The sequence below is a fragment of the Cricetulus griseus genome, chromosome 6 (assembly GCF_003668045.3).
Source record: "Cricetulus griseus strain 17A/GY chromosome 6, alternate assembly CriGri-PICRH-1.0, whole genome shotgun sequence".
NCBI classification, from domain to species: domain Eukaryota; kingdom Metazoa; phylum Chordata; class Mammalia; order Rodentia; family Cricetidae; genus Cricetulus; species Cricetulus griseus.
Genome location: NC_048599.1, coordinates 4707655 through 4840421, shown reverse-complemented (window position 1 = coordinate 4840421; position 132767 = coordinate 4707655). Strand labels below are relative to the sequence as shown.

Genomic DNA, 132767 nt, shown 5'->3' with positions numbered 1-132767 from the left:
AGCATAGTAAATACCTCAGACCCTTGTGTGCTGTTCCCAGAGAAGCATAGTAAATACCTCAGACCCTTGTGTGCTGGTCTCTCCAAACCCATTTTTGCTATGTGGCATAGCAGCTTCTGCAGACATCACACAAACAGCTTTCGCTACAAAAGCTGGAGGCTTGGATGTGGTTTGATGGCCACGGCATGCTAACACCCTGGGTGCACAAATACTTCTTTCTTTTTTTTTTTTTTTTTTTTTTTTTTTTTTTTTTTTTTTTTTTCCCGAGACAGGGTTTCTCTGTGGCTTTGGAGGCTATCCTGGAACTCGCTTTGTAGACCAGGCTGGCCTTGAACTCACAGAGTTCTGCTGCCTCTGCCTCCGAGTGCTGGGATTAAAGGAGTTCGTCACCAACGCCAGGCTAAGAGAAGTATTTCTGCAGTTGTTGTTCTTCTAATGAAGAAGTCACCATGGTCATGGGCTTCTTCACTAACATCTTATCTCAGTCAGAGTGACAAACTGAATTGTCACCCATGTGCCTTTCAGCCACTCAGTGTTGGTCCCCTAAGGAAGCAAAATATGCAGGTCCCCTTTACTGTTCGTTTGCAATTGTGTTGTCATGGAAAGTCCGTGGGCAGCCATCATCCCAGGGCTGTCAGGTTCACCTCATGAATACCAGTCGTCCATCCAGCCTGAACACTGACGAGCAAGCTGCTCTCCTTCACTGGGGACAGGCTCTCTTTCCTTTGCTCCCTTGATCTAACTCAAAAAGAGAGCCTCGGTTGAATAGATCGGCCATCCTGATCCACTGGTCAAAATGGATCAACTGTTTGCCTGAGCCTTCAGGGTTCTCAGTGCTGTCCAGAGCATCACAGTAGCATCATGTGGGCTTCAGGAGAAAGAACAGTGGCTCCCACCCAGCTCACCATTTCCTTCTGCCTCATGACTCACCTTGCCTTGCCACTTGTATGGAAGCAAAGTTGTGAGTCATCTCCTTTGTCATGGTGGGCCCCTGGGCAAGGAATCCAAGGCTGGGTGGACACTTGCAGTTAAAGTGAAAGACTCTACATTTGACTTGTGCTCTGTCCTTCCAAAGACTGTGAGGAAAATGAGTTCAAGCCACTGGGAGACACGGACGGGAGACAAATGTAATTGCCTTGGTCTGCTAAAAACAAAACAAAGAAAACAACAAAAGAAAATCAGTTTGACTTGGTTTTTTCTAGACTGTTAGGAAGTATATTTTTTTCCCTCTTACTGTTGGGTCGCAGTTGCTTATAGAACTCAAACTAGAAAACACTTCCCTTCACAATTTAGCTCTTATTGAAAGCTGGGAGGAGAGAGGAGTTGGGCAAGTGGAGAGAGAAGGCCCCATGTTTAGAAAAATATTAATTTTCCATTGGATTTATTTAAACTGCAAACTCCCTGATAGATTTCTAATACTTGGCTCATTTATTGTGCTAAGTAGATAATGCATGCACGTAGTTAAAAAATAATTCAAGTGGTCCAAAAGGGTTAACAGTGAGACCCTCATCCTCATCCTCCCTTGAGAAGGTACCATGACTGGCTTTTCCTGTGAACCTCCAAAGACAGTACTTTGTATGTAAAAGCGTGTGCACACACATAGATCTCATTTTCAAACAAATAGCAGCGCATCCTAGACAGAGTGCTCTGCTCTTTGCTTCCTTCCCTCGGCAATATATCTTGAAGCTTATTCCATATCAGTGTATATAAAGCCGTCTCGTTCTTTTTAATGGCTGCATAGCACCATGCTGCTGACACACACCATAATTTGTTTACCCAGCCCCCTAGTGAGGGGCATTCATTCTCTGCTGAAGCTTTTCAGAGAATGAGACATGCCAGCTAAGCAAGGCAGGGCCTGTGGTGGGGCACAGGCTGGTGAGGGAGGTGCAGTGGACACTCGCTCTTTTCCAAAGAGCCTTGAAAAAGATCTTGTACATCTGACCCGAGATGCATGTCCTCTGCCTTGGTGAGGGAACGTGAATCACTAAAATAGCTGGAGCTGGCATCCGTGTTACGTGGTGAAGGCAACCTGGCAACCTGGCAACCTGGCAACCCGGCAACCTGGCAACCTGGCCCCCAAGTATTATTGACCTTCTTCTCCGGGAATCAGACGTCCAAGTTTGCCTCCCAAAAATACCTGAGGAGTTGACTCCATGGGTGGCTTCAATAGACAAGTCTGCCTGACCCATTCCCTCTGGCTCCACTGCAGGGATCCACCCAGTATCATGGGCTTCCCAGTGCATCTTTTAGGGGGCCAGGGAATGAGAAAAATAACACTCTGTACCCAGGTGTGGCTTCCTGTTCCCAGGGGCCTCAATCTCACAGTATCCCCTCCCTACTTTCTTGGGGTTCATAAAGCTCCCAGCTCAGATGCAGTGAAGCATGGTAAAAAACAAAAGCCTAGGATGATGGGGGGAGAGGGGGAGCTGTTTTACAATCCCTGGAAGAAACAATAACCAAATCATGGCATTTAGTGTACTTTTTCAGGTAAGGTGGCAGGGTATTGCACAGTTTGATTGGAAAAACAGACTCAGGCATTAAGAAGGCTACAGATTCCTGCTTAATATTCCATAGTAAGAAACTGAATTGCTTCGGCACACACCACCTTTTAAAATAAGAATTCTACAAAACAGCCCACCATATTAGTGACTGAGTTTAAAAATTAAGCCAAGTTTCACAGCCCACTTCCTAATTTAGTTACAGTGCAGAACAGTAAAAACACAAAATAAATCCTTAAGCATGTAGACAGTCCATGAGCCATGTCATGCACCTGTGTGTTTCCTGGGGACTCAGAAAACAAGGGGCTACCTTTCACAGAGTACAGATGCCACTACATCTGCCAAAGACGCCCTGCAAGAGCCTCAAGGTTCTCACTTTCCCAGCAACTCCAAAAGAACGCCTACAATGGATGACTCTGCAAATGGGAAGAAAATCTAATTCCCTTCTGCAGAGTAGAGCCCATTCGCCGAGTCTATTAGCAGAATCTCCAATTGCCACCCTGGGGACAGCAGGCCTGTCAGGTGTGCCTTCCTGTTAAATGGGAGTATTATGCAAGCTGGTGGTCATCAGGAAATGATCATTAAGGTAATGAAGTTGACGGATGCCAGCTAACAGAGAAGCAGCAGGCAGCGGACGCTCAGCAAACTGCTAGCTCCATCACGCCAAGCCACGCTAAGAAACATCACATAGCCTAAAGTGGTGCAAGGGAGCCCTGAAGGCCAAGTCAGGCCTCTAACTGGGTCCCACTGGCCAAGGCGGCCCCACCCCTTATAGTCAATTGTCAATGATGTTGAGCACTGTACATGGCATCAGTGGGCAGGTCTGCTGTGCACCCACCCACTCAGGGTTCTTTGACAAGTTGGGTCCTTTGACCCCAACATTCTCAGCGCAATAAGGAATGTGTTTGTACTTCCGCTGGAGGCTTGCTCTGACCAAACAGATTCAGGAAAGAGAGCTGGAGATGAGGTGTGGGAGTGGGGACACTGTGGGACTTGATCATGGTCTCAGGACCCAGTGCAGCAGAAGTGCCTGACAGGCTCAGGGATGCCTACCCTTGTCCTGGACATCAACACTGGAGGTTCTGACTCTCAATGTACTGAGAACATGGCAGAGGTGCTTTGAAGAAGGGACAGAACCAACAGGAAGAGCACCATCCTGGGCTCTCTCACTGCTTGTCCACCACGATCTGTAGGAAACCTGAGATGGCCACACAACTTCTTGCGTTCCCCATAGGTTTGTCAGAGCAGCAGTGCTACAGACATGGGTCCCAGGGAGTAACTGCTCCATTGCCTCTAGAACTTTCCACCCAGGAAACTGTGGGGCTGGTTCCACCCCTGCTAGACCTTCCTTGATGCCAGAAGCACATAAGCTTTCACAAAAGTGAAAGCAGGAGCTCTGAACCCCAAGAACAAGATTCTCCATCCTCTCTGACAGCCTGGATTTGGATGGAAAACCCAGTGGGCAATAGAGTTGACCAATAGAGACAGCTGGAAAGATCACATTAAGTAAGTGACCGTGAGCAATCCAGAGTCCTCCTGGATCTTTCTCTGTGAACTGTGGAGTATCTGCTGTTGGAACAGGTCCCTCAGGGAAACACACTGTAGCATCCTTGTGGAAATGGGCTGGACTTGACCCAGCTATAACTTGCAAAAAATCCAACAAAGGTTTGGTATTAAGATAACTCCAGTTCAAAACCCCATTTGCTTCTATAGGAAACCTTTGCTGGCGAGAGATGAAGCCCATTCTCTAACGAGATCTGCACCAGTTTTTATGAGACACCCAAATGAATTTGAGGGTTGTAGCTTCAGCTAAGCAGCCTGCAGGAAAAGGCAAGCTGAGAGCACAAAGTGTACCACTGAGGAGGCTGGCCGCCTGTGGCTGGAAGCTCTGTCTGTTTATTGAGCGGTGATTTGGCTGGTATTGGAAATCAATCCCTCCCTTCTTCCACCTTTGTTGGGGAACTTTAGGGTTATCTAGAGAAGTAGGATGTGGATCCAGTCATGTGACCTTATTGACAAATGCAAATGCAATCTTGGGGTTTTTTCTCTGACCCCACCCACCACTATGTAAGAGTAGGAAGCAGAAGCAGAGTAGGTAGAGAAGGACCAGTGAACAAGCCCAGGACACTAAACTGGGGTTTCCAAGCTTGATCTTCAGAAAACCTGGATAATGCCAATGCCAGGGGAGTTCAAACAGTTGGAATGTCAGTGGGGAAGGACCTGAGCCTCATCTCACCCAGGACTCATCTTCTGTCTGGTCCCAAGTTCTTCTGCATGAAGCTAGCAAGGGATGTTCCTACCACAAGTCACTATGCTCAAGCCGTACACTCTGTGTCTTGTGTGAAATCACATTTAGCAACAATGGCCTCTGGCAATGCTCAGGAGCCAATGTTGTGACCCCCAAGTGCTATCCCTTCCTCATCCAGTGCCTGGCAATAAGAAACTTCTTAGTGGATATTTCCAGAATAAACAAAACAGACATCCCACAACAGAAGCCCATGGAGCTTTGGACGTCTTCTAAAACACAGTCATGACTCTGGGTTATTCAAGAAGCCATTATGAGTTTCCTCCCATGTGCTCTGGCCGCACAGAGGACTTCAGAGACTATCAGAGAGGTCACAACACCAGCTCCACTCTCCAGTGAGCCAATAGGTCAGTGAAGATAACCCAAAGAAAATTGCTGGAAGCCAATAAAACAGTATGTACTCAAGTGATATGGGCTCTTCAGAAGCATGGCTGAGATAAGAGTGCACAGAGAGGAACATGGACCAGGGATGGGCAATGTACTGTGTATGTTTATCTTATTGATTGTTAAATAAAGTTCTGTTTGGCCAATGAGATGGCAAGTTAGACGGGACTAGGAATCAAAGAGGATTCTGGGAAATGTAGTAGAGAAGTGGTGATCCAGACAGGAAGTGACATAGCAAGGAGACTCATATTTAAGTGAAGGAGAAACAGGAAGGGTCCTTTTCCCCTCTGCTCTTCCTCCAGCGGAGCAATGTGATCCACTGGCAAGGAGGGACGCCAATAAGGCGTCCGATAAGATAAGTCTTATAAAATAAATAGATGTATGATAATTGAGACTGAGCTAACAGATGAGAATCCTAGTCATTGGCCAAGTGGCATTTGAACCTAATACAAGTCTCTCTGTGTATTAATTTGGGCCCTAACTCAGGTGGGCAACTGGTGTAAAGCATACATGTGGCAGTGGGGCTTGGCGGCTTTTGGCCGAAAGATTTATCGTAACAGACCAGTCTCACTTGTCTGGGTCATCATAGGCCTTCTTGTCAAGAGAAATCTAGTATGGTGAGTCTCAACCACAGTGAGTCTCCCCCTTTGCTCATGACATCTGACAACACCTGGTACCATGGGTGCACTAGATAGAAGCCAGGGATTCCCTACCACACAGAATAATCCAGCCCTACACACTGCCAAGACTGGGGTATGAAATTCAGCTCCAGTATATCAGTTAATAAATAGCTCAGGTTTCTAGCTAGCCTGCCACAGGGTTAGATCCTTAACTGCTACAGTCCCCCACTCACTCATCAGCAAAATGAAAGCAATGGTAGCATCTCCGAGGCAGGCTCATTTTATCCTGTGAGAGCAGAATGAGATGGTACATGTTGAAGGCTGGAGGGCAGCTCCTAGCTCATGCATTTAAACGGTTTAGTTCTCTCAGTGACTATGAACCTAAAAATTGTCAAACTGGAACAGAAACTCACAAACTTCACCCCACCACTCAGAGTTTTCTTAGCCCAGGAAAGTTCCACAACAGGGAACTTGTCTCACCTTGGAAATTCATCTTGGTATTAATCCAAGTGAGTTCAGCCTGCTCTCAGCACACGTGGTTCCACCATTCAAGGATGAGATGCAAGAGTCCCCAGTTGACCCTGCACTCCAGGGGCCTGTGACCATGACTCTTATGCCGGCTGTTGCCTCTAGAGGAAGGACCTCAAGCACTGAGTACCTGAGACAGTTTGGGGCCTCCACCCTGTTGCTGCCTTCAAAGGTCTTCCTTTGACCTATATGGAGTCCCTGGAGCTCCTGCCTCATGAGGCACAGGTTGTACCAATTCCCACCAGGAAGAACATGGAGAGGAAGGCTCAGGGAAGATGATGGGAGGATTGGGAGGCACCCTTGGGACACCTGGGGTGAACTGTGGAAGCCCCAGCCCATGAAGGTGGAAGACAGCGACACTCTAGGGCTGTGGGTGTCTGTGCTGTGGTGTTTGAGGAGCCTGTCTTCCATCCAGAGTCTTCTCTTTGTGTCCCTCCCTGGCTCTCATTTCCTTCCTTCCCTTAACTCTCCCTTCTCTCAAACTTGATCTTGCCAACAGGACTGCCATGGTCTCTGTCCCTCTCACCATATCCTACCTTTCCGTCCCCTTATCTAACCTCCCATCACCACCTATACTGTGTCCCTCCCCAGTGATGAGCCCCTCTACCTTACCAACAGCTTTTGGCAGTACTATGGTCCAACCACAGCATTTCAACTTCCAGGCCACCTCTCAGTGGGTGAAGAAATCTGCCACCAAGTCACCAAGTCTGATGACCTGAATCTGATTCCCAAAATTACATGGTGGAAGGAAAGAACCAATTCCCACAAATTATCCTCAGACCTCCACCCGTGCATTAGAGCACATGCAGTCCACCCTTAACACACACAAAGTAAATAAAACTAATGGGAAAAAAATAAAAAGCTCCCAGTCTACTTGCAGACCCCACGCAACCATTTGCTCAAGAGCCCATGTTGTATCTTCAGCCATGAGCAGTAGTGATCCGCAGGAGAGCATCCCCACTTCACGCTGCCTGGTAGCAGATAGACAAATGAAAACTATTCACACACAAGTATAAAATTATAGCTTCGCCTCTAGACACCCAGTGAAGATGGAAGTGGAGAGCGTAATCAGAGAGGCCACGGTAGGCTTTCTGGAGATGGGAAGGACTGAGTGGAGGGGAGGAGTGATGAGCACCTGAGGACCCATGGTAGGCAGGCAGAGGTGAGGGCCCTGATGGCAAGAAGCATGCTTCTGGAGAAGGGAGGCCACAGCGTGAGCCGAAGCCATCATGAGCATATTAGTTTTCATCCCAAGAGCAAGGTCTAGCTAGAGAGGAATCATAGAGTAACTCAAAAAAAAAAAAAAAAAAAAAAAAAAGTCTCAAACTGGGGAGATGGCTCATCCAGGAAAGAAAGGGCTTGTCTCAATAAGCATGAGAACCTAATGTGGTCCCTTGGGTTCCACAGTTGAAACAGCTCTGGGCCCAACTGGAGAGATGATGGCTCAGTGGGTAAAATGTTTGCCTCATCAGAGTGATGGCTAGAGTTTAAATCTCCAGAACTCATAAAAATGCTGAGTGGGCATGGTGGCTACCTACACTCCAGCACCTAGGAGGTAAAGACCAAAGGTTCTGGGGAAAGATGACCAGCTAGACTGGCCAGAATTGGTGAGATGTCAGTGCAGGTAAGAGACTCTGTCTTAATTCAAGTAAAGAACAACCAAGGAAGACACAGCATCAACCTCTAACCCCCCACATGCATGCACACACATATACCCACACACACATACACATTCACACACGCCACATACATGCAAAAAAAAAAAAAAATCCACGTGTGATGGCATCTGTAATCCCATCAATGAGAGGTTGGAGAAGACAGGCCCATCCCTGGAGCTCAGTCATGCACTACCTTAGCCAACCTGGTGAAGTTTCAGGCCCATGAAAGATCCTGTCTCAAATAAAAGATAGAAGCTACCTAAAAACCAACACCTAAGACTGTCCTCTGATATCCAAGTGCACACAAACACATACACAAATGTGCACTCCACACACGAGCACAAGCATTTAACATGCGCGCGCGCACGCACGCACACACACACACACACACACACACACACACACACACACGCACACGCACACGCACGCGCACACACAGGCACACACACATGCACACGCACACTCACACACACACACACTCACACACTCACACACACACACACACACACACTCACACACACACACACAAGAAAACCATATCTAACTGCTATACAAAGGATAGAGAGGACAAAAGTATGGGGACAGATCAGTGGGACATTGCAGAGGTACAGGGAGATCTGGGCGAGCATGGCATCTATTTGGGTGGTAAGTTGAAGACAAGTGGGGGGTACATGGTTCCAGAGACTTGCATCCCTAGAGTGGCTCAGGCACATGCTGAGGCTGAGGGCAGAAGTTGCTTACAAAGCTCTACTTGATGGATACCCCATTGGCTGTGGAAGAAATAGAGGAGAAAAACCAATGAGAGTGGGAAATCCTGACTGATTTGGGGGAGGGTGTGTCTGAGGGCCTTTAGGACATCCAAGGCATTGCCCATGTCCACCTGGCAACTACATCCTCCACATCTAAATATACTTATCACCATGTCTTTACCAAGCCAGGAACAGGCTTCCATCACTTCCCTCTGTAGAGACCCAAGCTCTCCTCCTAGTCACCCAGCAGATCTTGCATCTAGCACCCAGACTGAAGAGCAACACAAGACCTGCCCTCATCTTCCAACACAAAGTACTCAAAGAACTTGTCTTCATGCAACCAGGTCCTCTTGGGCCTCTCTCTCCTCGACTTATTCTCTGGCTATTAACCTGGGCATCTTAGCACCCTGCCTGGAGGACAGAAACCCTGCCTTGTAGTGTCGGGGCTTCTCCCCAGACCCGTACCTGAGGTCTTCCTCTGAGTTGTCACCCAGTGCCCTTGTTGAATAACAGTCCCCCTTCCCAAGTGATAGGGCCCAGCCACATTTACATGTCAGGGTATGCATTCCAAATGGGCCGAGGGAAGTGCTTGCTAAAACACCATTCCATCTTGTGCTCCAAGCCGAGGTCGCGCAAATGGATCTGTGCAGAAAACACTCTTTAAAATGCATTACGTGCATGAGTTTAAAGAGACGCCTGCTGCTCGGTGAATTTCAAAAAGGAGCAAAGCCAGTGATGAATGACCTCAGGTTGTTACCAGGCTAAGGAACAAGGGGCTCTGTCTGTCTGCCGGTAAATAAAGTGTGCTCATACATCACCTAGGGGGCTCTGCCGGGGGGAGGCTTCTAGGACAGCAGGACAGGAAAGCACAGATCCCAGCTTATGGGAGTAGCATGCAATAAGGTTCCTATTTGGGTGAATTATGGAAAGTGTCACACTTTGGGGTGGGGGCTGCCTCATAGTCAAGAGGAAAGGTAGGATCTAGGGTTCTTAGTCCTACTTGGACATATCTGAAGGTAGCTCCTCTGTAGACAGGAAACATTTGGAAAACTACCTCAACACATAGACAAATGGGTGTGATTGCTTGGGAGGGGTGTTCATGTGTGGGGGTGCATGTGTATGAACACGTGTGTGTGTGTGTGTGTGTGTGTGTGTGTGTGTGTGTGTGTGTGTGTGTGGAGACCAAGGTTTGAACTCAGGTGTCCTCGTCTGTTGCTTTCCACCTCATTCTTTGAGACAGGGACTCTCATGAAACCCAGGACTCATATTGTTTTGCTAGGCCGGTTACTCAGCAAGCTCTAGTGGTCCTTCTGCCTTCACCCCCCCAGGGCTGGGACTGCAGATGTACACTGCCACCACACCCAGCTTTTTGCCAGGGTGTCGAGGGTCCTCATGATTGCATGTTTAACACCGTACCCACGAGTCATCTTTCCAGACAAGACTTTAGGTTTGTTTGCTTGACTGTCCTGGAGGATTCTACCATCGAAGTTTCTATCCTGGGCATGCCATTATGAGATGGGTGTATGCTATCTTAGGTCAGCCTGGCTCAATAAGTCAGTGAATGAGTTGAGGTCATTGATGGTCTATTAACGACACCTGTGTCTCTTCTCCTAGAGCAGCTGTGGAATTCAGAACAGGATGAGCTATTAGCAAACCATTCGTGAAGTTTCTCATGTCCAGAGCAACATGTTAGGCACTATGGGGTGAGCTGTTGGGCAGCAGAGACACTTATGGGGTTCCCAGCCTCTCCATTTATACATGGGCAGTGCGAAAGCCATGGAGGTGCCACACGCCCTCCAAGCCCGGCACAGGAACACAAGTAGAGCCTCAAGCTTGGAAATGAAGGGGAACTGTATCCCAGACGAACCGCATCTGCAGCCCCCTCACACCCTGAGCAGCAGAGCTGTCTGTCTGAAGGCTTCCTTTCCATGTTTTACAAATTGTCGCAGGTCTCCCTGGCCTGGGTACCACTGTTGTCACAGGGAGATGTACAGAGGCAGATGCAGGATGAAGAATGGGCTCTGTCCCGACAAGGTGATCAGGTGTATAATCACCCTGGAGCCAGGGGTTGGGGTAATTATTCATACAGACTATTTTTTTCCAAGATGGACAGCTTCTCATCAGGACTCGGGGGAGCTGGGTTTGTGACCTTGGACAAGTTATTTGCTTCTGGGAGTTCTACCTCCTCACCTCCCCCAACCTGTAGATGAGCAGCCCTTGCCAACTAGTCCCCAGGGCACATTGGTGAGGCCTCCCCACCCCAACCACTTCTTTATTCCTGCGCTCGCTGGGTAAGGGAAGTGATGAATGATACCCAGGCGCCAGAGTTGGCCCTGAGATGGAAGGCAAACTCCTTGCTCAGCTCCCTAGGGCCAGCCTCGTTCATTAAGCAGGTTCTTGTTGAGTGCTTCCAGGTGTCAGGAACACTCTAGCCATACAGTGCTGCTGAATCCTGAAGGCTTCTTGGTTTGGTGGCTCAGGATTTCCGTGGTGGTTTATTTGAACCCAACTCTGGAAATACTTTTGTGGCAAGGGTCATACCCACACTTTGCTAGAGAGACAGCAGTGCGAGCTGTTGAGGGAGGAGCTTTGGTGTTTCAATGCTTGGGTTCCAATGCTGGTTTTATCACTCACAGGGGCATGATTTGAGTGGTGGCATTCCTGCCCGAGGAAGAAGTAAGACACTAGAGCTGTATTGATGTGGAGGGACCCCCCTAACGAGTGAACTTCTCACTGCCTTTGCTAGGACTATTTTGGGGTGAAGGGTTGTGAGTATGTGTGCGTGTCAAGTCCAGAGGTCAGTCTTGGGTGCCATCTTCCTTTTTTGTTTTTTTGTTTGTTTGTTTGTTTGTTTGTTTTCTTTTGAGAAAGGGTTTCTAAGTGGTATCTGGGCTCACTGATTGGTCTAAGCCTGGCTAATGTAGACTCCACACACACTCCTGTCTCTTCCGCCCCAGCACGAGGTGTCAGAATAAACCCTTTCTCCCTTAAGTTGAGTTTATCAGAATATTTTATCACAGCCACAGGAAAGGAGACCAAGAGCCACAGCGAGCACATCACAGACTGGGCTACCACTCTAGTCCTTACCAGGTTCTCTTTCAAAAAGATTATCCTGGTTCCTTAGGCTTCCTCCCTGGGAGCCTACAGCACAAATCACGGCTCGGTGTCTTCACTCCTGCTGGTGGCTCTGGACAGCACTTCTTCTCTCTCTGGCTGTTTCTGGGGGTAAAACATGGAACATAGGCCCTGGCCTTGGCAGAGTTCCACTGAGGAGAACAGAGCCTGTGGTGCCAAGAAACCCTCCATGGAGGAAGACTGGAAGTGTAGCGTTGCAAATTGAAGGTACTTGTTCCAGCAAACCCCACCTCCAGGCCTCCAGGCCTCCAGGCCTCCAGGCCTCCAGGCCTCCAGGCCTCCAGGTCTCCAGGCCTTGGAGCAGGAATCTCTTGCCCCAAATCCCAGATCGATGCTGTGTGGGCAGAATCAAAAACAACTGAACCCTCTAAAATATCACTCAATACGGTGCAGAATAAACATTAGTGTAGCACTTCATGTTTCTTCCTGTAAGCATGCTAGAATAAAACAACAAAGCAAACAAGCAACAACAAAAAGCCAGGTTTTTCGTTAACATATCTCAGTTTTCAGATAATTTTGTTGTTGTTGTTTTGCTTTGTTTCAAGAGACAAGGTGTCACTGAACCCAGGCTGACTTGGATTCACTGACCCGCTAGCACAAGGTGATGCTCAACTTCTGCTCTTCCTGCCTCTGCCTCCCAAGGTCTCAGGTTCCAGGCAGGCACTGCCATGTCCAGTTTCAAAAGCTATGTTTTAATAGAAATATAGGCAAGCTGTACTCAGACTTCAGAAACAGTCTTGGAGAGGGTGGTATAGATCTAGTTCTCCTGGTGTCCCACCCTTCATACCACACTCTCCACACCCTTTACAACCTTCACACCACTCTTCACACCCTTCTCCTCAACTCAGTAAACAAGCTCTAAAACTTCCAGCAACCCAAGCAAGTGTTCCATCTTAAGTTGCAATGAAGTCCACTGTTCATGCCTGGCTTGCACTGACCCATGTTTTGGTACCAAGAAGCTTGAAATAGGAGGTCCCAAGTGATGTGGTGGACACTGTACCCCTCCACTGTCACCAGCAGCTTCTCAGGTGTCTTTGCTAGCTGACTGGGGCTGCTCTGAGCACTGTTCTATGGCCCTACTGGGGGGGGTGTTGAGGGCTGGGGAACCTCTGTCTGATGAAATGTTATCAGGAGGCCTGGGGCCCTGGAAGAAGCAGATCTTCCCTGAAGGTGGCCAACTGAAGGCTGCAGTGTTTGGAGCTAAAGCTGTGCCCACCAGGAGTCCAGCCCAAGAAAGCCCAGAAGTCACAGAAGAAAAAATTGCCCATGGGAAGGTAACACCCACCTACATAATCCAAAACCCTGCCAGGCCAAGCTCTCAACCTTGAGTTTAGACCCAGGAGATAAGTCAGTTTTGACAGCAACCTGCAGAGAGACACAACCCCAAAGCAGAGTGTGTTGCTGTGGGCAGGATGTGGTCCCAAGCTTGGGTTTCTGTCAGTGGTCTGAGCACAGAGCTCTACACCTTCCATCCAATAGCACCAAATCCTAAGCAAATAGACCCTATTGTGGTCACTGTGCAGAAGCTTTTATTGATGAATGACTGTGGTTCTTTACTGCGACTGTGCTCTGGAGTAGTCTCCAATCACTCCCCCGGGTGTCTCCTGAAGGCCTAATACCACCTTGTAAGCCCCGGGTCTTCGTGGACTCCTTGGGGCTAATGTTCTATCTGGTAGCCTGCAGCTGTTTCCCACCACAGACCCCTTGGTACCTGCCGAGCCAAGAGAAGAGCCACCAGGATTATTGATAGAAGAGAAGAAAGCTTCCATGCTGGCTTTCCAGCTTCAAATGAGGCGGTTCCTCTCAAGACAGCATCCTTGCTGGACCTCCGCACTCCTCAACGCAAGCATGAACATTGGTAACAGCGTCCTCAGAGGGGCTCATGTGACCCTGGGAAAAGCAGGAGTGAAAAACATACCAGCTAACAGCCTTCCCCCTGTCTGATAAGAGGGCAGGACATTTTGGAATCCAAAGATGACTCCCAAAAGACTTGGGGTCAACACTTCACACAACTGTAGTCATGGGGCCTCTGGCAGACGCCAGGCAGTCAGCCCAGAGAGAGCATGAGTAGATGAGGTCACTCAGCAGTTCTTGGGTTCCTTGGTGCCTGTTGAATCTCTGCATTTAACCGATCTTACTGCTGTTCCTCGAGCCCAGGCCAGCCTCAGTCTGTGGTCGGTGCCCTGTCTCCATATTTTCCCACTCATGCCAGAGTGGGCCAGGGGCCTGTCAACATGCTTGGTTTCAGCCTCTAACCTGAGTGTCAAGAACACCTATACTGTACACAGTAACCAATCTTGATGATCAATGTGACAGGATCTATTACCTAGGAGATGAAAACCGCTTTACCTAGGGTAAAGACCCACTCTGGGTGGCATCATTCCATTGTACAGGGTCCCAGATTGAAGGAAAAGAAAATGAAGAGAATTTCCATTTCTCTGGCTCCCTGTGTGTGCACCGTAAACAGCCACCCCACACTCCTGCATCATTCCTCCCTTCCATGATGGACTGTCGCCCTTCAAACCTTGAGCCTTCCCTTGCTGGCCAGGCACTCTGGTACTGCTGCGATAAGAAAAGTAACTGTGTGGCTTGGTTTTAATATCAACTTACCGCAGTTTAGAGCCACCTGAGTAGGGAGCCTCAAGGGAAGAATCCCCCCCCCCCGCCCCCGGCGCGAGCCCCTGACTGCCTTGGTTGACGTGAGAAGACCTGCCCTGCATGTGACCAGCACCTTCCTGGCAACAGCCCAGACTGAAGACGCACCCACCCAAATGCCGCAGAAGGAAGAGAAGGCGTCCTTTACTCCTGCTGCATACCAGGTGGGATGGAGAACACTGAACCATGGAAGAGACAAACAGCAGCAAAGAGAAGCCGGGGCTCAGCACTGGGAAACATAGGAGACATCCAAGGGCAAGACTTCTCATCTGATAGTCCAACTTATAAAATCTCAAATTTTTTCAAGAGAGGCGATCCTGAGCTGGAAATGCTATGGAAGATGCTTCCTGCTCAAAAAACAACTGTCTGGGAAGGACTTTCTCAGGTTTAGCTACCAAGTTACACAGAGCTCGCTACAGCTACAGCAGTAGAAGAGGCCAGACCACAACTGAGCTTGCAACAGATCCTGGCGGTAGACACCCAGCAATGGCCAGCTCACAAGGTTTTAGACGGGAACAAGGACTCAACTGGACCCTCCACCTGCCTGTGCCAGCAAGCATGCCACAACGCAGCCTGGGACTGAGTTATGCAGGCTTGCCCCAGGGTCCCAAACTGCTTAGAACCTGAAAACCCATTGTTTGAAGCTATGAGAGTGAAGCTAGACTACCGTGTAGAACCCTGAAGGTTGGCGATGTTAAGATTATAGGACAAGGAAACCATCAAGCATGGAGTGGCCCCAGAGGGGGCTATAGGTGCTGCAGGAATGATAACTGGAGGGAGTGGGCTACAAAAGCTGCTGAGGCCCAAATGATGCCACTAGGAATCCTAAATACAGGGCATGCACCTGCAGGGTTTACTGTTTGTCCAGCTGAGTCCCAGCCTAGGTTTAACCCAATCCATTCTTGACTGTCCCTCTCCTCCCTTGCAGAGTGGTGGTACTTACTCTGTATTATGTATATTAGGATATATAAGGTGGGAATCAGGGATGGCTAGCTGTGTGCTCATTTAGTATCTGTTTCCCCATGGCTTCTAGTGCAGCCAAAGAAGAGACTCTGCCATACTAACCCTGATCTTAGAAGAAATCAGTGTATCTTCCTTTTGTATCTTGACTTCCGGGGGCTCATAATATCAGAGATTTTTCTGAATCACAAGAAAGAGGACACATCACATCATTTTTAACAATTTGGGAGCTGCTAATATTTTGGGAACTTTAGGGGTTGGACTAAATGAATTTATTTATTTATTTATTTATTTATTTATTGCATTATGGGATGCACTTGCAGTTTAAGGGACCAGGAACAAATGTTTTGGTTTGTGGTGGCACACATCTTTAATCCCAGCACTCAGAAGGCAGAGGCAGGTAGATCTCTGTGAGTTCGAGGCCAGCCTGGTCTACAGAGTTCCAGGACAGGCTCCAAAGCAATACAGAGAAACCCTGTCTTGAAAAAACTGTGTCTCAACTGTGTCTCAAGTTGATAAGAGATGGATTGATATGGGAAAGTACTGATTGTGACTTTGAAATGACTCAGATGATCTAGGAGATAAGACCCCTGGATGTTTCTGTAAAGGCATTTCCAGACCCACCCTGAATGCTGACAGAACTATCCCATGAGCCGGAGTCACACACTGGATAAAAACGAATGCTAGCATTTATTTCTTTCTGCTTCCTTGCTGTAGGTAAAATGTGGCCGGCTGTCTCGAGTTCTTCCTTCCACCATGCCTTTTCAACGGTGGCAGACTTTATGCTCAGACATGAGCTGTCAGAAACCCTTCTTAAATTGCTTTCGTCTGTTTTGATATGGCAGAACATGGATGGTCTGGCAAAGTCTTAGTGGAGCGTCCTAGCCTCCAGGGAGTCAAGGGTGGCTAGCTACCCAGGAATGGCCCACACTCTCTTCATTCGGTTTCCATTTCACCATGACTTCTATTGCAATCAGAGAAGACATTGTGCCTTAAGACACACAAAGAGAACCTGAAGAAATGTGTGTGTCTTCACACTCCTTGCTCAGCTGTCACCAACATAAGTCACAGCAGTGGGAGCCCCATCAGGAAACAGAAATGATCCTGTGATGACTCTTCTTGGTTGTCAACTTGACTACGTCTGGAACTAAAACCCCAAAATGGAGGGCACATTTCTGTGAAGGATTTCTTTCTTTCTTTCTTTCTTTCTTTCTTTCTTTATTTATTTATTTATTTATTTATTTATTTTTTGTCTAATTCAAAGTAGGAAGATGCGCTTCTAATCTGGATCTTTGAGGTAGAAAGACAAGTCTTTAATTCAGATCTTGAGAAGGGAAGACACACTTTAACCCAGATCTAAACTGGGCCACACCTTCTCTGGAAGCCTATATAAGAACATGGTAGAAAGAGGCTTCTGCTCTTTGTGAGTTTGCCCTCAACTTGCTAGCAGTCCATTCCTTTGCTGGCATTAGAGCCTTCTTCTTTGGGATTCCAGTGTGTACTGAAGACCACATGAGACATCCTGCCTCATAGACTGAGTAACTACTGGGTTTTTGGACTTTCTGTTCGCAGCCAACCATTGTTGGATTAGCAGGACTGCAGCCTGAAAGTCATTCTAATAAATCATATATATATATATATATATATATATATATATGTGTGTGTGTGTGTGTGTGTGTGTGTGTGTGTGTGTGTGTGAGAGAGAGAGAGAGAGAGAGAGAGAGAGAGAGAGAGAGAGAGAGAGAGAGAGATTTATCAGGTAAGTTTTCTAGAGAACTATGACTGATACAGAGAAGGTACATTCTCAGCCCACTGAGAGAGTTCAGCCAATAGTCAAGGGCAGAACCACGAGGAGGGAATGCTAGGGACCTGACCCTTGTACCATTCTAATCAGATGGTAGAGAGTAAGCTGTTTTATCACACTGGACCTTCAGATAGACAACAGACAACTAGTCTTTGATATTTTGTATCTGCAGGTATCTGCTGATAGTCCTGTACTGAGGGGAACTATGGGAAGAACCCAGAACTATCTGTGTCGCAGAGTCTCTTAATGTACAGCCAGGACTTACTGGACTTTCTCTAAGGCCTCACTAGCAAATATTTTAGACACAGCTCTACAGATGACTGGGGGAGGGGGTGCTGATTCCCATGTATCAAGGAAAATAGTCTCCTCCTTTTAATTTTTTCTTTACAACCATTGAAAAAAATATAAAAACCATTCTTTGACAAAAGATGGCATGTGGCCCATGGGTCCAGTGTGCAGGCCTAGGCCCAACGTTCTCATCACCGGACCCTCCATCACTCCCGGCACTGCCCACCACTTGCTTATATCCCAGGAGCCTCCAATGAGACACAGTTTCATGAATGCCACCTCTCTTCCGGAAGATAGAGGAAGGAGGTCTGTTGTCCCCTCTCAGGGAAAGTATGGGGCTGGGACCTACTTCTCCCCCAGATGAGGGTGGACAGATACTTGCCCATGAATAACTCACAAGTCAGCCCTCAACCTCTTGTTCTTGCTGCTGCTGTTTCTGAAACATAGTCTTGTTCTGCACCTCAAGCTGGACTAAGACTCCTTATCCAGTGTGGGGATGGTGTCTTATTCAGTGTTCTGTTGTTGTGAAGAGACATCGTGACCACAGCAACTCCTATACAGGAAAGCATTTAACTGGGGCTGGCTTGCAGGGTCAGTGGTTTAGTCCTTTGTCATCATGGTGGGAGCATGGCAGTGTGCAGGCAGAAAGGGTGCTGATGGAGCCAAGAGTTCTACATCTGGATTGGCAGGCAGCAGGAACAGAGAGAAACATTGGGCCTGGCTTGAGCATCTAAAACCTTAAAGCCTATCCCTAGTGACACACTTCCTCCAACAAGGTCATACCTCCTAATAGTGTTACTCCCTATGGGCCTGTGGGGGCCATTTTCATTCAAACCATCACAGCTGTCCTTGGGCTTGGCGAGCCACCCTCTTCTTTCTGCCTCCTGGGTGCTGGAATTTACAGACGGGTCAGTCTTCAGCTTCTTGGTCAGTCCACCTAACCCACTGTCCATGTCTGCTGAAGCCCTTCATGTAGCAGAAGGTTGTGGCCTGGGCTTCATTCCGGTGGTACAAAGGACTTTGCAACTGATGAAACTGATGCCAGACCCCACTGACCACAGCGGATAAGTGAAGTCTGGGCTTCCCAGAGGGGTGGTAGTTTCCTGGAGGTTTTGGATATGAAATAGGCCTACCTTTTTTGGCTTCCATGGATTCACCTGAGCCATTTACTGACTTGCTCCTGATTTCCTGGTCAGGTGTGTTATGTCATTCTTCATGGTAGAAGACACACTAGATGTGGAGTATGGTCCCAGCAGGTTTAAATGATATCTGCCAAGTTCCCCTTGGATGATAAAGCACTATTAACACCATAAAACACCCCCCAACTCCAGGGTAGGTATCCACTGACCCTGATAGTCCTGGTCCTAGATACCCATGAAAAGGATTCAAGAAGGGAAAAAGAGCCAGCCTTTCACAGGGCTGATGGGCCCAGTGTCAAGGCTATCACTAGGTTAGGACCTTGCTCATACTCATCTGACCTAGTTTGATTCACAAAACAAGGAGTCCCCCCCCCCAAAAAAAAAACTCTTAAGAGAAGAAAGGGTTAGTTTGGTTTAAAGGTTACAATCCATCATTCAGGGAAGACAAGGCAGGGACCTGTAGACAGGAATTGAAGCAGAGGCCATGGAGAACCAATGTTTACTGGTTTGGCCCAAGCTCATGTTCAGCAACCCTTTTTTAAATTTGTTTTCAATCTTTTTCAGTTGCCTTTCTTATACAACCCAGACTCAACCTCTATAGGGATGGTACCACACACAGTTATCTGGGCCCTCCTATAGCAATTAAGACAATGCTCCACAAGTAGGTCCATGGGACAATCTGATGGGGTTACCTTTTCCTGGGTGTGTCAAATTCACAACCAAGATTAGTCAGTGTAACACCACAAGTTTTAAAATGCTGCTGGACCAGAGAGGGTACACACTGTCACTCCGGCAGTCCTGAAACTTGATCATTGTTGTCCGAGTTGCACTTGGGGAGTCTTTTGTGAGATTTGATCTGAGAAGGTAGTTCCTTTTTGATGTTTTAAAATTAAAAAGTAGCATTGCTCTCTATTCATTATTTTTGAGTGTCAGTCTCTGCAATCCCAAATCTAGCAAGCTGTTGCTTTAACACCATCAGAATGCCCCCAGCAACACTCTCAAATAGTTCATGGTGACCCCCTCACCCCTTTTAACTGCAAACTCCTCCGTAAGATCCATAAAACAAGGCGTGACAGCATGAGCAATGCTGATCTGACAAAGATTGTGAGCACATTCTTGGGTCAGGCTAATAGGCCACAAGAATGCTGTTTTGTGATAAGGCTGGACCCACAAGCTGGTGGAAGGCTTTGCTAAAACCTGTAGGAGTCTTCCATGGGGTACAGCTGCCTCTGAGAGAACTAGCTAAAGGTTTGAGGATGCCTCTCGGGAAGCCAGCCAGGATTTGGAGAATAGAGAAACCAAGGCAGAAAAGCTGTGGACAATTATCCATTATGCCAACATAGGACACTCGAAGGGGAAAGGGAAGGGAGACAGGCCTAGGATCCACTATGTAGTCCCTGCCAGGGATGAGCGAGGGACAGACAGACAGAAACTTCATTAGGAGGTCTTGAAAAATCAACCGGTCAGGATTCAACTCTTGTTTCTTTTTAGGATTAGGTGGCGTTGTTTTGTTTGTTTGTTTGTTTGTTTGTTTGTTTTGTGTGTGTGTGTGTGTGTGTGTGTGTGTGTGTGTGTGTGTGTGTGTATGGGGGCATAAATAATTCTCTAGATTCTTTTTCCCCATCTTTGAAATTAACCATGTCCCCAGCTTGCCTTCTGATTAGGACCACGCCCCCCACCCGGCCCTTCTGAAGCACCACTGTACAGGTGTGACTCCTTAGCCACATAGAATGTAACTTTGAAATGTGATGGAGGGAAAAAAATTAGCATTTCCAGTGAACTGGAAAAAAATGCATCTGATTTCCAAATGCGTACTAAAAAAAAAAAAAAAAAGAAAAGAAAAGGTGCACCCAGATTGATTCTCCCAACTCCAGGGCTATTCTGCCCAGCCAGATTGGAAATGCATTTTTGCAAAAGGACAAGTTTATTTGTGATTTTTTTTAAGGAAAGAAATATGAAGATCTAGGCAGAGGGAGGGGGAAAAGGCACTGTGGAATTAATATAGCTTGGATTAATCAAAGCGCCCGCTTTTGAGCTGTATGCCCCCACAGAGGAGCCAATTAATGAGCACTTTATGCAATGAATATATTTTTTTCTTTCATTATCTAGGTATTTCAGAGGAACGGGCTTCTTCTGACTTGAAGTCCCCAGGTACTCCTCTTTCACTTTGCATGTATAATTATGGCCTCAAGTTGTTTGGAGAGCAAGTCTCAGGGTGGAGGAAAACTTGGGCCCCACCCTCATGCAAATCAAGCCCGGTCCTCACCATCCACTGCAATTCTCATCTGACTCCTTCTGAGTCAAGATTCCATTTTGGAATTATCCTCAGGCCAGTCTCTCCAGAGCTGGTTTGAGGAAGAGGTGCTTTAATGAGAACACAGATGCCAAGCCCCCCTCTAGGAGACTTAACTCTAGCAGGTCTGGGGCAAGGCCTGGGAACTTGTATTTTTCAAAATCCATCTAGATGATATGCTAAAAAACACCGTAGTTAATGCATGAACTGTGCTGCAGTGGTGATTTGTAGATTCAAGGCTGAGCCTGATGTCTGGAGGGACGTGAGCCACAGACAGTGGACTTTTCTCTCTCATAGCTCAGGCTCCGTTGCAACGTGGACCTCAGCATGTGTGTGAGCTCTGCAGAAAAGAACTGAATTTACCATCCATCTTCTTCTAGGAGCCCCTAGATTCCCTGGCTGTGCTTCCTCGGCAGAGTCCTTATTTTCCACAATTGTTCCAGCTTCCAAAAAATGGGGAGTGAGCCAGGGACTGGATGGATGGAATTCCCCATGCTCCAGGCTAATGGCTTTATCCCTGTCTGCAGCTTTACCACAATGGAAAACCAGGTGGTCAGAAACAGAAAGTGAACACATCCAAGAAGGCTGGAGCCATGAAAAGCTCTGGGCACAGATGTCTAGCTGGTGGAATGCCCCTGCCCTGCCTTGGAAGAAGAGCCTGAACATGCCTTCCAAAGCAATGGCTTCAAACATCTTCTGCTTGTCCCCTCCTAGGCCATCTCCTTCACCAAGCTCCCTTTTAAGCCCACGGAGTGGTACTTGAGTGGAGAAAAGAGGCGCTCTGGACCTGCCTACCTTTAATCCATAACCTCTACCCCCCACCTCCAGTTTTCTATGTAAGGAGGCTCTTGCATTCTGTGACTGGGTTCACATCTTTCACTCAAGATTAAAGAAGAAAAGAGCTGATTGGGAAATGGGCTGGGATGGCTCCTCAGCTGATCTCTGCCCGGCCCCCACTCTTTCTGAGCTCAGAAACTTTAAATTCAGGCAAATAGAAGCAGTCCTTCTGGCCACCCTCTCTCGGCCTCATTTCCATTAGCTCAAGCAGTGCAGCTCCCAGGACCTGGGCTTGGGTAATTACGTTCTCATCAGTTCCATTCACATTCACCTGTAACCTTTATTAGATACTGGTGTATAAAATGGTCATCTCTCTGTATACACAGCCAACTGGAATGGACCCACCTCCCAGCCCTGCACCCACGTCTAATTCCTCCATGGGGGTGGCTGGCAATGGTTCCTTGTCCCTACTGAATGCTGAAGGGAATGACTTGGAGTGGGGGAGTGGCTTGCACCCCAGTGATCTGAGTTGAGAATTTTGTTCTTTTCTTGTGCCTGGAACAGGTGTAGGGAGAGCAGCCAGGTAACAGCATCTTCAGGCCTGATCCTGTCTCTGGCACTGATGGCCCCAAGGAGTCAGCATGGTCTTCCCCAATGCTGTTCTTGTCCACTTACTCAATTGTCCTGTATTGAACGCTTGCTTGATGGCAGGCACTGGTGTCGTTAGTAGAAGTTCATCAGGAACTCAAAGAAAGGCCCCATCCAGGTTGGGGGTGGTGGTGGTGGCACACACCTTTAATCCCAGCACTTGGGAGGCAGAGGCATGGTCTATAAGAGTTAGTTCCAGGACAGGCTCCAAAGATACACAGGGAAACCTTGCCTCAAAACAAAAAAAAAAGAAAGAAAAAAAAGAAAGAGAGAGAAAGAGAGAGAAAGAGAGAGAAAGAGAGAGAGAGAGAGAGAGAGAGAGAGAGAGAGAGAGAGAGAGAGAGAGAAAGCCCTCATCCTGGTAGAGCCCATCATGTAAGAAACAGGGCATGGACAATATGCAGCTGTCTTTAACCAATAAGAGTCTAAATTTCTCTTGGTTCAACTTGATGCATCATAGGCAATGACAGACAATAACCACATCTACTCATGGAGACAGAGAAGTAGAATTTGCCTGCACACCCAGGAGGCAAGGTCTATGATGTCCCTGAAAATATAGACAAAGCCACTCCCTACGTGCAAGCTTGGGCCAAAGGTAAAAGCCTGGACCACACAGGCAGAGACTCTACCATGGACCTCTTCCCAGCTTCTTTTGTAGATCTGCCTTCTCCCCTGGGAGCTGAGGTGCTAAAATGTGCTACAGTTTGTATCAACCCTGGCCTTTGTCTAAGGAACATGCATTCACAAACAACATTTGTGCAATGTGCTCTGAACTCTCTGTGGCTTCCAGGTTGCTGCATCTGCAGCCATAGGAAACTAGAGTTGTTTTACCTTTCCCTTCATGCCTTGAAGGCGATCCTACTTCTGGAATCAGATCTGGATTGGAGGGTTCCCAGTGGGCTCCCTCCTTCTGACCAGGGTTCTAATGGTAGGGACATCACCATCACACCCTCTAAATCCCAGTCAAGTGGCTACATCCTTCATACAGACTACACCAAATGGTTTGGGGTCCCTTTGTTACCCAACAGGCAGGTGTAGAACGCTCTCTGGACCCAAGTCTACTTGCATGGATAAGCACAATTGTCAAGATTATCTTTAAATCTCAAGGGGTTGTGCCTTTTCTATCCTAGAAGGATCATAGACCAGCTGAGAACTATGGCTCCCCAGAGCTGGCTTCCCCAGTTTGTGGTTCACAGCTAAGATGCTTGTTGGAGAGAAGGTCAGTGGAGGAAAACAAATAAGCAGACAGACGCCTACTGAAAATGTCCCACAGCCACTTAAGAGGATTCATTAGGTAAAAGGTGGGACTAGACTCTGGGAATATTCCACTGGAGCTCTCTTTGCCCCGGTTAGGAGAAGCCATTGTGCCTACTCCTTGGGAGGCCTCTTCTGTACAGAACTGTGGGGTGTTTGAGAGTCCATCTGCATGGAGGTAGCCAACAAATAGACCTCACCCTCTCATGTGTTAACCAGTTCTTAGAACAAAGCTCTTTGGGCAGAGGACTTTGTCCCCTTACCCATCTGCGATGGTCTCTCTGATGTCTCTGAGAAAGGATGTGTGGGTCTAGCCAAGACCCTCCTCTCCCCGCTGTGGATGCACAGCACTCACAGCATAATTGACATGACAGAGTGGACAATACACTCTAGAACAGAACACAAAATACACTTTAGAGTGGAATAGCAAGTGAAGGTCACCCCTGCTGTGCGGAGGTGGACAACCCGTACTTCGGGGAGGCTGTTTCCCCACATCTGATTTGTTGCTGACGGCAAATGCACATTATTCCTCTCTTCTGTTGATGAGCTGATTCAGAGAGTCCAAAAGGATGAGACATTGAAAGCCATGTCCATTTACCGGGGGAAAATGGGGTGTCGAGCACAGAACTGTACACCCTGAGTTTCAGCCACTATAGACCTAGTTAATATTTCCTTCATCTCTTTTGTTCTCCCTTTATTTAATGACAGGATTTGAAAAGGAAATTTGACACCACCACTGTGAATGGAAAAATCTGAGTCACTTGCCGCAAATAAGGAATTCTCCATAGTAATAGCCCATAATGTGCTGATCAGCATAATAACCCTCCAGTCACCCAAAGTTCTCGGTTTCTCATTAGGAAGCAGGGGGGTTGAGGGAACAGGAGCTTTGGAATATGTTTTGGTCCCTGACTGGAGGGTATTGACATCTCAGTCTTTGGAAGACCCCCCAAGGCATCACAAAGCATTAGCAAGGAAAACAAGGGCACTATGGCACTATGGGAAGCAGGCTGGGAGCTAACCCAGGCCCGGTTTCCCAGGAGACAAGGGCTCTTGAGTTTGTGTCTCAGGAATCCATCCCACCTCTGCTGTGACATAGTTTTCATAACAAATTAGCACCAGGTGGTCTCAACTCTCTTCTTCTGTTTTTTGTTTGTTTTGTTTTTTAAGAAATTAATTTTTTTTTTTTTTTGGTTTTTCGAGACAGGGTTTCTCTGTGTAGCTTTGGAGCCTGTCCTGGCACTCGCTCTGGAGACCAGGCTGGCCTCGAACTCACAGAGATCCTCCTGCCTCTGCCTCCCGAGTGCTGGGATTAAAGGGATTCTTAGCCACCAACGCCTGGCTAAGAAATTAAATTTTATACTCTGATTATTATTTTTTTTTTGAGGATTTTGTTTCTGGTTCAAAAACCAACACACGAGGGGACAAAGGAAAAGGTTCAGTCAGTTCAGCGGTTACCATGCATTAGCACCTGACTTCAGGACCACCCCCACCCAGCACCTACATTAGGGGAAAAAAAAAATCTAGGTACAGGGATGTGCTCTGCAATGCCTGCACCTTGGAGGGGAAGAGATGGATCTCTGAAGTGTTCAGGCCAGCCAGTCTGAAGGAATCTGAGCATGAGGTCAAATGAGAGACCCTTTCTCAACAATTAAGGAGGAGAGCAATTGAGGAAGGTACAGACATTGTTCCATAGCCTCCACCTGCGTGTACATGTACACCGCACCCCCAGACATGGATACACACAGGTGAGCACACACAAAGCGCAGACATGGAGGCGTGCTTGCAGCCTCTTCCACTGCCCCTCTGCTTGGGCACACACAAAGCATAAACAGCCACGCACAGTGCCGTTTCTTCCTTTGTTGTCACATGTCAGGGACTATGAACATTGTTCTGTTCCTGGCAACAATGCAATAACAGGGTTGCTGTCATTATCGGATGAGTTTCCAGGTTCTTTTTTATTTTTTTTTTTTAATTTTTTTTTCAGGCCTGTGTCGTGACTCCGTTGCATGGGGGATGGGGGAGTCGGGTTATTGAACGAGCCCTTGGTGAGGTGATGGGCACCCTCATTGTTTCAAGGCTGTTGCTCTAACCAGCAGTTCTGTGATGAATAAACCTGGGTATTCATCACCTGAGTTTCTGTGGGCAGCAGCAGGGTGAATCCCTAACGCTGTAATTAGCATATACTTTAGAAGGTCGTTTAGTGCCTGTTTAGAATGCTCCCATCCCTATGGGCTGGAGGGGCTGTGGCAAGGAAGTTGAGACAGGGAAATATAGGCTCAGAAAAAAATTGCTTTTCATTTTCTCCATGTCAAGAAAATGCTTCTGCCGGCCTCAGTCTGTAGAAGGGGGGAAAAGGATAATTCAATTTGAGCTGTATACCCCCTGACTGGGTTCTGTATGAATTATGGATTTTTAAAAAGACAGGAAGGGAGGTGAGATATTGAATTTCCCAAACTGGTTTTATCTTACTCAATTTAAAGTTCATCTTCTTGCTCTGATTTAGGCTTTAGTGTGAAAAGTGGCCGAACAGCATCTCTCCTGGTCTTCTCTCAATTAGTTGGTCGGTATATGCAATCCCAGGAAACAGGGATTTATTTTTTCCATGTTCAAGGGCTCCTTTCTGTGCTTCCTGTTGGCCCTGGCATTGTTTGTAGGAAACCAGAGACCCAGACCCAGGTTGTGAAGGGGCTTTACAGGAAAACTCTAGGACCACCAAGAGGCTTCCATTTAGGTTCAGGGCTGTTTCTGAGAGGAAATGGAAAATGTTTAAAGACAAAACACCGGCAGTGACTCAGAAATGCAGCAAGCAACACAGTAAGCAGGACCCTGAGGTGGGGGACTGTCATCTTTATGAAGTCTTTTTTTCTAAAACACCAGGCAGGCTGGAGCCGAGGGGTCTGTACCAGCTGTGACCTTGGGCGCCCCCACAGGACATTTGCCCTTATCTGGAGACATTTTAGTTTTGTCACGACTTGCTGGGGTGGGGGTTGGAGAGTGCTATTATCATCTAATGGAAGAGGCCACAGAAACTGCTCAGCCTTTTCCAAGGCCCAGGAATGGTCTCTACAATTAAGTATGATCTCACCCAAATGCTCAAGGGCTCTCTGGTACAGAAATCCAGCCCTAGCCCAGCTTTGAGATAAAAATCAAAATAATGCAGGAACTGATAGCTACCTTGGCTGTATGGGAATATCTACTCCACACATCCCAGAGGGCGGGAGGGTACTGGGATTGTCCTGTCGATTGTCTGTCGATGGCCAGGTAGCTGACACAGATGGGCTCTTCCTGAGTCTCCTTTTATTTCTATGCTACAAAAACATACATACAACCTCAGAGGGGAAATGAAGGGGGGGGGGAGGGAAGGAGGGAGAAAGGGAGGGAGGGAGAGAGGGAAGGAGCACAATATCTCAGAATTCCTAACAATTTTTCCTCTCTGAGCTCAGAGCTTCCCCAGGACAACGTTACTTTATATTCCTATAATATAACCGGAGAAGGACTGCTCGACTTGCCTTCCAGATGTACATATTTTCCAGACAGCTGTTCCTGACAGCTAGTTAGTGAGGGGGCTGGGTCAGAATCGATAAGTCCTGAAGCCCTTTTTTATTTTTACAAAATGAAAACAGCTCTTTTTTTCTGATTATAAAAATGATACATGCACATTCTCCCTTTAAAAATTCAAACTGTACAGGAAAACATGAGAAAGAGACATAAAAAATCACCCCAGTCCTTACAGCAGGAGATAAACAAATGTAGACCTTTTGGTGCTTATCTCTCTAGGTCTTTCTGTGGTGTAGGCCTGTATATTCTCCTGCTGCTCCAGGCTGGTTGATTCCTTGGGCTGCCTGTCCTGTCTGTTGTAAGATATTGAACAGTCTCTCCTTAACCTCTGCCCCAGGGAACCAGAAACATACCCAACTGTGACAGCTAAAAACTGTCTCTAGATATTGCCACATCCGCTCTGGGAGAAGAACAAAATTACCCCAGAACCAGAAGATTCTAAATTCCAAGTTTTGAGTTTTTCCTTTTTTCCTTTTAAATTCTTTTAGACAGATCTCACTATGTAGACTAAGCTGGCCTGGAACTCAATAGAATGCTGCCTGCCTCTGTCTCCCAAGTGCTGGGGTTAAGGGTGTGGGTGTGTGGGTGTGTGCCACCACTCCCTAGCAACCTTCCTGTTTCAATATGGGAGATTAGGAGACCAAGAGCTTTAGTAAATTGTCTTCCCTGAGTCTCAGTTTGCAGCCCTATAAAAAAGAAAAGTGATAGACCCATGCCTGTCCAATAGACAGCTGAACTGTCCCTGGATGTTGGGGGTGTAATGGGGGTGCTGTGGGGGGGTCCTTTGGGTCTAAGAAAATTTTGCATCTGGTAGATCCCCGGGGTACCTGGCTTCAAGCTTCCTGTGGAGGGGGGTGGAGAGGAAGCAGCAGCTGGGCCGGGGAGGGAGTAGAAACCTCAGGGGTCTGTTACAACCCCTCATTACAGGCAAGTGGCTGAGGAATCTTGAGGTTGTTTGAGGCTTGGTTTTAATTGAATTCTTTTGGAAGACAGAAGAAAGTCTGCCTCAATCCAGTAATGGGGCTGGGGGTGGGGGTGGGAGGAGTAGAGGGTGGGTGTGGGTTGAGTTTTCTTTTTTCTTTTTGCCATGTCTTTTTGCTGTCTTTTGAGCTTCAGGTATTTTAAAACAGGAAGGAGGAGGAGGAGGAGGAGGAGGAGGAGGAGGAGGAGGAGGAGGAGAAGAAGAAGAAGAAGAAGAAGAAGAAGAAGAAGAAGAAGAAGAAGAAGAAGAAGAAGAAGAAGAAGAAGAAGAAGACAGATTATTTTCGGGACCTGTTGGAGATTTGGGCAGAGCTGGGGGATGGGGAGCTGAGTGAGTCATAGCCTGATTTTGTTGCTTTTCACAAAGTAACCCGTGGTTTCAGCTGCTTCTGGAAAAGGGCAAGAGGGAGAGGGGGGCGAAAGCCTGTCTTCCTGGCCCCTTTTCCAGATGCCTCTGTCTCCATACATAATCCATTGCACTCTTGGGTGGCTCCAGGAGGCCTTCTGACCTAGTCAGGTTTCCATGGAAAGAAACCATTCCTTCCCTGGTCCCTGAGGGCAAACCTGGAGAATGACCTCACTGGCCTTTGTTTCCTTGTCCACAGCACAAGGACACCCTAACCCTCCTGAGATATCAGCACCTCCCCCCACCCACATGCTCCCCAGAGGCCAGTAAGCCTGAAAGGCCTGTCTCCTACCCCTGCCCTCTATTCCCTCTGTCCTCCAGTGCCTGGGGTTCGTCAGGGTCTTCACCATAGTCAGGTCTCCTTTGTTGAGTCTGTGTTTCTCTGGTCAACTTTGATCTCTCCATTAGACAGGCAGCATCCTGAGGACTGGGCCCCTTAATTTGCTCACGGCTATATCCAGACCATCTCACGTGACTGGCCAGAATCATCAGTAGATTTTTTGAGGGGAGGGACTTATTTTCAATCTGATTTATTTTTTAAATTTTCAGGATCACAGTCTTTCACACTCACCTGGAGCACACTCACCTGGAGCACACACAACTCCTCCCTCCTTTAGGGACTGAGAGGAACATCTTCCACTGGTGGATTTGGGAGATTCATCCATTAAACCACCTGCCCGATGGCCCAGTAGCTCCTTTGCTGCCAACCAGGCAGTGTGGGAGAGAGGCCGTGAGTCAACTCCCCACTCTGGTGACCATGGTGCCTGCTCTAGCCTTTCCCAGGGAATACCTCACCATAATGGAGACATTATGTGAGATATAATCTATAGTAGAAATCAAAAAGCATTTGTTCTAGTGAGTTGCCCATGCAGAAGGGGGCACTGGGCTGCTGTGGGTGGGGCTACAGCCGACAATGGCAGAGTTCCAGCTTGGGAGTGATACAAGATGGGCATGGGGGAGTGCTGGGGGCCAGGCCCCTTCCTGGCGGCCATTGGACATCATTCATCTATGTTACCTTGGAGGGGGTTTCTATTTTGGAGACTATATAACAAGTCAACCACATATCACAACTAGAACACAACGCCGACTCTCCCTCTGTGCCTCTCACAACCCTAGCCACAGAGGCTCAGCCACCAAAGCTGTGGGACTCATTCTACTTTCTCTTTCTGTCACCTCCTCCATGGCTGAGGTATTGCGCCTCTCCAGGACAATTCTACCAACCCCTGCTGAGTCTCCTGGCTTCTACTTTGGCTTCCATTAGCAGTCTACAAAGAATTTTCCAGATTGTAGACTGAGTCATGTCCCTTGACACTTGAGAAACATGCCATGGTCTCATCCCCATCCCTGGTAAAAATCCAAGCTCAGGGCAAAGACAGCTCTGTGAGGCAGTCAAGGCCGTCTTTCTTCCATGTTGCACCCATGGTTCTTCCTGTAGGAAGCTCCTTCTACTCACTCTGGAGTATATATGGATATAAACTCCAAAACAACAGGCCACTAGCAACAGGTCACTAACTACAGGCCACTAACTACAGGCCACTAACAACAGGTCTGTAACTACAGGCCACTAACTACAGGTCTGTAACTACAGGCCACTAACTACAGGCCACTAACAACAGGTCTCTAACTACAGGCCACTAACAACAGGTCTGTAACTACAGGCCACTAACTACAGGCCACTAACAACAGGCCATGTCCACCTGTCCTTATTGTATCTTTGGGGACCCAGAACAAGACCAGCAGGGGCTGACATATGTCCTACGGGCTGTTTGTCCCCAGAGGAGAGAGTAAACTGTGACTCACCATGTGGAAGCTGTGGCCCTGGCTTCTCTCTGCCTCCTCCAGCCTAGGACCCTGACCTGAAGGAGCTTGCTCTAGCAAAGCTGAGGAGGTAGATGTTACCTCACTCCTATCCTCTCCCCTCCTTGAACCCCCTGGGCCTGCTGACCCAAGGGCACAGATGTACTCTAGGTGTGAAGGCCCAGGGTACAGATGGCTCCATTTGCAGGCAGGTGCCAACGCCCGGTAGTTGGGTGCATTTGCTCTTTCCGAGGGTGGCATCAGCCCAGAATCACCTCAAATTACAAGAACATTCTGCCTTTCAAGAAAGTGAAGAGTTTCAGGGGAGTGTAGGGAGGTATTTTGGGCAAAGAGGGCCCTCCTCTGAGTTCCTTCTGCCAAGCACTCTAGGTTTTCTTCAACTCGTGGAAAATTCTGCCAATGGTCAGGTCAGGCCATGGCCCTCAGATGGGACAGGCTCTGCTTGGTGGGCCCGGATGACCAGGAGGCTTCTGGACTTACGGGTTCTCCTACTAGAAGCGACCAAAGCCTTTTCCAAAAAATCCCATAGGTGAGCATGAAGCCTCCTGGCCCCAGTCTACCAGCCTTTCCTAGTCCGGAACCCAGAAGCACACAGCCTTCTGACTTGCCCACTATGCGTCATGGTTCCTGGACTTGGGCACTTCTTCTTTATTGCCCATCAGGGCAGCCACAATGCTTCCTTCCCCATGGTGCCATGTTCAGGCATTAGATTCTTCCTTCTTACTTGAACTACGATCGCCTAATAAGGGAGCATCTGGTGCCACACCCATGCAGGCTCTCCACACCACAGCGTGTCTGCTCCCCTTGCTTCACCCTGAATGCTCTTAGGCTCAGCACAGTTTTCATCTCTGCATCTCTTACTGTGGCCCATGGGGGTTCTCACTCCCGGGGGACCAGACAACAGGCCCCATGGGGGCAATTTATTATTCTCTGTGGTGCCCAACTCATTTGGAATGAATGATACCCATTTGGCTGACCTGTCTACTTAGCTCTAGAGGGCTGGGCTGTAATTTTGCATTTGTGGAGACATACGTTGTAAATGATTCTGATTTAAAACTTCTAGGTTTATAGATACATTGGGATGATGGCCCAGACTCCCATGGTCTTTCAGTTTCACCCCTTGGGTGTTTTTGTTTTTTGTTTTTTTTGGTTTGTTTGTTTCATTTTTTTTGCCTGTGGCTATGTCTGTGAGGTTGTCATATCAGACCCCTGGAACTGGAGTTACAGGAGGTTGTGAGCTACCATGTGGGTGCTGGGAATCCAAGCTGGGTCCCTTGGAAGAAAAGCCAGTGCTCTCAACTGCTGATCCCTCTCTCCAGCCCTCACCCCTTGTTTTGCTAGGTGCTCAGCTGGAGGACTGGTTTCTGTGCACCATTGGCTCACTTCCTTTATCACCCCTCCCTGTCCTGTCCAGACCCCAAAGAACACTGGGTCCTCTCCAGACTCCTTGCTTCCCTTGGCTTGACTGTTTGAGTCCTTTGTAGGATGCTCTTCAATTTTGGTTGTCTGATGTTTGGTCATATTGGGGGCGATGCAGTACCTTTTCATGTTGAGTCAACCCAGGGTACATGCTGCACCCCAGGGATCCCCAGGAATGCCAGTCTGCACACAGAGGTATATCCTCCTTGGTCCCTCCTCCACAAGGCTCATTGCCCTCTAGTCTTTCATCAGAAACTCACGCCACCAACTGTCATCACCCATATTTAACTGTTGTCTGGAGAGAATCGCACCAACATGAATTACTTTTGAGTTATCTGTCTCTATTTACCTATTCAGTGGTTTGTGTCCCTTAACGGCACATGGGCAGTTTACGTTTTAAAAAAAACATTATTATGTGTATGTGGAGGTCAAAGCACAACTTTGTGGTGTTGGTTCTCTTTCTACACTGTTTCTAGGGGTGGGAGCTAGAGCCAGGCTTGCACCACAGTCATGTTTACCAGTGGAAGCATGTCAGCAGCTTTCAGACATTGAACGTTGGGTTATGTGGTCGTTTGAATGGAATTGGCCCCCATAATAACATAGGGAATGGCACGATTAGCCTTGTTGCAACGGGTATTTGTTTGGAGGAAATGTATCACTGTGAGGGCGGGCCTTGAACTGTCATATATGCTCAAGCCACGCCCACTATCAGTTCACTTCCTGTTGCCTGTAGGATTAAGATAGAACTCCTCCAGTACCATGCTGATAATGGGCTAAACCTCTGAACTGTAAGCCCCTCCCCCAACTTAAATGTTTTCCTTTCTAAGAGTTGCCATGGTCATGGTGTCTCTTCACAGCAACAGAAACCCTGACTAATACAGTTATAATCTTGGACTACTATGATCCAACGGCCCAGCTTTTGAGTTTAGTCATCTAGTCTGTCTTAGTAAGAGCCATCCATTTCCTCCATTGGGAGGTTGGTTCCTTTAGTTAGTTGTTATTCCTTTTGCTTCCAGTGAGCTCTCTATTCACCTTTCTGAATGAAGGTAAATGCCCTCACACCCCCAGGACCCTTGCTAGGTCCCAGGCAGCAGGACAGCTGGATGGAGTTGAAGGGCAGTGAGAGCCTAGATGTTTGATCTATTTCCATTTGTTTCCTTTGAATTACTTTGTAAATAAGTTAAGGTAAAAACCTCAGTGCAGCTAATAGACTCCACGTTCTCCGTCTGGAGTCCCATGTCCCCAACAGGCTCTGGGACAAGGTCTAGAAAGTTTCCGATGGCTATGGCTGCTGATAACTAGTGAATAGAAGCCAAGAAGGTGTCTTCATTTCCTATGGTACCCAAGAGGCCCCCAGCAGCCCCCAGCAGAGCCTCATGTGAGCAGTGGCTGAGGGAGAGGCCTAGGGTGCATATGACTAGGGATAGCTAACCCCAAGCGTCCACGGGGAGAGGGAAGCCGCCCCGTGTCCAGTTCTTTATCCCAGAGCATCTCTCCTGATGAACTGTCCTCTCCCCACACCCAGGAAGAGCCTCACCTCTTTGTGAGGACAATGCTACAGACAAGGAAGAGGGTAGGAAGATGAGGGGCAGGTAACATTAGAATCGGAGGCTAGGTCCCCAGGAGTGTTGGGGATGCAGGCATAGGACAACAGTGTCCATGGTTGGTAAGCAGGGTGTCAGGATCCTTATCCTGGATGCTGGCTTCCCAAGGAAGAGAATCAGATTCTACAGAATTCTTGTGTTCTAAGGGCTGAGTGAGGGTCTTGCTCTGGCTTCTGCTCACAAAACATCTGATAAATAATCACCTGGCTGAACTTCACAGCCCCTCTGTTCTTTAACACTTAACTGCCCAATTCAATTTCTCCCACCCACCCACCATCCAGATACTCATCCATCCATCCATCCATCCATCCCATCTATCCATCCATCCATCCATCTATCCATCCATCCATCCATCCATCCATCCAGGTACTCTTCTCTTCATCCATCCACATACCTCTTCATTCTGTCAGCTACCCATCCAACCCATTCATCCACCTACCCCTCCCTTCAGGGTTTACAGTAGTCTAAACAAAAGATGTTCCTGTCCTGTTGTAGCTGAGTCTAATCTAATTAATGGGGACAGGCACTAAGAAGTAAAATCAAACAAAGTCTGTGCTAGAAGCAAATTGAGGAACTGAAATGAGCAAAAAGGACCACACTCTTGCTTTTTAGCCCGGTAAGCAGAGTGGGGCAGTACACAGAGAACAGACGAGAATGACATCCATCAATCCTTTTACACAAATTTATTAGGCAGATATTATGCCATGTATGGGACAGGCAGGGTGTTAGCAACTCACAAAGCTGGGTGTTTGGCACCCCAGAGCCCATTCTTACAGAGGCAGTTAACCAAGAAGCCCTCAAGACTAGGCACAGTGGTTCATGCCTATAATACTAGTTCTTCAGGAGTCTAAGGCATGAGCGTTCCAAGTTTGAGGCCAGTATGGAGAACTCAGTGAGATCTTGTCTCAAAATAAAATTAAAAGAGGGCCACCAGTGGTAGAACACTGTCATGTGGGCTTGGGTTCAGTCCTAGTCCTGTGGAAAGGAAAGAAAAGATGACATAAAAGAAAAAGAAACCATCCATACCCCAGTGCTAGGAAACTGAGTGAGTGAGTGAGTGGTGGGAGGTTTCCCTGTAAAGGGTGCAGAGGGGGCATAGGGTGACCTCACACAAGGTGGCGTAGTCCAGGGCAACAAGCCACTGTCAGCCTAGGGCAGAGAGGGTGGGGCCAGGTCTCTGGTACCTTGACCCCAGCCATAGCGTGGGCACCAACTGGGGCAGAAGTGGCCTAGCAGAGGCTGCCATCAGAGCCCAGGCCAAGGACACCAGTCATTCCCTAGAACTAATCCATTCCCTAGGATCTACTTACAGTGCGATGCTCGGCAGACTCCTTCAGGAGAGCCTCCACCCAACCCTCTGAAGCGAGCACAACAGGATTGAGGGGGGGCCCTCCAGAAAGGCCCTTCTTGTCATCTTCCTTCCACATGAGGCTTTTCTGTTTGCATAGGGTGGAGATCACTTCTGGGGCCCTCCCTGTTCTGCCTGTCTCTCCAATCCCAAGTCCCTAGGGAGTCTCTTTCTGGTCAAGGCTTCAAAAGGATCACTAACCCAGACCTTGGCCATAACACAGCAGTCTCGGGATGACCTGCTCAGCTAGCAGAGCCCCCTCCCTCCCTCCCAGCTTCCCAGACTCAGAATGGTGAACTGAGCAGCAGGCACTGTGACAAGACCCTCCCCGTTCTTCCTGGCTTCCAGATAGGGCGGTCTCTGGCACTTTCTCCACCAGCTACCTTGACAGGGGAGGGGATCTTTGAGGATGAGGTCTGTGTATCAACCAGGAACACTGCTGGAGACCATGCTGGCTCTGAACGAAGGAAGCTGTTGGCCCACTCCTAAGCAGAGAGAAGGCTAGTTCCTCCCAGTCACAAAACACAAGGGAAGAACAGCCCTCCTCTGCCAAAGGCCTGGGCCTCTTCTGCCATGTTCCAACGCTGCCGGTATCTTTTTTCAAGCATAGCAGGGATGTCCCAGCTACCTCTGCTGGCTGTGCTGCACAGGAAGCAACCTAGAGACTGTGAACTGTGGGCCTGGGCTAGCTAGTGCTCTCAGGGCCACTCTCGGAGTGTTGCCAGGAAAGGGGCTGGAGAGACTGCTCATCCTGTGGCCAGGGGAGCCCATGGCACTGGATTTGATGGGCTCATTTACACGAGCAGCACAAAGTGGGGCATGATGTGGCAAGTATCATGTTCTAGGTGGCTTTGGGTGGTGGTGTCACCATTGTGAATTAATCAAACCATTTCTAGAAGGCCTTGTGGATTCCACAGCTCTGAGAAGGAGCCATCTTGCTGGGCCTATGTTCCAGCAAGACCCACCTCCCTACTCAAAAGGCCCCATGGGTATTGGATATGTGTAAGATGAAAATCAGTTCTTACCTCACGAGACAGAGCTCCCCTGGGCTCTCCTGCTTAGCAAACCTTCCCTTAAGGACTGAAGGGTGTGGCTGAAGCAGAGCAGGTGTCCAGTCAGGAAGGAGTTTGTGAGGCTCCAAGGCGCACACGGCAATGGCAAAGGCTCAAAAGTAGCGCAGAGCTGAAGGCTCCAAAGATGTTTACAAGGAAAGCTTGGAATAGAGAGGAAAATGGGTGGGCACTGTTAACAACATCAACAGAACAGATGGGCACAACCTCCAGAGGCCATAGTTATGAAGCTCTGACCTAGTGGCCAAACCACCATCAGAAGATATATTTGAGGACAATCTTTGGGCTCTGTACAACCATGTGAGACACAAGAACCATGATTTTGGAAATGCAGGTCATTAAAAAATGGGCTTGGAAGTCATCTTCTAAGGCCTTTGTCCATGACCCTAGGTGATTCATCCTTTCAGACCCCACTTCTCCAAGGCCCCTCACCAGGACAAGAACTCAAGTCATAAAAGACCAAGCCTTTTCTGCAACCCCTTGAGCAGAGAAAGAGGACAGAGCCACGGCGCCCCAGCGGATCCAACAGGGCAAGAACAAAAGAACCAACAGGGCTCACCTTTGATCTCAACCACCATTATGGACAAGGCCAGGCACTCACAGGTGACATGCTAGAATAGCTGAAGATGATGCCAGGCCCAAGAGGTGCTCAGGACAGAAGGGCCCCAGGAATCCTATACCAAGAGGCTCTCAGAAAAGGGCTGCTTTTGTGCACCGTCCTAGTGATGAGGGTTTGGGGTACTTTGTACCCCACTGGAGCCCCCAGAGGAAGAGTACAGCTTTAGTGCAGGTCCCAGGAGTGTCACCAGCTCTTGCTGTAGGCCGAGCCCCAAAGAGCTGAAGATTCCAAAGTATGGGCATCCCTCTTCTTTATACTGCCAGAGATGCCCTAGAAAAGCCTTTCCCAGCTTTACCATTTCAGCAAACCAAACCCTTGGTCTAGGGTAACTCAGAGATAACCATCAGCTCTAAGCCAACTTTAAGCTTCCATTCACTAGCCTCCTGTATGTATCATGGCCACCATGAGGGCCATAAGCCATTCCTCCAAGTGGATAGCTTACACGTAGCCCTCAGTGCTTCTGAGTGTAGACCCCAAGCCAAGTTAGGGGAGAGTTACCTGACTCCCTCTTTATGTGCTTCCTACAGCTCCCAGACAGCTCACTCTGTCTCGTGGCTCAGCAAACATCAGGTCTGCTGCACGGCAGCCTCCTGATGACCTAAATACCACCCCCGTCCAATCTCCTCAAAGGCCTTTCAGTTTCCAATGAGTACCAGGTGGCAGTGTGTGGGAAATGGGTTCTGGAAGCCAACCGACTTCCTAAGTTAGCAGCTAGGCTGTACTACTTCCCAGCTGTGTGGCCCCCGTGTAAGTGAGGACCTCTCTTGTAGTTAAGCTTTCTCTTTAAGTTGCCATGAAGAATAAGTGAATTAAATGAACATATAGTCACATGCAGCCTAGGATTCCACACCACAGCCAGGTCAGTAAGAATGAGGGGACCGAGCATGGAGCAGTAAGTAGGTGACCCAGTGCCACAGGCTCCAGGAGATAGGGGACCATCCAGGTTTCATTCTCCTCCCTCACACTATCATTTCTTCCAGGAAGCAAGAGTGAGCTGGGGAGAAATCTGTACAGCCAGGGAAATGGAGGAGACCCAGAAGGTATAAGAATAGAAATGAACCTGAGGGTCGCCCTCCCCCAGTCTCAATCCCCTCTTGGCTGTGCTGAGAAGCAAGCCCCAGATTCCAGGACCTTCGTGATGACTTCTGTTGTTTTCCATGCCAGGCCAGGCCCTATCCAGTTGGGGTGGAGGGAGGCGTAGGGGCAGACAGCACAGATGTTATGTTGCCATGGCAACTACCTAACTCTGGTAGGCCAGGTTACTAAGGAGCCACAAAGAGGGAATTGGACAGCCGTGCTGGCTTATTAAGCCTACCCCAGCCCCCATGGAAGCTCACTCTCCATTCCCCTGGCCTTCCCTTCTACAGACCCAGCCTGTGTTAACCAACAAGCCTAGGCCTCCTAGACCAATGTCATGGCAAAGTCAAGGAGGAACCAGCCAACAAGTCAGCTGCTAGCTCTGAGGGCGCCATATTCTCGGGACAAGAACAGCTGCACAGCACTTCAGAAAAGGCAAAGGCTCCCTTTCAAGATGAGTGACAGGGTTGGGTGACAGAAGGCATCTCAGCTGACCAACAGGGGGCAGCCAGCCCCTGCCCATGGCCGCCTGTGACAGGCGGATAGAGGACCCAGAAGTTCCTCTAGGTCTTAAGGGACATTATCTGAGGGTTTTGGTAAAACCTAGTATCTGAACACTAGTGAACAAGCTATTATTGTTCAGACAAAGGAAGGAAGGAAGGAAGGAAGGAAGGAAGGAAGGAAAGGAAGGAAGGAAGGAAGGAAGGAAGGAAGGAAAGGAAGGAAGGAAGGAAGGAAGGAAGGAAGGAAGGAAGGAAGGAAGGAGGTGGCTAAAATACTGAGTAGCTAGAGGAGACTAGGACTGGGGAGGTGGTCTCTAAACTTCCAATGGTGGGTGTTCAGATTCACTACTCGTCACCTTTCTGAGGCCCCAGGGCTTGGTCTGTCTTACTTGGGACCCCCTCAGATTCTTGCCTCAGGCTCTAGGGAAGAAAGCAAGGCACTGAGTTTGGCAACCGTTTCCCCCCACACCATCCCCGAGCTCTACTCTACCCCTCCACCCCAGCACCTTCAATACTCCCCACGGCCCCTCTCTACAGGCTGGGCACTGCCCTGTTCCTAACTCTGCCCTGCTCTCCTGACCATATCTAGACATAGCACAAGTGTCTGTCCTCCAAATCCCATCCCTCCACCCTGCTGCCAACCGAGCTGCCATTTGGCCTATGACATTTAAAGCCACCTGCCTCCCCTCCACTCTGCTGCCTTACTTGGCTCCCAGCACATTTGCTTGCTGACCTAAGCTCAGGCCACCCATGCCTTTTCCAGTCAGGCTGTCTTAATTTGGCTCCTTCACCCCATGGATGGCCCACACAAGCCCATTCCTGACCCTTTAAGGAGAAGTCAGGCAGGGGACTGGGGATGTTTTGAGCGGCAGGACAAGGTGCGGGCCATCTGTGTGCCTGTGACATGGGAGCACATGCCTAGAGCATGGTGTGATGTCCGCCACAGCTGTCCCCTTATTCTTGGCTTCCAACCCCAGTGGGCCCCACAGCCCTGCTATTAATATAATACAAAGAGGCCTAGCAGCTGCCTGGGACAAAATCTTTCCACAGGCAGTGACAACTGTCATAATGTCCCCACCATACATTCTTTCAAAAAGGGCACAGCTGAATCTTCTTGGGTGCCTGCTACTAAAAATGTGTTGACCCACTCTTGACAAAAACAGAAATTGCCAAAGACCAGTTTGGAAGTCTTTCAAGGGGCTCCAAATGCAAGGGGTTAGCTGTAGGGAACTCCTAGAGTTTACAACTGCCTACGGGTTCAAGGTAGTGCCCATCCCAGTTGAATGGCGCACCTCAGACAGAGCAGCGGAAAGCTGCTTCAATGTTCTCTACCAGCTCTCTGCAAGGCAAAGAAGGTGACTTCAACTTACCCAAAGAAACAACAAGAGGCAATAACCACAAACTGAGAACAGTGAAAGTCACTGTTGTCCAAGGCCGCCAAGAGAGCTGTGTGCTTTCTGGACCTACCTCAAAGGGCTCTAGGGAAGAAGTGTACCAGGCAGCAGGGGGCTTTTGGCCTCACCTCCACTGGGTGTACTTAAAACCTTCTCATCAAGCTTGAGAATGAAACAAGATCCCAGTAGCACTAAGAAAGAGCCACACACAGAGACCTATCCTGGGAACCTCTTGATTGATGGGAAGAAGATTACAGAGTGAAGGCCCCACCTATCTACCTGGAGCATGGAGGTGGCATTGCTCCCCAGTATAACCCTAAAATGGCTCCAGCTAGTCCAGGCCTGTGGAGACAGGCCAAAGACTGAGTGTTGGCTCAATAGAACATTTGCCTTGCATGCCTCAGTCCCTGGATTCCATCTCTGGCATCGGGGGCAAAAAGGAAAAGAAATAAAATCTAGTATTTAAAAATACTGTCATGAGACCCTGTGGCCTGGGGACTAGGTCCAGTCAGGTGCACGTCATACTTTCTGTGAACAGCTCTGGCCCATCGTGCATGCGTGACCAGCTGTCTCCAAGAGTAGTACTAGACCACAGCATGAATTGGTGTTTCCAGGCAAAGATCTTCCTGGCACCTCAGACAGACGACATAAAGGTAAAGAAGACCACCTCCTTCCACCTAAATCCCTGAAAACCACAAGTCCTTGAGGAGAGACATCATCCTACGAGGCTGACTAGATTTTGGCCAGCAGCAGTCTGCCCTGGCACACAGCACCCTGGGAACTAGCTCACTAGAGCCCGAGGGGTAGGATAAGTAAGCTCTTTATGATAAGGCTGCTTTGTCTGCAATGTAAACATGCACGTTGACAGCAAATGTCACATCCAAGTCCCTCAAGACGATGACTTCTGCCCATGTATTATTAGGAGGCAAATGTCAAGGAAGGAAAATAGGCCCAAGTCATTTATCCTGGTGGCAATTCCACTTATTGGAACTGGAGCTCCCCCTCCTCCCCAGTGTGGACTACCTGCTCACACACTCAAGTCCGCTCTGAAAGTTGGAAGGAGGCTGGTGAGACGACTCAGCCAGTGTGGTGCTGAGCTCCATTCCCAGAACCCATAAGCTGCCTGTCCTTTGACCTCCACACATGTGCACACCCACACCCACACATGGATGCCAGAAGCAAGTCAAAGGCTTTTTAAAAGTAAAGGGGCTGTGGGCAAGGGAAGTTACTCTGTTAAATGCATTAAAAGTAATCATTACTACCATAGACGCCACACTTGTGGTTCTAGAGTATCAGATGGCATTTATAAGAAGATAGCCCTACTTACTCTGTGACTAACTCAAAAATATCTGGGGACAGGCATCGGGTGGGGCTGGGGACAGAGACTTCAACCTCTAAACTGGAGCACATTCTTTCAATTGTGGCCATTCCCAGCTTCAACTGTCTAGATCCAGGATTAGCGAGGAGGCCTCCTCCGGGCCTCAGGGTATCAAAGGAGGAGGGGTGCATGCTGTTAGGGGCCCTCCAGGGGTCACCACCAAGGTCTGAAACAGCCTTATGCTGAGACAAGTCCACTGGCCTCCAAAGCCAGAGGAAAGAAAATGAACCCGCAACTTGGTGCATACCTGCCACGAACCACTCCTTCCCCAGAACACACCAGCCAGCCCCCTCCCCCCTCCTTGTCCTCTCTCCCTTCTCCCTCTCGGCAAAGCTCTGAAATACAGGTTGCAGACTTTCAACAGTTCTCTGTGGCTAAAGAGTGATTAAACCAAGGTCACACCCAGAGTCACAGGCAAAGAAAACAATCCCAGTCCTCTCCCACACAGAGACTCTGGGCACAAAGTGACCTAAGCCTTAGCTGTGTGTGGTACTGTGGAGTTATTAGATAGTACATATCATTTAGACAAGTGTATGCGCCCAGTGGAGCTTCTGGTCTGCCGTGGGGTCACAGGGCAGACATCTTGAGAAAAAGCAGGCTCGCCTTTCTAGCACCTCAACTCCACCATTTAGGGCACAGTTTAAGTAATAACTGGTGCTTTTAGAGCTGGATAGATTTTGAATAGCCAGCAAAAAAAAAAAAAAAAATCACTAAAACTACAAGGCTTTCACCTTGGCCATGTCCTTCCGGCTGCTGTGTGGACTTGGCTAGTCCTGACTATCGGGGCACGGTATGGTTCTATTTCTAGCCTCCAAGGCACTTCTAGCTTCTGTTTTCTTCAACAAGGAGCCAGTGGAATGTCAGTTCTAAAGTAACCAAGAAAGGAATGTGAAACTGCCAACTGTCCATTTGGTTGTGGACAAAAAATAGATCTGATATCAAGAGGGTGACATCTGAGCCCAGGGCTCCACTTCCGTCCCCACTCAAAGACTACATTTGGTGCACGAAAACTTGAGACAGGGCTCAGAATAGGAAGACAGCCTACAAGCAGGCTTTTCCCATAGACTTGCAGGCCCACCCTCTCTCTCCCAGCTTGTGTCCTTACTTGTAAACTGAGGGGGGCTAAGACTTGATCTCTCTGGTCCGTTCCAGCCCTAGAACTTCTGTGCAAGTCCAAGGAACTGAATGCAATGGGAGTGTTCCTTGAGGTGGCCTCCTTGGCACCAGGTTTCTTCTACTTCCATCAGTGTCTCCACTGAGGGCCAGATCTGGACATCTTTGCATCACCTCATGCCCTTTTCTGTGGGGTCAAGAGTACTCCTAAACCCACAGGCTGATGCAGAAGGCTGCTTAGCATGTGGGAACTTGGGGTGCCCTGCCATCACATACCCAGCTGTGTTCCCCATTTCTCTTGCTCAGTGAAGGGTTTACACATCCCCCTTGGCACATCCATGTTGTCCCCAAGCCTTGTAACTGGCCTAATCAGTCCTTGAAGGCACTCTTACCACCACCCATTTTATATATTTCCAGAGTTAACCAGCTCTCTTGACTAGACCTATGCACCACCAACTCTGGTTTTCCATTTTACCTCCCAATCCTGGTACCAGACAGAGTTTTTGGAAAAAACAAAACAACAACAACAACAACAAACTTGATTAGGCAGGCAACCCCTGGTCACCAGGGTAACGGCTTCCCACCAATCCCTCTGTCCTACAGCTCTGCTGACTGCCTGACTGGCTGCCTCCCTGCTGAGACTGACTGTACCACAGTCACCCTTCAGTCTCAGCCCAAGTGCTCAAGGATATATTCCTAGGAAGGCAGACCCTGACATATCCAAGTATAGGGTAGCTTCCTGTGCTGTGTGCTCTGAAAATAAAACACAGTTCCTTCCCAGGGCTCTTTGGCTCCTTGCAAAGGAGCCCCTCTATGGTGTGACAATGTCTGCGTTAGCTCACCATCATCCAACTTCATACTGTGTCCTCTGTATTCTACTCCCTGAGTTCTCTCAAAAGCAAAAAAACAAAAACAAAAACAAAAAAAACTCACTGAAAGCAAATTAGAGGTGTATTTCACACAGACACAAGCCAATGCCACTGCATCTGACGGTTGGCTCTTTATGCCTGAGACCACTGAATCCCTCTCTTTCCTCCACTGACCCTACCACCTCCCCCACGGCCAACATCACCACCTTCATCAGCACCAGCACCATTAACACGCCCAGAAAACAAATCAAAACACAACACACTGTAGAGAAAAGGCTCTTAAAAAAAAAAAAAAAGCAAAAGGGAGTTGTCCCTTCTCTCTCATTTCAGATTAACAGAGTGAGCCATAAATGAAGGGTAAAGAAACTGGGGGAGGGGCAATAAAATGGCAGCCTAAGTAAATGGTATTGGACTGAGTGAGTTGGGCAGTGGCTCCCAACCTTTTAACCCTGTGACCCTTTAACCAACAGTCCCTCATGTTGGTTATAACCCCCACTCCTAAAATTATTCCTGTTGCTACTTTACAACTGAATTTTGTTATTGTTGTTATGAATTGCAAATATCTGTGTTTTCTGATGGTCTTAGGCGACCCCTGTGAAAAGGTTGTTCCGCCCTCAAAGCAGTAACAACTCACAGGTTGAGAACTCCTGGACTAGAACAATCCAGAAGAATAAAATAAAATTCTAGAGTAAAAGCAGCCCAGATTTACCAAAAATCTCAACTCTAAAGCCCAAGATGGCACTCAGGTAGAAGTTCTGGACTTTTAAAGATTTCAGATGATAAATGAAATGTGTGGTGCTAAGAAAAAAAATTCCATGAAAAACAAAATTACCTTTAAAAGAAAAAAAAAAAAAGCCTATTGCAAGGGCTTTAGGCAATTTGAAGCCTCCCTTGTGCCTCTGGCCCTTCCTGTTTGTGACTGCAGTGCAGGGCGGGAGCTGTGCTGTGTGACTTGTCTTGCTGGTGTGCTGCCGGTGTGGGTCACTCACAAGAGCTTTCTGGTGGGTTTTTAGGGCCTTGTGTATGGAATCATTTCATCCACAAACAATTGATTTCTGATGAGTGATACGTCTGTCTGTTTGTTCTCTGGTCTCAGTTCTCTAGTGAAGATTTCAGAAGCAGTGGCCCCGTGTTGTGCCGGATTTTAATGGAAACGCTGGCTACAGGTCTGCCATATATGGCCTGCATTATGTCAAGCAAGACTCCTTCCACTCCAAGTTTCTTCAGGCTTTTATCATAAAGGGAGGTTGGAGCTTTGTAAAAAGCCTTTGCTGCATCCTTGGAAATAACCTCATGAGTACATTTATGTGACACACCACAATTATAGATTTGTGTGTGTTAAATTATCCCTGCTTCCCTGGAATGAAGCCTATGTAATTGTGATGAGGTAGCCTTTTGATCTTTTCTTGAATCTGGCTTGAAATTTTAAAAAATGTATTAGTCTTATGTGTGCCTGTATGTGGGGTGGGGGATGGGGGTATGTGTGTGCATGGCTCCCGGAGGAAGGATCACACAACAACTTGGAGGGCTCAGCTGTTTCCTTCCAGTGCACGGGTGGCTAGATGCACAAGTCCTCAGGCTTGGCAGGAAGCTTATCCACTGAGCCCTTGCAAATAGTGTTGGTCCAGCTTAGTTATCTGGAGGATGCTGGTTTCTTAAAGCGTTTGGCAATGTCCCTTCTTCCTGCTCTATGGAGGGGTTTGAAAGTATTGGTCTTAGCTTCTGTGCGAAGGGCTGGTAAATTCACCAGTAAACCCATCTGGGCCTAGACCATTTTAAGTCAAGAGACTGTCTTTATTACTGTACCAACATAACTACTTGCTATAGATTTGTTTCAATTATTTATCTCATCTGAGTTTAATATCGGTCAGTCACATGCACTAGAAATCAAGGTTTCTTTCTGAATTCAAAAAGAAAATTTAAAAGCAATTTTTATAGATATTACAGTTTATTGGAATCTATGTGCTGAAGGCATGCACTCAATTCGCTGATTTCCTCACGTCTGCTATAATGCCTCCATTTTCATGTCTAATGACTAATGAGTCTTCTGTTCCTTTCATTTGGTTAAAGGCTTGCCAACTTTAATCATCTTTTCAGAAAACCAGCTCTTTGTTTCATTGATTCTTTGTATTTTTAACATTTCTGTTTTGCTGGTTTCTGCCCCAATGTAATTGTCACTCAGCTACCCATTCTGGTTTTTAATTGTTCATGTTTGCCTAAGGCCCTGACTTGTATCAACAGAGCTGTTCATTTAGAATTGAGTGTTCTTTTTAAACATTTATTTATTTGTTTGTTTAGGGAGTGTGTGTGTGTGTGTGTGTGTGTGTGTGTGTGTGTGTGTGTGAGAGAGAGAGATAGAGAGAGAGAGAGAGAGAGAGAGAGAGAGAGAGAGAGAGAGAGACCTATGTACAGAGGTCAGAGAACAACTTGACCAAGACCGAGCTGGTCTCGCTCTTTCTTAAGGTGCTGAGTGAGATGTAAGCAGTCTCTTCAAATGGCTTCGTTGCCAGTGATTGGGTCTGTTGGGTTTTATTTCCACTCCATCTCCTCATCAGTCTCTATATTCAACTGTCTATCACCCAGAAGTGTGCTGTTTGGTCTCCTGAGTTTGTGAATGTTCTATAGTTTCTCCTGTTAATTAGTAGCTTGACACTATTAGAAGATACAACACAAGGAAACTGCTTAGTTTCTGTAGTTGTTAAGGCTTGCTTAGGTTCCTAATACCGGCTCTATTTAAATTATTGGGGGAATGGTAGAATCCAGTTTGATTAAAAAAAAAATCCTTATATTTTAAAATACCTAAAAACTTAAAGCAAAACAAATACCCCCATACAAACTTATCACCATCTTCTGTCCTTCTAAAAAAGAAAAACAAAAATACAAAAAACAGAATCCCAAAGGTAGGAGGCTTGAGTAGCCCCAGTCATAGGAAGCACCTTCCCCAGCTCAGCTCCAGTGGTGAAAGCTCAGGGTACCATCCTCACCATCTTCACTCCCCTTCGACCAGCGCTGGGGTATCTGTAGAGAAGCTGAGCCCTCCACAGCTCCCCCCAGAAGTCAGCTGAGCATGCACCGGGGAGTCATGGGGGGCCTCATCAACCAGGCAATTCTCGAAGTAGCAGAATTATGAGGAAAATGTACAGAAATCAATATCATCCCATAAACGCGTTATAAACAGCCTGAAAACCTAATGAAAAACAGACAGCCCATTCACAGAGCAACAGAAATATCAAATGCCTAAGAAACCTATGTATGCCATCTTTTCAAGCATCAAATGCCACATTTTACATTCAAATTGTGTAAAGAAAATAAAAGCCCTTAATGTGGGAAAGACTTGAATAAATGAAGAGACCAGACTCCGGGCTTAAGACTAAATGCAGGAGAGACCACAGTGCTTCCTTGTTTAATTTACAGACTGAATGCAGTTCCAGGCAAAACATCACCAAGGTCATTACAGAACTTGATAAAAATGGTTTTTAAATTTGTATAGGAAAATAAATGGGCAAAACCATCGGAGAACTAGGAAACAGTATCTGGAAAGAAGGCACAGGCTCTGGCGGGTCTTAAAACACAGCATAAAACAACGATTGCCTGGCTGTAAACCAACCGAGGGAAGCATCGGGAAGACGGTACAATTTAACAAACTCAATAGGAATAAAGCAGATCACAATAAAAAGTGCAGACCACATAAGGCATCAATGCTCAGAGGGCAGAGATGTCTTTTAAAACCCTCTTAGCCCCAGTATAAACGGCAAGGTTGTCTTTCTCGTTTTCCAAGCTTTCTTTTTAATAACAGAGAGATCAGAAAATTTCAAAGGGACAAGAGAGAGATTTCATGACCCTGGGGAAAAGCACTCTTTCTTAATTTCCAATTTCCCAAGGTCCATCTCAAGCTCGTCATCCCTACAGCACTTACAGTCAAAAGCATGCTGAGGTAGCTAATTAAACCCACATTGTTCTCTAATTATGCATATGGGGAGGGAGACTGCAGAGACTGCAGGCTCATCTCCTGCCCAATCTCCATCACCCATCTATCAGGTGGGCACCCCGTAGGTACCACAGACCTTCCCAGAGAACCATGGGGGATTACAGGACTGGAGTTTTCATCCGGCTACTCAGATGAAAACCCACCCACCTACTCAGGCCCTTCTGGGTCTTCCTCCTTTCAGCACAGACGACAGATGGGCCAGGAGGGAAGCCATGGCCAACATGAAGAAAGGCCTACAATTAATGGAGGTTTTTAGACACAACAGTGAGGCTGGGACCATTGTCTTCATTTCTGGACCTAAGAGCTACACTTCAGTCCTCTAAGCTTCATCGCGTATCATGCCAAGTCTTCCTGGTCCCATTAGGGTTCATGTCACCTTAACCCTGCAGGTTAACATCAACACCATGGCTCGACGTCTCCGTGTGCTGCATAGAGAAAGGGTGTCCACTGGAAGGGCAAAGGGAGCCTGGGATTGACCACACACAAGGGCACAACTTCTGGATGGTATGTTGAGCCCATGTGGGCACAGGGTACGTACGGCTCAACCATTGCATAGGGCAGAATGGGATGTCTACTAGGCTGCCTTTGAAAAACAAAGCCAAGTGAAAAATAATAAACAAATACCTCAGAATCCTCTTTAACTCAAAGCAAAGCTCTGTGCATGAGGCCAATTTTGCCCAGTTATCAGGACAGACTGATTACAGAGCCCAGACTCATTTGCCTGAAGATAATTGCCTCAATTCTCCACTTCACTTTGCACATATAGAAAGAGTCCCAATCTACTGCAGCCTCAGTGACTAGACATGTAAAATTGGTCTAATCAGAGTTTGAAGAGCTCAAGCTGAAAGGAGTCTATGAGCATGAGCATGAACCATGACACTACTAAGGGCTCTCTCTCTTCTGGGCTGTAGGCTCAACCACTCCCTGGCTCCCTCCCCCAGGTCTGAAGGGTGAGTCAGAACTTCAGGCAAGATGAAAACAGCTCTGAGGCTCTCTGTCCCTGTGGGTGGCTGAAGCTGGGGTGGGGGTGGGGCGCTGAGATACTCAGGAAAGTTGGACAAAGGCATAGCTGGGGGCCAAGGATCTTCTGGACAGCCAGGGCCCTAGCAACCAGCAGTATTTCCATCTCAAGACACCGGTTCCAGGCAGAAGTTGCGGCAGAAGACGTCCAAACCAGGGCCTCTGAGCTAGTGATTTCTTACACACTGATATCTCAGGTAGCCACCACAGAGGAGTAGGCGAGCAAATGCCAACTTTAGGCTGGGAAGTGTGCAAACAGTGTAAAACAAGGGTCACAAGCTCCAGGGCCAAAACCCAACAAGGAGGGTCCCTTTTCAAGCAGAGCCTGTACATGAAGCTCTATGTGAGTGAAGGAAGAAGCTACTGGGCTCCTGAGTCTAGAAATCACTCATTCTATGGAAGAAGGAACTGTGTGTGTGTGTGTGTGTGTGTGTGTGTGTGTGTGTGCACACGCGTGCATGCTGTGCATATGCTATGTGTGCGTTCTCTGTGTGTATGTTTGCTGTGTGCATGCTGTGTGTGTGTTTGCTGTGTGTGTGTGTGTAAGTGTGTGCACACGCGTGCATGCTGTGCATATGCTATGTGTGCGTTCTCTGTGTGTATGTTTGCTGTGTGCATGCTGTGTGTGTGTTTGCTGTGTGTGTGTGTGCTGATTTGCATAGAGTAGAGGGCAAGGGGCAACTTTAAGACTCCTCTGTGGTGGTTGTGTTTATCTCTGACTCCATCCACCTCTTCCCCACAGACACAGCACAGATGAACCCAACGATGGTCACCATAGAACCCTAAAGATGGCTATTTCCCCCGAGTGTTTGCTTTTAGCTCTAGCTGGCCTCTCCCCTAAATCACAAAATCAGGAGGCTGGAGTTTTCACCATTTTACTGGTGAAAGCCAGAGGAGATCAGTGCAGCCTGAGTTAACAGCAAAACAGCGTCCTGGAGAGATGAACCAAATGTTCCCACATTGTGCCTAGTCCCCTTGGAGATCAGGAGGGGAGGGGCCTGTGCCAATTTCCCAGTGAGGTTGAGCCCTCCTGGCTGATTGCCACAGTGAGGGGTGGGGAGCACTTCAATGTCCCTCAATTCATCTCTCTCCAAAAGAAAGTTTGAAAAGCTCTCCATCTCCAAAAATAGTCCTTTCCAATGATTGTCCAAAAAACATGCTCAAGAGCGATTGTACCTGCTTGCTAAGGAGAGTAGAATCCAGACTCTATCTTAAGTCTCATCTTGGAAAATGTACTGGCATCTGTAGGACCTCTGACAATAGCCTGCAAGCCTTTACAGACTCATGGAACCCATCTGTTGCCCAGAGCGACAAACACATTGCTTTGCACACGGGAACAGGTAGATTGGAACTACCAATCCTCTTACAAGTTTGGAAGGAAAAAAAAAAAAAAAAAAACACCTCAAAGTTGGACTAGGTTTTTAATAGACAAATAGACAACAATAATCAGCACTGGCCCCAGAAACTAGAACTCTACCTATGATTCCAAGTATGGTTCTCAGCCTTCCTCCCCTGCTCACTTGCTAGGGTAGAATTTGTGACTCTGTGCCCACTGGTAGTCTGTTGTTAATATTGAGGGCATCTCACATTGATCTGCATGCTGCTGGATGGCAGGAATTGTTCATCCTCATTGACTTCAATCTCCCCACAATGCCAGGAATAGTGTCTTGGTCATAGAAGTGACTCAATTCGTGATTGCTAAATAGCCAATTTCATTTGTAATTTCCGAGACAGCTCCAGGAGGGGGCAAAGAAAGCCAAAGTAATTAATAGATGGGCCTGACTAATGTCTTTGCTCCAGAAAGTGCATGTTGTAGAGCAAAGAACCTCAGAGCCCTGCCAACCAACAAGAGTTCCAAGACAGGCCACTGGGTCCATTTGTGGTTACCTGGGTTATCTCAAATCTGCCACTCAAACACTCCTTTCTGTCACCACCGGCAGGCACCTTCCAAGTTTCCTGAAACAGAAGCAGAGTGGAAAGGCTTCAGCCCCCAACCCCCTCCTGTAGCCCCACCCTTTGGTTTAGCTCTAGTGGGCTCATGAGCAGCATGGAAACATCTCCAGGACATCATGATCATCTCTGTCCTTTGGGTTTAGCTCTAGTGGGCTCATGAGCAGCATGGAAACAGCTCCAGGACATCATGATCATCTCTGTCCTTTGGGTTTAGCTCTAGTGGGCTCATGAGCAGCATGGAAACAGCTCCAGGACATCATGATCATCTCTGTCCTTTGGGTTTAGCTCTAGTGGGCTCATGAGCAGCATGGAAACAGCTCCAGGACATCATGATCATCTCTGTCCTTTGGGTTTAGCTCTAGTGGGCTCATGAGCAGCATGGAAACAGCTCCAGGACATCATGGTCATCTCTGTCCTTTGCCCCAGCACAATTTCTGAGGCAGGCATTCCACTTCCCAGCCCTGATTGCTAGAACATTCCTCCTTGGGCTGAAGCCTATCTGTAAACGCCACCCATAGGTTTTAATTTTGCCCTCTGAAGCTATGTGAAGTGACTCTAAAGCCTCTTCCACAGGACAACCGTCTTCACAGTACATACAAATAAAAACCCGTTGTGTGGTATTGTAATGAACTGGAAACTGCTTTCCTGTCCAGCTGGTTTAGGAGCCTCCCTTTGGCAGAACCGGGAGGTGATGTACGAGCACACTTTATTTACCGGGTAGACACAGAGAGAGAGCCCCTTGTTCCTTAGCCTGGTAACAACCAAGGTCATTCATCACCCACTTGGTCCCTTTTGAAATTCACTCTGCAGCAAGCACTTTTTAAAGCCATGCACATAATGCATTTTAAAGAGCATTTTCTGTGCAGATCCATTTGCTCGACCTCGGCACTAAGTGCAAGATGGAACTGTCTTTCAGTGCAGCCCCTGCTCCTCCTGAAGCTTGCACTGAACACATGCTGAAATGAATTTGTAACTGTATGACTGGGGCTTGAAAATGCAGTGTTTTGTTAAATGTCCACTGGCTGATTAAAATGCATCTTGCAAAAAAAAAAAAAAAAAAAAAAAAAAAGAGCATTGCTAATGCAGAATCCTAGTCCAAAAATATGTATTATGTAATGCATATTTTTTAATAATGCAGGCAGGCAATCTTAGTGTGTTCGTTTTAGTGAGCTGGCTCTGGGCTGTCATCTCTGTTATAGGCATAAAGCACTCCATCTGAAAAATGAAGCACTTTTCTCCATACACTAAAGAACTATACCTACCTCACTGTGGACAGCAGGCATCAGTTTCCATCAAAAGGGCATTTACCAGCACCCACACAGGCCTAACTTCTCCCTCAATATGCCCTAAAATCAGCTTGACCAATGTCTCTGTGTACCATATGCTGCTGGCAGAGCTGTGCTAAGTGGAAAAAAAAAAAAAAAAAAAGAGGAAGGTATGTGGAAGTGGTCAGATCCCTCAGACCCTACCCCATGAGACAGGGTCTCATAAACAGTATCCCCAAGAGTCAGCAGGGCACAGCTAGAATACAGCCAGCCATATGCTTGCTTGTGAGCTTTGCTAAACCAACCCTGCTCTATCAGAGTAGTTAGCATTTCAAGGCTACACACCAACTCCCAGACCACAAGATGAAGCACAGACACAGGCAAGTGACGGAAACAAAATCCTCAAGCCATCCAGAGCAGTGGTGGGGCTCTTCCTGAGCCCCTAACCTGCATCTGGAAGCTTTAACAAAGCCTAGTGCTAAGGGTATAAAGCTAAGTGACCCATGGGTGTCACCAGCTTAGGACATGACTGAGAATTCCACCTTAGGAAGGAGACCTGGGGGAGCAGAGTTTGGAGAGGCATCAGCACCTCTTCTTTGGATTTCTTCACAGGGACTTAAGAAAACAAACAAACAAACAAACAACAACAAAAAACCCCAGCCCAACCTGTGACATGTGTCCCATGTAAAATAACCCTGCTGGGAGTTCATGAGTCCCAGGCACACAGCTCTGCTTGTCCCTGAGGTAAAAAAACAAATAACAAGAAGAAGACCCCCCCCCCACTCCATATTTGAACAAGCAAGGCAAGATAAATGACACCCCCAGCTACCGCCTCCCCCACCCCCCAAGAACAGCGGTCACACACAGGTGGAACCTGAGAACTTCCCACCACAGGGATCCATGATCCATCCCCTCCCGGACCTACCGAATTCATCCTGTTTCCCAGGGCTCAGGAGCAGACAGACTACTTACCTCCAATTCCTTAGGCTTCAGAGACCAATACCACGATCTAGTGGTCTCTGGCCGCCCCCTAGCCATGACGTTCTGATCGACGCACCTGTTTTTCTCATGTAGAATGTGAGCTGGAAGAAGTGACGATGCTGGAAAAACGAGTTGAGGCTCTGGTTAAAGTACATTAACCCCTCAACACCACTTCTCTAATTTAAGACCTGCTTGGGTTCATTGCCGTCTTCAGCACCTAGAACAGAGCTCCGCCTGAGGCAGAGACTCTGGTTTGTTGGTTGAACCCTCTCAGCTGAAAGCTATGAGTCTGCTCAACGACTACCCCAAAAAGCCACGCAGAGATATCGGCTGTAGGGCCTTCTCCTGGCGGCTCTCAGCTTTCTTTATGGTCTTCCAGCACACCTCAATGTAACAGACTTCACCATTTGCTAAACATCGCCTTGCAAACTCCCACCTCTACAGCTACGGGGGGCCTTTCTCGAGGGAGGGCTTGTCTGTCGACGGGGTGCACACTGTTTGGAAGCTGTTCTAACTACAGTTACCGTAACAGCCCCAACAAAAAGAAACAGCCCTGTTGTCATTAATGGCTACTTAATTGAGGTTCCGATCCCTCAAACCATCAAGCCCTTGGAGAATGCCTGGTGCGAGGTCTTTAATACTCATGGACGGCCCTTATCCCACTGTTTGCAATTTTGTGTCCTGGTTTTCTGTTGTTCAATGGCTGTGTTCATGGAGAAGTTGAGGAGTGGGATAAACCCCGCGAGAAAACCCCACTCAGCTTCTCCAGTCCGCTAACCTGTAGCTGTCTTGCTGGCTTCGCTCGCTATAACTCGCTAGCATCCCACCGCCCCCCCCACCCCAACTTCTTTGGCGAAATCGTCTCAAACAAGGTTCCTGCCTGCCACCTGGCGGCCCACTAGAGTCTGCGCCACCGGCTATGCGCCACCGCGCAGCTGGCGGGAGGCACCCCCACCTCCCTACTGCACATGCCCGGCAGAAGTCCGCGCAACTTTATATGGACCTCGCTGCCCCATCTCTCCTCAGTCTCCTCTGTCCTCTCCCAGACGAGAGGACCAGCGGAGGCACCTCTCGCAGTCTGAGACTTAGAGTCTGAGACTTAGCGAGAGGCGCCCCGGAGGAGACAACCCTTCTCTCGGCTTTACCCTTCCCTTTCTTTTACTTACAGACGCGGGCTGAGGCGCGGAGGCTTAGAAAGTTCGCTGTGGTCGGGAAGGTAGGTGCATCCCCTTCTTTTCTCCCCGAGGTGAGACTGGGGTCTCCGGACCCAGCTTCTCACCTCATAAGGTTCATCCTTTTCGGCTTCAGCAGTTCTTGCGCAGTGGGGCCACTCTCTGCAGAGCCAGAGGGTGAGTCGGCTTCTCGGTGAGCGCCTAGGAGACATGGATCGCAGGTCCCGGGCTCAGCAGTGGCGCCGAGCTCGCCATAATTACAACGACCTGTGCCCGCCCATAGGCCGCCGGGCCGCCACCGCGCTCCTCTGGCTCTCCTGCTCCATCGCGCTCCTCCGCGCCCTAGCCTCTTCCAACGCCCGTGCCCAGCAGCGTGCTGCCCAGCGTCGGAGCTTCCTTAACGCCCACCACCGCTCCGCCGCTGCCGCTGCCGCCGCTGCGCAGGTTCTCCCCGAGTCCCCCGAATCCGAGTCTGATCAGGAGCTCGAGGGGGCACGAGCTGAGCTGCCCCGTGCTGAGCTGCCCCGTGCTGAGCTGCCCCGAGCTGAGCTGCCCCGAGCTGAGCTGCCCCGAGCTGTGCTAGCCCGCCCCGAGTGCCTAGATTACGACGACATCGAGTCTGAGACCGAGTCCGAGTCTGAGACCGAGTCCGAGACCGAGACGGAGACCGAGACTGAGACTGAGACCGAGTCTGACATCGAGTCCGAGACCGAGACTGAGACGGAGACCGAGTCTGACACCGCCCCCGCAACTGAGCCGGAGACCGAGCCCGAGGACGAGCGCGGCCCCCGGGGCGCCACCTTCAACCAGTCTCTCACCCAGCGTCTGCACGCTCTGAAGTTGCAGAGCGCCGACGCCTCCCCGCGGCGTGCGCAGCCCACCACTCAGGAGAGCGAGAGCGACAGCGAGGGGGAGGAGCCCCAGCGCGGGCCCTTAGATCAGGATCCTCGGGACCCCGAGGAGTCAGACTCAGACGAGCGCCAGGAGGAGGCGAGGCAGCCCCGCCGCTGCAAGACCAGGAGGCTCGCCCGCCGCCGCCGCGACCAGTCCCCGGAGTCCCCTCCCAGAAAGGGGCCCATCCCCATCCGGCGTCACTAATGGGTGACTCCGTCCAGATTCTCCTTGTTTTCATGGATAAAGGTTAGTTGCCCTGACCAAACTGGGGACCCTGAGACAGTGAGGTGGGAGGAAGGGGACCGGTCGGGGACAAGATAGGGAGTGAGCGGTGTCCACTAATCAGGCTAAAACGCACCCTGGGAAAGGAGAGAGGGCTCCTTTAATTTCTCCAGGGCACCCCGGGGCGCTTGGGAGGCCAAAGGTTTGTTGGACGGCGAGGCTTTCCTGGAGCCTTGCTGGAGACAACCTGAGGTCCCCGAGCTGGCACCCGGTGTGCGACACTGAATTCTGAGTGCGCCCCAGGTTTGGAGCTGCATACCTAAACGGCAAAAGTAAGTCAATTGTTTTCTACGTTTTTCTTCTTTTTTTATTTTGATTTTTTAATCTTTCCTCCTCCTAGAAAGGTTAGTTTTCAGCGCTGGAGTTGGCTTTGGCTAGAGCCCACTGGGCTCTGTGAGGAGGTGCGCGCACCAACTTGGGCGATCAGATACACTGTTGCAATGCGCAGAAAGTAACTAACTGCGCTGGGATTGGGTGAGAACTGTGGAGCCTGTAGGCTCCAGAGCAAAGTCGCACGTGCGCTCAGCCGGCTTGGGGCCTGGAAATCGGGTCCCGGCATGGCCAATTTGGAGGCTGCGGGACCCTGGAGCCAGTGCCTCCCCACGCCGTGCAAGCAGTCTTGGCCAGCACCGCTCACCTCTGGAGGTTTGCGGATGCCACGGATCGTGAAAAGGAGTGCGCGCACCTCTCTCGTGCGCCCTAGAGCCAACCTTCCCAAGCGGATAGGCTAGGCTAGGCGTCTGTTGGTAGCAAATGGTGCTTGGAGGGCACCAGGTGGAGGTACAGGGACCTTTCGGGGTGCCCTTCTTGGCAGCACAGACAGGATCACACTGGGGTATTGCTAACCTTTAGGTAGTACAGCTGGTTGGGCGGTTCCGACTTGTCTGAAGAGGTCCGGGACTGTGCGCCTAGGCCCTAGAGGCGGGGGAGAAGGAATGAGAGTCGTACTAAGTAGTCGTGGGTGGAAAGGTGAAGCGGATTGAGGCATAGGCTGAGTAGGGGGGTCGTGAGGAGCACTTGGACACCTTCCAAGGCGCCCCCAAAGATCGTGCCACTTGCGAGTTGGGAAGATGTCGGATCCTGCGTTTAGGACGCAGAGGGGGCAGGGAGGACGTGCTACAGCCATTTTGGCCATCTTCAGCTCGGGCGGGGCTGTATTTGCAATCTGTAACCTGAGGGGAGATCCGCAGTGATAGTTCCCAAACTGCCTTAAGCCCGTAACACACCTTGGAATGCTTTCCTCTCCAACCTTGGCTAGAAAGGCTGATAGAAAGTAAAAGGCACCTACTATATTTTACCTATTTGGAAACTTTTTTTTTTTTTAAAGTGCGTGCGTCTGGTCATGCCGCGGTTTGTGTGGCTTTGATGGGATGATTTGGATAATCTGGTTAAGGAATGTGTTTTCAAGGCTTGAAATCAAAAGCAGCTGGGCTCCTGCGCTCCTAAGAGGAGAAATGGTGCTAAAAGTAATGAATGCATTACATAGTCTCCTTCCAGGACCTACCCTGTTACCTGGGATGGCGTCGCAGTCCCCAGACTTTAAGTGAGGGTGGGCTGTACGCAGTGCGGCTAATTGCGTGGGTAGACGATGCGTGACGCGTGCGTAGCCTGCGGAAAAGAAGGGGGGGGCTATTGGTTTGAATGCGTGAAATTGCCTAAGTAAAATACATCTTTACCAAGTTAAAATTCTAGAAAACATAAAACAATGATGGTGACGTTTTCTTGACGTTAGGTGCCATTTTATCTAGTAATGTATTTTAGTAGCCTGAATTTCCCAAGCAACAGGTTTCTAGTTAACAGGTGGAGATGCCGCGGTTTTTAGCGTGTTTTCATCAAAATTGGGTTCTTCATTAGCTAAATTAGAATGCTGCCCTGTTGCTGGATGAATACAATTTTAAAAGGGTGATCTCCAGTCCCTATAGCCCCCACCACCTTGCTGACGTTTCTCTTAAAAAAAAAAAAAAAAAAAAAAAAAAAAAGCCCAGAGCCAGGCTTGATGGCGCACGCCTTTAATCCCAGCACTAGGTGGGGGGAGGGGGTATGTAGAGACAGGCGGAACTCTGCCTTCTAGACCAGCCTAATCTCTAGTTGCAGGACAGCCAGGGCTGTTAAAAAGAAACCCTGTGCCCACACAAAATAAATAAATTAATTAATTAAATAAATTTTTAAAAAAGCAAAACAAACAAAACAAAACAAAAAACAAAACAACGAAAAAGAAGTCTTAACTGAGCAGTGTGCCAGGCTCATACACGGGACACCCAAATAAGAACGCGCATTTTGCTGTCTCTCAGTAATCTTCCACTGTATACCCGAGTCACAGCAGACACATTTGCAGCCCAGCCTGCTACCCACCAGCCCAGCCCTCCCCCCTCCCCAGGGCTACTCTGACTTCACGCGAAAAAGCCCCGGGGGTATACAGGAGTAAAGCGCACTTGGGAAGGCACCCACCACCCACACAAGGCAAGGTTTAGCTAAACACATCTTCCAAGCCTACATTCTGTGAAATAGAGACTCCAAACAGTCACTGGGGTTCAGCTACTTTTTTTCCCTTTTCAGGGATTTTTCTAGCAGGTTCTCAAACATTCCCAGCTCCCTAGCCTCCCAACTGGTCTTTGTCTCAACCGTGTTAAGCTGGGGTTAGCATTTGAATGGGCTGGCTTTCCCTTTAACCTAGGTGGTGGCTGAGGGAGATTTGCCCTGGGAAAACCAGACCCCTCTAGACCCCTGCGGCGGGGTGGGGGGCGGGGCGTCCGCAGCAAAACTAGTTAAAACTATGTGCCTTAGCACTTAGGATTCTTCACTGCATTAATCTTTTGTTTAATGGAAAAAGTTTCCTTCTGTGGGGGAAGGGTGAGCTAATCAATGAATTTAAGTGAATTTTTTTTATGTGGCAGAGTTCAAATACCGTGTGATGGCAAAATCCAGATGTAAGTATTTTTTTTAGTTTATCAAAAAACCCTTAGAATATATATATATATATATATATATATATATATATATATGAGAATTGGAAACTGAGATGGGGTACGTAAATTCTAGATGAGGCCGCTAAGGTTTTTGTTTTGTTTTGTTTTGTTTTGATGCACCTGAAGCTGAAGCTACTACTGTTCTGGAATTGTTCACAGCCTTTGACTCTTTAGCCTCCATTTTAGCAGCTGTATTCGGTTAACAAGAAATTTGAAACATCGGTACTGGTAAGAATAAAGTTCTTTTTTTTTTTTAAATATGTATTTTAGTTAATCTCTCCCTGTTGTCACTGAGCAGTGACAACAGCTTGGGGCGTGCAGGGTGGCAATGTATCACAAACACAAACCAGGAAAATCAAACCCAGCAGGGCTAGAGAACAGTGATGTCATATGCCAACTGAAATATTGCTCCCCTCTAAAATAATGCCCAGAAATAAGATGTGAATCTCTAGTTGCAAACCCACACAGGGCAGCAGAATCGCCGACAGAAGATATGGAGTTAGTCTAGGCTGCCCTATCCCACCCTGTTGACTGGCTTCAGTCTTCCCTAGCGCCCCTTTCTGCCTCAGTGTCTTCTAAAATGCCCTAGCCGAACAAAATGACCCTATAACTTGAATGTAAAGCCAGTGACTTTAGCCCTAATGAAGTCCCAAGTCTCAAACGAGGATTGATAAAAAGTGCCAGCCGTCAAAAAATCTGTTTTGTGTTGGTCTGACGTTAGTTTTGTCAAATATGCTTTTCAGCTTGTGGCAAAAATGATTTAAGAGGGCTGGTAGTGAATGCAGGATTCACTGTTCTGCGTGGGGGCATTCTTAAGAGCACCCTTCAATGTTGGGAGTAGTGGTGTTTTTTCCCCCCCTGCATTATCCCCTTGTGGTGCAAACCCACAGGGACACTATGGGAGCCGGCCGATTGACAAATGTAGTTTAAATAGCCAGCTTGGAGGAGGCTCTCTCTAATTGGGATGAGCCTTCTCTGTCTTTCACTTACTTTTCATTATCACTCCCTCCCCCAAGAGCTTTTCTCCATTTCTCCAGCCTTTTCTTTCACGGACCCTGTCTCCACAAAATTTTAGCACTACCGTATCTTTTATACATTGCATGATAACAGCTGAGTACACACACACACACACACACCACAAAGACAAATACATAGACACACACACAAACAAACATGCACATATGCACAACTAATTTGGCTCCATTGCCTGGGGCAAACAAAGCAAACACTTCTCTCCAATATTGGTTCTGCAAATTAAATGACTGGCTTACTAGCACAGTTTATATTATGTTTTAGTCCCTTTTCAGGCATTAAAAAAAAAAAAGGTCAAATTTTACTAGTGTTATTTTTTTTTTTCAAAACCTTCTTGATGGGGAGCCCTCTCTACAACCAGGAGGAAGGATAGTTCATATGGCTGGGGAGCCACACAATGCTCAGCCAACAGAGGCAGGACACGGTAGGGGGCTGGCAGACCAGTGCCTCCACTGCACACTGTTGGGGATGGAGCTGGAGGCTGCCTACCGTGCTTCAAGTGTGCACGGCACAGCCTGTATGTTTTTTCCTATGGCCCTATTTTAGGGTGAGCACATTACACACCCGAAAGGGGATGTGGCTGCCCCAGGGTTAAACTCAAGCGATAAGAACACAGGATAGTTGAAGGAAGGCAGTAATTTGAGGCAAATGAGGAAGACAAAGGGAGTAGTGGGAATAGACAAAGGGGGTAGTGAGAATAGACAAAGGGGGTAGTGAGAATAAAGAGCGAAATTCGAAGCCTCCCGGCCGGAGCCAAGAACAAGGTGTAGAAAAGGAGGGAGACCACAAAGCCGGAAAATTTACGGCTACGCAAAAGCATTTTGAAGAGAAAAGGAAGAAAAAGGTTGAGGCTACAGTCAGATATGGCTGGCCACAAGTCTCTAGTAACTGAAGGGGGTTAAAACCAGGTACAACAAGGAGCAGGCGGCATCTCTTAATAGCCAAAGATGGCCGCTAGTGAGGATTTCAGATAGCCAACCTGAAGTCACTGTCCCCTGACGGCCTCACAGACCTAGCTCAGGGACTTCAGCTTCGTCTACAGAATGGAGTTTTTGTACATATACTTCAAATGCATCAACCAAAAAGACTTAAAAGCCAGTAATCTTATTTAACAATTTAAAACCTCAGCATTGGGTTTTGACTTGGGGAAGGCCAGCCTCTGAGCCTCCCATTCTCAGACTTGGGAGTGCAGACCCGACTGATGGTCAGCCAAAGTTGGCAGGTTTTCCCTTCCCCCAGGCAAGAGCTGTCTGAGTGTCCTGGCTTATGTTACTGTTCCAATTAGACTTCGTTAGGAAAATTTGCTTTGGGTAATTGAGGTTGTGTGAGAAGGTGAAATACACCATTCCCCTTAAATTCAAATAGCATTTAGGCCCCAGAAGCCCTCAGGGTGCCTGGAATTTCCACCAAGAGCTACAGAAATCTTAAATAGCCTTTCCACTAAACCCACCTTCCAGGACCCTACCCCCCATTACTTCCACCCCACCCCACTTGGCTGCTAGCAGCCTTCCCCGAGTGTCTCCTCTCAGCTGAAATAGGTACTTCTCCCACCATAGCCTCCGTGGCATCCTCAGCTGTTCCGCACAAAGAAACCATAGCACCGTGTGGATACCTCGTGGCAGGAGCATGTTGGGCTGAGGCACAATTTGGTGGCCCTTCTACAAAGAAGGCCGCGTCGATTGAACCAGGGCTAACAAGCCTGAGTGAGGGGCCTGAATTCTTATCAGGGATTTTCATCCAGACCTGATGGTCTACATTCATAAGCATCATTTCATCCCCCATCAGTCCCCAGTCTAATATCTTGCCCTATCTGTTAGAGGCATCTTTCCTTTCATTAGCGTCGGCCTGAAACAGGCCAGAGACGTAGCCCCCTTCGGCAGATAGCAGTAAGCGGCTGCTGCCTCCACCGGCCAACGCTGGCAGAGAAGGGGGGAGGGGGCTACAGCAGTCTTAATTGAACAATAATTAATTGAACAGCTTCCATGTCTTATTGCTACTCAGGGAAGCACTCAGAAAACCTTTGTCATCGGGAAGCTTAGTTAGAAACTTAGTGGTTGCCTGAATCCTTTCTCTATTTTCTCTTTTTCTGTGTTGGTTTCCTTTGCCTGAGAGTCAATGGCACAAACCTGAGCTATATACAGAGAAGGGTCCCCTCCCCTGCAGGCCGCCCCTTCCCCAAGGCCACACACCAAAAGGAATCTCACGGCCGGTGGCCGTGCTGTTCCTGGCTTCTGCTCCCTTCCCTCTTGCTCACTCTACCCTCTCTTCCTCCCAAGGGACCTTTTCTACTTGGCTTTCTCTTCTGAGGCTACAGGGGAAGACTCAAGAAAAGCTCTAGCGGCTACTTGATTATCTGGGTGGGCCGTGGGCTTTTGCAGTATTAAAAAAAAAATCCTAAAATGTAAATATAAACCTAATTGCTGATCATAAACAAACACTACAAGCCTAAGATGTGGAATCCTATCACAGAAAAGGGGGGGACCATGGTTTTTTAGGTGTTAACGAAGCCGAGGGAGAGTTTTAGTTGGTGATGCTTGGGCACCTGGGCCAGCCGCTTTGAGCAGGCTGACGTTACTCCCGAGAAGCAGAATCCAATGGGAGCATAAATAACACTTACCACCCTTTTCTAATACAGCAAACCCTACAGCCTTTCACTCTAGCACATTCCTCGTGTGGACGAGGCCAAGGCCCTGTACTTAGCTTTTGTGCCTCACACCTATTTAGCCTTCTTTGGGCACTTGCCTGCCCCAACTCCCTTTTCCACTGCTTCATGACTAGAGCCAACTCGCCTTCCTTGTTTTTACTCAACACCTCTGAACATTTACCTCCTCCCCTACTACAAAATCAACAGGACAAGGGAAGATATTTTAAAGTCCTTTGCTGGGGAGCTGGGTAAGCAGACAAAGGGGCGTGCTTAATGGCACCCACATGGTAGAGAGAACCAGCCCCTGCGAGTTGTCTTCTAATGTGGGCACATAGACGCTGGCCACAAGCACATACCCGCACACAAGTGTACATACATGCCAATAAAAGGGGAGTACAAAGGTCCCTTGCTAGCGTACAGTTTTAATGGGGACCATTAATCCGAGCAAGGTGAAGCCCCCGCTCAGGCACTCACCAACTCCAACATTGATCCCTTCCTACCCATGTCAGACGCGCATTTTTTATTATCAAGCCAGAAAAATCACCAGTGCCCATGGGCTCCCTACACAGTCCAACCTGTCAGTGTGGCTCACAGTCAACCTATATGCTCATCACCTCCAGCTTTTACCATACTGGGTTCCCCAAGTCCTTTGGTCAGGTCATCCAGTTATCTTTTGTGCTGCTCTTGAGCCATGCTGCTGGCATACAACAGAGCTCAGCCCTTAGCTCCATTCATCCAACTGAGTTGATCGGTCACTACAGGAGAACAAGAGCAGGAGGCAGGGGGCAATCAGTACTGAGCTCTTGTCTTTGTATGAATTTACCTTTAAATTATAGTGAGTTTTAGTCCAGTCTAAGGATTCTTAGTTTTTCAACCTGGGGTGATTTTGTACCCCAGAGGAAATCTGGACAAAAACGAGAGGACATTTTTATTATGACTACTTTAGGAGGTGCTAGGTGCTATCTATTAGGTATAGACTGGGGAAGCCACATAATCCCTTTCCACATATAGGACAGTCACCATAGCAAAGAATTACTCCAAACCATGTCACTAGTGCAGAGGCCAAGAAGCCAGGGTACGAGCAGGAACCGCCCCCCCACACACACCTATGGCGTCTTCCCTGCTCTCTGCAACTGTGCCTCTTATTTCCCTTCACGGAAGAATCTTTTATCTGATTCAGGGATCTCCAATCCTAGTATGGCTGATAGTCAATATGAATTCATGCTTTCTACCCTTCTCAACTTCAGACCCTCCCTTCCCAGAAATAGGTTGTGAAAAATCTCCTCAAAGCCTCCATCTTGCTTCCCATCTGCCATGTTTGAAATCACTCTGCCTACACACCAGCCGCTCCCTGACTTCACTAGGCAGTCCCCAGTGTCCACAACCAGGCACTCCTCTTTGACCCTTCCGCCTTTTGTGACCCGCCTAACACAGGAGCTTCCAGGGGGCCTCAGAACCCACCCCTTCGCTCGCGTTTCGTCATTGCGCCTGGGTCTTTCCTAAAGGACTTCCGCAGCTGCTGTCTTCTTTGTGCGCCCCCTTCCTTTGTTCCCTCCATCGGAACCAACCTCCATGTTGATTCTGCCTTTTCTAAAACTTGACTCAAGTCCTCATCTGCAAATGGAGAGGGAAACACGCCTTTCTCCATCTAATCCATTTCCTCCTCTTCACTTCCTGCCAAAATAGCCCGGATGCTACATGGAGTCCTTAGAAAGCCCATCCAATTGGTTTTTTTTTTTTTTTTTTTACCCCTCTTCTATCCCACTGCTTCTACAGGACTAATGGTATCCGATCAACTAGGCCCCAGATTTCCTTTTGTTGGACTCTTTGTTCCAGTGAGGTGAAGGTGTGCCCGCCCCGCCCCGCCCCGCCCCGCCTATTCAGAGTCAACCCATCTTTCTATGGAGAACCATTCCAGGCGCCATTTTCTCCATCCCATCTCCCAACCTATTGGAGGCCTTCTCTTTGCATTTTCATGCCGTCCTGCTCCTTCGCAAGGAGACGGGCATGATCTAGATCTTTCTCCCAACCAGGGAAGCGTGATATTAGAAAGGACATAGAACAAAGGATGCCCACAGACCATAAGGATGTCTGAACAAAGAGCATCTGAGCCCATTCTTTGATGAATGGTGCCTTGGGGACGGGTGTGGGAGGCCTGGGGAGCCCCAGAGAGCCGCGTGGCGGTCTCCATGGGTCTCCAACCTCAGCGTCTACTGACCTTCCACCCTGTGCAGGGTTCAGCATCCCTGGGTAATGAACTCTGTCCATCTTGTCCTCTCGTCTGTCTGTCCTCAGAGGCCTGGATCACCACCTCCAGGCCCTAGAAATGGCTCTTCACGGTGCCTCAGCGGTAGCCCTCTCTGTGAAGGGGTTAGCATACCGCCATCATGAACCCAAGGGGTGGTCCATGGGAGCCCCCCGACCTTCCCACATGGTCTTTGGCGACTGAGGGCATCAAAAAGGTTGACCCCCAAGGAGCTCACGGCCGATCGTGGCCTTCTAGGCCTGGCCGCCATACACCCACCCGCCAACCGCTTCCAACCAACCCAGCAAGCTCAACCTCTTTGGGCGTTCCAACGCGGCGCCCCCTATTGGACCTCCCACCCATATCCGGTTTCCGGTCTGAAGCCCCCTGCTCATTCGCCAAGCATTCTTGATTGGCGTGACCCCAGCCCAATAGCTGACCTGGCGCTGGGGTCGGAGGGGAGTGGGTTGGTGGTTGAGACCCTGTTGGACCATTCAGTGTGTGTTCAAACTGTTTCGCCATTTTGCGTGGGGGTAGTTGACCGAACTTTGGATCAAAGTTCAAAGTGTTCGGCGCCAAGTGTGTCGAACCGTGTCGAACCGTAGAGCTGAGGTGGTACGCCTTCGGGAGGTCTCGGGTTTCCCTAGCGGTCCACTCTGTGTGCTTTCCTGTACTCGGGGCGACCACGTGGACGCTGTAGGCAAGGGTCTGTGGCGTGCTGAGCCTGCAGTGGGAAGAGGGACATGTTAGACTTGAGACAATTGCAGCTTGCCGCGGTACACCCGCATGTGTCGTGCAATGAAGCCAGCTACATGGTGCATGACTGCCGCAATCCACCCTGAGTATCACTCCACACTCTGTCTCTTCTCCCAGGGTCCTGCAGTCCAGCAACCCCCTGCCCACTGCCTAACTGCATTGCAACAAAAAGACAATGGCTCGCGCCATTGCGCGTGCCGCGTCTATGGGCTCTGATCCGAGAGAGACAAAAAAAAAAAAATCAGAACAACAGCAAAAAACGCCCCTGCCTTGAATTCCTCTGTAGACCCCAGCCCTATGGCATTTTGTGTTTCATTCACTGAGCCCACCGGGCAATGCGGCTGTTTACTCTTGCGGTTCAGAGCCCACCGCGGCACCATCGGGGGCGCGCAGCCTGGCTGGCAGCCGCAGACTTTGTGTCCGAGCTAAATGCTGTCTGGAAATATTGTTGCAGTTCCAAGTACAGCGTCTGCTCTCTGGTGCTCACAGCATGAGGAGGGGGACTGGCAGGGGTCTGCTAAGGGATTAGCGAGGGGTTAGACGAACTGAACGCGAATCGTCGGCAGGCTCCCGGAGCCGGAAGCCGCGAGTCTCGGTCGCCGTTACTGCCGCGGCACGGTGGGTCGGTGGGTTAGTGCTTATCGGGTCCTCTAGTTTTTAAGACCACTCTAAATGGGTCACGATCCCACGTATCCCACCCAGTCTCCATTCCCCCTTCCTGAGAAGGCAGAAGCCCGTGCTAGGTGGGGGTCTTCCGGTAAGCCCCGCGCCCCCTCCCCTATCTGCGCCGCCGGCGCCGCAGCGGTAACCGCGTAGGGGTCTTTGCTCGATTTTGCCGCAGTGTACCGCCGAGACCCTTATTTCTACTGCGTCACCATCCACATAAACAAGCCGAAGCCTGATGCGTCACGCTAGGCTATTGCTGAGAGCCCCCCCACCGGAAGTGTAATGGGGAAGGGGCATATTGAAGGGGGATTTACCGAAGCTATCCTTGACAAACAGCAAACAAAAACATTTAAAAAAAAATAATAAAATTACCCCGGAGCATTTAAAAAACAAACTGCGTGTTCATATTTGACAACTCATCGCCCTTCATCCCCTCTCCGCCTTTCCGGTGGGCTCACGACCACCTGTCGCATTTTTATGATCGCTCCTCTACCCCTTCCCGGGCATCCTAAAGGCTCATTTCCCCAACTCAGAGCTGAGAACGGGTAATTGCCCGAGGCTGGGGTCCTCGGATAAGGTGTTTGCCGCAGACTGGGGTAATCTGGGGTGACAAAGTCCTCCTGCAGTCCCTCCTCCCCTCGGGAAGAATCTGATGGGGCGGGAGGGTTTCAGCGCCTGTACTCTGTCAGACCAATGCCCACGTCTTACGTCACGTGGCCCAGCAACGCAGGAGAGCGCGCTCTCTCTCTCTGGCCAGGGGAAAAGCGAGGAGCTCAGACTCAGAAGCAGTCTGGGAGAGGAGAGGAAGGAGGCGAACCTCCCTGCGAGGCCTGCGCTCATCAGCCCCCATACCCAAAGTCGGGAACTGCCGGCACCGGGAGCCAGCTCCCGGAGCCGGCTTAGCACTGAGACCGGCGTCCTCTGGCGGCAGAGAAAGAGTTTTACTAACGATTTTCGAGACGAATCGGCACGCTCTTAGATGCCAAGAAGGCGGGGCCAAAGTTAGCAAAGTAAGAAGAGAGTCCAGAAAAGTCGTGGGAGTGGCTGGCCGACCGCAACTTGAAGGCAGAAGTGTGGCTCCGGAGGCTCCGGGTCTTCCCAGCAAGAAATGAGGTACTTCAGCCACGATCTTGAGTTTTAGCCTCTCAGAATCTATCCTTACAAAGATTGGAAACTGAGGCTGGAGAACTTTCCAGCCAATACTCGAATATTTTAAAAGAAAAAATTTTTTGACCCTAGTTTGGCTGGGTGCTCCGTCTTACGGGGCCCCAAATTTATTTTAAAAAACCGCAACCGTGTTATGGGCATGCGCAGCCGCGTCCACGGCAACAATATGCCAGGACAACACGATATCCCCGGTGAAGTCGGGGAGCAGCCCGAGCAAGAACCTTTGGAGGCCCCAGGGGCAGTTGCCCCCGGTGCTGGGCTTGGCCCAGCCGAAGAAATGGAGGCCGAACCGTCTGCCAATGAGCCCATCCCCGCCGAGAACGGCGCTGAGGGCTATGGACCCCAGGGGGTCTCCGGAACCGACTTTCAGGGCGTCCACCAGGCGGTCGAGGAAGTCGGAGTGGGTGGAGACTATAGCCCCCCACCAGAGGAATCCATGCCATTTGAGACGAAACAGCCCAGCCCCGGAGGTTTCTGGCCCACCCTGGAGCAGCCTGGAAGATCTGGGGCCCAAGCAGGTCTCAAAACCTTCAATCCAGCGCTTTTGGAGCCCGGGACCCCCAGTGGTGCGAGCCCCGCCCAGGGAACCTACAGCCCCCCACCAGAAGAAGCTATGCCATTTGAGTTCAACGAGCCTGCCCAGGAAGCCCATAGCCAGTCGCCCTTGCCAGTCCCAGACCTTGCGCCAGGAGGTCCGGAGGCAGAGGTCCTCAGAGCACTTCCCGCGGAGCCCGGGAACATCAGATTTGCAATCGCTAGCTTGCGAGATGACTACAGCCCTCCACCTGAAGAGTCTGTGCCGTTTGGGCCCGATGGAGAAGAATTTGGGGGCGATAGCCCACCCCCGGGCCTCCCCCGAGTCACCCGACAAGTCGGCTTTGGCGGCGAGTTCCCGACAGCCGCGGTCCCGAGTGCGCTCAGTCTCGCTCCCGCCGAGAACGCGCCTCCCCTCTGGGTCCACAGCGCCATTGACAGACCGTTCAGCGAGGCTATCAGAGCTCCCGCTAACTTCGCCTGCGACAGTCCCCCAATGGAGATCTCCAGACCCCCGCTGGAGATTGGCAGAGCCTCCTCTAGGGTCGGCGACGACACAACTGTCAATATGGACGGCCCCCCAATCGCAAGTGTTGGCCCGCCCATCGAAGTCTCCGGAGCACAAGATAAGAGCGAGCGCGGCGCAGAGAGACCCCCAGTTGAGCGAGAAGCAGCCGACATGGAAGGAAGCCCAACCACCGCTGCTGCGGTGGAAGGAAAAGTCCCTTCTCCGGAGAGAAGAGACGGATCCTTCACCCAGCCAGAAGCCATGGATGACAAGCCAGCCTCAGCTGCCCAGACCGTCGCTACCGAACAAGATGCCGCCTCCGCGGCTGCCAGCGGCGGCTCTCCTCCAGCCCCAGCAACACCCGCGGATCTCCAAACCGATCCCGAAGAAGTCGGAGCCACCCCAGCTGTCCGCGCGGAGCCTGACGGAGGAGCAGCCCCGGTCATCGCAGCAGCAGCCACCCCTGCCGAGTCTGAAGGTGGAGGAGATCCAGCCGCCGCGGAGGAGCCAGCCTCCGAGGCAGTCCCTGCCGCCAAGGCCGAGCCTGCCTCCGGGGCAGCCCCCGTCACCCAGGTGGAGCCCGCAGCGGCGGAAGTCTCTGCTAAGGCAGAGCCTGCCGCCCGGGCAGCCCCTGTCACCCCTCCGGAGCCCGCTCCCCGGCCAATCCCCACTGCCAGAGCCCATCCGGCTGCCGGGGCAGTCCCTGGCGCCCCAGCGATGCCAGCCTCCGCTCGGGCAACTGCCGCTAGGGCAGCCTATGCAGGTCCTCTGGTCTGGGGAGCCAGGTCACTCTCGGCTACTCCTGCCGCCCGGGCATGCCTCCCGGCCCGTGCAGCTGCCGCCGCCCGGGCAGCCTCTGCTGCCCGGGCAGTCGCTGCGGGCCACCCAATCTCTGTCGCCCGGTCAATGTCTGCCTCCCGGGCATACCCTCCCGCCCCGAGCAGGGCCCATCTTAGACCCCCCAGCCCCGAGATCCAGGTTGCTGACCCGCCTACTCCGCGGCCTGCTCCGAGGCCGAGCGCCTGGCCAGACAAGTATGAACGTGGCCGAAGCTGCTGCAGGTACGAGGAGGTATCATCCGTCATCTGCGAGATTGACTCCTCCAGCGATGAGTCGGAAGAAGGGGCCAACGGCTGCTTCCAGTACCTTCTGCGACGAAACCGCCGCCCCGGCCAGACCCGGAGCCACACGGTCGGATGCAACCCAATCCGCAACTTCTTCACCAGAACCTTTGGAAGCTGCTTCGGAGCCCCCGAGAGAGCCCGTTCCCTCAGCCCCGGGAAGGCCAAGGATCCTTTTGAAGAGAGGCGCAAACAGATGCGCAAAGAGGCCATTGAGATGCGAGAGCAGAAACGCGCAGATAAGAAACGCAGCAAGGCCATCGACAAGCAACTGGAGGAGGAGAAGATGGATTACATGTGCACACACCGCCTGCTGCTTCTAGGTAATGCGGCATCTTCTGCCCCTGGGCAGTAGGGCCGCCCTGGGCACCCGGGGAGGAGGTGGTAGGGCCTTCCGGTGGGGCTTGGGCCTTGACCACGGGAGGAGGGGGTCTGGAAACCCTGATAGAAGTTCCACGGAGGGACCCCAACTCTGCCCTGGGGGTGGGAGAGGGGATTTTTTGAGGGTTCGGGTGGCCGAAGTATATACCCTCCAGGGAGAAAAGTGGTGCCGAGCGACACTGAGGGTCGTTACCGGCCGGAGGCCAGCGCCAGCGCCAGCGATCGTAGGCTGGACAGGCGGGGGCGTGAGGTGAGCCCAGAACTGCTGGGGAGGGCCCTTCGGGGCTCCCCCGGCTTAATTGTTCGTGACCGCGGTGGGCTAGGGCCATCGGGGTGCGCGCCCCCGCCTCGCCTGGCACGGCTGCTTCGACTCAGACAGCTTGTTGTTGGTGTGTGTTGGTGTCCATTTTCTGTGTTCGCCTGTGCATGACATGCTCAGTGTGTCCCAGTTTCATATCCCTGGCACCTTCAATGTACCCGCCGATTGTGTACTTTCACTCTGAAATGGGTAGTCTTGTAGAATTGCGCCATGGCGCCAGCAAAACTTTCCGTGTTGACACACTCACATTCAGGGGTACCTGTGGGAGGGCTGTCTGCAGCGAGCGGAGGGAGAGCGCAGGAAAGGTGGTGGGGTATCTCGGGTAATCTGCTGGGCCCCTGGCCCGGGGGAGTGCAGCCCAGCTGCGGGGGGGGGCTCCATAACCCCCCCTGTGTGTATGTTTTTCTCTCTTTTTTCCTTTGCGCTAAGCATTTCCTCACTTCTCAATTCGTACGTCAAACCCTCCCGCCTTAACGGTTGAAAAACCAGACACTCAGGTATCTGGGGCTTTGGGGTTATGAAAAAACGTCAGTATTTTGTATTCTGCACGCGCACGCACACACACACACACACACACAGGGCCCACCTGGGGGGGGAGGGAAAAGGAGGGGGGGATACTTTAGCCCCATTGGCAAGGCCACATTGTAAACACACACACACACACACACACACACACACACACACACACACACACACACACACACACGGTTGGTTTGCAGGGGGTGGGCGTGGCTAGGTTTAAAAAATATATGAAATAATTTTCTTAGTGAAGAGACCGAGGTAAGCCAATCACTTTCATTTTTTCAGCTTATGGTAGGAGGGGCCTGGTTTAAAAAGCCTGGGAATTGTGTGGTGGGCGTGTAATGTTGTCTTTGTATTTTAATTGCAATTAAAATAAAAAAATTAAATACTCTTGAGTGCATACTGAATATGTGGACAATGCATGGGAAGCCGGAAATATTACTTGTGAACCGTGTAAATGTTTGCATATGTATCTTTTTCAAGCAGCTTTAGCTGGGGGGCAGAGGATGGAAGGTAAGATCTTCTTTAAATCAGTTTGGGGTTAAAAAAAAAATAAAAGTCTTTAGCATGATGATTAAACAAACACTATGCCAGCCAGATGGGCGCCTTTGGAAGCCCTCATCAACCCCCCCCCCATCTGTGCAACTCACTCCCCAGCTTTCCATGTCCTCTCCCCTCACCAAGACCCCTCCCCTCATTGCACAGCCAGAGCCCCCCCCCCCTCCAGACTTCTCATCTCCAGCCTGAGTCATTCATTCTTCTTGCCAGATTAATCAGAACAGCAGTTAACAATGGTCTGGATCTGTGGCTTAAATAAAATCTTCACGAGTGAATCTCTACCATTAATTTATTTTATTCTCTAATAATACCTGTCAAGGGATCTCAGGATCACAGTTTCTGAAGCTATGCTTTATTTGTCTATTAAATACTTGGTAATCTGTGACGGTGTTTATTAAAGACCCTGGTGACGGGCATGACTGTGCTGTTGTGATGTGCGCCCCCCCCCATCATGATTTTAGATGGGATGGCCATTTTATGTATGCCTTCCTGGGGAAATAACTGTTATCATTGAATCAAGCATATGATAAGGGAAGTAGTTTTAAAATTCCAAATATCTGTTACATGAAAAGCATAGTTCATTATGTGACAAGGTTCTGGCCTCACTGCAGTTCCATTTTCATACTCCTGGAAGCTGACCTGTGAATTGGGGTGAGGTGGGCCACAAATGCCTGCACATAGCAGGCCCCAGTGACTGTGCATATCTGAATACAGCATCCCTTACCTCCTGGGGCCTCGCTGCCTCATTTGAGAAACAAAACTTTCCTAGGAAATTGTCATTTAAGTGCCCTCTAGCACCAGGACTTGGGTCTTTTGTCTAGCCCCTACCCCCAATGCAGGGGAGAAGAGGGTGGAGGCTTACATTATCCATTAATGCAGCTCTCTGCACCAAACCCCATGTCTGGGGCCAGGTTCTTTCAGAATACTAGATGCTTCCCTTGTTTCCCCTAGATTTTTTTTTTTCTAGAGGGGACAATTAAACCAAAACACTAGCACATTTGCTGGGGTACCTTTGTGGATGTCAGCCATTATGTCCTTTTGGATGCAGCGTCATCCACAGCAGGCCAGGCTGCTCAGAATTGGCCTAGGCCTAGCCTGAGCCTGAAGTAACATGGCCATCATTCCTGCTGCGTAGCACTGCAGCAGTGCTGTCTGTCAAAGCACGATGGCTGCAGTTGCCACCAGGATGGTTTCATTTTGCTAAAGTTACAAGACAGGGGTTGTATCTGGGTCCCTGTTACTGACTGGGGAGGGGGGAATAGGGAAGGGTTTTTACTCACATTTACCAGGCATTTTACTGACTCCCTAGCCCCATGTGTTAAAGAAGATACCCTGTCTTCTGACCCTGACCATGCAAACCTCCCAACCATCCTAGGTCACGCTTCCTCACCATCACAATGCTGATTCATCTGTTGCTTTAAAAAAAAAAAAAAAGTGTTTCTCTGTGTGCATACTCTGTTTTTATTGCCCAAATGTCATATTGCTGGAATTATTTTTTTAGAAAATAGATGCTAGATAAAAAAATAAAAATAATTTAATAAAAATAATACAATGTCTAGGGAGCCGAGGCTTTTGTAATGCAGGCTAATCCCAGACTGTTTCTATGTTGTTGTTAGCTTAAAATAATGTTGTAGGTTAGACCTTTTTCCTTTTTTTTTTCTCTTATCAAAACCTCATTTACGTTTTATTCCTTGAGTTGCAACGGAGCTACTAGATCAGAAATTTTTAGTATCTCCTACCTTTATTACAATTGTGTGGGCAAACACTATAGATAATATAACCACTCTGAGGTGATACCTCGTTTATATATTGAATCACAATTAATTGTATAATAATTTATTTGGCTGCCAAGTGGTACAAATACTGCACTGCACCTCAGTGCTTTTTTTTTTTTTTTAATGCAGCCATTTTTTTTTTCCTAAATTCACGATGCCTCCACTGAACTGTTTACCGTGGGAAGGGCATAACTTTATTGCCCCCCCATTTTACTTTTTTTTTCCTTTCCCTGCTTCTCAGTAACATCATGTTTTGCAGAGGCCCTTTAAAACATTTCTATTCCTCTCAAAAACATTTTTTTCCCAAATTGGCTAATTTTATTGTTAACTGCTCATATGGTATGAAGCACAGAGAAGCAGGACCATCTCCTGCCTATATGTTCCTTCCTGACTTAAAAGGGTAGGGGGAACCTCAATGCTCTTAACATGGTCAGTGGCCAGCAATGATAATGATGACATGTTCTAATTGCATTTTGCATTTTCAAAAGTATTCTGTCTCATCATGTTAATCCTTTGAAACAGTTCTGGGCAGTAAAAGCACCACAGCACCCATTTCAAAAGCATATCCATTCAAGCCACAGAGAGTAAATGTGGGGGGCTTTGCTTTTCTCCCAAAGGTTGCCAGGTGAGTATATGAAACATTCAGGCCTCTAGTTCTGACATACCACCGCTCATCAAGTCCATAAGAAAGAGTCTCCATGGCTTTCTCTAAACCGAGGGCATGACTGTTGTGAGTGCTCCGTGTGATCTTAAAATCCCTTGCTTGACGACAAGTATCTAACAAGTCTGCTGCTTTCTGAATTCTAGCCAGACCCTGGCAGGTCACTGACTGAATGTCTACCAAGTGAACATGAAATGTATGCTGCCCCCTTTAGGAAGCCATTGCTGTGGATGTTCAATACCCACAGTTGCTTCATCCCACCCACCCCCCCATACACTAGAATGCCTTTTTTTTTCTTTTTCTTCTTCTTCTTCTTTTTTTTTAATCATGTAGGTTTTCCTTTACATCTTTTCTGAGAAAAACCTCCCATATTTTTCTTTAGCAGGGCTCAAGCTTGTGACATCAACAACACCAGCAATTATTATTAATTAATAACCATGTTTGTTAATTACTATTATTTAATATTATTAATATTAATTACATTGTTGTTAATTAATAATAACAATGTGTTGCCCTTTTTTGTATACATTCCTAAATGGGCAACGCTACAGTATACAGAATCCTAGCTAAAGGAATACAGGGCCCCAAATAACTTTCTTTTCCTGGCTTTTAAAAAGCCATCTTTATTTTCAGTTTACAGCTGAGTCCCACTTTTCCATTTATCAAGAATCCATACATGATTTTGAACATTATTTGTTTTGATATTTTATTTTAATGTAAGAAAGTTGAATTAAACAAAAAAAATTTAAAGAGAAGATAGCCTAATTGATTAAAATTGAAACCACCAACTCTAGGCATACCCCCTTGTTTTTAAAATTAATTCCCTCTCCAAATAAAATGTGCCCACCCTAGCTTTTTTAATGTCCCTATGTCCTTTCAGGAGACACACAAATGGCAAATGAAAATTAGTTTCTAAACTTTTTTTTTTTTAAACCCATAACACAGGTTAAATGTACCTTCCCCTTTCCTGGGGTTTTAATTAAATTAAAGTTAGTATGGTTTTGTTTATGCTTTTTGCCTATTTTAAAATAAAACTTCACAGAAAAAGGAGTTTTCCAAATGGGAACTACAGGGCCAAAGGGAAGAGGCTAGGAGCAGTGAGCAGTGGACGCCACCATCTGTGGGGCCTCCCAGCAACACACAGACTCTGGTCCCGACACCCACCTTGGCAAGCTCTTTAGTGCCCTGGCTGGAATGCACCCTTTGTTCCCATCATCGTCCTAGGCTGACTTATGGACCCCTGCCCTAGGATCAAGCTCTTCAGAGGGAATGAGAAGAACATGGGTCTGGCCTTCTGTAATTTCAGATGAAGAATCTTTTGAGATCTTCATTCAGCTTAAGAATCCTAATGGGCAGTCTCAAGCCCAGGCTGGCCAGAGAGTCTTATGGGGAAGGGGACTGTTCTTCTTCATTCCCTCAAATGAGAGCCAGAACACGCTAGAGCTCCCAAATGCTGAGTTTACCACTTTTCCTCCTTTCTTTATTCCAGGTGATGTCTTATTTCTTGTATAGTCTCAATGAGAGATGGTTAGCTCAAGTCTAGGCACCCTGTGCTCCCAGCTTCTACATTTCATAGTTCACTCTTTGTACAGGGTTTGTAAACACAAGTCAAGAGACAAATGACACCTTGCCAAATTTAGGATTATATGATAATGTGGCAGAAAAGGAAGAAAAAGTCCTGAAAGGGTCACTTTCCCCCCACCCTGAACAAGTATCATCTGTCGTTCCTGCTCATCCTACCTCCCTACTCCCCACTCCCTGCCACTGGCTACCTGGTATAAATTAATTCAGCGCTGTTACTTAGCCCAGGGGTTGGAATGTGGTTATTTGATATGCAAAAAAGTGTCTTTAGTTTCCCTCAATAACCAGATCACTGATGATGAAGACCAGCTGGTGGGACAGGAAGAGGACAAGACCAAGACTCCCCCCAAAAGAGGTAAGGACCCCCCACTCCCCGTGTTAACTTTTCAATTATTGCCAACTGTCACAGGCTTGAATGCTTTGGTCTCTGACAAGTTAGAACTATTGGAAGTATTTTGCATGATCGAAACTGGAGGCCGTGACCAAGAAGGAACATCAGGCAAGTGATTTGCGACAGAGCAATGAAAACTAAGGAAGTGTGCTTCTGTTGTACTCGGAGGTAAAATCTCAAACTGCATTACAAAGTGATTTGTTAAAGCTCAGGAGAATTCAGGAGTATTTTTGACTTGAAGAGTCCTGCCCATCAAACCCAAACACTGGATTTTACTAAATTCTAATGATTCAATTTGGGGATGAGGAGAGAGGTATAAAAGTGATATAAATTGTTATGTGATTTAAAATCTGATGTCAGTCAGTGTTTCTGACACTGTCACTCACATTTTGTGTGGGGGACACATTAAGTGTGTCAGACTTTGTCTACTGAGTTGATAATGGGAAGGAAAAAGCCTATATACCTACCTTCTCAGGAGTGTCACAGTCACACTGCCAGTGTGACTTCTGAAGGAGACACCAGAACAGTCAGCTGGAGCCCTTTCTCCTGACTTGCTGGCTCTTGCCTGTCCCTTCTGTCAAAAGATCTGACCACCTCTCTCCTCCTCCCTGTGTGAGCAGTTTGCCTCTCGTCAAACTGGTCACTAGTGTGTAAACAACTATGAAGGCATTCTTGCAGGTAACCCGCACACAGGTAAGTCCAAAACTGGATTTCTTTACACAAATGTCAACAGTAATGGTCACAACGACACACAAAACCCAGAGCTAGGTGCTGAGGTGAGTCAGGGACCCCAGGGCTGCAAAAGAAATGGGGGCAAGTGTCCTGCAGCTTACCTGGTGGACATGATGCGTCCTCTAAGCTCCTGAGATCTATCTCTCAGGTCTGAACCCTGGCTTCTCAGGCAGTAAAAGTAGTTTACTGGTCTCATGGATGCCAAACAAAACAGAAATGACTTCCTCTTTACCTTCCAAAGGATAAAGTATCAAGAGTAAATGGTGTTTCTAGGGCAGTACATAGCTGCTAAGGACCATCCATCCAAATGTCCTTTCAAACCAGCACTGTCCTCAGTCTGTGACTGTGTATAGCAATCCCTATTTGTCCAAAGGGATAGGACCAAAGCTCAAAGGGTTCCTTCTTAGGAACAGCAAAGCTTATTTGTAATTAGTCCCTTTGTTGATTGGTGCTACTATTGTTTTCAGAATGTGTGGGAAGTGCACGTCTTAACTCCTTGCATTTGCACTTTGAATGGCTCTCCTGGGCCTAGTGCATGCTCAAAGAGCTCACCGATAAAACTGCAAGTGCCACGCAGGGACCTCCTGCCCACTGTCCCCTCAAATAAGAGTTTTTCAGTGGCTGCCTTTAGAGAAGCCCAGAGACAGTAAACCTGGGTTGATATTTCAGGTGGCCACTAGATGGTGAGGCAGTATAAGCAAAGGACGGCAGTGGGTCTCTATTGCCAGTGAGAAGTGACAGGGAAACCCAGCGAGGTGAGGGAGGGTCTGGCTTTACACTTATGCTGCCCTCCCCCCTAAAGAGGAGGCTTGTAGGGGCCCCCAAAGTTTAGCCAGACGAACCCTTTTTTTGTATTTTAAGCAGTGATCTGACTCCTTTTAGCCAGGAACACTTAAAGGGAATGTGTTAACCAAGGGGTCCTCCAGGCAACTCCATTAGCATTTCACCACCCCTCCCCGGGGTGGTGGTGGGATGCAGGGACACCTGTTCTGTGTACCGTAGGATGCTTCTGAGCATCTCTGACATCTGATATCAGATACACACACCACCATCACCATTAGCAACTACACACATCACACACCCCACACCCCACTGCTGCCAGCACAAACACCTTACTGTCACACCACACACACACACACACACACACACACACACACACACACACACCAACACTACCTTCTCACACATCAGTATGACAACCCAAAACTCAACACCAAATGTCACCCATGGTGGAGAGATGCTGCCTAGACACCCATCTCTAGTTCTGGGGAAGCTAGCTAGACATAAACATGGCATAACTTGTACATCTACAAGTAAGTAGTCTGAAGAAGTGTTGCCCCTCTACTAACCAGTCAGCAATTCGCATACTAATTTTAGTGGCCTGCATTCTTGGATAGAAACAATTTCCACAAATCTCCATGAGTGACCCCTAGATGACCCTAAATAGAAGAGAAGAAGAAGTTATTTCAGGCAAATAAACAATGACTCCGATGAGTCAATATCTAACTAATCAATGGGCAGTCAGTGTCAGGGGCATAGACTATTATTAACCCTTAACCACTGCACATAGGGTTCCTTAGGTTCATTAATTGACATCATGTTAGCCTGTGTCCCTCTGCCTGGTGTGCACTAGTAAATTCTATTATCGTAGAAGGGATTACCAGACAATAAGGGAGGCGCCTGCACCTACCTCTGTGTACTTGCAAATACTAGAAGAGCCTTGAACTAACCTGTGCACACCAGCCATAAGGATACGATTCCAAAGATGGCTACTCATCCATGGGAAGGTGACCTGTCACCTTTGAGTGGTAGTAGGAAGAGTAAAGTAATTACACTGGGGAAGAAAACAATGATGGCAATAGAAGTAACCAACCAAAGACATTTCCTGGTCAAAAATATTGTACTTGGTCTTTGATAAAACCGTTGATACCTCTGCATCTCAAAGCAGCATCTATACCCCCACATCTACGCATTGGAATGAGGGTTGCTTGTCACTTCATTTGGCCCAACCCACCAGCTTGCACCTTACCTCTCTCTCTTTGGCTGTTGGGGATTGAATCCAGGGTTTTATACTCTGCTGTCCCTGAATTGTACCCCCAGTTTCTAACTTTTTAAAAATGAAGACTTCTCCCATCCTTTTCCCCTCTTTAAGAACTTGAGATTTTTCATAATGAAATTACCTATTAGGGTAATGATGAAGGGGAGCAGTAAAAAAAATGATTGGTGGTTTGAGCAGTTAAATGCTGGCCATGCAAGGTGGGACCTTCCTGCAGACCAGCCTAAATTTAGTTCCAGGTTCTGCTAACCCAAGTGACCCCTAACAAGGAAAAGTCACTGAACAATCCTAGAAGTAACTTGGAGAAAAAAACCTCACAATGTTGATTTTGAGACTTTGCCTGGGACCAAGTACAACATCTTTCCAAGGAAATGCTTAGAAGACTCAGGGCAGAACCCAATATCCAATGCCAGACGTTAGGGGGAAATTTTTAAAGTTGGATAGCCAAAAAGCTTTGGGCTATTTATACTGTAGAAGTCACGTGACTTCAGTTTCTTTCCTTTTAGCCATTAGAAGGAAAGCACAGATCATTTTGTTTTGCCCAATAGATATGCAAGTGCGGATTTAAGACGGACACTTACGAGGGACTCTGTTAAAAGGGGGGAACGGAGGGCAGAACTGCTCCAACTTTTAAAGGGGGTCCTAAGATGATGGAGAGAGCACCGGCTTAGGCATCAGGGGTTTCCTGGGACCGTGATTTTCTGTCACTTGATTTTAGGATTCCGTGCACTTGCCAAATGATGTAGAAAAGCTAATGATGGGAGTCTTGAAATATTGACAAGGCTTCAAGTTGGCCCATAGTACTGCCATGGTCAAAGAGGGACCAAATTTGATGAGTTGTTTAAGAGGAGCCAGAAATTTCCCATGGTGGGGCTAGGACAGGAACATTAGGGAACATGGGGCACAGAGGAGACACTTACTCAGCAGGCAAATTAAATCTGTTGTAGCCAACACTCACCCCAACATTCAGGTGACAGGAAGTTTCAAACACCTTCACTCTGGAGATCACAGGTTAAGCTCTCAGTGGGGTAGGAGGGGGTGGAGGAGGAGGAAGGAAGCCCATCTCATTTGCACCCAAAGTTCACAGAGCTCAGAATCCAGGGAAAGAAAGAAACACCCTCAAGGAATCTTACCTGTTTACCCTCTTCCCAGCCTCTCCTTTTCCTACTTTATTTTTCTTTCTATACTCAGAATTTTTTTTATAAAGTAGGATCTTTTTTGTGTGTAGGGGAGCCATTTCTAACCCAGAATTTATAAAAATACGCATACATTTTAAAAGAAAGAAAGGAACACCCACTACTTAAGGCTGCAGAGTAGAAAAAAATTAACAAAGCAAAGCTGTTCAAAACTGGCTGGCAGATGGCGCTCGGCTTTTACAATTGAGAGCCTGGCTGCATAAAACTCTGTGCGCCTGCGCCTGCCTCAGGCGGCACTGTGGGGCCCCCTCCCTTTATCTCCCTTCCCAGGAATGCAGTCCCGCCCCAGGCCTAGGAATATATGTTTTTTTTAAGGTTTTCAATTTAACAACTGATATCTAGGGACAAATACCTCTGTTTGGGGTCCTTTGAAGACCTTAGGCAGGTCAGAAAGATAAACTACAATGGAGTGAACCAGGCAGTGTCTGGGGGCTTTGATCTATTGATTAACAGTGTAGAAAGAGCCCTGTTCTGCCAGGAGCCAGTTCTGAGACCCTGGGCACAACTTTTTGTCCCTTTGGATCCCATTTTTCCTCCTTTGGAAGAAATGGGGGAGGAGGGGGGCAGATTCTTTCTCATTTTAGAATTTATTCACTTAAGACAAGTTTAAAGTTGAAGAGGTTTGCCAGTAACCTAGGCACCACACACAAGCACTTTTGAATGTGTCCTTACCAAAATTCAGATGGTGTAGGAAAAACATCTTAGGCCATCTTTTGTTCTTTAACAAATGGCTTCTGGGTCCCCATACTGGGAGCTACTTTGTGTAGTAGCAGAGTTCAGAAATTCATCATTGCCCACCCAGCTGAGGGCTAGGAAGGAGATACAAACATAGGCTTCTAGGAGAAATCCAGGAAGCCTCCCTGGAGGAGAGGACATTTTAGACACTGTGGTTCCTTGTTTCCAAGAACAGTACCTTTGCACTTACCCTGATGCCACTGTCCTGTTTGCTCCACAGCAGCTGAGGAAGGACACATGGGCTTCCCAGGCAGGAGCCACAGGCTTCTCTGCTAGGAACTTACCCCTTCCTTCCCAACTAAGGCCAGCCCCGGTGCTCCATGCTGATAGGCTTCCTCCTCTAGCTCTTCTAAAAGGTAACAGTCAGGGAGACAAAATAAAAAGTATTAAGTGAGACAAACATTTCCCCTACACTGCTATTCAAATTTTTCTTTTCAGACTTTAGGAAAGCATTCTTTCCTCTTGCCCAGTTCTTTTTTTTCTTCTCCTGAAGATTTTAAAAGGCTTTTGTGGATCCTTTATGCCTTCCCCAGGGCTTCTGATAGGTGACCTCAAGGTCAGCAGTTAGGTACTAACCCTAACCCTTCCCAGTGTTAGAGTAGATAGGGTTAGGTAAGCAGCCCCTTCTAGCACCTTCTCTGGGCCGGTGGAGTTCCTACCCACCAGAGGTCAGCAAAGAGCTCCGAATAGCTGGGTCTGCTTGCAAATGTGGGAACTGGTAGAATTCTCTAGACCAAATGTAGAAAACCCAAACAGAAACAGCCCCAAATTTCAAGAGTGTCCTTGTGTGGAGTTCCATCCTGTCTTGGGCCCTTGGGTGCTTAGTTTGAACACCAATGGAGCCACTCCATGGAGGGGGACATAGGTTTTGATCCATTATTATTTGATAGGTTTCTTTTGCAGTCCCACTCCAAACACACAAATCCTTTTCTTGTCAGGGAGCTTCCTAGAGCCCCCCAGTCTCTCCTGGGGACAGAGTGCCTACTTTCACTTCCCTCAGGACTGAACCCCACCCCCTCCAATTTGGGCTGGCCCCTTTTAGGAGCAATGTTTATTGTTAAAATGACTTTCTAAGATTACAAGAGCCCCCACCCCACATCCTACTTTGATTTTACTTCTTATCTCACCCAGATGTGTAGTTAGTGTTTATTAACCATGGTTTGCAGGCTTTCGTTTGGCTTTCCCCACCCAGGCACATACACACAGAGGCCAGTTCATCTCTCCATAGACCCTTTTCACTCGGGTAGGGAAGAGGAGGGGAAGAACAGGGATTCCTTGCCCCTCCTTGTTTCTCTCTCTCTCTCTCTCTCTCTCTCTCTCTCTCTCTCTCTTTCTCTGTCCCGAGCATTCGAAGTCCCAGGGCTCTTGAGAACCACTTTTAAGTTAAGATCAACTCCCTCTGTTGGTTCTTTCTTATTGGGGGGTGGGAGGGAAAGAAGGAGTGAGAGCACTAGAAAGGGTTGCATAGAAATGAGTGAGATAACCAAAGGCAAGGTAAGGATTAGAAGGAAGAAAACAGGAGGGACGGACACCTTTGCCAAATTTAGTGCTAAACTCCAGATAAAGTCCCTGCCCTGTGGAAACTTCTAGTCTTGGAGGAAATCAGGTTTCAAGGAATAATAGCTGCCCAAGCAGAGATGGACAGCTAATAGTGAGCTCAGAACAGCCAAGGGCTGGCTAGGCTTAACTGAGGAGGAGGAAGAAGAGGGAAGGAGGGGAGCTTGGCCAGACTTTAGGACCCACTTGGGATAGCTGGGACCAAAAGTCTGATGGTGGAGGCAGAATGGAACCACCATGGTCCTCTGGCTGTTCTTTCCCAACACGCCCCATTTGATTTCTTCAACGTATCTTACCTGAACCCAAATGATTTTGTTTAATTTTGAAGTTAGGATTCCCCCTACCACACCCCTCCCACCACAACCTGATTTTCCAAGTGTTCCCACATGATTTGCCCACTTAGTGGTTGTTTTATTTTGTTTTAAGCAATCTGGCATACCACAGACTTTTTTTTTTTTTTTTTTTTTTTTTTTTTTGTCCAAAGCAGAAAAACAAAACAACCCACCCTGTCTTCGTGAGTCCTTTGATTTAATAATTACCCAGAACAAAGCCAGGGCAAACCTAAGGTCAAACGTGAACACTTTGTACATTAAGTATACATTTTAGAGATCAAGGAAATCCTGCGAGCTCTACAGGTCGATGTGCAGAGTTTGGCTCCAGCCAGGTCTCATATAGGCATTGTTAGTTATCTTTCCCCCTTCCTTCCTCCCTTCCGTCCTTTCTTCTACCCCACCACCCCGCTTTGAAAAAACAACTTTTATTCTCTTGGGGTACCTTCAGTTGAGAGGGAAGATAATTTTCTCCAGTGAGGAAGAGGAGGGGGGTGGGTTCAGCCAGAGGAGACAGGACAAGATTGATGGCAGGGTCAGGGCACAGGCTAGAGACACCATAGCCAGACACAAGTCAAGAGAGCACAGCTTCAGCACACTGGCTGCAGTGGGGAAAATATTCTGTCAGCTGCCCCTCTGTGACCTGTGCTTTATTCACCAGGTCAAGTTTAAAAACAAAGCAAAGCAAAAAACAAACCCTACACAAGTGCTGTCTTGGTTGGTTGTGCTAGGACCCTACTCTTCTACATTTGGGTCTTTAGACCAAAGCAAAGCCACAGAGAGGAAGGGACTCCCAGGATAACCCTGCTGAGCTCCTTCTCATGGTTCAGAGTCTTGATCCTCCCCAACAAATGCCAAGAGTTAGAAATGTGTTGCTAATTGATTTGAGATGAATTTCTATGGCTTTGAGACTTAGCAAAATGGCTTAGCAAAACCAGCTCACAGTTACTGTTCTAATAGCCAAGAGAAGGGACTCACCACAAGTATGCTCATACAATGAGCCCCCTGTGATATTTTGGAATCACTAGAGTGGGGGGGGGGTGTCACAGTGGTTCTTTAGGAAGGAAACAAGGAAGACTGGTGGGAAGTGCTAAATGGAAATTTAGCATAAAATTGACCCGCCTGATTTAGGAAGAGTGTCACTCTAACATAGTTCCAAATGAAAACAGTTGTCACATGTTAATTTTTCCCATTTTGACCATTGGCAGAGCTCAGGGGTACTCATATGAGATAATACTCACCTTGGCAAGGAACATGGGAAACTGTCTAGTCTGCTATACACAAGCCCATTTTCTCTCATTGATAAGTTGCCCCAAATTTCCAGTGAACTTGTGTGTCAAATGTTGTTTCCTTTCTACTCACCTAGCAGCCTCACTATGCACGCAGTAGCTGCCCATGTGTCCACCACGCCTCTTGAGAAAAGGAGTCCTTCCCGGGTCGGTGAGTCTGCCTTGATTTGGGCATTTTTATTCATTCATTCATTCAATCACTCAATAGACATACGCTCAAATCTTGATATGTGCCCTTCCCTGTGGGGAAGTCTGATGTCTAAGACATGGCTGCTTCCCTTGGTGGTCCATGATTAAAACCAGACACAAAGGAGTGGACAAGGGTAGGTGATTTCTGTGAAGGAAGTCTATGAGAGTAGATACAGCTGCTCACAGATGAAGAACTCATCCAAAGACTCAGAAAACCCAGTAGAATTTGTCTTCTTGGGAATAACCATCTGCATCTAGACATCAATGGCACAACCCACCGTTCATGTTTCCATGTTAGCCTGAGGCTGAGGGTTTCTATGTGAGCAGTTGTGACTCATGGTCTGTTGTTACAGGGTAGACTTAGTATTGATAGCTCATCTGTCATGCTACCAGGAGAGGCCTTTCGGTAGGAGATGAAGTCTAAAAAGTCACAGCTATGTAGGCTTGGGGTCAGAAGGTGCTGGGTTGGGTATGGTACTAAATACTACCTTTAGCCTGTGGTCACTTTAAATTTCTGTTTGGTATGGACCAAAGAATACCTTTCAGGGCTGACATCCTCTGGGGGAGGGGGGCTTGAAATTCTTCCACTCAACCTTAAAATATTCTGTCTATGTGAAGGACTGCTATTTAGCTGGTAGGATGGAGAAATAGTTATGATTTGCAGCCAGAGATCCTGATGTACTCTACAGTATTTCACAACTCTCTGCCCTCCATTTTAGTTCTAATCTTCCATCCTGCCCTGCCCTCCATCTTGGTTCTGATCCACCATTTTAGATCCTGGCCTGCCTTCATCTTAGCTCTAGTCCTCCATCTTAGATTCTGCCCTCCATCTTAGATCCTCCATCTTAGCTCCAGCTCTCCATCTTAGAGCCTGGACTTAAGACTTCTTTTCCTTGGTCCCCAAAACAGTTGGAAACTCTGTATTCAAATACTGTCACTCATTCTGTAGAATGGAAAATATCTAGAATTTGTTTTCAGCTTTCCTTCCACAAACACTTATAGGCTACCTGCATATTTTCCTTGGAATAGTATACCTTAATCTATAGATCTGTAACGTTCAGCCTGGCTGGGTTACATATACACACATTTGCATCTTTAACGCATACATGTATACATGTAGGGTTTTTTTTTATTAGAAATAAACAAGTTCTTTTGGATGACTGAACTGAAGAAATTCTTAGAGTTTTTTATAATAAACACAATTCAGGTTTATAGAATTCTGAACTTAGATTTCTCCTTTTAAGTCTCCATCCTTCAAAGAGATCTGAAAGAGATGCATGAATTTCTCATCCTGTGTGTTCATGGATGAGCTCACAGTGAATTGGAGAGGTGGGGATTTGGCCCAGGCCTCCTAGCAGGCCTGCAGGTGGCTGTGTTCTGTTCAGTTAATCCCATTAGCTGCCAAAGGCTTATAAGGTTACTGTTTAGGGACATTTGCATTTTAATAAAGAGTCCTGTGAGGCCAAAATGAGGAAACAGTCACATTTTTAATAACAAAGTCCCTAGCAATAGGAAAAGGACACTGAGGGGGGCAGGGGAGGGCGATTTGCACCATCCTTACCTGCTTTCCCAACTCCCATTCTTCCCTGCTTGGGACCTGGACTGCCCAGCAGCCTCCAGTGCAGCAAACAGTTTTCCTGTCCCCTGTGATGCCAGGATGTGGAAGCCCCTGTACCCCCATACTTCTAGGGCAGCATAGCATATGGGTTGTGTAGTCATTTTGCTTTCTTTAAACAAGAAATGAAAGGTGCAGGGCATAGAGAGAGGAACAAGAAAGGAGTTGGGGCCAGTAAACAAGTCACAAAACAGCCCCGAGGTTAGCAAGCTTCATGAAGGGCCTGCTGGCTGTGTGGTTACAGCCTGAGGACAACCTGGTGCTTAGAGGTACAGGTTGATTGCACACCTTAGCCTGGAGTCACTCAGAGCTGTGTTGACAAACTGAGGGAGACCTAGATTGCCATTCTCATTTGCCAGATACTAGCATACCCTCTAGAAACCCAGAAGCCTGACAATTAAGCTCCCTATTGTAACTTAAACAGGGTTTTCCAAGATGGATGATATTTAGGAAAAGGAAATTAAGCTAATGGTGAAAGCTCCTGACATGTGAGTTTCTTTAAAGTGTAAGTAGTTGAAGGCTAGGGTGAATATTATGAATCCCACCATGTTAGCGTCTAGCAGCAGAGAGAGTTCAGTATTAAAAGGGGTAAGGTTCTTTTGTGTTTTGTTTTGTTTTAATGTCACCTACCTGCAATGTGCCTTGCTTGAAGCTCTGTGATGGTTAATAGTATAAGGATAACATTGTCACAAGATGAGACGTTACTGTAGCAAACAAGACTCAGTGTCCACAACACATAGAAATGATCCTCCCTGCAGCCAGGTGACACTCAGCTAGAAACAAGGTAATTAATTATGTGTGCAAGTCACAGCTTTATTGCAAGCCTGCTCGGGCAACAACAGTTCACACATACACTCATGCTTTCCCTTTCAGCATTAAAGGCGTTTGGATTTTATCTGCCCTGATCGAGCTTGGATGCTTCCTTCTAAATAGCTTCCTCTTGCCCCTTAGCTAAGTCACCAGGGAGAAACATTCAGCTTCTGAGTTTTGTGAAATTGTGGATCTGACAATAACAGGGATGCAAAGGCAGAGAGAGGTGGTTGCAGACTCCAACCCCCCCATGAAAAGTGACCTTGCAGGCACCTTGTGGCAGACAGTCTGGTTCAAAACATGGATTTTCCTCCCCACCCTCCCAAGGTTAGAATTTTACTTGGAACTGTCAGCTACCAGCTAAAATTTCCATCACCAAAGGGGCTGATTTCAGGCAGAGAAAGGACCACTTTAGCAAATGAGGGAAGAATTGCCAGGAGGCTTACTAAGGCAGCAGCAAAAAAAAAAAAAAAAGAAAAGAAAAAAAAAATCAGCCATGCCATTTCCCTGACAGCTCTTTAATTATGATGGAAGAACACGATGATTCCAGATTTTTACATAGCAGTCTTAGAGCAGGGGAGGGAAGAGACCCCTGAAATGGACAAAGGCTGCTGGGGTCTGGGGAGCAGGCAGCTGTCACCCCTGAGTAATAAATGCCCTTAGTGAGAGAATCTTAGCCCCTCCCCAAAGGCGAGGTACCTCCATCCAAGTCTTCACCATCTTTCTTTATTCTACCAGGAGGATTGTGAAAGGAAGGGCTTGAAGGGCAAAGCCAAGCCAACCACCTGCTAGGTATTGGCTTCTCTCTTTCCCTCTGTAGAGTGAGATGGGATTTTATCCCTCCGGGCTGGTGCTTAGCTCTGGTGGCCAGAAGGCTTTTCAAGTTGTTTGCCATACACTCCCTGTTGAAAATTATGTTTTCTTTAAGGTCAGTGTCTAGCTCAGATGTGCCATTCCAGTGGACACACAAGGGCCTTAGAACTGGAGGGACACAGAGACAGGAGGCCCTGCGGCAGAGGGCTAGAGAGGAGTCAGGGACCCAGATGTTGAATCAGGAAGGTCGGATGTTTCCCATCCCACCTCTGGCTTTATCTCTAATCCTCCCATGATCTCAAGCCAAGGAACTTACTCGGGCTTGCTCGAAGCTCCCAACAGCACTATGGCATGGTCCAGAAGAGAAATAAAAGTGAATTCTAAATGCTTTCTTACAGATGGAAAGAGCCTTCTGGGAATGGGGAACAGAAAAGGGAATAAAATGCACACATCCAAGGTTAGCTGTGAGGTCCCTGGGGATGAAGGCAGCAGGCACACGCACATACACACGCGTGCACACACACACACATACACTCACATGCTGCACGGTTTTCACTGTCTGTCTACTCCCCCTGCTTTAGGGCTCGGTGGTGGCATGTAACATGAAATGCAGGCTGCTTGAGAGGCAGAGAGCAGAAGACTGGTTCTGAGCTCTCATCTCAGCAGCCTTTGTGTAATCACTACATACTCAATGTCTGCTAGAAAGTGATGTCGCTTCTGAGAGGTACCCTAGCCTTGAATCTAGCAATGACAGCTAATGCTTCATTTCTCACCCAGCTCCAGTCACTCTTCCAGACAGTTCATGACCACCCCCTCGGCCCCTTGCTCCCTCACTCAGTTGACACACAGTTACAGGCACTGGTAATTTTGATGACTATTAGCCGGCAGCTGACAATGAACCAGCAAGGACTTAGGGCTTTATGGCAGGTGAATTACAAGCATTCACAAATAAAACCACTTTGTTTTCCACACTCAGAGGATTACAAACAGATCGCCACATCTGCAGAATCCTCTGGGAGGGGGGATTCTTGGGGTGGTTAGGGGACTGGGAGGGGTGCAGAGAGCCCAGCCATTTTACTCAGAGCAACTGCAGTCTCCCAGCTGAGCCAAGTCCAAGCAGGGGTTTTGCTCTTGACACTGTGCAGGGCGAATGTGCCTGCAATAGAGATACAGGAATAGTGATCTCTCTGATTTTAATGGATCCATGTCGGGGAGAACACTTGAAAAAATATAATAGATAGACCCTACTTTGTTTCTCGGCTTTCTATTTGTAAAGCAATATTTGGGCAGCTGGGAGAAAGATAACAAGGGCAACATCTCAATTTATCGTCCTGCCTGCTTAGATATTTCATTTTAGAATGATTATAATTTGGAGGAGAAAGAAAAATCTCAGATACCTCAGATTTAGAGGTGTGCCCAGCTTAGGTTAGAGGGTTGGCATTTTCAGTGTCAGAATAAAGAAAGTATTAGAGAATTTTGTCCCCTTATGACAATAAGCAGGCACTTTGGAAAAAGAAAACATGGAAGTTTTTTAGAAGCACGGAGGTCATGGTGTCTGAAGGACTGGTCTCATTCCTCATGTCAGAATTAATGTTGGCAGAGGTTAGATAGTTCTTCATTTACATTCTATAAAGCGCCGGGGGTAAGGGGGAGCTGCCTGCCTTACATCTAGCTGCAGCATCACCATCACCGTGGATAGTGCAACCTTAAAGCTCTCCTCTCCTTCATCTGTGTAGCTTTGCTCTAGTGAATTTTAAGTCGTTAGGCAAAACTCAAAAACCCAGGTTTTTCTTGCTAGAAATATGTAGCACTTGCTGTCATCCCCATAGCTTTCTATTGTCCACTCCTGTTCTATCCTGGTGGCCTTTCTTGATATCATATACACACCCTACCAATCTAGTTAGAAATCGTCTGGATGTCTTATCCAGACACAGTCAGTTTGTGTGAATATTTGCAGGGACCCGTCACCACCTTCCCCATGTCACCTCCACACAGCCCACGTGCTGCAAGGAAACTTAATTTTTCGGAGACATATCTGACCATGAAGGTAGTCAAAAAAAGCAGCTTACTCGTGAGCACACTGTGTGAGTCTTTTGCCTTCTCTGTGGTAGCCATTTGAAGCCTGCTGCAGAGGAAGATGAGGAGGATGAGCAAGCCAGCTGGTCCCTACAGGCAGGTGGACAGGGAGAGTGAATCCAGCAGCATTGTGAAAATCAAGGTCTGAGTAGTGCCTGCAGCCATCTTAGAATTTAGAGGAAGCAAAAGCCGTTAGCCTTTGCTTTGTCTTAGGTAACAGGCAGCTTGGTCCAGTTCATGAAAAAATAGCAATGAGAAGTGGTTCCATTATTTTTTTTTATCACAAAAGAGAAATGTCTATAATTTTAGTTTGGGACAAATTGATATCCCTCCCCTTTCTCCCATTTTAAAAATCTTACAGTCACCAAAATTGAGAGGAGATAGTCGATTCTCTCTTTCTCTCATCTACATAGATGATTTAGCTGGTCTGTGCTGGCATTCCCCACTCCTGTTTTATCAGTGCAGAAAAAAAAAGCTAGGCAGGCAGCAGAGGAGAAGGATGAAGGCAGTTCCCTGTGTGGTTTGGTCTAGCTCTATTTGCAAACATCTCAGCCGAAAGGGAGGATGCAGATATCACCCCCAGATGCTACTCCTGGTCCATCTTCCTCATTTTCCCTTTGGGGCACAGACCAAGCAGAGCCCAGATCTCTACAGTACAGCTTTGATCCCTTATTTTTATTTAACAGACACAGCGGTTTGAACATACCAAGTTTTGAGTAGAAAACTGAATAGGTCAAGAGCTGATGACTTAAGATTTCTTAGTCGCTCTGTGAGGCAGAGACCTCAGGATCTAATAAGGAGACTTTGCAAATCGGTGTCTTGTTGCCGAAAGCAAGCAAGTGGTAGCAGGTGGCTTTCACAGAGCTGGCAGGGACCTGGACTAAGGCTGAGCAAGGCTCCAGCAGATATAAATCTCTGATTTCGTTTGTCTCTGAGGTTTCTAGGCTGCTTCCAGCTACCTAGCTTGCTTACTTTTTCCTTTCTTCCTTCTGTTTATCCCCCCCCCCCACCACCAGGTAAACTTTATTTTTCTCATTTCAGAATAGTCTTGTCTCTTGTTTTTCTTGCCATGGCCTCTTTTTTTTTTTTTTTTTAAATCCATTTTAAAAATGAAATATGTGTTGAAGTCCCACCACCACCACTTCACTCTTTGCCATCTGTCCCTCTCACCCAATCTAGTGGGTATGATATTTTACAAAGGGTTTGCACTGCTGGCCCACCTACCCGTTTCTATTTTTAAGATCATCAGATGACGGCTGATTCCTCACCCCAAGGTACTGGCCTTCTCTAGAGGTGAAAGGATACTTTACCAGTCTTTATTTCTTAGTGTTAGGTCACTGCAACCTAGTGATGAGATAGGTCTAATTAGTCTGTTGCAATTCACCATTGGATGTCTAGCTTTGTGTCATCCCCTTTAACAATACCAATTTTGGTGACATGTTTCCCAGAATCCTGGGCTTGCTTCAGTCACTGAGCATCAGGGAAGCTGCTTTCTCAAAACCTTCCTCAACAGGGCACTGCCCTCTCTGCTTTCTGGTTCTGTGATCAGGGAAGCCCTGCTCTATTCTCCCTCAAGGCTGACACTATTGTTGAAATGTTGAAGACTAGGAACACATGGTCTGCTGTGCCTTTTGCTAGAGGCTCTTTCTTGGCTGGCTGTCATGTTGGCATCAGTTAATTGAGGGGAAAATCTGAGTTAGGTCCTGCAATTTCAGGCAAGCTGGGCATGTGATGGGTACACCTGTCACTTAAGCCAGTGTCCACATTCAGCCCCAAAGGTCACAGATGTAGCATTCTTTCAGCATTAGCTAGCAATTTACTGTTCCCTAGGAAAAATAAACCATTCCATATTAGTATTGTTCACTTATTAACCCTCAGGGGATTCCTTGCCATTTGTTTGGCTAGTAGGGACAATATTTCCTTTTTAATTCCATCTTCTATAAGCCTTTTTTTTTTTTTAATAGAGTCTAACTCTAGAGCTCAGGCTGGCCTTTCACTCATAGCAATCCCTCTGCCTCCTGTGCCAGCTTCCAGAGTGCTGGGATTTCAGGGGTGAGCTGTTACACCTCTTATACAGTGGAGAGTAGGGGCTACAGTATAGCAGTCTCTCACCCCTTTGTAGCTGCAGCTGTAGGCTTCCAGAAGGAGAAGTTAACACTTTTCTTCTCTTTTCCCTTGTACTTTCACCTGCAGAACAGACACTTCTTTCCACAGTTGGGGGCTTCCATTTCCTTCTCTCCACGGAACTTTAAAACCATCCTATCACCCTCAGAAAACTTTAATTTACCTTATCGTTTTTATGTATATGTTCTCCAAAAGCAACACACATTTTTTGATGATGTACCCCCAATAGCTGGATCTTTCAACCTGGGTTTTAGCAAATGCATTGGCAGTCTACAATTAATACAAGTAGCATAAATCATCTGGAGGCCCATTCTCTGCCTTTTGAAAGAAATTGGCTATATTTAGTTTTTAAAACCAGTCGGCTTTGCATTCTTTGAAAAGTCAGCAACATTCTTTCAATTTCGGGGTGTAATTAGCATAAAAGGAGTAATCTGAGAAGGTGGTAGAGACTAAAGCCAGGGACAGACAGGAATGTTGGAGACAGTGAGCCCAGGCAACTTCCCCAGTACTGAGTGGCACGCAGAGACCCCTGGTTGTGACTATGGGTACTGAGGTCTACAGCTCATAAAACACTCGCTTTCATCCAATCCCTGGGCTGGTTATAAATGCACTTCCAGAGCTGGGCAGAGACCTCAGAGAGCCACAGTGCATCCGGGCTCTGCTGAGGTGGAGGGCACTGCCACATCTCCCAGAAAGCACTGTGCCTGCACAGCCCCTTCCATGCCACCTTCCTCACTGGAGGGGCTATGTACTCTATGCCCTGGAGGAAATAGGTAGTTTGCATTAGAGTGAGAGTCTATTCTAAGTTAAAGGTACACTATGAGAAGGAACTGGCGGTGAATGTCAGATAGGGAAATTTCAAAGACCTGGGGAGTCAGTCCATTTTTTTTCAGCAGCTGACTTAGAACTTCTGAGCTGACATGCTAGTATTGTGTTTAATACAGAGTGCACGTTTGTAGTTACTTTGCAGTTGAAATACTAACCAGTGGATATGACAAGAAAAAATTGCCATAGTGGTCATGACACTAGTTTAAAAACCTCCTGGTCCTAAGTGTCAAAACCTTCTAGTGGAGACTAATCAGGACTAGAAAATACTTCTTACAGCACCTGCTTCCTCTCCAAAATGGCCAAGGCTTCAAGTAACGTTTATCTACAACAACAGTTCCAGTCATCTGGCTAATAAAATGTAGAATATGCTTTGAAGACAGAGTGCATCACTAAGCACTATTATTAAAGCCTTACAGCTAAACTTTCTGTTTCAGTGGAAGCCTATTTATTGTTTCCTGGGCTATTAAAATAATATTATAATTGTATTTTCTCTAGACTCTCAGAAAATAGCTCACAATGACCCCAACTAATGAAAGGCCCAGGAGAACACTCTTGGCCAAAAACTCAGTTGCATCATTAAGTAATAATAACATTTAGAAGGTTCTAAGCTATGGCAGTGTGGTCACTTCTAAAAGCAGATGCAGCATTCTTGCTCAGCAAGAAGATATGACAGGGCCGAGGAGCATACACTCCCATCTAGAAAGACAGAGCTCGCAAGGCCACAGAATTAAACCCCAAGTTCATCCATTATGAAGGGGAGAGAGTAGAAAAGAGTTGTCAAACCATCTGTGAGGTGTGTGGTCAAGCCGTGTGTTAGGGACCTGGTGTTTCAGGTCAGGGTGTGTTATTAGCTCACCTTGCTGGCTTTGGCAAGAAGTGGATCACCTGAGCCAGGGAGGAGCCTATATCTTCTCTGCCTGGGTATGGTGCGGTCTCACCCAGGAGCTTTTAGCTTCTATAATGTCCATGTGTCCCTGAATCTGATAACGTGTCAGAGCCTAAAACCTGCAGGGCAATCTATTAAAATCAATTGCTAAGTCCCAAGTTCTACATCGTGAGGTCCCACTCTGGGAGACTTAAAAAACAAAACCAACACATAGCTGTGAGGGCTTAGGGAGGTCGATGCTAGGCCAAAACCAAAGATGGTGTCAGCTCACCATACCAATTAAATAAAGTCTCTCCTTTCACTTTGTGTCAAGTGAAAACAGAAAACCGAACAGACCACAAACCAGCTTGTGTTTCAGAGCTCTTGGTGTCCAGTGCTTACCTGTAAACCCTTGGTTCCACCTGCTGCCATTTATCTACACAGTAAATGCTTTATTTATGGATCCCTGGCTAGTCATAATAAAATATAGGCAAAAGTTAACAGTTAAAATTTTTTTTTCTTATTCAAGAATGGCTAAGTTAGGAGTTGAACGGAGGAAGCCCTGACCTTGTATTACACGTTTCTAGACAATGGTCCCAATTGTGCCTTGCCTACAACATGTGTCACTGTGTGCCATCAGACAGTTCACTCTTTTTAAAGATTGGGTGTGATATTTATCTAATAGGAGAAGGCCCGGCAACTTCATTATCCTCACAGTATGATGGCAGTTACTGTATAAGCATGGGGTTGTGTTGGCTACTCTTTACCTCTTACCTTTTAAATACAATGTGTCTGTGCCTCTGCACACTGGAAGCAGGAAGGAAGAGCCTTTTGCACAACTGGAGCGGAACAGAAATTTCTGGCCAGGTCCTCTCTCTTCTAAGTCTTTAGTTTCACAAATGACAGATGAATCAAATTCAATCAAGAAGTTTTTGTTGAAGAGGTAAAAGGTAGTCCCTGTCTTCATGCTGCCACTTACAGGACTGCTTGTGAACTCAGAGTTTCCCTGGAGCACAAGGGCAGCAGTTAAATCTTTTTCATACCTGGCACAGTAGTTCCTTTGAGTTTCTTGTACTTTTTATTTTTTATTTTTTGAAGTGTACGTTTGTGTGGATGAGAGGCCTTAATCAGCTGTGGATAAGAAATAACTTTTGAGGAGATAAAGTCGGAGACTGGGCAGCAAGGCAGCAAGTGAGGGCCTATTTGTTAGGTTTAGCTTCCTGTTCGTAATTCCAAGAGATCCTTGGTTGCTTTGAGTCGCTTTCTGTTGTTCTTTCAAATCCGTTAAGGGAAAAAAAATAATAAAAACGGAGCACAGAATGGAAGTAGAGTTGTACCAGCAGGGACCAAGAAAAACAGCGTGTTGCAGCTTTCCGTCACACCCTTTCTGAGTTTGAGTTGGGCAAACCTTCAGGAAGAAGGACCTGAAAATTCTGTTGAGTGGTCCACAGTGTTCCCCCATTTTCAAAGATAGGGCTGCCCACAATAATTTATTCGAGGCCACTGAAGTATTAAACACCCCTTGCCCTTTGAGGACCCTGGGGTGTGTTGCATTCTTAGTAGAGTTTCTGTTTCCTTCTCCCCAGCGTCCCAAGTTTTGCGAGCTGTGTTCAAAAGTGAAAGGAAAGAACGTTGGAAGAGAGTTTTGTGATCACCCGGCAGTTCTGGGTTTATTGGCACCTTGTCCCATCGGGGAAGGTGCCATGTCTTAGCCTGACCGTTGGCTCTGTCCACTCACCTGGGCACAAGGTGGTTGTGGGCCAGTTATTGAATGAATGAATTCATTGCATCCAAGTAGACCCCAGTGGCAGACCCCCCGCACCCGAGGAAGGTGGCTCAAAACTGCCCTTTCACTTAGCCGGTGCTGCCTACCATGTCAAAGCCTGGGGGCCAGGGAGTGGGGCGGGACACTTGTGAGTTTTGAAACGATTCTCCAAAAAGTTCATGTTCAGTAAAGTATTTTTTTTTTCCCTTTATTCTAGAGCCCCACATGGCTACCGCCTCTCCCACCTAGGAGGACTCCGCGTGCTCCATCTCCATCCAACACCGCCATGGCTCTTCTCCTCGGCTGTGGCCTCGCCTGATTAGTGCCGACTGCGTCTTCTATTCATGCTAGCTGTGTAAATGCTTGTGAGGAGATCCGAACCCCGTGTGGGGCATCGCGACTAATTAGCTCGTCGCCATCTACCTCCACGGGCACGCGCCACAGGGTGGGAGGGGTGGGCCGCCGTCGCCGCGTGCGCTATCTGGGAAGCTGAGGTAAGGAGGCGCATAGCATGGGTAAGCGTCGTCGTCCTCGTCGCATACTTTTCACGCTGCCCAGGGCTACACCACTGTACTGAAAATCGGGAGGCATATCTGGGAGGCGGGGTCGGGTGCCCACCGTCTTGGGGGCACCCGTGCCCTCCACCAGATTGCTCTCCACGCCCCCTACCCACACCAAAGGTACCGTCGCACCCGCCCTTGACCCCCGCCTGCGGCGCAGTCCATTTGGACGCGTCCCCGGTGGGCCGATTTTTCGCGCTTCCCCTTCGGTTTATAGGGGCGATTGCTTATGGGTTCGTCCTCTGAAGTGGCTGGGGCGTCATCAGGCTGGTTAGAAAAACCCGCTCCACAGCGGGGACAGTCAGTCGCGTCGGCACCGCGGAGCGGGCTGTGTCAAGTGGCTGGCCCAGCGGCGCTCGCCGGCTCCCTGCTCTCGGGCTTGGAGCTGCAGCACCGGCTGGAGCGAACCCTTGTCCCAGCTCGGGGCGGCGGCGGGCAGAGAGGCAGGCACTGCCTTGCGTGTGAGTGCATCTCACTCACATGTAAGTCGGGGAGCGCGGGGGCTTCCCGCCCAAGTGCGAGGTGCCTGGCACGGGCAAGAGCCACCGGGCAAGAGCCGGGACAGGGCAGGGGCGTCTGGCGCCGCTGTCCTGCCTCGCGCCTCCCGGGCATCCTCCAATTCTCTCTCTTCTCTCTTTTCTCCTCTCCATTGGCGTCCCCAAGAGCTAACCCAAGGAGCGCCTAAGGGTAACAGCAAACTGTTGTCATTTGCACCTTTCCACTTTTCTTTTTCTCGTGTTGTTTTTATTTTCTTTATTTTTTTTTCCCTTTGTGTGTTGTTGGGCATTTCTTGGTGCTTTTTGTTTTCTCCCTGTTGTTGGGTGCTTTTTGGTGTGTTCTCGCCCCCTTTTTCGTTTGCTCATCCTATTTGACGCTAACTCTTAGGCAGCCAGCTCAGCAGCCCCCTACGGTCGAAGCCCGGGGAAGCCGGACTCGGTGGCCCCAGGACAGCACAGCGGAGACTGCAACGGAGCCCCACGACACGGGGCGCACAGGAGCCGCGAAGCCCGAGGCCGGGGCAAAGCAGACCGCCCGGGCCAGGCGCGAGCCCAGCTCCCCGAGGTGGTCCGGTCACCATGCTGAAGATGGCCATGAAGCTGAGAGCCCGAGCGGCCCAGAGAGAGAGGAAGACAGCCGCGGCTGCCGCCGAAGTGGCTGCCGAAGCTGCCGTGGCGGCTGCGGCGCTGGCAGAGCCGCTCGCTTCGCAGAAGAACAAGGTCCCCGAGAAGCCCCCCAAGTCCGTCAAGATCCGCGTGAACGCCGTGCGCGATGTGCCGCCCGAAAAGTTGCTAACCGACAAAGAGCGAAAGAAGCTAGAGAAGAAGTTGCTAGAGCAGAAGAAAAAAGAGGAGAAGAAGAGAGAGAAGGAGAGGAAGAAGATCGAGAAGATGTTGAAGAAGAAGAAGAAGAATGTGCCAGAACCCCAGGTGCAGTTCCGAGGCCCAAAGGTCGCCGCCGCCGCCGCCACCGCAGGCGCAGACGGGGGCGCCGCGGCGGGCGCCGCGGCGCGGAGGGGGCGCCGTCGGCGGGGGCGTGAGTAGGGCCTGGGCCGAGTGGGACACTGACTCGGGCGAAGAAGATGCCTACTATGCGCCTCCTCGAGTTGGAGGCGTCGTGTGGCGGCCCGGGCCTGAGAAGGCTGGAGTAGTCAGCGTGCACATGCCCCTCGTGGTGTTCCTGGTGTTCTCCGTGCGAAGCCCCTCGTGGGTGCTCAACTTCCTGCTGCAGCGCCGCACAGATCAGGGCCGTGGCTGTGGCTTCGTGTTCGGGGCGACCTGCTGCTTCCGAGTGTTCCTGGGCTGCGCCTTCTTCTCCTTCCTGAGTGGCCGCACCAAGCGCGGAGGCAGAGGCCGTGGGCGATCCCGGGCCAGGGGCACCGGGCGCCGGGGGCGCGACGAGCGGCTCATCTAGTCAGACCCCCCACCCCCATCATCACCATCGTCATCCACATCGACATCGACATCGACCACCACCACCACCACCACCACCACCACCACCACCACCACCACTTCCACCACCACCACCATTGCCGTGTAGTGTGGGTCTTTATTAGTGCTTGTGTGTGGACACATTTTCCTTTTCGGTTGCTTTGTCCTTGGCTTCGTGCTCTCCTTGCTTTTTTCCACACTCCCTGCTCTCTGGCTCTCTCAGTGTCTCTCTCTCTCCTTTTCGAAATTTTCCTAAGTCCAGGCCCGCGCTCCCTCCCTTTCCGCCCACCCCGGCCCCTTGGCGGCGCCCGCCCGCCCTGCAGCAGGAGGAGGGGGATCCGGGCCGCCCGGCCCGGGGGTGGAGCGCTGGCATCGTGTGAGGGGTCGTCACCACCGCGGGGCCGCCCCCTCTCCCCCCGCCGCGCGGCCAGGCCCCGGCCCCAAGCCGCGGGTGGGGTGAGGAGGCGACCCCACTGTGCATCCCGGCCCGGGCTGAAGGTGGGTGCAGGGACCCGGCCCGGCCTCCGGGCACCGCCTCCCTGCGCCCGCCCCGCCCTCCGAGCCGCGGCCCTCCTCCTCCTCCTCCTCTTTCCACCCCCTTCGCCGCGGTCGCCTCCGCCTCCCCCCCGCTCCCCCCGCCCGCCGTGGCGCTTTTGGGTCGGGGCGTCGGGCCCGGGCCGAGGCAATAAGAGCGGCGGCGGCGGCGGCGGCGGCAGCAGCTCCCGCGGCTCCTGCTCTGCTCCGCTTCGGCCCCGGAGCGAGGAGCGGAGAGCCGCGCGCTTGCCTTAGTCCGAGCCGCCACCCTCCCCGTGTTCCCCGCTTTCCCGGCCCGCCTGAGGCCGCCCGCCCCGTCCCCGCCGCCCCGTAGCCCGGCCGCGCCCCGTCGCCGCCATGGGCTGCCTCGGCAACAGTAAGACCGAGGACCAGCGCAACGAGGAGAAGGCGCAGCGCGAGGCCAACAAAAAGATCGAGAAGCAGCTGCAGAAGGACAAGCAGGTCTACCGGGCCACGCACCGCCTGCTGCTGCTGGGTAAGGGCGGGGCGGGGGGCGCCGGCCCGGCCTGGGAGCCCCGCAGGGCACCCGCAAGGCCGCGCGCGCCGAGCCCGCCCCTCGCCCTAGCGCTCTGGCGCTCTTTCCCGGGCCCTTTGGCCCGCTGGGCGGTGTGTGTGCGGGGGGCGAGGCCGTCAGGGGGACCCCTGGGCGAAATTCGGCCGGGCGGGGGCTGCAAACAGGGCGTGGGTCCCCCTCGCTCAGTCTCGTCCCCTTAGCTGTCCTCACCCCCCCACCCCTGGCTCCTGGTAGGCGCGAGGCCTACACGGTGCCAGGGGCCGGGGTGCGTGTTGGAGGGGGAGGGGAGGCCCACGGGGCCCCTCTGACTGCGACAGAGTAGGGCCAGGGACAGGAAACGGGCTGGCGGGCCCAAGAAGGGGGACCCGCCTTGCTGGGGAGCGCTCTTTGTCGGGAGGGGGTCCAGAGAGAGAGGCAAGGGCAACAGGGGGACTCGGGGGCCTCGGCCAGGGAGGCTTTGGCGAGGGAAGTGGCTGCCTGGAGTGGGGGGGCGAGTGACATCAGCCCCTAGGAAAGGACAGGGCGGTAAAGGTGGTGCAGAGGGGGGGAGGGGGCGCGGGCGAGTCGTGGCGCCGAAGTGGGGGGGGCGAGGGAGGAGGGAGCGTGGCGGACTCTGGGCGCGACTCGGGGCGATTCGGGCAGGACTGACTGTGTGCGGAGCAGACGTGTCCTGGGCCAGGCCAGGCCGTGGAAGGAAGAGAAGAAGAATCAAATAAAAAAAAAACACCAAAAAATAAAAATACAAAAAAAAAAAAAATAGTACGCAGAGTGCCCAGTGAAGCCAAATGACACGTCATTTTACAGTGTGACCTTTTTCCCCCTTCTAGACTTGCAGGGTTTTTGAAAAGCAAAGAAGATTCACTAAATGGTAGCAGCTGCCCCCCCCCCGCCCCAGCTGTGCCCCCACCCATGTAACAAGCAATTAACACACACATTTTCCTGTTAGTGGGCCTCCTTCAGAGTGAAAACACAAAAGTGAAAAATAAAATAAAAACGTATTTTTAAAAGACTCACAAATAAGATAAACTGGAAAATGACATTTGTCTGTAAATGGCTTCTTGGTTTCGAAATGGCGTTTTAAAATTTTTTGTCCTTTTCAAGGTGGGGGGGATAAGCGCTCTGGGAAGACTTTCCTGGGTGGAAGCTGATGACAAGACATTAATTAGTTGTTTGTCAAGTGACATTTGGTTGTTTGGTTTTTCTTCTCTTTTTTTCACTGCGGGTTTTCCTCCTTGGCAAGAAAGAAAGAAGGAAAGAAAGAAAGAAAGAAAGAGAGAAAGAAAGAAAGAAAGAAAGAAAGAAAGAGGAAGAGAGAGAAGGAGGGAGTGGGATCCCCAAACTCCCTTTTTTCTTTTGAGGTGCTGGGTGGGGTGGGGGTCAACAAGCACACAGGCTCACACACACACACTCACAAAATTGTTGAGATGACCACGAAAACATTACACACCATTAATTAGAATGGAAGCTTTCCACTTCTTGGTATTTTGGCTATCTGGATAAATTTGTGAATATGCTGGGAGCATGGATGGTCACATTTCAACAAAATAGTTTAATTATCAAAAAATAAAATGTAGGAGGCTGTTGTTATTTGTGGTGCCGTTCGGTTTGATCTTTTTGGATGGGGTCAAGTCTTTGTTCTCCCTGGGCCAGATTTAGTAAAGCAGAAAATTATTAATAAGTGAAAATAACTCTCCTTGGTGTTGATCATTTGCAGTTTTAGTAATTAGAGGATATAAATGTGGAGTCTAAAACTTCTAAAGGCATAATTAGGCTGTAAATATTAATATGCTACAACACTTTGACTTCAAAGTACACACCTGGAAAAAGTCTAGAGTCTTCTATATGTTGTATCCTTACTGATGTGACTACTGATTTAACTCCAGGGTGATGTTAATGACACATTAAATTTCTAACACCTTTTTTCTTGTGTCTTTACAGTGATTTCAAGTGACCCCACTCATTTGAGACTATTGTTCTGACCCACCCTGCCTCTTCTCAAGTCTCCTAGTCTACATGGCTGCATTGTGCCACAATTAACTGATGACCTTTGGCATAGAAATCTGTTGCCCTGGCCATTGGCAATATTTTACATTCCTTAAAATGAAATAATTCCCCACAAAGGAAACTGAATTCCCCAACCCCCTTTTCTTGAGCCCATTTTAACTTTTGCCATGTAAATTAAGTTAATTACAGAACCATGAGAACCCTTTACAGTTATTTTCAGCCCAATTTTCTATTCTCACAAACGTGGAAACTGAGGCACGGGTTTAATGCTGTCTATAAAAAACAGCTGTCAGAACTTTTGACATTGCTAAGATTAGAACACTGAAGACCCCGACTAGTGCTCTGTGTTCCCTTCATGGGAACCCCCCCAATAGTGCCCTTTAAACTTAATTTATGTGAGTTTTGCTCATTAGGATGGTGTTTGCTTTGAAATCAATTCGTCTGTGGAAACCAATTTTAACTTTTACAGATATTGATTATAGCCTTGAGGAAAGGTAAAAGGGGGAGGAATGCTTTGTGATCTGAGTACCAAAACAAAAGTATATTTTAAAAGAAAAAGATTTTTAAAACCCTTCAGATTTATGTGGGAAGAGGGGGGAGTATTTTTGCAAAAAATAGTGCAGATGAGCTAGCTCTGTCTTGATGGAAATGGGGCGGTGGCGGCGATGGGGTGTGGTCGGGAGGGGGGTCTGTAAACTGTTTTTAAAAAACAAATGAAAGGTGATTTAGAGTGGAGGCTTGTGCTGCCTTTTACTCTTTTAGTTGGGAAAAGCCTAGAGTCTTCCAATGTAGGGGTTTTCAGGAATATTTGTGAATATAATTAAAGTCATCATCCTGTTCTTTTTTTTTTTAATTCTTTACTGTTGATGCTGCATGTTGCCTGATGCTAATAAGGTCTCAAGTGCCATGTTTGATATTAAATTGTTTTGTTTTTTTGCTCTTTTGTTTGTTTGGTTATTCTTTTTTTTCCTTTTTGGCTTTTGCCCCCTTGCTACTGGCAGATAATTGATGGCCTTCCATTTCCCTCTGCAACATGGTTGTTGTATCCAGAAAAAAAGTATCTTTAGAAAGATTCTTTTTGCAGAGAAAAGGAGTGAATCAGTGAATACATTGTAACACCAGTTGGGGGGGGGAATTGAAGCTTGCTAGACGGCAGCTGCTTTGGTGTCGCAGGGGTGGTGTGGGGGAGACTGCGGTATCTGAGCATTGTCCTTCAGTCCTGGGTATTTTAACCATAAAACATCCAACAAACAGGAAATTAGGTGGCTGCTGCATTTTTGTGTACCTTTGACCACATTTCAATATTAAGTTCACAATTTTGACTTAAATTCTTTCACCCCTCAAATGACAATTACGTCATTCCTTCATTACCTCATGATTTTTAAAACCCAAAGAGAAAACAAAATAAAACAACAAAACTTACAAAAAAAAAAAAAACTATTTAAAAAAGCAGAGCCCTCAATTCTTGCTTGTTAGTCTATGGTGAAATACTGCAGGTAGACACTAAGCTGGACATGTCTTTTGTCTTTCACTGCGTCGTCATGTCAAGGGAAATTGTGGTTGTGTCACTGTGTGTCTGTTGCGGGCTGCTTCTGCTGCTTTCCAAGGTCATCATGCAAGTGGAGTGTGCCAACCCTGTCTCTTAACCCAGCCCTCACTTTCCTTCTCAGGTGCTGGAGAGTCTGGCAAAAGCACCATTGTGAAGCAGATGAGGATTCTGCATGTAAATGGTTTTAACGGAGAGTAAGTGTCAAACCCACGCAGGGCGTGGGCAGGAGTGGCAGGTACCTGGCCTGTGGGAGAACCACAGGACTTTTGAAGAGTGTGTATACTAACCTCTAGGAAGCACAGCTGCTTAATTGCCACTAATTATTTTTTTCTAATTTGCATAGTAGACAGCCCAGGAAAGAGCTCATGGGTGCACGCCCACCCTCTTCTCAACCTTTGGTGCAACAAATAGGAATAACAGTAAAAGCACCCGGTGTCCACTCACAGCGGCCCCTCGAGCAGGAAAATGGTGCCTGGTTGCAGAGGACAGTGAGCAGCACTTGGCCGGGTGACAGCGTCTCTGAGGCCAGGTCCTCCGCTGCAGCCTCGTCTGCTGCAGTGCGGTTCCAACATGGCCGACAGGGCCTTGGCCACCCCTTGTCCAGCCAGAGCTGGCCAACACAGGAGGTCCCCACCCACCACCCTTCGGGTTTCACTGGAGTGAACTGGTGTAGGCTTTTGTACTGTCAGGAAAACACCATTTTGGTTACATTTTCACTTAAAAGTTGGAATCCATGGCCCCATTGCTGGCAAGCTTCAAGCTTCTGAGACCCTCGTCCCTGTAGAGTTAATGATAGGCAAATAATTGTTTCTCTAATTTAAAAGAAACAATACTCCCACCTAAACAATTGGAAAGAAAAGTTTGAAGATGATGGAAAGACGGGCAGCTTAGCTACTTCTGGCCAGTCCAGGACGCATTTTGCCTTTGAAATGACCTTCCTGGTTTAAGACAATATGGCGATACAATACTGCAGTGAGAAAAAAGATTTTTCTTAAAAAGAGAGATGACACGAGGCAAATATGGGGTCCTTCCTCCCATGAACGATGCAAACTGAGGAAACGGGCACTCAGTAAATTAGGGAATTGCCTTTTGTGCTTGGCCACCATTGTTCTCAGTTGCTAATCTCTAGATGAGAAGCACTGGGCAGGCACTAGTTTGCAGCTAGTAGCTGGTTAACGCTTCCACCCCTCTTCTTTACCCCGATTCAGTTAGAAATCTGTCCCTTGGTTGTATTTTAACCACCCCGGGGGAAGCAGTACCTGCCACCACCCCCTAGGATATGTGAAGTGCTGGGAAAACCACAACTGAGCATCACCTTTCATGATGCCACAGGCGGCTCTTCATGGAAACTTCTAGAATTTGTTAGATTGACTGATCGGGGTAGAGAAAGATGACATCACCCATCTGAAGAAAGGGTTGAGTTCACGTGCTCCTTGAATTCTAGCCCCAAATTCAAAAGATTAGTTAATTAGTTAATATGCAGAAGGGAGGGGACTAGCTCACTAATTTTAGGATTGACTCCGTTAATAGTGTGCACCTATAATCTATTAAGTAAGTTATTGTCACCTATCAGAAAGCAATTCTGGAATTCTTAATTCCCTTCTCAAAAAGCCTGAGGTAGGAGATGGGCACCTGTCAGTCAATAAAAAGAATACGATCAGACCCCACCCCAGATGAAGAGGGATTCTTTAATATGAGGCTAGTTAAGCAAAAAATCTGGCCGTGAACCTCAGTATTTCTAAAAAAACACCTCCATGAAAGCTGGACGTGGCTAGTATTTTAAAATTTGCAGCAGCCACTGTTTAAGTCAGATGGAAGCGATGTCATCGTAAAGTTTTATTACTTTACAAATTTCCCTAAAATCTTATTTTTTTTTAAGAGCCAATTAATGCAGCTGAGGGTTCTAAACCAGTACTTCTTCTTTCTATTTTCTTTCTGAAAAAAGGAAGTGACATTCCCAGTTTGCCTTCTTTGTGGATCTCCAAGATGTTAAATTTAGCCTGTGAAAGTGATATAGGGGCCCCCATGGGGGGCTGGACTCCCCATTTTGACTTGGTCGAGCTAAGCCTAGGGTTCTCTCTCTCACTGTGGTATTGCAGTAAATGCTGTTCCACCTTGACTAGAAATTTCTGTGTGGTGGTCTCAACTCCACACGCTGTCTTTGGACTGAGCTACTAAATACGCCTTTAACCGTCTGTGGCCTGCCTGCCATTACATTTTTAAAGAGTATAACATAATATTAATCTGGCCTTCAGTAATAACAGAGGTCGAATGTAGATTTTCCTAACTCAGAGCTAACTTCCTGGAGTTTAATGCCAGAAAAAAATTAACATTGGTTGAGCTAATCTATTACAAAGCTCAGTATTAATGCCCCATACGTAGCTCCCACCACTACAGAAAGGGGATTCATTCTGCACCAGGAATCAGGAGCAGGAATATCCCATTTGTGCCTTTGTGGACATGGAAAGGACACGAAGAAGATCTGACTGCAAGCAAGGGTCAGGAGTTTTCTGCAATGCCATATTCTCAAGAGTGCTGTGACAAGTCCCTGCCTAAGCTCCCTGGTGCATGTTCGTTTAGTAAGAGCAGAGTGGAGGAAAATAATTACCTGTCCCTCCTGTCCCCAGCCAGGTCTCCTGAGGGCCCGCCCTTCTAAAATAGCCAGGAAGGTGTAGAGCCCTTCCCCCTGAGGCCCACAGTCTCAGTAGACATTTATTCCCATTTAGTCAGGAAAGGGAGGATGGTGCCCAGCACTGTCAGGTTGCTCTTCCTTGGTTATTAGGGATCCAGAGGCTGTGTGGGGTTTGTGTGAAATTACAGTGCCTTGCAGATAGGTGAGCTTTCAATCTCTCTTTAAAAGGGGCGGCGAAGAGGACCCGCAGGCTGCAAGGAGCAACAGCGATGGGTAGGCACATTCAAAACCAGAAAACTCTCTAACAAACAAAACAGACATGAAGATCCTAGTGGGGAAACTGAGGACCAGGCTCGGGAACAAAACAGAAAGCATCTCAGGGCCATCAGCCATTTTGGTGTGCATTTGCAAATGAATTGGAAACAAGTAAAGTGCAAAACAGAATTTTTTGTTTTTTTGTTTTTTTTTGGCTCAAAGAATAACTAGATACAGCTGGGGGAAAGTTGGCCATCTCAGCCTCTGAGGAAAATTTAAAATTTTGATAATGGATGCTTTCCTTATGGCCTTTATTTCTCTCCATTTATAAATCACTAAATTCTGTCCACATAGTGGTCAGTCTGACTTTAAAATTCCTCTTTGGGGAGAAAAAAAATTATTAGCTCAATTTAAAATATACATTGCTGCCTAGTTTTTTATCTTGGGGAAATATATGCTAATGCCGTGGCACTTTGGGGCTGGCCATTGACAACTGTCTTGACACCTGGCCTTAACAAATTAAAAAATTTTAAATTTTGATGCAAGGCACTTTACGTTAACCAATGACCAAGAGCATTTGTGACGGCACCCCACTCATTACCATGGTTGTTATTTTGCTTTCTCATCTCCACAACCATCCCATGCCTGCACACACACGCACACGCATGCCAGGCATCCACCCAGCTCCATTCACTCACTCAGCATGCAAGGTGGAGCTGCTGCCTCTCATGTCACTTCATAGAGCAGCTCCTAGTCTAGGACATGAAAAAGAAATGGCTCCTGAGGCCGGGCATGGGAGGGTCAAACAAAGGATACGGGTCGGGAACAAAGTGACTGACACATGTTTGTTCATCTGTTTCTTTTAGAATATATTACCCCTACTAGATGATGGCCACAGTCCTCCATCTTCTTCGCTATGCCCTCTCCCAACCATCCCAATTTGCATGCTGGAACTGCCCGGTCTTAGGAAACTAATAAGAATACTATTCTGTTGTCTGGGGGGGAGGGGGAGGGGGAGGGGTCCCTGGGTCCCTTACCTATTACCCAACCTTTAGATATAAGTGAAACAAAAGAAAGATGAAATGAAATCCTTAATTTGGCAACAGTGTAGTAGAAAAGCAATCAGGGAAAAGGCATCGATGCATTGATTGTCTACTGCACCAAAAGCTGGCATCTGAGAGATGAGACAAGCCCCTACTGAGAGAGCCCGCCCACCTACTGCGTATTGTGTGTGCTAAACCTTTCAACCCCACTAACACCTCACCTGCACGTCTTTCCTCCTATGACTCTACAAGTAAAAATCAGTATTAACATTCCTGATAAATAAAATTCTCTGCATGCCTCAGCAATCCCTGTATCTTGTGTCTGTCTTCTGTCTGCTCTTTTGTCTGTCTTTTCCCACAAGCACAAAAAGATAGAGTATAGAAATGGAGGGAGGGTGGGTACCACATAGCCTTCCCCTACCACTTAACAGAAGGGAGGGGGGCAGGACCTACTAAAAATGCTAACCCCACTAATCTGCCTTACACTTCTGGGAGGGGAACACAGCATCCTGGGGAGGGGCACAAGGGGAGGGGGAGCAGCAAACTATATAGAGAGACCTCCTGCCCCAACTTTCTAGTCAGTTAGATCCCTGCAACTGGCACATGTAACTTAGAGACACCTAAGGGATTTTCTTTAAATTTCACAATCAACGTTAAATTCATTAAGCGGCATTACAAAAGAGGGTAAACGTGCCAGCCCCCGTTATGACGGCTCCATCTACATAGTAATCTCTTCAATGAAGAGGTTTTGTTTTAGTACTACACACCCGAATTAGATTGTAGATTTTCTATTTTAGCTGTTTTATGCTGGATACACTCCCACACCTATTCACATACGTAGATGAATACTGAACACGTTGTCAGAATATCTGTATTTTAAGACTGGAAGCTTTCCAATTATCATACTACTACTTAGAACACAGTATCAAACTGAATGAGGAATCTTCCCTGGGGAAATGCTTCCTTCTACCTGTAGGTTGATTGGAGTAGTTAATACCCAGATAACCTCATTTTTTTTCTGTTGTGGAGCCTTAAAACCAGAGATTTGGGGCTCTCGGTACTAATGGCTAGAAGCCCCCTTTTATTTAAAAGAAAACAAAACAAAACTGGGAGTAGATTTGTCCCAGGGCATAATAGGGAGGCTCACTGTGAGCCCTGAATTGGGGTATTGGAGGCATCAAACACATGCTTTTAGTAGCTGGTCTCACAGTCAACACCTGATCAGGATCTGCGTCGACTCTCACTTACCCTAAGAAACCAGTCCCTCTGAGGGGTGGGAACCCATGCTTTTAAGTACTGGGTGGTAGAGCTCAAAGATTCTGAGGGCCCCAGACAGCTTTCAGGGTGTGTACAACTCCTACATCCTGAGTGTTCCGTCCCCCTCCCTCAAGCCTACAGGCCACACACCCCAGTCCTAGGACAGCCCCTGCAGCCTACAGTGGCCATGGAGCCTTAGGGCTTCCTCTTGCCTTTTCCTGTTCTCCCGGATGGTGGGTTTGCTTTAATTACAAACGTGGAGAGAGAGGCAACTTGCCCTCCTCCTGTAAGGGTGGGGTTCTGATTCTCCCACTGTCATGGCCCTGTCAAAATCCTGGTACCTTAGCCCTCAGTCCCTCCCTCCTGCTGGTGAGAATACCCCTGACCCCTAAACTCTTGCCCCTACCTACTGTGGAAGAACAGTATCTAGAAGCCACCAAAGATAAAAGTATGTCGTGAGATCATTCAGAACACAAAGCCCACTCCCCACATATGCAAGCCTCAATGGAAAGAAGAAAACCCTATTCAAATATCAGCTGCTATAACTCTTTGTGAAAGAATGGGTTCTTTGGCTATGAGCATATTGGTGGGCCTACACATAACCCCCATGTCCCCACCCCGTTAGCAGATATGCACACAGCCCCGTGTTCCCTCTCTGTTGGTGACATTCAGTGACCCCCCCACCCAGATCCCCACCCCTTTGGCGGGCATGCACATGGCCCCAAGTTCCCACCCTATTAATGGATGTGCAATGACTCCCCTTTAGCAGGCATCACATGACCCCCAGATCCCCCACCCTGTTGACAGACATGCACAGGGCCCCAAGTTCCCACCTCTTTGGGGGGACATGCACAGGACCCCCATATCCCCACCCCTTTAACGGGCATGCGCAGGACCCCAGATCCCCGCCCCTTTAGCGGGCATGCACAAAACCTCCAGGTCCCTGCCCCTTAGGGGAGTATGTACAGGACCCCCAGATCCCCGCCCCTTTAGCGGGCATGCACAAAACCCCCCGATTCCCGCCCCATTAGTGGGCATGCACATGGGCCCCCGTCCCCACCCCTTTAGCGGGCATGCACAACCCCCCCCCCGGTTCCCCGCCTCTTTAGGGGGCATGCACATGGGCCCCCGTCCCCGCCCTTTAGCGGGCATGCACAACCCCCCCGGTTCCCCGCCTCTTTAGGGGGCATGCACAACCCCCCCCCGTTCCCCGCCTCTTTAGGGGGCATGCACAACCCTCCATCCCCGTCTCTTTAGGGGGTATGCACAACCCCCCCGGTTCCCCGCCTCTTTAGGGGGCATGCACACGGCCCCCAGATCCCCGCCCCTTTAGCGGGCATACACAACCCCCCATCCCCGCCTCCTTAGGGGGCATACACAACCCCCCGATCCCCGCCTCTTTAGGGGGCATGCACACACCCCCCATCCCCGCCCCTTTAGGGGGCATGCACACACCCCCCATCCCCGCCCCTTTAGGGGGCATGCACTTGACCTCCTAGATCTCCACCTGAGGCCCACCTGCCACCTCTCCTGGCTATAGTCGCCTCTGGTCCCCATCTTGTATCCCTGATGAATAGTTTACTACCCTGTTCCATGGAAAAGGAAATGGTTGTGCTTTAGTCATCAATGCCAGCCCTCTGCCTCAGTTTCCCCATCAGAAAGATAGCTTATACCTCTCTGTGTCCTGTTGTGTGCCATCAGGCCTCACACCCTTCAAGTCCTGCATGTCTTGGTCTTCTAACCCCCAACTACACATGCAGAAGACAAGACTCCGGCTAGACAAGATGAGATGTGCTCCAAGTAAGGGGACTTTGCTGGTCCCCTAAAGACAAAGTCCTTGATTCCCTCTGGCTGTGCCTGGCATAAAGGCTGTCTCCTAAAAGACACACAGCATTCTGAATCACTGTACCGCCATATTAACTTAACATTCCATCCGGGGGACACCACCCACCCCCATAACCAGAGGTTGAGACTTTTACTTGTGGGGTCAGTGACTGACTGCATGCAGATCATCCCAGAGAGACCACATAGGTTATCCTATGAACTGGTTAAAATAAGCCACGGACCGTTTAGCCAACTCCTCCCCCAGGCTACATGAACTCCATGCCTGCCAATAAATGTGGGGGCCAGGAAGGACTCCTAGTCACAAGTGGGGGCCAGTGTCTGTTAACACAGTTAACCCATGGTGCTGTGAGTCACAGTACCCCAAGCACCATTGCCCTATAACACTATCTCCCTGTGACAGGTTCATAGCTATTTAAATAAATAATAACCCTGTGAATAAGTATATGGGAAGCCCTAACATCTGTATTAACACACATACTGAATCCTAAATCCAACCTGCCCCAACCCTAACCTCCACACCACTCCCAATATGTTACTAGTCAAGAAGGAGCTACCCAGGAAGCATTTGGGTGTGGTTAGAATGGCAGAAGAACCAGGTGCAATTTCTGGTACAGTTGATCAAGACTTCGATGCCACATCACTGATCTGCCCTTATTGGGCGTGTCCTCAGGACATGTTTGGGAAATTACAATTTATTATTTGGATGCCCACAGATCTGAGCCCACAACCCTTGGAGAACAGAATATTATGCTTTTTAGTTGACATGTCTCGATAAACATGACACCCCGATGGGCAGGATGCAATATGACTTTCTTTTTTCTTTTCAATTCCACTGTAGCGAGAAGGCCACCAAGGTGCAGGACATCAAAAACAACCTGAAGGAGGCCATTGAAGTATGTGCCCAGCCCCTTGCTCTATCTTTTAGCAAACCCCTGTTCCCATGGTTCTGCCCCCCTGACCGTTTCGCTAAACCATTTTCAGACCATCGTGGCCGCCATGAGCAACCTGGTGCCCCCTGTGGAGCTGGCCAACCCTGAGAATCAGTTCCGCGTGGACTACATTCTGAGCGTGATGAACGTGCCCAACTTTGACTTCCCACCTGTAAGCCCCACTCCAACCCTGGCTTCCCCTCCCTACTGCACACCTAAGCAGGAGCAAGGCCCAGTGGGAACACAGGGGGAAGCTTACATGTAGGCAAGACTGGCCAGACACATACTTGCCATGGGAATGAGTAAATTAATTCCAAACATGGTCCTAATACTAAACTAGATAAAGACTCAACAAGGGCTTTGTCCAGAATGAATGAGCAAATTTCTATCGCCTTTTCTAGGCCTCAGTTTACTTCACTCGCAAGTAAACAACACTTGTGTACTGCAGCCCTCCTTTTACCAGTCTTGACTATGGCAGGCTTAATTCCCCTCATACACATGAACACGAAGACAGACAAACCACATGTTATACATGGCCCACGAGTCCTAATTGTCCAGTTAATCCAGACAAGTGTCCTAAAACACCGGGGCCCCAAGCACAGATATGCACTTAACAGTGTTCAGATCCAAACATAAATTACAAAATGGAACATTACCGGAAATAAGATTTTCCTTTCGGCCCTCTGCCTGGGAGCCTGACCCTCTTGACAAGGGTCTCTTAGCTTCCTCAAAGCTATTTTTAGAGGGTAGAGCTGCCCCATGTCAGGCATGTACATTTCAGCCCTTGTGGGAAAAAAAGATTTTCAGGCCGGAAGGAGAGACTTGTCTACAGTTAAGCTATTACTGCTTCTTGTTGAACTTCCGTTGGTATCTGTGCATTTTAAATGGGTTTTAGCTATAAACGTATGAGGGAAATTAGTGTAGGCAGATAACTTTTTTTACAAAAAGAAAATACAACATGGATAATATAAGCCTCTGGCTGCCATGATATGTCTCTCTAACAGAAGACAAAATGGCAGCCTACCCAAAATGCATCTGATGCCATTGACAACTGGTAATCTGGTGTCTGGAGAGATCTCCTAGTGTTGGCTTACGTATTCACACAGGACTATATACTCTTCCTCTACAAACAATTCTGGGGGAAAAGATTTAGTCAATTGTTTATTTGCCCCCACCCCCACTAAAGTAGCAGAAGCAGCCACCCAAGACTGAGTGTTCCCCAAAGATGAAAATATGCTAATTAATTACACTGATTTCTAGTGTTTCACAGGACTGCAGGCCCTTTCCACACATTGATTCACACAGGGCTCACCCTTGAACTCACATAGTGAACTCTGGCCTCAGAGCTCCAGGGGCAGGGTTCCCGATTGGTGTGTGTGCACGTCTTTTAACCAACGTTCTTTCCTGGGTTCTCTTTCAGGAATTCTATGAGCATGCCAAGGCTCTGTGGGAGGACGAGGGAGTGCGTGCCTGCTATGAGCGCTCCAATGAGTACCAGCTGATTGACTGTGCCCAGTAGTAAGTAGCCACTGGCACACGCACACGCATGTCAGACAGACAGACACAAGCCTAGAAGCAGGGAAGCTACAGTCCCACCAGCACACAGAAAGTTCCATTCTGATTTCTTTTGTTTTATAAAGCTCTTAATTGTACTTTATAGCGCATTGGTATTGTTTTACATAAGCAATACCAGTTAGGGCAAGGAAATAATTGCTTGTAATACAGTGGTGTTCATGGTGAACTCCATGGTAACTCGTGGAAATGACCTCTAAGCAGTTAGGGACATGCACAACACAGCGAGCACATAGTAGTCTCATCATAAAAGCACACAGACATTTTATTTGCCAGTGTCTTATAAGACACAGAGCACCTCTACTTGGGGGTGGGGTACAGCAGCCCTTTCCTTGGCCAATTCTTCCACAGGGACCCAGCCCCCGCTCCTCCTTCAACAAAGTTCCTGATTTTTCTCAAAAGTTTGTGCTAAAAGCTGGAAGCACTAATTATAGAAACACAAAACAAATGGAAATCCTGGAATTGTTTGTGATTTGTATTCTGGACCCAATTCAGGAGTTAAGTACAGATACAAACTGAGGAGTCTCAGCCACCCCATGGTGAATTGCAGGGGGCAGTTTCTTTAACGCTGATTTAGCCAGGTTCTTTGGGGTCACACCCCTTTAAAGTTTGTTGTTGTCATTGAAAGCAGTACAATATTCTCCTGAAAACTGTACCAAGTGCACAAACTTTTAAGGAAACTTGGAGAAAAAGTTGTGTAAGATGCCTCCCAGCCCCTGAGTGCCCAGTGGCCCGCCTGTTCCTTGTTTAACTGCCTTTATGTTGGAAGGGGCAGGCACTGGGCCTGGGCCCATTTCTTAAGCTTGCCAGGGTTGTGTTTGTTGAGCTGCAGTTTGGCTGGCCCCACTCCAGATGTCTTCTCACAAGATTTGGTGCTAAGGATCTATTTATAGAATTGTGGTTCTGTTGCCATGGCAACATGCTGGAGGCCAGGGTGGCTGGGGAGCTATTTCTGGGCCTGTGCTGTAATGTAAGATTGATTGGGCCAGTTAGTGTATCCTTTAAGCCAGGCTAACTCGGAACTGGTAAAAAGGAAGGGGAAGAAGGGAAAAAAAAAAAAAAAGCAAAAAAAAAAAACAAAAAAAAAACTTGGGGATGTCTTTAACTAGACTATGCTCCTTTGAAACTTGTCTCTTGATGACTTTAAAACAGTTCTCAATCCCCCCACCAAAAAAAAAAAAGAAAAAGAATAAAAACCCTCCAAGTTAACATTGACATTACCTTTCCACATTATCCCAGTCTTGCAAAAGACTAAAAGTTAATTTCCCTGTTTTTAGAATCCAAGCAACACCCTCCCCCCATTTTTGTTTGTTTTATTTAAACTTTGATATCTGGAATGTTCTATTCCACAGACCCAGTAGGTAGATAGGAAGGGAGTGTTTGCCTCCTTTTCAGAGTGGTGAGGGCAAGAAAGGCCTCTTTGTGCCCGCAGCTCTCCCTGCCTGGGTCCTCCTTAATCAGTGAAATCCTTCCAAAGTAGACAGGGAGGGGTGGTTCTGAGTGACCAAAGCAACCCGCATGCGGTGGAGCCGAGGCCTGGACGCCCTTAAACCTTGCTTTTAGGAAGGGCTGAGATTTAAAACTTCCCTTTCACACTAAAATGGAGGCCAGCCACCACTGCTTGCTGACCGTTGTTTCTGTGTGTCTGCCATCTGCCTTGGGGGGACATACTTGGTCTGTCTGCTGACCACCGTGTCCCCTTCTCTTCCAAGCTTCCTGGACAAGATTGACGTGATCAAGCAGGCCGACTACGTGCCAAGCGACCAGGTATGTGTGCGCCTCTGCCCTCAGGGCCGCGTCTCCGTGTTGCTGACCCTTCCCGGGCAGTTAGAGACTCACCACCCTCTCTGTTCTAGGACCTGCTTCGCTGCCGCGTCCTGACCTCTGGAATCTTTGAGACCAAGTTCCAGGTGGACAAAGTCAACTTCCAGTAAGTGAACGGTTGTCGAGTCCTCACTGTGGCCTGTGGAGTGCTTGGGCCCAGGGTAAGTAACCTCGGTGTCCTTGGCCTTCCAGCATGTTCGATGTGGGCGGCCAGCGCGATGAGCGCCGCAAGTGGATTCAATGCTTCAATGATGTGACTGCCATCATCTTCGTGGTGGCCAGCAGCAGCTACAACATGGTCATTCGGGAGGACAACCAGACCAACCGCCTGCAGGAGGCCCTGAACCTCTTCAAGAGCATCTGGAACAACAGGTGGGTGAGGCCTCCCGGCCAGCGCTGCGTCTGCCCTGCCTGCTGCGCGCTCCGGCCCAGCCCTGACCCCCTGCTCTCTCTCCTCAGATGGCTGCGCACCATCTCTGTGATCCTGTTCCTCAACAAGCAGGACCTGCTTGCTGAGAAAGTCCTCGCTGGGAAATCGAAGATTGAGGACTACTTTCCAGAGTTCGCTCGCTACACCACTCCTGAGGATGGTATGTCCTCCGCACCGCACGGGTTCGGTCAGGTGGCTGGTCAGCTGCTTCTCGGGCAAAAGGCGTGGCAATTATTATAATATTTGTATCTTCTTTTTCTTTTTGCAGCGACTCCCGAGCCCGGAGAGGACCCACGCGTGACCCGGGCCAAGTACTTCATTCGAGATGAGTTTCTGGTAAGTAGGGCCTGCTTACAGTAACTCACTTCTCAGGGCCTCTTCTCCATCAGTGCCGGACTGGAGATTGAACCATCCTAGGCCTCCAGTTTTGTTGGAGGTCGATGACTGGTCCTGGTCGGTGGGCGGGGCGCGGGGCTTCTGGGGACAGCGCTGACCGAGCCTCCCTTCCTTCCGCCCACAGAGAATCAGCACTGCCAGCGGAGACGGGCGCCACTACTGCTACCCTCACTTTACCTGTGCCGTGGACACTGAGAACATCCGCCGCGTCTTCAACGACTGCCGTGACATCATCCAGCGCATGCACCTCCGCCAATACGAGCTGCTCTAAGAAGGGAACACCCAAATTTAATTCAGCCTTAAGCACAATTAATTAAGAGTGAAACGCAATTGAAAAGCAGTTGATCACCCACCATAGGGCATGATTAACAACGCAACCTTCCCTTTTTTCCCCAGTGATTCTGAAAAACCCCTCTTCCCTTCAGCTTGCTTTGATGTTCCAAATTTAGTAAGCTTAAGGCGGCCTACAGAAGAAAAAGAAAAATAAATAGGCCACAAAAGTTCCCTCTCACTTTCAGTAAGTAAAATAAAAGCAGCAACAAACAGAAATAAATGAAACAAATAAAATTCAAAATGAATATTGTGTTGTGCAGCATTAAAAAATCAAAATAAAAATTAAATGTGAGCAAAGCATGGTGTCATTGATTGATTTGCGCCGAGTGGGTCCCAGTGTCCATGGGTGGGACTTGGTCTATGCACCAACTGGGTCTCCAAGATGAAGGGCAGGTACCAGGGCTGGAAGTGGACTGACAAGTTGCCACTGTCTATTGGGAGGTGGGCTGGGGACCTAAACTTTGGCGCACCAAAGCCTTTCCTGCTTACCTTTCCCCAGAGATGCTAGCCACCCTTTGACCGTTGCTTCCCCATCTGAGGCAAACAGCCTACTCTTTTGGGAGTGGGGTGGGGTGGGGTTGGGGTCCACAGGTGGGGTTTCCTGTGGGTGGGGGAGATGGGAGTTATTTGGGAAACTTTTGAAAGCATTCCCACTTCATTTCATGCCAAGATGGATTAAGTGCAGATTAATTACACACATCTAGATTAAAAATTTAGTTCTTGCCATAAAGTAGGTGGGAGGGGGTGACTATAAGAAAAATGAAAAGCCACATAAAAATATCCTGGGCGTGGGATTGGGTACAATAAACAGGATTGACTAATAAGAGTTCTGAAGAACCAATAAGCAAAACTATGGGGAAAGTATACGAATATGCAATTGCTAAAGAAGACAGAAATAACATAAGGTGTCATCACTCAAGAAGTTTTCATGACTGGGGGAAAGGTGGGGGAGACTTGGGACAATATCAGGCCTAACTAGATTATGACTTGGGACTGAGATCCAGTGTACCCCCCTCATCTTTGCCCTTCAGGCTCGTTCCCCAAGTCTGCTTTCCACAGAGGAAAGACCCCTGTGTTGACCCCAGCATCAGCATATCTCATCTCTGAAATGGACCAAATGACACATGAGTCAAGTTAGTTTTGTAAACAAGACCCCCAAATGCACCAACTGTTCTGTTATCCAAATTAATGGAGCCCAGCCAGATTTAAGTTTTAGTATACTTCACCCCAAGTATGAGTGCCAAGGAGGCCCATAAGAGCAGCTCCTACCATTCCTGTCTCTCTAGATCTTCCCAAAGTCAGATCCCATTGCCCTAGACCTCGTAATTAGAATATGCAGATTTGGGTGCAAAATAAACCCAGAACTCTGCAAATAACCCTATAATCCAAGTAAAGGTAGAGGCTTGCTGTGTAAATATCCAGGCAAGCCCATAAATTCCCACAATCCCTCAAAATGATCCAATAAATGTGTAATCCAAGATGGAGGCTTGCTGTGCACCTCAAAAACTCCTATAATCTTCCAACCCCTCCAATAACCAAAATAAACATTCCATCCAATGGCCTGCGCTGCAAATAGTCTGAGAAGCCCACAAACTCCCACAATCCCTCAAATTAGCCAATAAATATACAATCTAAGATGGAGGCTCAATATGCAAATAGCAAGACCTCCTCAGGTTCCCATAATCTTCCAAAGATACAATAAACACAACAAATTTCCTGAAAATGTATACATATATAAACATAATCCAAGATGGAGTCTTGATATGCAAATAGCCAGAAGACACGCCCACAAGTTCCCATAGTTCTTCAAAACTATCCAATAAGTGCACAATCCATGATGTGCACTATTTCCTTAAGCAAATAGCCAGAAGATACTCCTATAAATCCCACCATCCTCCATTAGCCTCCCCAATAAACATACTAGAAATAAAGATGGGGGTTGCTATGCAAATAGCCAAAAGAGAGGCCTACCAATTCCCACAACCCCTCAAAACTACTCAATAAATGCACAAATTAAGATATAGACAATATGCAAATAGCTAGAAGACACACCCACAAATTTCCCTGGTCCCTCAAAGCTTTCCAATGATTAGACCTGAAACCTAAGATGGAGGCTTGCTATACAACTAGCCAGAAGACAGCCCATAAATTCCATTATCTTCCATTGACCCCCCCCAATAAACATACAATAGAAATAAAATGTAGGTTTGCTAAGCAAATAGCCAAAAAAGAGGCCCCCCCAATTCCCACAACCCCTCAAAACTACCCAATAAATGTACAAACTAAGATGGAGGTTTAATATGCAAACAGCAAGAAGACACACCCACAAATCCCCATAATCTCTTAAAGCTTTCCAGTAAACATACAACCCAAGATACTTGGAACGCAAATAGATAGAAGACATGCCTACAATTTCCCATAACCCCTCCAAGATATCCAGTAAATGCATAATCCAAGATGGAGTTTTGCTATGCAAATAGCCAGAAGACATCCCTCCCAAGTTTCCACAATCCCGAAAAACTATTCAATAATTGCACAATTTAAGATGGAGGTTTGATTGGCAAACAGCTAGAAGAGCCACCCACAAATTCCCACAATCCCTCAAAACTATCCAATAAATTCACAATCTAAGATGGAGGCTTGCTATACAAATAGCTAGAAGACACCCCCATAAATTCTCAAGGTCTTCCATTGATACTTTCCATAAACATAATATTCAATCCAGTGACTTGCTATGCGAATAGCTGGATCATAGGCCTGCAATTCCCACCTCAAAATTACCTAGTAACCATGCAGCTCAAGATGGCTATTTGATATGCAAATAGCCAAAAATAGCTTTCCCAAATACCCACAATCTCTCAAAATTATCCAATAAGTGCACAGTCTAAATTGGAGGGAGGCTTGGTATGCAAATAGCTAGGAGACACACCCACAAAGTCCCACAATTCCTCAAAACTATTCAATAAACATACGCTTCATGATGGTGACTTGCTGTGCAAACAACCAGACCAGTCTACAGATTTCCATAATCCTACAAAACTAGACAATAGATAATCAAAGATGGACACTTCCTACACAAATACCCTGAAGACCTCCCAGATCCCATAGACCCCAAAACCTTCACTGGCCCCCCTAAATCAGCATAGCATTCAACCCAATGACCTGCTATAGATAGCTGAATATACCCGTAAATTCTTATGAGCCTCCACTGTCACACTCCATTAACATAATAAATATTTAATCCAATGATTAGCGATGCAAATAGAAGACAAGCCCACAAATTCCCACAATCCCTCAAAACTATCCAATAAATATACAATCTAAGATGGAGGCTTATTGTGCAAATAATTGCCAGAAGTACTCCCCCATTCCCATAATCCTCCAAAGATTCTCAATTAACATAATAAACATTCAATACAAAGGCTTACTATGCAAACAGCCAGATAGTCCGTAATTCCCAAAATCCCTCAAATAAATTCAGAAGTAAAATTTCTCTCGTATTCATTTGAAAACACAAGACCACACACATAGACACCTGATTGGAAACTTAAGGTTGAACCCTCAGACCCTGTTCCAAGGTGGCTTCCTATAGTCCCCTCTACCATAGAAATTCTAGAGCCTTCCCTGGATAATACACACAAGATGGCTTGGCATGAACCAACTGTGCTTCAGAAAGGAAATGCACATTCCCAGGCCGTGGCACAGTCAAATGATTCCCTTGAGTCCCGCCTTGCTGGTCAAAGCAGGCACAGACAGCATGGTATTTTCTAGAAGGAAGTCGGCATGGTGACACCTCCTGTGTGTGAGCACTGTTGTTCAGTTAGTGATTATTTGGCTGTGGCTGCCATTTTATCAGTAGTAATGGAGGCCTAGGGAGGCCCGAGGGAAGCTAGCCTTCCACTGAGGGAGAAAAGTCCCGCTGCTTGACCACTGCCCTACACCGATGTCTTAGAAGATTCAGGAAGACAGGAAAGGTCTCCTAGCGTTCTGCCACAATGCCAATTGTCAGGAATCCAGAACATGTGACTCCAAGTTGGGGACATACGGGAGGTGCCATGGGGTTCCGCGATCTGGTGGGAGACTGGATCCTCTTCCCTTGGAGACTGATTGGCCTTGGAATGCGTCTTCCTCCCAGCAGGCCCTGCACTTTGTCTCAGGGACCCCTCTGCTCACTCAGTGGTGTTCAAGCCTTGTTTCCCCCGCCTTGGGAGTCCACTTAAGACATTTTAAACTCCATTTCCCCTTTTGCCCTGGGACTAGATTTGCTAATTTGCTTTTTAGCAGTCTAACAAAAAAAATAATACTCATTTTCCTAATGTGTAGCGACCACACAACACATGTATTTTTGTATATGTCATATCCCTAGACATAACTGGGATAGGGGTACTTAAAATTCTAGAATTTTAAGAATTAAAAGGGGACTCAGGGGCTCAAAAGATGCCATGGTTTTCATCTGTTTAGACTCGATTTTAACCCTTTATTTGACTTGTAAACAATGAATTTTCTGAAGGTGACAAATTGTGCCAGTCTTTGGCGTCTGGGCCCTAAACTCCACATGACCTTTCAGTGACCTTATGGAGAGGCCACTTACTTTTCTGGAGGACCCCGAACCCAGTATGACCTTCTATTCCACACTTGTTTAAATTTGGTCACAAATATCCACAAAGAAAGGATCATGCCCACCAAGCCCTTCTAACATCAGGCAATCTCTTAGGCCATCCGGATAGCTTTGGCTATTTTTCCACTCAGTTTATGCACGAAACATAGGATCTGTCCAAGCAAGCCACTTTGCTTTTGTGGGGTTTCTGTTCAAGCAGGGGAGAGGCAGAGAGCTCTTAATTACCAAGTAAACAATCAAAACATTTTCAGCTTTAGACAAAGCTCCTGAGGTGATGGGCAGTGAGAAGAAATGGCACGAGATGGGAGAGTGGAGGAGAGCCTCTGAAGGTCATTTTTTATACTCTTTATTTTATTTTCTGTGTAAGAGTTTTTCCCTGCATGTGTGTATGTGCACTGTATTCTCTAGAACTGGGGTTGCAGAGGGTGGTGAGCCACCATTTGGGTGCTGGGAACTGAACCTGGGCCCTCTGCTAGAGCAGCCAGTGTCTCAAACCTCTGAGCATCATGCTAACCCACAGGGGAGGTCTATAAAAGCAGGAGTGTGAAGGACAAGAAAGAGCTAGCCACCCCATCCCTGTTACTGGGTCATCATTAATATTATTGTTGTTATTAACTACTAATGAATGCGGCCACTATTCTTCAAGTGCTTTGCTGTGGACCAGGTACTGCCTAGGGTCTTGTAAGGGTGTCTCATTTTATCTTTTAGACACCCAGCAGGATGCTAAGCTGTAGACTGATGCAGGCCCCATCCTATTATAGAAACATGAGCTTAAAATTTGAAAGAGACAAATTATCTCTACTGTGAGTAATATATATGAACAATGCTTTTATTGAGGGCAGTGCCGAAGAGTCAGCAAGATGTACTGTCCCGTGGAGTCACTGTTACCCAGGGTCCTGTTTTAGAGCAGACCTTTGTATCTCCAGATAACTTTCCTCTAGTGAAATGCTCACATTCTGTGAAGAGCTAGAGTTTTCTGGGCTTGTTCAACTGTGAACAAGAGAACCCTGCCTCAGAGTGGCATGGACAACCAGTCTGTGTCTCTCTAAGCCTGAATTCCAAAGGCAGGTGGCTCCTGGAGTCACTCCAGCAGCATGAGCAGGGCCGAGGCCACAGCTGTTTGTCTCTCATAGCTGAGAGCAGAAGGAACGAGCAGGCCAGTTAATGCTCTTTCTGTCTTAGATGCCATTCCATTTATTCCCTTCCGTGTGGAACATGTAGACAGAGATGTTTGCGGTGTCCCAAGCCTGCCCTTGATGAAGTCTAGTGCCTGCAGGTGAGAGCAAAGTCCTCAGCTTTTCAGTCCTCAGAGGCTAATTTTCATGGCTTAATACAAACAATTCATAAGCAAAGACGAAATAATTGTCCAGAAGAGGAAAAAAAAAAAAGAATTGACTACCCAGTTTGGTCTCCCAAATTGACCTCCACACAGACAAAAATCCAAGACGAACAGTTAAGTTCCCAGTAGAGGAAAAGTCATGGTCAGAATGCTTCATGACAGAGGCTCCTGGTTAGGGGTGGGGTTGGAACACAAAGGAATGTTCTGGGTTTTATTCCTACAAATGCTAGAAGCAAAGATATTCTGCTGAGAAAACTTACCGAGCTGCACACTTATGTGTATTATCTTTCAAAGGTTTTGTTTTGTTTGTTTATTAAAGCAGGATGTGGCACCACACACTGATAATCCAGCACTCAGGAAGCTGAGGCAGGAGGATTGTGAATTCCAGGCCATCCTGGGATATCAGAATGAACAGAGAGTTTCAGATTAGCCTGACCTTTGAGGTCTGATTTTAAAGAAAGAAAAAGAAAGAAAAGTCTTAGAAAAAGGCACCAGGCCCATATGGTTTTACAGGAGAATTGTGCTAAGCCTTGAAAGATCATATAATCCCAATGCTACTTAAATTATACCAGAGTCTGGTAAAAGAAAACTTCAAGTTTAGTTTTATATAGTAAATATAACCTTGTCTCTGAAGCACAGTGTCCCCTAAATAAAATTACAGATTAATCTCATTTATGAATATCAATGTAAATATGTAAAAGTCTTATCAAACAGAATCCAAAATAGTATTAAAATTAAAATACATTTCTAAGTGTTATAGGAATTCAAGTTTGGCCTGATATTAATAAATGCAGTAACATTTGCCAATTTTAATGCTAATTTATATATTATAAATGCAATAAAAATTACTATTTTCCTAATATAGATGACTATCATATAATTGTGTATGTAATATCCATAGATACAATACAGGTATGGATTACATACCATAAGTATACAAAATAGGGGGCTGGAGAGATGGCTGAGAGGTTAAGAGCACTGGGTGTTCTGTCAGAGGTCCTGAGATCAATTCCCAGCACCCACATGGTGGCTCACAACCTCCTGTAACTCCAGTTCCAGAGGATCTGACCGCCTTCGGCCAAACTCCAGGAGAACCTGCATGTATGCAGTGCCCATAAACACACACACACACTCAAACACACACACACACTCACACTCACAAGCACACACGCACACACGCACACACACACTCGCACGCACGTACACACATACACACACTGACACACACATACACAGACACTGACCACACATGCACACGTGTGCACACACACATGTACACACACACTCACACACACACACACACGCACACACACGCGTGCGCACACACACACAGCACACACGCACACACACACTCGCACGCACGTACACACATACACACACTGACACACACATACACAGACACTGACCACACATGCACAGTGCACACACACATGTACACACACACACACATACACACGCACACACGCGTGCGCGCGCGCGCACACACATGCACGCATGCACACACGCACACACACACGCACGCACGCACGCACACACGGGCACACACGCACACACGCGTGCGCACACACGCACATACACACATGCACACACGCACACGTGCACACACACATGTACACACACACAGCACACACGCACACACACACACACACACTCGCACGCACGTACACACATACACACACTGACACACACATACACAGACACTGACCACACATGCACAGTGCACACACACATGTACACACACACACACACACACACGCACGCACACGCACGCACGCACGCACACACACACACACACACACACACACACACACACACACACACACACACACGGGGCGAGCCGTGTGGGGTCAGTCAGTGGTGTGGGATGAGCTGAGGACCCTGGGAAGCAGCAGGCTCTGGCTCTGGCTCTGGCAGAGGAGTGAGGAAACCTCCCATGCCTTCTGCTTACAGAGCTTACAGAGCTCCCCCTCAGACAGCAGCCCCTCTGCGGCTGCTTCACAGGCAGGCTCCCCGCACAGACACCACCGCCCTCTCCCCCAGGCGGGCCGGGCTCCCGGAACGGAATGCAAAGGCTGCTGCAGTGCGTTCCCTTCAGAGGGAAGTTGGCGGTGGGACGGCAGGCACACACACGCAGTGTCTTCTCACCTTCTCTCTGCTCCTCCAGAGAGCAGTGGTTCTGGAGGATGGGGCCAGTGAAGCTGGGATTCCATGCCCAATACTGGGCAAAGTGGGCGTGGTGGGTGCACTCTTGGTTCCCAAGGCTCAAGAGTCAGAAGCCGGAGGACCACTTCTCTGCTAAGTAGTGAGTTCGAATCCATCCTAGGCTAGATGACAACCTGTTGGAAAAAACAAACAACAACAACAACAAAAAAAACAACACAGCATAAACAAAAACGAATCCCAAACTGAGGTCAGAATAAACTTTCTTCTACCTGGAAATGAAACACACAGGACACCTCACACCACATCACATTTGGTAAACCATCTCTCCCTTGGTTTTGCTGTTTTCTTCCCAATAATCAAGCCACTTTTGGTGGCAGGGTCCAGGGTAACATTCCTCTGATGGCCTCCTTTTCCCCATTTCTGGAGATCCGTCTCAAGGACTCACACATGCTAAGTAAGTGCTCTGCCGCCAGGGTACTTCCTCAAGCTTTATTTTATGCTATCTATTTTTATTTGGGAACAGGATGTTTCTAAACTGCTGGGCTGGCCTTGAACTCACTGTATAGCCTGAACTGACTTTGGTCAGCCCCGAGGTGCTGCATGAGAGGGGAGCTCTCACTGAAGGAGCTTGGGGGCCTCAGCTCCTCAAAATGACCTGGGCTCCCAAAGTCTGAAGGGTACTCCATAGAGCAGAGTTTGGCTTACTTTTGGCTAATTTCCCATCCTCACACCCCAATTCCAAAATGAAAATGATTTTTATCAACAATCCAGCAGTGGACTGCTCCCTAACACACCCATACTAGAGCCAGAAATCCAGGAAACAGAGGCGCTCACAGATAATTGGTAAAAGCTGACGGGCAGTCCTAGCTGGCTGGTGGTGTGTGCTGCTATAAGAACAGATTGGTCTGTCTTTGTCATCTCTAAGAGAATAGTCAGGATGGCTCTGTCTCTAAGGACGAAAAAGCAAACTCAGAGACGGTGGAAATCCCTGCAAGGAGGCTGTTCCTTCACCAGTCACTGTGAACCTAAAAACCAGAGGGCAATGCAGGTTAAATTCAAAGGGACAGTACAGGACAACAAAGTATAACACCTTCATCCGTAAAAATGTATCTTATTGAAGAACTCATTGAGAAATTACCCCACATGGGAGTCTGTAATTGCTTCCAGCCACAACCATAAACATTGCCGTTATCCTTCTATAGGGGGTCAAATATTCTTATAATAGTTTCGGCAATAAGTTGAAGTCGCAGCATGGTCATCAGCGGCTGTGAGCCTTGTGTGTTTATGAAACAGATGTGGCAGAGGAGAAGCCGTCTGAGAGAGCGCCTGTGGTGTGCCTGGGATAGCATTTAAATCCCAGGGGAACTGGTTTGCACAAAGACAGTACATGAGAGGATTCAGATGTAATAGTCTCAAGTCTCTGTGTATGGAAAGAAAGGCTTCATTCTCTCCCCCGTGCAACTCACTTTACAGAAGAAGACATGCCCTGCTGGTGACCCAGTCTTGACCTCTGCAGAAAGGGTCACCGCAGACTCAGAGGGAGAGTATTAAACCTGCCAACATGGCTGTCAATGTTAAGCCAATAGAGAAGACGTACCTGGCAGCTTGATAAGATCTGAGTCAGAGACTGGGGAGAGGACTCAGTGAATAAAACACTCGGTGTAGAAATGTGAGGATGTGGGCTTGGGTCCCCACATAATGGTGAATGTGGTGTTACACATGTGTGTTCAAAGTGTGTCTAAGGTGAGACAGGAGGTGGAGACCAGAGAGTCCCTGGGAGTCAGGAGACCCCCGACTCATAAAATGCGGAAGAAGCCTGGAAACCAAGGTTGTCATGTGACCCTCCACATGCATGATGTGTTACGTATGCACGTGTGTGTGTGTGTGTGTGTGTGTGTGTGTGTGTGCGCACACACACACACAAGAAATAGAATGCTGGCCTGGCAGTAGTGGCGCACATCTTTAATCGCAGCACTCGGGAGGCAGAGGCAGGCAGATCTCTGTGAGTTAGAGGTCAGCCTGGTCTACAGAGCGAGTGTCAGGATAGGCTCCAAAGCTACAGTGAATCCCTGTCTCGAGAAAGAAAGAAAGAAAGAAAGAGAGAGAGAGAGAGAGAGAGAGAGAGAGAGAGAGAGAGAGAGAAAATAAAATGCTGAAGGAGTGTTTGAGTTCTATATGTTACTTTTCCTGTTGGTGGCAAAATTACTCTGACAAAAGTAACTCAAGGGAAAGGGTTTATTTTGGCTCACAGTTTCAGTACAGGCTATTGTGGTAGGGAAAACACTGCAGGAGTGTGAGGCAGCTGGCCCATGGCAGCCAGTCAAGCAGAGAGAGAGAGAGAGAGAGAGAGAGAGAGAGAGAGAGAGAGAGAGGCAGCTGGTGTCTCCTCTTTTCTACAGGCCAAGCCTGGGCTGGGGACACTGTCCCCCTACTTCAGAGCAGATCTTGTCACCCACTAACCTAATCAAGATTGTCCCTACGCACACCCCCAGAGTTCCTCGGAGCTGTGCCTGTGGGCTTGTCCTGCGTACTGATATCAGTGTTAACCATCAGACTGCAAATATCTGGACCTTTTCAGGCCAAGGGTCCTTTTCTACCTCGCTCCTCCAGCCTCTGTGCTACAAGAAGCAGGGCATGAGTCTCCCGAGCGTCAGGGCAAAAAAGGAGGGCGGGCTGAGGCAAGAGTGGCATTTGGGTGCCACATTACATCTGATGGCAAGAAGGGCGGTGTAACAGCAATGATTCATGGAAGAATCTTGGAGATTTTCCTCAGAGAGGCATGATCAATTCTGAGGACAAAGAGACACAGCCTGATTTAAACACCGAGGGAAGGGAGCCGAGTTTGGAAACATCGTCCATGCCAAAAATATGCATTATTTTTATGTTTCATTATCATTAATTAGAATTAAGTTAATTAGAATTAAAAATGTTATCATGAAAGAAATACCAAGCTGTTAGATTTTAGTCATTGGTTCTGGGGACAGGTGGAGTGGGGGAGGCTGGAGGAGCAGAGGACTCCAGTGGCACTGAGAAATATGTAGTGATGGAGACGGGGAGAGTGGGTGAGCTCGGCGGCTCAGGGCGTAAGGGTACTTGCGTCCCAGCCTGGCAACGCAGGTTCAATCCCCAGAGCCCACTCAGCACAACGGGAGAACAGACTGCTCCAAGCTGTCTGTTCACCTTTACACACAGCACGTGGCCCCTCCTCCATAAACAACTCACAACGTAAGTAAAGACGAAACTTCAGCTTAAAAGAAAAGAGAGGAGGAAAAATGAACGCATGGCAGTGAAATCCCGGCACGACGAGACTGAAGAGCCCATTTCAGATCTGTTGGTTGTAAGAAAAGGTGTAGGACTGATGGATATCAGGTAGTTTGTTGGCTTGTTGGGCTGGCCTCTTGTGACACACTAAACTATGTATGGCCTAGGACATTCTTCATCTAGTGTGTCCCAGAGACGCCAAAATGCTTGACCTGGGGCCATGGGAGAGAAGTTCGTGCCTGTTTGCAGAGGAAGTCACAACAGCCCAGCAGCCCTGCTTGAGGGTGTCAAGGACACAGAATGCCTTACCTTTTTGCTATGTAGGGTGTTGCCTTTGTCTTCATAGCCAACATAGCCCACAATTTTGTGTGTGTGTGTGTGTGCTTTTCATTACTTGTCTTTACAAAGCTCCAACCCTTAGTATTTTGGGTACCTTTATTTGGTCTATTGGTTGATTTTTTTTTTTTTTTAAGACAGAGTCTCATGGAGACCAGGCTGGTCTTGAACTCACTGTGTAGCCAAGGAGGACCTTGAATCCTTGACTCTTGTCTCTACTCCCCCAGTGCTGGAATTCTAGGTGTGTCCCACCATACCCGTCTGAATTTTAGATTTACTGCGTTTTGAAGCCTGTTTCATTTCTTGCTGCCCTGATCTTTTCTTCTTCCTTCTGCTCACTCTGGGTTTTCTTCACCCTCCCACCGTTCAGTGGCACGGTGGCTCACGGATTTCAGGCCTTTCTTTCCTGTCAGAAACACCTCACCTGGCTGTCAGCACCCAGAGGCCGCACCTGAGCATGGGGGCGCCCTGTGGCCCCTCCTATTCATCTCAAGAGACTTGGTTGTTTACATTTTGTCTATCGATTGTCCAGGAATATGCTGTCTGCATCCCACGTTCGTGAACTTTGTCAAAGGCCTTCTTTTATTGATTTCGGCTTTCAGATCGTTGCAGTTGAAAAACATCTTTGATATGATTTGCAATCTTCCTAAACTTCAGAATGTTTTGTGGTCTAATGCGATCTGTCAGGAGAAAGTTCTGGGTATCCTGCTACTGTTGGGAGGAGCCTTCTGCGCAGGTCTGGAAGGTGACATTCTGTCAACATTAGTGCAAATTGAACTTGCAATGGATCAAGACTAATATTCGTGTGATGCTAAATGAGTTAGAACTAACAATGGCAATAATGAACTGTGCTGTCAGGCAAACTCAGAAGGACTTTTATCACATAATTATAGAAAGTGCTCAAATATCTGAATGTATAAAATACTCATTAATAGCATGTTGGTTAAACAGAGTATGACGATTCTTAGCATAGCAAAATACCATGCAGCCAGTGGCCTCTGTTAGGATGCAGGCATGTCTGAATGGAGAAGGTGAGCTTCTAGCACCATCCTCTCTGGCATGAGGTAGGGGGTCTCTGAGGGAGGGAGGCCAGAGCAGGGGAATGACTGGCGGCATTGGAAGGAACTTGAGGACCTTGGTGGCAGTTCCAGGCAGCTTACAACTAGGCTCTAGATCCCCAGTACCATGTGACTGTTTGACTAATGAACTTTGAATAAGTTCCGAGGTTTCAAGTGAGCAAACTCTGCCAAGGTTTTAGTGTTTCTGTCCCTTCGCCACCCTCACACTTCTCTGTGGAAATCCTCATACCCCAGGTTATGGTGGGCCTGGGGGGGTGACTGGTCACAAGGGGTCTTCATCAAGGCTGTCCATGTCCTTGACCTGCTCCTACAGAGCTGCCCCCTCATACCTTCATCTGAGGACACACCAGAAAAGCACCGTCTGTCACAGGTCATCCCGACCAGACACCGGCACTTTGGCCATGGTCTCCCAGCCTTTGGAACTGTGAGGATAATTTCTTTTGTTCATAATCCACACGGTCTGGGATCTATCACTGAGATGGCCAGACCAGACAAAGACAACTTTGCTGATTCTCTGAGGGATTTCTCCTCACTCTGGCAGTCCCAATAGGCCTCAAAATCACAGTGTCTCCTACTACCAAGACACTGGGCACCGGACATTCTCCTGGAAATTTTATCTCTAGAATAGAAGCATGTGTCCTTTTAGTTGTCACTGTCCCCTGGCCACACCTGTGAGTATCAGTCAAACCCTTTCCTGGGGCTGGAGAGATGGCTCAGTGGTTAAGAGCACTGGCTACTCTTCCAGAGGACCTGGGTTCCATTACCTATCCCCACATGGTGGCTCACAACCATCTGTAACTCTGGTACCAGGGGTTCACATCCTCTTCTGACCTCTTCAGGCCCTGAATGCACATTGTACATAGATATACATGCAGACAAACCACCTATATACATAAAGTAAAAAAATAAAATGTGAACTATTTTTTAAAAAGAGATTCCTTTTATAATTCAGGGATTAGTCATGGGTCAATTCTTCAGCTTTGGATTGTTTCATTAGTATTGTGGCGATTTGAATGAAAATGGCCCCCAAAACCCATAGGGAGTGAAATGATTAGGTGGTGTGGCCGTGTTGGAGGAAGTGTGTCATTGTGGATGGACTTTGAGGTTTCCAAAGTTCACACCAGGCCCAGTGGCTCATTGTCTTTTCCTGCTGCCTGTGGAGACAGACGTAGAACTCTCAGCTACTTCTCTAGCACCATGTCTGCCTGCATGATGACAATGGACTAAAACTCTGAACTGTGAACCAGCCCCAATTAAATGTTTTCTTACAAGAGCTGGTGGTCATGGTGTTTCTTCACAACAACAGACAATGACTAAGGCAAGTGCTTTCAGGGCATTTAAAATAAAATTCAAAAACCACATTTCCTGGCATGACTTCTAAGTCTCTGAATTTGCAAACACCTTCTTTCTTCCTTCTTTCTTCTTCACTGCTATCTGCGTGATTTTTCTGACTGAATTCCTCCCATGTCACTTCATCAGGTTTTTCTGTCTTCTGTATGTCTTGGGAGTTCCAAGTTGGACCTAGGGGTTTCAAGCAAAAAGACTAGATGACTGCACCAGCAGAGCTATGTGACCCCACATTTGAAGACAACTGCCAATGTTCAGGTCTGCATCCATTAATTCACCAAGGGTGGGAAAGTGGCCTCATCCACTTTTCTCATTCCCTTTCTTTTCTTTTTATTTGTTTTTCACATTTTAAGATTGAAATGTAATTATATTATTCCCTCCCTTCTCTTTTCTCCCTCTAATCCCTCTTATATCCCTACCTTACTCCCTCTTGAATCTAAATCCTCTCTTTCTTTGTTATTGTGATTATATGTGTGCATATGCACACATACAAAAACACAACCTGCTAGGTCCATTTAGCCCATATGACTTCAGGGCTGACCATGTGGTACTGCATAAACAGTACCTCATCCCTGTTGGAGACTATTCCTCCCTGTCTCAGCATTCCTAATTTGCCTGTCCTTCTTTGCCTAGGGCTGTGGCACCCTGAGGTTTCCCTCTTCCGTGTTCCTGCATCTACTGGTATTGTTCAAGTCTTGTTTAGACAGCCATGTTGTTGGGGCATTATGGGTGGGGCTTTCCCATCATTCTAGGAGACACAGTTTCACAGGAGGTTTCCTGGTCCCTGAACCTTAAATTCGGGAGTTAGGTTATAAACATATCAACTGGAGATGGCACATGGTAGTCAGGTATCCTCTGCATTTTGACCAGTTGGTTCTCTATGACGGTCTCCATTTGTTGCAAAGAGAAGTTTCATTGATGAGGGTGAGGGCTTCACTTATCTGTGAGTATAATGCTAAAATGCTGGTTTAATGATGTGGTGGCAGGAGGCTCCTCAAAAACCCAGGACTTCACTAGCTCTGGGAAATTGACGAGGCTTCTAGTACAAGCACGATCATCTTCTTACGGACTGGGCCTTCCATTCAACTGCACAGCTGTCGCTTACTGCTCTGATTCTATTGCCACTATTGCGCCCTTAGGTGTATCTTGCTATGCTTGTTACGGTGTGGTTCATAGGCCTCAGAGCTGGATGGACTATTAGCGGCTTCCTCCCCTTGGAAGCTTGCATGGCATCTGCTGGTACCATGAAAGCTATTGCTCAGGCATGAGGCTTTGACGGCAGATCTAGCTTGGGTCTTCTGAGTATTATGTCTGAAGTACATGGTGTCTTCAGCAATAGGGTCTTAACCTTCAACCTCTGTGAGGTAATCAAAGGCAACAAACAGCAATAACCTGAATTGTTTTGGTAGTCTCTTAGACTACCCTGAACAACAAACAACTCAAAAGGGTGTTTCTCATTCTGGGGGCTGGGGGTTTGTTAGTCTATGGCTCTTGGGGAGGAACATTGTCTCACTCCTTCTCCATGGCTGCTGAATGCTTCTCTAAGAATTCCCCTGACGTCTGCTCTCTGCTCACTAAGTAAAGCAGGGGAAGCACTGAGGGTGCTTGGTTCTCCCTACACATCTGCTGCTTTTCAAACTAATATATTGAGGAAGGCAAGATGGTTCAGTAGGCAAAGGAGCTTGCTGCCAAGCCTGATGACCTGAGTTCAATCCCCAGGACTTACAAGGTGGAAAGAGAACACCAACTCCAGCAAAAGGTCTCTGATTTCAGCGTGTATGTCATTGTGTGCTTACACACACACACACACACACACACACACACATACACACTTAATGGAACTTAAAAATTAAAATAGTAACAATATATCAATCATCTTTCATCCTTCAACTGTGAACTATTGGTTTCCGTTAAAGTTCTAATTACCATTGTTAGTTCTAACTCATTTAGCATCACACGAATATTAGTCTTGATCCATTGCAAGTTCAATTTGCACTAATGTTGACAGAGTGTCACCTTCCAGACCTGCGCAGAAGGCTCCTCCCAACAGTAGCAGGATACCCAGAACTTTCTCCTGACAGATCGCATTAGACCACAAAACATTCTGAAGTTTAGGAAGATTGCAAATCATATCAAAGATGTTTTCCAGCTGCAACGATCTGAAAGCCGAAATCAATAAAAGAAGGCCTTTGACAAAGTTCACGAACGTGGGATGCAGACAGCATATTCCTGGACAATCGATAGACAGAATGTAAACAACCAAGTCTCTTGAGATGAATAGGAGGGGGCACAGGGCGCCCCCATGCTCAGGTGCGGCCTCTGGGTGCTGACAGCGTTTGCAGGACGAGGTGTTTCTGATAGGAGAGAAGAAAGGCCTGAATGCATGAATCTACAAGCAGTCCTTTGACCTCCAAACACGTGCCATGGCTTCCACACGTCCTCTGACCCAGCCACACAAATAAACAAATAAATGCAATAAAAACTTTGAGATAAGTTAGTGAAAAGAGGAAAGAATTCTACTATAGCAACATAAGAAACACTCAAGAGAAAGATCAATATATCCATAACTGTAGAACATGGATGAAAGAAATTTAAGGCCGCAGATGGAGGAATAACCTGTGTTCATCGAAGATGGAGGAATAGCCTGTGTTCATGCTTTTTTTTTTTTTTAAGTATTTCTAAGTTATCTGTTTCTGCACAGTGATGCAGAGATCCAGTACAGACCTGTCAAAATTCCATGGCCCTTGAGAGATACAAAACGATGCTCAAGTTCCCGAAGAACCAAGAAAATTGCCAAAGCAAAAGAACAGAATGAACAGAGTTGGAGGCATCCCACGAGCTGACTCAAGCATCAGGGCTAAAGCTTTAGCAATGAGACGGCAGAGTACATGGAGAACCGATTTCCACACGAAAAGTGAAAACAACCCTCACTTCAGATTGCACCAAAGATCAACTCAACACAGATGAAAGGGCGGAGAGTGTTTCCATCCACAGTGAAAAGGTAGCAACACCATGACCTCAGCCTGAAGAATGAAGTGTTACATGGTAACCTAAAACCCACAAGCAAACAAACAAAAGGACACCAGAGTCCATCCGACCACACGCTTCTGCCCAGCAGGGGAGAGAACAGAAGGAAGACACAGCTGAGATGGGAGAGCATGTCCAACTCTCACATCAGATGAATCTCCAATAATTCGGCCCAAACCAGAAGTAATCCAGTTTACAAATGGGCAATAGTCCTCAATAGACGTCTCTCAGATGGACAAGAGAAAGTGGCCAGTAGATACACAAAAAATGCTGTGTCACTAGTCACCAGCTGTCAATCAAAACTCAGGGAGAGGCGGAACTTCCTGTTGGACGTTGGTCATTGGAAAGATGATAGATGGCAGGGATGAGGAACCCGGGGAGGAAAGGAAACCTTATTCGGCAGGCATGTCAGTCAATGTAGTCATTCTGGCAAACAGCATGGAGCCCCTTTTATAAAAGGAAAAGAGGCCAGGCGGTGACTGTGCCTGCCTTTAATCCCAGCTCTTGATAGGCAGAGGCAGGAGGATCTCTGTGAGTTCGAGGCCAGCCTGGTCTACAAAGCTAGTTCCAGGACAGCCAAGGCTGTGACACAGAGAAACCCTGTCTGGAAAAAAAGAGAAAAGAGTCTGGAAAGATGGCTCAGCAGTAAAAGCAATGACTGCTTCTCCAAGGAACCTGGGTTTCGTTTCCAGCATCTGCACATCAGTTCACAACTGTCATCAATCTCAGGGGATCCCTTGCCCTCTTCTGGCCTCCATGGATACCAGGTACACATGTGGTACACAAACACACACAGGCTAAAACACCCATATATGTAAAATTTAAAATATTTTTAAAAATGAAAACAGACCAAGGGTATAACCCTGCTGCCAAAGGAAATGAAAACAGTTTATTAATGGTGTCTACATGTCCATGTGTATCACGGCATGCTCATAAAACCCAAGCAGGAGGGTCAAACCTAAGCGTCACTCAGCTGGTGTCTTACAGAGACAGGAGGGACTATTTAATTCCCCCTTGAAGGATGGTTTCCTGTCATGCACAACAACGGGGGCGAAGAGAGTAGCAGAATTTCATACGAAATACACCAAGTATAGGCAGGCAAGCAGCCACGCCACCATGTGTGGAATTTAAAGTTGAGCTCACAGAAACTGAGGGTAGAGTGGTGGTTTCCAGAAATTGAGAGTATGGGGGTAGAAGAACTAATTTTCAGTTAGACGAGAGGAACAGGTTTTTGGAGACCTCTTTCACAATGCTGGACTGTGGTGAGTTACAATATTCTGCATACCTGGAGGTTGCTAAGAGGCACTTCAGGGTGCGCACTGCAGAGAAAGAAGTGACGTGAGGCAGGGTAGATAATGGCTCACTTGGTGGGATGCTTGTCAAGCTAGCACGAGGACCTCAGTCAACTCCCCATCAGGCAATAGAAAGCTGCACACAGTGTACCTATAATCCCAGCACTAAAGAACAGAGACTAGAGGATCCCTGCCACTCACTGGCCAGCTAGCCTTGTGAATCGGCAAGTTCTGGGAGCAGTGAGAGACCCTGTCTCAAAAAATACCATGGAGAGTGCCTGAGAAAGACACCTCATATCAATTTCTGGAATACACAGACAGATAGGCAGGCAGGCAGGCAGGCAGACAGACAGACAGACAGATGCATGCACACACGTACACACCACATGGGAAGAAAGGTGAGGTAATAGATATGCTAGTTAACTTGTTGTATGTTTGTACTGGGGTCTGATACAATATGTCTGTCTGTCTGTAATAGACTCATGTAATATATCTGTCTGCATTGCAGTGCCAAACACCTTCTCTGTGTGATAGTGTTACAACATGTCTGTGATTGTTATGAACTCATACAACATATGCATTAGTATGATAGAGTCGTATAAGGTATCTCCTTGTATCACAGACTCATGTTCTGCCTGTAATTCAGACTCATACAACTTTCCTGTTTGTTTTGTGGGCTCATTTAACAGGTCTATTTGTGTTGTCGAACTATAAAACACATCTCTTTGTATCATGCAGCAATGCATCACTGTTTGTAGCCTCATACAAACCGTCTTTTTGAGCACAGATTCAAACATGCGTATGTTATTGTGGACTCATACAACTTGCCTGTCTATGTTTCAGACACATATTACATGTTTGCTTGTATTGCAGTCTCATACTCTCTGTCAATCTTGAGTAGGCATACAAAGTGTCTGTGTGTATTGGGGTCTCATAGAACATGTCTGTTTGCATTGTGTATTCATACAACATCTGGTTTATACTGTAGAATGTATGGCATATGTGTTGTTTTATGGTCATAAACATGTCTTTTCTATCTTAACCTTTTACAACTTGTCTTTTGTATTCCAGACTCATACAAGGTGTTGGTTGGTATTAGAGAGAGAGAACAACTGTTCTCTTTCTATTGCAAACTGATACGACATATGTTTGTTTTATGGTCTCAAACAACATATATGCTTTCATGGTAGGCTTATACAACATGTGTTCTTGAATTGTGGACTGATATGACATGTCTGTTCATATAGCAAACTCACATAGCTTGTCTGCTTTTATTGTAGATATGTATAGCATGTCTGTCTATATTGTTGATTCGTGCAATGTATCTCCCATACAACATGTTTATTATAGACATACAACATGTCTGCTTACATGTGGACTGATACAACATGTATGTTGTGGAATATTAGTTTAAGGTGTGTTACATTCATTTATGCTGTGGAATATTTGTTTAAGGATGCAAAGGT

The 132767-nt window shown here is 47.9% G+C and overlaps 4 protein-coding genes, 1 long non-coding RNA gene and 2 other non-coding genes across 14 annotated transcripts; 4 read left to right on the top strand and 3 right to left on the bottom strand.

Moving 5' to 3' along the window:
- Positions 1–34149: 34149 nt before the first annotated feature.
- On the bottom strand, positions 34150–93696 carry LOC113831164. 8 transcript variants are annotated; one of them, XR_004770575.1, is made up of 13 exons: positions 92223–93696; positions 79144–79302; positions 76316–76405; positions 63735–64018; positions 63268–63409; positions 55920–56015; positions 55254–55322; positions 53226–53432; positions 52051–52178; positions 51076–51214; positions 49748–49816; positions 35855–36042; positions 34150–34456 (listed from the first exon to the last, which is right to left on the bottom strand). It is a non-coding gene; the product is annotated as an uncharacterized LOC113831164 (long non-coding RNA). The 8 variants fall into 8 exon arrangements; XR_004770578.1 differs by lacking the exon at positions 76316–76405 and having other exon boundaries at positions 92223–93052; positions 93459–93696; XR_003486240.2 differs by having other exon boundaries at positions 76316–79302.
- Mir296 (microRNA mir-296) lies at positions 34810–34884 on the bottom strand. The gene has a single exon (NR_105192.1). It is a non-coding gene; the product is annotated as a microRNA mir-296 (primary transcript).
- Positions 35309–35389, bottom strand: Mir298 (microRNA mir-298). Its single transcript, NR_105193.1, has one exon. It is a non-coding gene; the product is annotated as a microRNA mir-298 (primary transcript).
- On the top strand, positions 53442–54329 carry LOC103158534 (neuroendocrine secretory protein 55). The gene is made up of 2 exons (XM_035446823.1): positions 53442–53742; positions 53806–54329. The coding sequence occupies exons 1-2, from the start codon at positions 53442–53444 to the stop codon at positions 54327–54329; spliced, it is 825 nt and encodes a 274-aa protein (XP_035302714.1).
- On the top strand, positions 66017–68857 carry LOC113831162 (guanine nucleotide-binding protein G(s) subunit alpha isoforms XLas-like). Its single transcript, XM_027419849.2, has 2 exons — positions 66017–68369; positions 68583–68857. The coding sequence occupies exons 1-2, from the start codon at positions 66017–66019 to the stop codon at positions 68855–68857; spliced, it is 2628 nt and encodes an 875-aa protein (XP_027275650.1).
- Positions 93697–93724: 28 nt separating the features above from the next.
- On the top strand, positions 93725–95340 carry LOC113831188 (mediator of RNA polymerase II transcription subunit 1.1-like). The gene is made up of 4 exons (XM_035446568.1): positions 93725–93728; positions 93862–94006; positions 94066–94460; positions 94659–95340. Exons 1-4 carry the CDS (start codon positions 93725–93727, stop codon positions 95312–95314), a joined length of 1200 nt encoding a protein of 399 aa, XP_035302459.1. The 3' UTR covers positions 95315–95340.
- A 1156-nt stretch (positions 95341–96496) lies between these two features.
- Positions 96497–113131, top strand: Gnas (GNAS complex locus). The gene is given in 12 exon segments (NM_001244053.1): positions 96497–96731; positions 100445–100517; positions 103184–103228; positions 108194–108248; positions 108337–108456; positions 109705–109802; positions 111569–111623; positions 111713–111786; positions 111873–112052; positions 112140–112270; positions 112379–112446; positions 112631–113131. Coding segments are annotated over 12 exon segments (1185 nt in total). The 5' UTR covers positions 96497–96592; the 3' UTR covers positions 112778–113131.
- Positions 113132–132767: the final 19636 nt, after the last annotated feature.

Bases quoted from the DNA above. Each gene is read 5' to 3' on its own strand.
- LOC103158534 (XM_035446823.1), top strand. From the start codon at position 53,442: ATGGATCGCAGGTCCCGGGCTCAGCAGTGGCGCCGAGCTCGCCATAAT. The intron at 53,743-53,805 runs GTGCTGAGCTGC...AGCTGCCCCGAG, and splicing joins GGCACGAGCTGAGCTGCCCC to CTGTGCTAGCCCGCCCCGAG.
- LOC113831162 (XM_027419849.2), top strand. From the start codon at position 66,017: ATGGGCATGCGCAGCCGCGTCCACGGCAACAATATGCCAGGACAACAC. The intron at 68,370-68,582 runs GTAATGCGGCAT...TATACCCTCCAG, and splicing joins ACACCGCCTGCTGCTTCTAG to GGAGAAAAGTGGTGCCGAGC.
- LOC113831188 (XM_035446568.1), top strand. The intron at 94,007-94,065 runs GTTCGTCCTCTG...CCCGCTCCACAG, and splicing joins ATAGGGGCGATTGCTTATGG to CGGGGACAGTCAGTCGCGTC. The intron at 94,461-94,658 runs GTAACAGCAAAC...GCTAACTCTTAG, and splicing joins AACCCAAGGAGCGCCTAAGG to GCAGCCAGCTCAGCAGCCCC.